The sequence below is a fragment of the Parasteatoda tepidariorum genome, chromosome 7, assembly GCF_982258835.1.
Source record: "Parasteatoda tepidariorum strain Cologne lab strain chromosome 7, Ptep-v5.0, whole genome shotgun sequence".
Classification (NCBI taxonomy): domain Eukaryota; kingdom Metazoa; phylum Arthropoda; class Arachnida; order Araneae; family Theridiidae; genus Parasteatoda; species Parasteatoda tepidariorum.
In genome coordinates this window covers 26,942,070-27,063,965 of record NC_141761.1, presented here as the reverse complement: position 1 = coordinate 27,063,965, position 121,896 = coordinate 26,942,070, and the positions used below count along the sequence as shown (strand labels likewise).

Here is a 121,896-nt window from a genome sequence, read left to right as displayed (position 1 = left end):
TCGCTTTTCATTTTGTAATTTAAACACCAAATTCTGGCTAAATAAAATGATTAAAAATGTAAATGCGTTCCAGCTTAAAATTATTTTTACTAAAAAATAACCAAAACACCTTTTGACAGGTCAAGGTTTTCTTCTGTCCCATAAATTCCCAAACTGATTGATTGTTTAATACAAAAACATGTTCTCCAACAAGGAAAGCCAAATTAGCAGAATTTATGGTAAGTCAAAGTTTCCCATAATTTAAATTATCGGAAAGCCCATAGTTTTGAATTATCGTAAATCAACTATTTTTTAATACAAAAACATGTTTTCCATATATTGGACTGACAGAATGAACATTTGGCGAATGGAACGGATTCCTTAAAGGGAAATTCATATATTTATTTGTTTTAGTACATTTTATTTGAAGAATAAATGCACTTCTCTTTCACTTTTTATTCAAAGGGCTCATTCATGAAAACATTAGCCAATTTATAAAACACTACAGAGTTGAAAAAATTTATACTTGATTATTACATCACAATCAGAAATGATTAACAGTCGGTAAAAGCAATTCATAATAGATTTAAATGAATTTTAAAATGCATTAAATAATCTGACAAAAAATTTTTAGTTTTACCCAATGCTTAAAAACTCATGCAAAATTTTTACTCACTCTTTTAATAAGTTATATTTACAAAACAATTTTATAACTAGGATAAATTATGTGCTATGTACAAGCTAATTTTAATTCATTTTGCTTCAAGACTTTAAATAATGTAAATGCAACAACAAGTGATTTAAATGCAAGGTTCTTAGAGCTTTTTCATTTGATGAAATGATTAACATGTGGGAATATTTTGTCATAATCTACAGAAACATGCACACACACAAAAAAAGTAAGTATAAAATGATAAAAACAGATTTTAATGAAAATGATTATTTACATATGAAATATGTGATAAAATATGCTTACAAAAAAAAAAAAAAACTCTTGTTATGGATTTACCACAAAAGAACCTCAAACTTCTATATATAAGTTTGATCATTTTGTCGATAAATTTGTGTAGGTTATTTACCTCAGAAGTATAACAGCAAAAAGAACACATAATAAAACTTATAAAAAATGAGGTGTACTTGTGTTGAGGTCTAAACAAGGCAGTAAAAAATTGATTTAAAGTTTAGCTTACGAGAAAGAAAAACTATAATTTTTTACACTATACAAAATAAGATAAGGTGGGGGAACTGACTACAGAATACACAAAACTTGAGGGAGCTTATTAGATTACAAAAATATATTTTTTATCTCGAACATTTTTTAGTATCATAAACATTAAATTAAAAAAAACAAAACAGTCTACATTTATTTAAAAAATATGCGATGCTTAAAATAAAGAGTAATAATTAACCATATTTTAGTCACTAATCAGCATTTTTACATTGTCTAAAACTATATTTAGTAGTAACACAAATATTTTCGTTCAGAAATTTTAGTTTAAAGCTAAACTTAATCCTCAAATTTGTTTGTAAGCCAATTATTTATTATTTGCGTGTTGCAATAACATGCATGTAACACTTTTCCCTGATTAAAAATTGGATCATCAGCAGAGTACTGAATTTCCAACTAATCAAAAGTAAGTTATATCTAACACACCCCGATTCAATTCTAAATGTATATTCAATAAGTTACTAAGACTTTAAAACACATGTACAAAAATTTAAGACCTAAAAACAAAAATGTATGAACTATTTGAAATAAGTATGATTAAACAATTTCAAAAACACTGAAAACTAATATTTTGACAAATACACACTTAGCAATTGCGCCTAGTTTTGTTTTTATAAAGAAGATTTGATTTATGTCATGTTTAAAAAAAAAAAAAAAAAAGCAAGTCACTATTCTAAGAGAAAATCTAAATATTTGATTTAATACATTACGCTGGGATAAAAGTCAGAAATTCTCGGAATTACATCAATTTTAATTACAAAAAAAAAAAAATTTTATATTTCATTATTTTTATTTAATGAAAATTTTTAAAAATACACAAACATTTTGGTGTCTTGCTACCGTTAATTCACAAATTTAAAAAAAATCTTGAATACCAAATTACTAATAGATAAAAAAAAAAAATTAAGGAGATAATTATTCAATATTAATTCAGATAATTGTCTCACGATGGAAAAATTGTATTAAAAAAAATAATATTGGATAAAAATGAAGTTGGTAGAACTGCATTCTCCTAAGGAAGAATGAGGTTAAGCAGACCATCACAAGTATACATTTTTACAGTAGCAGACCATAATAAAAAGGCACAAGGAGCTAATTCAAAAGAATTTTTAATCCACTTTGCTAAGCGGAAGACAACAGATTTCATCCTAAAACAGATTCTACAATTATATATATATATAAATAACAGCATAATGTATAGCTACGGCTTAAAAAATTAAACGAAAAAACTTCTAGTTTCAAGTCAAAGCAATAAGTTTTGCATAGTAGAATGTCAAGAAAATAAATAAGAATAAAGAGTGAATTAAAAGCTTTACAAATGTATTAATACTTTACTTATATAATAATTTAAGTTTTAAGATTGGACTTGATATATAAACATAATTTATAAAAATAAAGGGGAGTCATTCATATTAAAATCTTTTTAATAAAATTTGAACTTCATGTCAATCTAGCTAAAAGTATATATAGTTGCCACATCATAAACATCTACAGGATTTTTGTTTTTGGAATAACAAGGTAATTAACATTAAAAACAAAAGAGTTGAAACATTTTTAAAACATATTCTTATGCATAATTCATGCGTGTCATATTTTTATTATCTTGTACCTCTTGGACAGACCAGTACTAATGCCTAGTGATTTGACAAATAAATATTAATACTGGACAAATATATACCTGCCAACCATTACAGATTCTCCAGGCTATTTCATATTTATATCTATAGATGTAACATAATTTATAAATTTATTTTTAATTAAAGGATGTTTAAATCCCATTTAAAATAATTTTGACCACTACTATATATGTAAATAAATGAATCATATATATAAAAATGCAAATTAATGTTAAGTCGGGTAAATGAAATTTTTTATTTATTTATTTACAATTGTATTTCAGTTATTTTTTCAAGTACCACTTGAGAATTCCTGTGTGGAATAAGCAAAGTCTGGGACATGTGTCAATACCAAATTTGAACACTTTAATCATTTTCAACATAGCTCAATTTCAAAAGATGTTAGTTACCTCGTTTTCCTTAAATACCACAGATATATAATAACAAAACGATAACAACTCTAAATTTCTCACAACAAGAAAAAACTGCACAATCTATAAGCAGGTAACATAACCAGCATGTTACACTTAATGAACTTATTATTTACACTTATAAATACATAATGCACAACTGAACACACATTTTCAACTCACATTCTCATTATGCACTTGAACATGAGCAAGCATAAATGCACCTTTACCTTTCACCACCATGTCTTTCTTGTGCACCTTGGAGGGAGGGAGTTCTATTTTGGTGACCGATGGTGACATGGAACAAGCGGTGGATGGTACATAAGAGAGTGGGGAAGAGGTGCAGCTGTCGCTGCTGAGAGAGTTCTGAGAGGCTAGGGTGTCAGGTCTCTCAAGGAGAAGAGGCTCAAAGTAAGGAGCTAGTTCATTATCCTCGTGAGGTGTCATGGTGCTGTAACCATGATCACTGTCACCACCTGCTGGTCTTCTGTAATTTGTAGGCACCCGATACGGAAAGGCAACATGTTCTATAGCAGGTATCAGCTGACGACACATAGGAACAACTGAAGAAAAAAAAGTCAACATTAAGCATAATTGTAACTTCGAGAGGGATTTTCATTTTCTTATTAATTAATGATTATTACAAACATTTTTATGAAATATAAAAAAAAAAGAAAATGATGCAAAATATATTGTAATTAAGACTTATAATAATAAAAAGTTAAGGTGAACAGAATCATAGATGGCTGCTTTAAAAAAATTAATGGATTCAGAAACGAAATACATTATAAAAAACATTTTCTAAAATTCTATTTTAACAAACCTCAATATAGAAACATAAATTAATAACAAACATAAGACAGCATTTAATTTTATTAATTTATTATTTTTTAGGGAAATTACACAAAATTCCTTCTCCCTTACATTTCACAAATAAGTTTCCTTTGCCAATTAATTCAGCTTGTCCATTATAACAGAAACACTTTTATGACAAGACAGAGTAGAAATTCTTGAATTAAATTAAAGGAATAAATACAATGAGCACATTTTTTAGAGAAAAAACTATGTCATAATTAAAATCAAGAGGCTTTATAGAAAATGAACAAAAGGGGAATGAAAACATTACTCGAATGATCACTAGTAAAAGGATAAAAATATATTAGACAAGTTTGCTTAGAGCGAAAAAAAAAATAACTTAAAAAAAAAAATAAATAAATAAAATAAATAGGTAAGAAAAATAAACAAGAAAACTTCTTCACACTTAGGTGTTACTTCTTTTGTTTAAGGTTATTTGTAAGGTCCCATTTTCATGAATTTGTACACTTTTATTCTAAATTTTTTATAAAACATGCAATATCAAAATAATTTTTTTTTTCTTGCATATAAATATTAGTGATATTTTCACAACACTTTTTCATTAAACTTTAACTGCCTGATAATTTAAATAATATTTTAACAAAGATCCAGCTCTAACCTAAAAATGTAATTAAGGAACATCAAAAGTGTAAATAGTAGGTAGAGAGAAAAAAAAAAAAGAAGTTCAAAGTCAGAATAAAACATATTAGAAATGAGAAAGGGACAACTTGTAAAAAATTAACACATTATTATTTAATGTTAAACCGTTTTCCCTTTCTACTTAAAAAAAATAATTCAGGGGCTATTATAAATATTTTGAAACTGCTTAACCAAAATTTCTAACTAAGGATAAATAAATTTGATAGATCGTTAAAATTAGAAAAATAAAAAACGTTTTAAAACAGATCCTTCAAAATTTTTATTTCATTCAACTACCTCTTTTCTTTGATATGCTAATTAATTTGAAAAGAGTTTTAAAATAATTGGAACATATAAATTTTTATCTGTTAAGATAGGTAAAAAATTATAAATATATATATTAACAAGTAAATATGTTTAATTCAGGCTTACTTTTTTTTCAGATTTTTTTTTTCTACATTTCAAATTTTAATTTTTAGATACTCATTATTTTATATTTTTATTAATTTCAAATTCCTAACCTTGATTTACAAAATATATATATATATATATATATATATATATATATATATATATATATTAATAAGCAATAAAAAGCAGTATTCCTCACAATTTAAAAACTTTATGACAATATTTTAGTTCTAATTCAAAATTCTCTTTTTTTCAAGGACTTTAGCAAATGATTTTCATGACCTTTTAGGAGCCCTTGAAAGCCAGGGGAAATTTGTCGTAAAAAGTACTTTACTGAGAAAACAATATTGAAATAAGAAATTACCAGGATTAATGTGCTCGTGGTAAGATTCCACTTCATCTGCTTCATTTTTAAGGTGAGCCATTGTAAAATTGTCAGGAGAAGACATCCCATAGTGTGGAGCTCCAGAATTTCTCCTTTTCCGGAAGAAATACATCATACCAATAACAATGACAAGGCACACGATGCAAAAGGCAGTTATGGGTCCAACATTAGAATCTGCAAGCATTAGGAGTTCACCCTCAGGCAACTCTTCTGTAAAAACAAAATTTGCAAATGGATTTTAAAAATAACAAATTATTTTTTTATGAAACAATTTCTTATTGTGTATAAAGTAAGGAAACACATTATATATATTAAAGTGCAGTGAAGTTACCAATGATTAATTTTGCCCCTAAGCAATTTCATTTATATACTTTAATCATGACATTTAGCTTTACAGTCTGGAAACAAGGAGGTTGAGGAAGTAGACTGATTTCAAATCGATAGAAGCTTGTTTAATAACATAGATTAATACACTTAATAATTTTACATAACTTGCACCAAAACAGTAATTAAAAAACCAATTTCACAAGAAAGTTGTTTGCTAAAAAATTAATAAAATGTTAAAAATTACATATACAGTAAAGGTTTGATGTAAAAAGTATAGCTTTTAATGAGAACCTTGATATTCAAACTATTTGAGGCATCAAATGTACCCTACCTAATACTTAAAATTCATATGTTGTAAGATAAAAATGTTCACTATAATATAATCAAATTAGAGTGGAAAAGTATGTCATTATTATTCAGGTTGCATAGACAAATTTTTCAACAAAAAACAAGCACCTTTTAAGCACTCAAAAAATATTTTTAAGCGCTTCCAAAAAAAATATCATAATTAGGCAGGGTTGGTAAGTTTTTGACAATTGACAGTTTTATCCAGTTTCAACCATGGTTTTAAGTGTCATGTTAAAAACAAAACCTTTTGACATAGTTTTTGTTACAATTCTCAAAACAAAACTGACAAAATTTCGGCGTAAGGATAATTATTAGCTATTATAAATATGAAGTATTTTTAGAATGACATGTAAAATTACAAGAGTTCCATCAATTATATTCTTGAATTACTTTAACATAAAATTCTTTTTATTTTGAAAATTACTATCAAAAACCCAAATTTTGGTTCATAAAATATTAAATATATTATAAATAAAAAGATGTCAAATTGTGATTTATCCAAACCTTTATTTTGTTCAATTATTGAAAATAAAAATACAAAAACAATTATTTTATAAGAAACACTTAACAATCATCCTATTATCAACTCATTCGAACAAACATTTATATTTTTTGTAAATTATAATTAGTTAACTTATGAGGAAATATATTATACTCCTGATTTATTGGAAATACTCATGTATATATAAGCAGGAGTACAAAAAATTCTTAGTCCTTAATATTTCCTAGGAACAAAAATTTTTTTTCTTCTGAAAATTTAATTTTTTTTCTTTCAGTATAACTTTATTAATATATTTTAGGAAAGTAGTATTTATATAAGAAAAGAAATTTGGTTGATTTTACTCAATTCTTAAATAAACATGCATATGTTAAAAAATTATTAGAAATCAAAATGTATTGAAAGAATAATAATCTATTACATTAAAAGTTCCACTCATAAACTGAAGGAATTCAAAATTAATAAATAAGCAAATTGGCATTTAATGTTTATTAACAAGGAAAAATTTGCAAAGTGACATATTTTTTAACAATAAAAAATTTTGTAGGAATTTTTTTTAGACCTAAAATAACCTTTGGTTGCCTGAATTTCCCCTCAAAACATTGTTAGCAGGATTTGATATATATTGCTAACCCACATATAAGCAATAAATAACACACATACAGAATCAAATTGTTTTTTATTTTTTATAAGTTGAGATCAGATAATTATTGGCGACCACTTTAGTTTTACTTAATCTAAAAAATCTGCCTTAATTGCAGAATAAAATAATTAAAATCAATATTAAGATTGATAATAATTAACAAATCACAGTTATCACTTACAATATATTAACCATGTTTTTAGAAAAACCAATTAATAATTTAATGTTTTTGACTATATTTTTCATAAATGATATATATTATAAATTATAATAGTATATAATGCAAGCATTGTTCATGATTTAATGTCTAATAAAATGTTCCCAATGTTAATAAAGAAACTTGTCTTAGGTGTTAGATAGTTTTTGTCAGATTTCGACAAGTTCTTGAGAGGTTTTTGAAGTGTCAAGTCAAAAACTAGTTTTTCTAATTAGGATATGCGCTCTTATAAAAGATTTTTGTTTTTTACTATTGTTCAAAGTTCTTCCCAAGTACAATAACAAAAGAAAGTAATTTCCAAAGACTTTAAATAATCATAATAAAATAATTAGTTTCTGACAAAGAACTCTTTTTCTTGATTATATAGCCACCATAAAAAAAATTTATACACAATTTTAAAGATATTGAATATTAAATAGCTCCTTCTATTTTTAAATTAATTATTACTTAATTATGTGAAAAAAATTTAATTCAAAATTATAATTAATTCAAATATTATTTAAAAAGTTTATCGAGTGCATGTTTCAGACTTAAATAAAAGTTACTTATAAAAGCACATTCAACGAAACATTAACAAGATTAATATTATTGATCATACCGAATTTATAAAGATATGTAAAGAACTAAACAAACTAAGAAAACTCTAATAAATTTATATTAAAAATGTAAATTAGTGAATGGCCCATAAAATGTTTATTATTATTTGTTTCTTGGTCCAGTATTTCTTTAACAAAATGATTAAAAAAAATTTAAATAATTTTGAAATGCAAATAAAATGAGTATTGAAGCTAAACATGTTGTCAGGATCATGTAAGTAAATTATTACATGATCCTTACATTCTTAATATTTAACTAATCTGAGATAATTGAATTTTGATTTCAATTGTTTGTAAATAAAATCGTTAAGAGATGAATTAAAGTTTTTTGGGATGACAAATCTGAATTTTTTTTTACTTAAATTAACATAAGATTCTTTGCTGCATTTAAAATATTATTAAAGCCCCACACTTCATACTTTTTTAAAATCCTGCCTCAAAATATTGTTTATTCATTGCTTAAAACAATTTAAGAGTACTGAAAATTTTAAAAGTAATAATACAATAATTATTAAAGTAATAAGCAAAAAAAAAGTATTAAAGTACAATAAAAGTTTATAAAAATTTCATGCAATTGGTTGACAGCCTTTCAGGTAAAAATATCACTCTTAAAATTCTTAAATTTTATGAAAAAAGGGAGATGGAAAATTTGAGGTGATGTAGCTTTGGGATTCTTGATTGCTCTGAGGACCCACGTAAAAATACATGATTAGTGAATGATCCCTATGTCAAGTTCAAAGATTATGGTACTGATATATAAATAGAATATCGTGAAAAGGCCATTAGCCTGCCAGTGATGAAGACGATGGCGCATCACAAACGATAAAATTAACAAGAGCAATAAAATCTAACGCTGTTGAAAAAATGTGATAATGTTTAGTTGGTCCCCGTAATCAGCTAAAATTCGAGGGATTTTTCGGTTCGATTTCAAAGGGCGAAAAATGAAGCCTGAAATTGAGAATCTCTTGCAAAATACAGCAGAGTTCCACATGAGAGAATAAAAATCCTTCCCACTGAATCAAGGTGTATACGCACATGCAGACCCACAACTATTATTATCATCAAACATGTAAATTGAATAGCTTTTTCATATGCGAAGGCTAATTGTACGGTAAAATAGATTAGCGTTGAATTAATTGTGAAAACTTTGAATGGAACAATGTGAAAAATAAATTTTTTTGCATAATTTGTAGTCAAAATCAATACAGCAAAAAAAAATAAAAAAATATCCCATTTTGGAAAGGGAAAAATTAAACACTTTTTAAAAACACCCAAGAACAAAAGCACATTTAAGGGCTTTTAAAAAATGAAAATCAAAAATAAGCCCCTTTAAGCACTTTTTAAAAAAGCTATGCACTCTGTTATTAAAATAAATTATTACCTAATGACAAGTAAAATACAAGTTTTAATTTTTTGTGGGTTTTGTAGATCTGGTATTGCTAGCTAGAAAAAACTTTTAACCGAAGTGTTTGATTTTTAAAAAAATTGCATAGTAGAACAGAATTTCGGTATCATTGAAAAAAAAATTTTTTTTTTCTTTCTGTTTAGTGTCATCTCATAAGGTAAATAGAAGACCGCATTATTGTTATATACTGTTTAAAAATAATCAAAGAAAGATCGATCAAAAGAATAGGTATTATTGAGAAGAAAAAAATGAAGTGAGGGTTTTTGAAAAAAGTCTAAGTACACTTAGTTTTGAGATAAACCTTCTAATTAGTGAACTAATTAGTAAAATTTTTTAGATTTGTAATACGTAATCTTAATACCAATAAGTTTAATATAAATATTAAAGTCTATCAAGTAATTGCTTTTGTTTTAGACTCTTACTATCGATATTAAAAAATTTATTTCATTTAAAATTTATTACATTTCAATATTTATTGCATCAATTCTATGAACTGCAAAATTTTACGGTGTACACAATACTTATTTAAAAAATCATTCTAACAGTTTTTTTCCTTCTAGTTAAGTTCTGGTATAAGGAAGTAATATTGCGGTTACATTATAATGTGTGTGATATTTTAATGAAAATCTGCAATTCCTTTATATAAGTATAATAAAGTATATGTGAAAATACAAATCTAATTTCTTACCAACAATTTCATCTGAATAAGGTGTTCGTGATCCAAAAACTCCGCCAAAACACCTTCTCTGCTCTGTGCAAAACTTTTCTGCTAGGGGTGTTACACCATCAGATTCTAATTGGCACCACTCACAGCCCAGAATACCTAAACACTCACTGCAATAGAATTTATTCGATGAAATAACAAACATTTAAACCAAATCCTTTTAAAAAATTTTAAAAAGATAATTTCATCCATTTATAATACATAAATTAATAAAAATATTTTTCTTAGAACTTTCAATACTTTGGAAAAGATCTTACATAATATGTTATTCGAATACATACAGTCAACATTATGTCCCCTTTTGACCGAATGAAAATTAATAATATGACTTCAATACCACATAGAGAAAATAAATTATTTTCAATGTACATAAAAAAATTTTAATGAGAAAAAAAATATTATTTCTGAGAACGTGGTGTGGGAGGGGTTGAAATTAAAAGATTTGAATTGAATATCCAAAATTTGTCACCTTAATTCAGTTCTCGATTCACAATGATGATCATAACAAGGCTTTAGGCTTTCCAGTAGTTTTTTGTTCACAATTGGTAAATTTGGCATTTCCGGAAAGTGAGGACACGTTTCAAACCTGATTCAAATATAACAATTTAATATTTCACTAAATGAATAATACAAATACTTAAGAAAACATATAAAATGAAAAATACCGATTATTATCCGTATCTAAATCTCCACTACACACATCTAGTTTCAAAGGACATTCACAGGGACACTCACATTCTGTGGGTTCCATTCTATGGCAATTCAGGCACAGTCTATCAGTCTAAAAGGATAAAATTAATAATTATTAGGATTTTATCATAATAATTAATCAATATACAATTATATATGAGAAAATTAATGCCATATGTTAAGTGCCATGCCACTTATAAGGTGATATTGGTCTAAACTCAAAGTCCTGCTTAATGGTTTTTAGTGTCCTAAAAAATGGCTGTGAAGAGGCGGTCACTAAAATTGCTAAGTATTTTTAGGGGTCGAAAGATGTTTGTCAAAAACCCTTAACTCTGAGGAGAGACATGAAATTTAGTGTGGTAAGGAAGAGGACTAATAGTTTCAAAAGAAACCTTTTTTTTACATCTGGTCAAACAATCCAACCCTGTTTATTTTCTTAGTATGATTGTACAAAAAAGTTTTTAAACTAAATTTTAATTAATTTTGAAATAATTATCTAAGAATAATAAACTACATCAAATGCGACCTAAGCAGCTTGAATCAAATGAGTCTTTAAACTCATACAAATGTTACAGTGCTTTTATGAAATTTTTTTCGTGGGGCATTTTCCCCGATCTCAAATAAACGGCACCTATTAAATTATGACGTCGTGCCATAAAAGTTATGCCTGTCCTTATAGATAGGTTAACAATGCACGCATAAACCAGTTTTCTTTTTACAAAAATATTATATAAATATATATATATATAAATATATATTTACAAAAATATTTTTACCTTATTGATGTATTAAAAAACAATTGAGGGTTTTCATGTCAACCCAGTTGCACAATTCTTTTCTAGAAAATTGACTGCCGTGGAATTGTATTTTAAAATGATTAATATATTTCTAAAGACTAAGATTGAATTTTTAAAAGTTCACAACCACCATGTTAACAGATGTAGTATGTAATAATTTCCTAATTAATAAATTTCTTTAAGTATGTAATTGGATTATATTCTATTGAACCTAGAAAACCTAGGTTAAAATGATAAAGCAGCAGGTATGTTTAAAATTTTTTCAAAATTCAAGTTTTTAAAATACTTATTAAATGAAAAGAATTTCCTTATTTGGGGAATTATTTACTGCGTCGGCAGCCAATATAATGTCGGAATTTTCTTAATTATTCTGACAATTAAAGAGTGTATAGCTTATAAGAGAACGATTAAAATTTCCATTTGTAGCAAAGATGAAGATACATGAATTCTCAAATACTTGTGTATTTTTCATAGATAAAACTTGCATGATTTTTAAATTGACTATATTTGAATAATTAAAGAGATCAAACCTAAATATTTAAGCTTGAATTATATTTTTGGTTTGCGACTCTTCAGATTAATATCATTAACTTAAAAGACTTTACATCATTATAAATTCACAAAGGTATGAATTATTTTGTTGTACATTATTTTAATACATATTGTATGCAAATGCATGTGGATCAAATAGTTTCAATAAAATAACAATGCTTTTTAATGCACACATAAAAACTTACCATACTACAAGGACAAAATGCAGTGATTCCATCGCAAGTTTGATTGACAATTCCAAGAAAGATATTTGTGCTATGAATGTGCATAACCTGTATAGAAAAGAATAAATAAGTCACAGAGAATGAGTTAACTCATTTCATGATTGTAAAAAGATTTATAAAATTTTAATAGCAGTTTTATGAAATAAATAAACACATATATTTGATTTTGAACTCATTTTTGAAACAATATTGCAAAGATTTACAGGTTTCTTTGCTAGGAAACAAAAAATTTATTAACTATCAGGGATGTGATTGACAAAAACACAAAAAAGAGGAAGTTTATAACTGTAGCATTAAACGTGCAAAAGAAAAAATGATATGAATTCAATAGCCAATCTGATAATGATTACATTATTATCTATTCAAATAAATATAAATATATGGTAATTATGTTCTTAAATAAAATCTTGATTAAAATAACTTTTTTTTAATAATTTAGATAACTTTGAGTATTTATGCATAAGCATGATTTTATGTATCACATTTTAAAAAACATTTCTTTAATGGTCAAAGGACCTTTATGGACTTTCTCATCAGTTCTTTGTTTTTTCGATGGTCTTTTATTAACATGACTGATCTGTAGACTGCGTTTTGCAGACTTTTGATCATCAGTGTTGATAGGACAAGAAAGTTCATTTCTCACACAATTTTTAGAGGCCTTAGATTAAGAATCGCGATGTTGGATTTCAAAATCGCGTGAATAAGAATCGCGACGCTTGATTTTAAAATCGCGTGAAAAAGAATCGCAATGCCTGATTTTAAAATCGAGTGAATAAGGCGATATCGGATTTTAAGATTGCGTGAATAAGAATCGCGATGTTGGATTTCAAAATAGGGTGAATAAGAATCGCGATGTTGGATTTTAAAATCGCTTGAATAAGAATCGCGATGTTGGATTTTAAAATCGCGTGAATAAGAATCACGATATTGGATTTTAAAAGCACGAAAATAAAAATCGCGGTATTGAATTTTTGAATCGCGTAAATAAGAATCACGATGCATAATTTTTAGAGTCCGTGAATACTTATCGCAACGAGAAAAGTTTAAACCGAGTTTAATCGATGTTTGATATTACAACCGCGTGATAACGAATCGCAATATTGAAATTTTAAAATATATATGAATACGAATCGCGACATTGGATTTTAAGCTAGCGGGAATATGAATCGCGATATTGGGTTTTAAAAACGTTAAAATATAAATCGCGATATTGGGTTCTAAAAACGCTTAAATACAAATCGCGATATTGAATTTTTAAATTGCGTGAATGGGAATTGCGAGTAATGATTTTTAAATCGTGTAAAAACGAATCTCAACAAGTAACTTTGAAATCAGTTAAATACGAAAATCGATGATTTACATAAAAATCATCTAAATAAGAATCACAATTTTAGCAGATTCTGGCCCAGTTCCTAATATTTAAAATTCTGTAAATCAGTCAATCAAAAGAAATCAAATATCAGCGGCCGTAACGAAACTGCTTAGGACTTTTTTTCTTTTTTCCAATCTATAGAGGAAGTCGCGGTTGTCAAGGCAACAAGTCGCAAGTCCGACTATATCGTTCGTTCGACTCCCCAAAACTTTTTGGAACATGGTCGGAAATTTTAAAAAGTCTTTCATCCCTGAAAAGATAAGAAAGTAGTCGAGTAGGAGACGGCATTGTTTTACCAAGGTTAACCACTTTTACCCCAGCCAGCAGATTGACATCTGAAGAAAGGTTTATTGGGGGCTTCAATACTTTCGCTCCGCGGAAGAAAAAAATTTTCAACAGAATATAATTTACTGCATAAAAAATTTTTCCACGCGGAAATTTATGAAAAAAGAGCGGAAGATATGGAAAAATCTGAAAAAAGCGGATACGCGGAAGAATCACATCCCTGAACTATGCAAGGTTAATGAAATGCATCAATTTAACATTTATGTAGTGTGATTTTGAATTGACATACACCAATGTTAAAATTAACTGAATGTTTTTCTCAAAACCTACATCCAGCCATAGAATTTAAATTTCTTTTCATCTTGAAATTTTCTTTTAATTTTCATTTAATTTTCTTTTCTTTGGATCTAAGTTTTTATAATGGTATATAGTTTAAATAGAATTATGTAAGAAAAACAAAAAAAAATTATTTTGCATACAACTACAAATTATTGACTTACAAATATTGAAATGTTTTTTTTTTTAAAAAAAGATTTATGAAAAAAGTAACAATTATTAATTATAAGTTTTTCTGTCTTAACTGAAGTAATATCTGATATTTATAGAAAAAATCTGTAATACATAAAATAAAATGATAATAAAAACTGCATTAGCTTTATAGTCGGATGAAATTTGCAAGCACAGATTCTGGTAAGAGTACCTCATAGTTGCCCCCTCCACAAAAAAAAAAAAAAAAAAACATTTTTTGGAACTGTATACATATGCATAAGAAAGGCAAAAAACTAATTTAAAAAAAAGTATAATTTGCTTGACTAAGTAAAGAAGAATTTCATTGCAAAAGAATAATAAAATATACTACACTTAATTTCAGAATTACTTTGTTCAGAGCAGAAAGTTTAAACAATACAAATGCATAATAGTTCAAAATCATTTTTATAGCATTAAAAATATCAATATCTAATTTTTGTTCAAGATCAATTAATTTTCCTTAATCAAATAATTTTAAGATAAGGTTTAAATGATCTCAAAATGAAAATAATAACTAGGCTATCTATCAAAAGTATTTTAGTGGACATTTCATAATTTAAAAATTTTATGACAAGATTACTGCATTGTTAATGATCATTTTTAAAATCAAGAACATGAGATGATGAACGGATAGCCGTGAAACTATACAAAACTCCATGCTTTGAGATTTCTTACTGCATTCCTGAAAATAATTTCAATCCATAAGCATAAAAATTTTTTAATGCAAAATTGTTATTTGAGGTTTTTTTTCTTCTATAAAATGACTGAATTCTCGAGAAGTACAAAATAATAAACCCTGAGAGTAAAGTTACATGCCTGAAATTTTATATATTGATAGACAGTCTCTAACAGCAGATGTTTGTTATTTTTATTAGCATTATTAAATCAAAATTATAAGCAAAACTAAAAAATTTTAAATTGATTATTTTAAAATTCAGAATTGCATTCTTAGAAAATGGGATGTTTTAAACCACAAAAACAGAATACCAGAACAGAAACAGAACAAAAAGAAAATTGAGGAATACCAGATCAAAAAGTTAAATATCAATATACAAAATATTTCGTTTGATCGGGAAAATCAGGACCCTGCAAAGCCGATTCTCATGAAAGTATGCAACTTAAAATTCAACACTTAACACCATTTTTACCTGCCATGAAAATAAAAGTTTTTTGTGAATGGCACTTTATATTTTATAAAGAAAATTTTTAATGTGTATTCATGGGTTATTTTCATGTTCTCACATGAAAAGAGAAACCACATTGCTTGAACTCAGCATTATAGTTCAAAAATACTGAATATTGTATAAGACAAACCTGATATTTAGTGCATTGTTCACCAGGTACAAAGTTGGAAAGAATTGTGTCCAAGCTGGTGTTCAGCTATGTTTGGAAGGGGAAGAAAAAAAAATCAGTTAGGCCAATGATCATACCATAATAATTAATAGCAATAAGAAATAAGAGAATGCACAAACCTGATAAAATCTTTGAATAGTTCTATCACTGTAGCTAGCGCATATTTTCTTTGTCACCAAATTTCTGTGATTCAGCATGTCATTTGCCACCAATGGTTCCTAGAATTGAAGTTTTACAATATATGTTTATCATACTGAAACAAAGTTCATATTAACTCCAAGTTCTAGTAAACTCTAAGTTCTCAATAATAAATATTAACAAATTTTAAAAAATGCAAAGTATGACATAAGTAAAAAAAAGTTATTTAACTTCTTTTTCAACTTTCTCTCGATTGATTACTCCCCCTACCTCAATGCTAAAATTGGAGAGATTTATTTTATGTTACATCATTAAAGTCGTTACCACTTAATTGCATATTGGATAAATAAATAATCCACTAACATGAATAAAATGTTATGGAACCAAATATGAAGCCAATGTTAAATTTCCTCATTTAAATGATGATTTATGGATGCGATTCCTCAATTAACTGCATGCACCAATAAAGTTACTTCTAACGAAATGTAATCAATGATCACTAAAATCAGTTTATTTCTTCAAAACTATATATTATTTACTAGTGCACACCCTTTTGTCATCGAATAACACAGTTACTGAGAGGGATGTAATGAATAGTGATTTGGCCGAACAGCCTAATACCGAATATTTGGCCATGAAAGCAGTCGAATATCAAATATTCAGAGGCTATTATTGAAAAATAATCAAAATTTAGCTACATTATTGGTATGGGGTAAACGGGGGAAAAAGCTTTAATAGTTATCCATTAGTAATATTTAGAATATATAAAAAAATGTCTGAATTATTAAAAAAAATTAAAGTTGTTAAGTTGAAAAAAACTGAAATAGAAAAGAAAATCCTTTTAACTCTTACAACAAAACTTTAATGTTAAAAATATTTTTTGGAAAAAAAGTATCTATAAAACATCAAATGAGAAATAGTTTATCAGAAACACTTAAAAATGCCGCACTATTATAAAACGCCAATAAAAAAAGATTACATACAAAAGCAAAACAAAAAAAAATAAATCTAAATTTTTGCACGAAAAGTTTAAAACTGAACTCCTCAGTTTTCCAATTACTGTATTTTCAAGAAAAAAGATTTAAGTCTAATAAAATCCTCTTAATTGCAGTGTCATAACAAAAACACTCTCAAACAAAAGATTTTCGAAAACAAAAAAACTAAAAGAAACCAAAAAAAAAAAGTAATTTTTTAACGAAAAATTTTACACTAAAAATCGCAATTTTATTGCTGAATTTTTAGAAAAAGAGGTGAAAGAAAAAATAATGTTCATAAGAAATAATTTTCAGAATATGCTGTGAAATAATAAAAACGCTGATAAAAAGAAAAGTTAACAAAAAAGAAGTAGAAAAAAAAATTGTTCTAAGTTCTTAAAATATTACTTTAATGCTGAAAAATTACAGTTTTCTATGTAATGTTTATTCAACTGTAAAGGAAAAAAGGGACAGTATAAGAATTCAGTTTATTAGAAAACGTTTCTTTAAAATGCAGGGCTATAATAACAGAAAACAGCAAAAACAAAATACACACAAAAAAAGTAAATGAAAGCAAAACCAAAATATTCTCAATTCTTAAAAGAAAAAAGGTTTAAAAAAATGACAAAATTGACATGCCTGAATATAATTTTTAAAAAAAATCATCAGTACACCCAGCTCAGCTCAGTATAAAATCATCTAATTTCAATTCTTCAAATTCTGCTCTCTCATTAGTTCTTTAGAGCATCAAGTTGCAAATTTTAGAACTTAATAAAGATGTGTAAAAACTATTTCTAATAATGTATGGTAAAAATTATGATTTTAGATTATTCTTTAATAAATCAATTAAAATTCAAAAAAAAAAAAAAAAAAAAAAAAAAAAAAAAAAAAAAAAAAAGGAATTTTGAAGAAAAATACTTTGACAAATATTTGGCCAACCGAATATTAATTACTGACTGGTACCCATGGTAGTTACAAGCATTATTACAAATATAATCCTGTAATAATAATACTTGTCCATAGCTGTATGTTACTCACTGCTGGGACAAGAAATGATCTTATCCTTCAGCATAAAGTTTGATCCAGGGGTCTGTCTAGACATTTTGTGAAAGGTCCGTTTTTCGTGAAATTGTGAAAAAATTACTCACATTCTTTCAACCAGGGTCCGCTTTTATGAATTTGTGCAAATAGGGTCCGTTATTGCAAAAAAAAACTTTTTCAAGGAGTTTTTAAATTGTAAAGACATACAAGATTATGCTCATCACTGTAAAATTATAATTAAAAAAATTAAATTTTAAAAAATAAACAACAATTGCTGCCTCTAAATTAGAGATGCAACATACAAATATTTGGTATTTAGCCTATACTGCTGAACGCAGAATATTCATTTCGAATGAATAATGGAAGAATCGTCTGCCGAAGACAAAACTAAATTCGTTTACGTCCATCTTTCTTGTTTTCTGCCCTGGAAAGGATTTATTCGATTAATAAAATAATAATGAAGATAAAAAAATTTGTGAAGGGTCCGATTAAAAGAAAAATCATTTTGTGAAGGGTCCGTTTTTAAGTTAAAATATTTTGTGAAGGGTCCGTTTTTATGAAAAAATGTTTTGTGAAGGGTCTGTTAACGGACCCAAATTTCTTCTAAAAAGACCCCTGGTTTGATCTCAGACAGTTATTAATACCAGCATATTCCTGACATAATCCAAATAATTGGTATAATAATACTCTAAAAACAGCTTTTGTTGAGTAATAATGTTATATTTGAGAAAATGGAAACACGTAAATCGATTTTAGATTATGATACATATAAATTTAGGCAAACATCTTAGTTAGATTACACGTAAAAAAAAAAGGAAAATAATTAATACTTATCTTTACTTTAAAAATTCATAATTCCTGATGCACATTATTATACTTAAATCATAGACATACGGTTAATATTGTTTAAAAGAAAGACAAAATTTACTTTGTGAGTAATATGTTGCTGTTCAACTGGGCCACGCCCACTTGGATCTATCAAATCAGGATGAGCCACAAGGTATCCTTTGTCATCCAACAAAAAGCAACTAAAATATACACAAGTAAAATTAAAAAAAAGGAAAAATGATTTTAAAATACTAACATAGTTATGATTTTACAGGATAAATTTCAAACATATGGGAAAACAAATTAAATATGCAAATAAATAAAAATTAAGAAAAATTACATTAATTATTGTAAATTCACTAAGTTTATGATTTTGTGAAATTTTAAATGTGGAGCTATTCTTTAGGAATATCTATCACTTTAAGGTCATATCACCAACTGGTGATGAGTGGAAAGCTTACAGGTATGCGCCAGAAGAAGATTTTTGTATGTTTTTAAAATAAAGTAGAACTGACCATTTAAATAGTTACCAAAAATTTAAAATAAATAAATAAATTTTTTTTTTAAAAAAAACCTGATTATTTATTAAGTGGTGAAAGCAATTCCTGCATCAAGCAAGTTTTTTTTATACACTAAATAAATATATTTAAAAAAAACATGAATATGGTAACTTTTTACCTTGTCTGTACAATTACTGATGCATCAACTTCCATTCATTTAAACTATATTATATTAAAAAATTATATTTTTATATTGTATATCAGAAATAACTTAAAAGTGTGCCATTGTACAATACCAGGGGTGATTGTGAGCCCAAGTCAAAATTCCGGAAAATTTCTTGAGTTAAAAAAAAAAGAAGTTTAAATTGAAAAATTAAAAAAAAAATTTAAGCAAGGTTATTTCCTTTTTCTCAATATTTCTTAGTTTACTTAAAATATTTTTGAAATTTTACACATACCTATACCATTTACACATACCTATGATGACCTGGAAATTAATAAAATTTACAAATATGTCTTTCTTTCTTGAGTTTATGATTATAACAACTATTTACTGATAAAAAATGAATATTGATCATGAATATAAGCTTATAAAGTGTATCTCTGGCTCTCCCTTACAAACAAATAAAATAAACTGTGTTTTTAAGTTCCACCTTTGAAAATTTGATTTCCAGAAACTTCTGTGATCAATGATTTTTTGAAACGTCTGGGCCTTTGATCTCCGGAAACTTCTGGATCACTGTAAGCGAAAAGTCCGGAAATCCGGATTTTTTCCGGAGCACAATCAGCCCTGCAATACTAACGCTGTTTCAAGAGATAATTTAGATTGATGTTTCTTTCTTTGCACTGATAGTTTATTATTATTTCTTCACTTAACTTTTAATTTCATTATTTAGCTTTATAACAATTTACACAACAATAAATATTTATATGCATTAGGTTTCTGATGTATATAGATAAAATCAAGTGATTACCAAGTTTTAGAATTACTATAACTAAAAAAGCTATTGAACGATTTTCAGGGCTTGTATTGAAACAGTATATTACTTTCAAAATATTGCACATAAAAATAAATGCAAGGAAGTCTAAACTATTTAATAAAATGGATCTTACATCATATGGTCCTGCTGGCAAACTGGCAGTTTTTCAACAAGGAACTTATAAAAGTAACCAAAAGAGAAATCCAATCCCATCACAGCAACAACATTATCAGATGAAGTATGCAGAGCAGTAGGCCTATCAAAAGAATTGTTACTACAACAATAATAAAAAAAGGAATAAAAAAGAAAGGAAAAATAATATTTTTTAAATAAAAATTATCCATACAACCTGGAAAAAGAAAAAAAAAAATTTTTTTTTCTTCTTATTTTAAAATAAATTAATAGTTTAATAAAATTCTCTCAGAACTTTTATTCCATATTCAATAAAAATTTATTACAGAGAAAATATAATTACAGCTCTTTATTTAATAGTGTCTAATTAAAGTACAATACGATTTAATTAAAGTAATAACCAAATAAGTACAAAAATTACTTTGTAATACTTATCCCCTAAAGTTATTATACTATTTTCAAACCTTAAAATTATGACTTTTTTTGTTCTGTTTTTAGGACTAAATTATTTTAATTACCACAATAGTTAAAGAGAAAATTTTTGTAAGTTATAATAATTTGGGTTGGCTGGTTTAAACCAATGTAGCTTTCTATAATTTTTTTACAGTTTCGTGTTTAACAGCTTTAAATAAATATAAATCTGCAATTTTTAAATGGATACATAGAATTAGGTTTCTACCACGTGAAATATATCAATGTAAGCAAATTTAAGATTAAATCATTATGTTTCTTTAAAATGTTTGAAATAAAATAGAGCATCACTAGTTTCATGTTGTGGAATTAAAATGAATTAAATCACAATCTTTTAAAAGAGTTTCTCAAACTTTACTTTTACCTACTTGTGGAGTAATCAACATACTAGATTCAAGTACCAAAGTTATTGACCTGGCGAACTTGTAAACTTCTAAGTATATTCAATGTATTCTCTGTAATCGTTTTCCTGAAGTATAACGAACTGAACTGAATTTCAATTAAATGAAATGTATATATACCAAAGTAAGATTTTTGTTCTTTCTCTCTTTTGCGCTTTGCTTTACGTCGATTCTTTTGTTCTACAGGTTTGATTAAAATCCTGGATGTTTTTAATTTAGTTGTTATAACGTTATGAAAAATATGTTTACATTTCGCATTTCACCTTCTTTATCTTTGACGATTGACCTATCTGAAATGTAGAATTTAATACATGCAATTTATCTCCCCACATCGGTGACCTTCAGGAGTGATGTGAACACGCCTACCTTGACAGAAACTCCCACTTCGATATAAGCATGCCTGTATTGATAGTAACACCCACTTCGATCAGAACATGCCTATTTCGATGGATGGTTCACATTCAACAGTTGGCTTGCTACCTGTGACTGCAGCATTATCCACCTTTTGCTGTTGCTATTCAGTCTCGATCACACATAACGTACAACGTGTACGCACGACTGCTTAAGGCAGTGTTTCCCCATTGTGTACCCTTTCTAAATTTTTCGTAATGCTGCGTACCCCAATAAAAAAATTTATGTATTTTTTACTATAAAAAAAATTTGCACAAAAGTTAAATATTACAACTGGCTTTTGACAATACTAATTATTAACTGTTAACTCAGCAAAAAATAGCCAATAGAAAAATACTTAATTATAAATTTTCATGGAGAGCTTTGTTAGCTTTGTTTTTAAATGAAATTTTTTTGAAATGTTCTTTTGTAGTAGGATATTTGCATAAGAACGCATACCCCCGCTAAACTGTTCCCGTACCTCTGGGGGTACGCGTACCACACTTTGGGAAACACTGGCTTAAGGCATCGCAGGAGCAACAACAACCGTGAAGTTAATATAGCTCTCATGATCAGCACTCAAAAAGTATGGTGATCTTAATACAACTATCCCGGATTTTCACAAAACAGCAATGAATCAACTAGTGGTATCCATTTACCGATTTCTATCACAGCTATGATTCTTGTGGAGGAGTACTGTAGTGGGTCTACCACTATAAAAATACAATACCAATTCACTAGTATATGACACGTTAACTCGATTCTATGTTAGGGCACCTTTTCATAGATGAAGGTTGACATTGTCAATATCTACTCTCCCTACATACTTTTTTAATATTTAATGTTTGCTATAGTCGAAAGTATAAATTAGAAGGAAGTGCAATTTCAAGTTCTATTTTATTAGTTCAAGCAAAGAATTATTTTCTGTTACTCATGTAAACAAATTTGACTTGTATACATGCAGCATATTTATATTTTTATTGTAAAATTTTCAAATTACATTTTTTTATAATATCTTTAAGGTTCACACCAGCATGGTGACATGGCTATAATTGTCACTAAGTGTTCTAAAAATGTTGCTAAAATCATATGCATGAACAACAAATTTTTTATCTTGAAATATGTAACAAAATAGTAAGAAAAAAAATGTTTTTTTTTTTTGCATCGAATTCTATGCATTAAAAAAATAATAAATTTGGTACTAAATTTAATTGTTCTACTATTAATATTTTTATTTATAATATTATTAAAGTCCCTGATATCAATTCAAATTAAATAACTGAGAGTGTCTGGTGCAAAAATTTTACATTGAAATTTCAAATTCGAAACTCGTGCATCGTAATATTGTATTAAAAATATTGGATTTATTAAAGCCATACGGAATTTCATAACAATAACTGTTGAAAGAGAGGTCTGTGCAAATTGAGCACATCAAAAAGTCATAACTCAAACTTTTGATTCAAATTTTTTTTAAAAAAAAGGAAAATATAGTGTGTTTAAAAGCTCTTGCAGACCACACATCAACAGATGGCGGGCTGCAGGTTGTGCACCCCTACACTAAATGAATACCTAGGGGGTCTTATTGGACCACTAAATTTTCATTGTTGGTGTGAAACATAATTATATTAAAGAAAGAGGCTTAAGGAAAAATATTCAAAATTCATTTAAAATATTTAAGTATTTTTTTTTCTTCTCATTTCTTTAATGCTGCAGTAACAATATTATTAAATTTAAAGCTCCCTTATGTTAGATATAATTATTAAGAAAAATGTAATTTGCTCCTTATTTTTTAAACCATTAGTACAGAAACATCTTTACTATTTTATATTTATTCAGCCTAGTAGTCATTTTCCCCCATCATTCTATTAATTAGAAATATTTTTTAATTAAAAGAAATATATTGTCTTGATTATCTCAGGTTTCTTTAAATTAAATTTGAATTGATTCAATAAATAGAAAAAACTGGAAAAGTTTAACTTATTACAGATAATTAATATTAATGCCCACAAATTGTATACTGTTAAATAATGTAATGATGCTGAAGTATGACATTTTTATACACATTGACAATCAAAGAAGGAAAACTAACTATTGTTGTTGTTGCTAATACCCATCTGGTCTGACGGGGTCAGACCAGATCAATGAATCCGTTGAGATTAAGAAAATCCGAAACCAGAATGGGAGAGGAATGAATGTCGTTCCAGCCAGCCCTAAACAGTTCAAGATGTGCTCAGGTGATGCCGGGTTTTGTTGGCATTTAGGGCAAAGAGGAAAGATCTTTTGATTTGCAGAAAATGTGAGACTTTTCAGGTGTCCACTGGCCAGTCGGGATAAGCAGGTGTTGGTTTGCCTGTCACCAGGAAGAGATAGAGAGAGTCCTGGTCTTTTTGCTTTATACCAGTAGTGAATAGGTGGAAGCAGCCACTTTTGTTTGTTCTGGGCCTTTTGTCTTGCAAAAAGTTCAAGGTATGTAAGCTCTGAGGTGGAAGGGACTGGATGGTCTAGTCCCTTCTTTGCAAGAGTGTCAGCCAACTCGTTGCCGTGGATATCGACGTGGGACGGGATCCATTGATTGTAAACTAACTTTTACATACTATAATAACATTTAGATATTGAATACTTATAATCCGATTAGAATAAGTTATCGTATTATTAGTAAACCTATTCAACAAATCGCTAAGCTTTGAACCACAATTTAATATTAATGCTTAAGAAAAGAGTGTCACTTACTTTCCTTCGAAAATTGTGAGACTCAGAGTTATGATGTACCCGGCTCCACCAACATCCAAATATGGAGAAGTGAGAATAATTTTACCAGGGTGCTCTAAAGCCCTAATGTACCAGTCACGCCTTGTTGGATCAAAGGACTTATCTATTAAAGTTGCAGGATAAACCAGGAACACTCCTGAGGATGTTGCGATAAATCTAAGATGGAAAAGAAAATAACTTGAAGACACACTTCACTGACTACAATAGCTTTTTTTTTTTAACATAACTTCATTAAAATAAAAAATGCTTAAGATAATTTATATTTTTTAAAAATATTTTGCATAATGAAAGCAAAAATGGCATATTATTAAAATGGTAGAATAATTTGAAATTTTTAATACAAGCTTAAAGAAACATCTTTAAACAGACATTATCCATTAAAGCTAGAAAAAAAGATAAATGTTTTGGACAATAAATACCCTATATCCTATACAAAACCAGCTTAGGACAACCAAAACAGAGAATCAATTTTGTCCTTATTTTTAAAAATGTGTCAATTATTAATTACAAAACTATATAAATTAAATTTAAACTTAGATTGCGTTTTATAAAATGTAATTTAATAAAGATTTGGAAACTTAATACATTTAATATTTAATCTCCATATCAAATTTAATTTTTTTAAATCATTATTTTTTACTTTGATATTATTACAGAATTCCTGATATTTTTTTTTAATTGAAATAGTCTGAAATTAAGTTTTACATTACCTGTTTTAAAAACCAATGCACATTTTGTTGCTATATGATGAATATTATTGAATACAATTACTTATTATTTGAACAGCAAGAGTACCATTATGGAGAAGAAAAAATGTATTTTGAAGCAAGTAAATTTGGTTTTCAAAATTTGGTCTATTTGATTGGCGCAAATAGTTTTCACATTAAGAGCAGCAATATGGTTAAAAATTTAATTTTTGAACAAATTTGGATTTTTATATTTACATTTTATACCACATTCAACTGTGTTTAAAAAAAAGGTATTTACAAAAAAGAATAATAAATAATGTATTAGAAACGTAAAAAAGAATTACCGAAGTAAAAGAGTAACTGAGAATATTTTATGGGTTTCCTGCAGAGTAAAAAACCAAAAAACCGGCTTAAACCATATTTAGGTAAAAATGCATTAATAATTAGATGCCCATATGTGTATATAAATATTATATATATATATATATATATATATATATATATATATATATATATATATATATATATATATGTGTGTGTGTGTGTGTGTATATATATAAATAATAATATGTATTTAGATAGATAAATATTACATACATACACAAATTGTAGTACACAGGTTTTATGAAATCTATTTCGTATGTTTCCCGTTTCTTATGTAACTTTCTGCTGGTCACGTAATAAAATAAATGTAAACCATAAAACAAATTTGCAAACAATAATAAGTATTGAGAGGGATATTGTGGAAGTAGTATCAAAAAACAGGAAACGTGTAAAGATTAAAAAATTTTTTTAGTAGTCCATCTTTTGAGTGTCAATTTTTAAAAAATATGTTAATATTTTTTTACCCTGATTTTACATTATCCTGCTTTGTGCGTTTTCGTAAACGTAAAATCGGAGTTTCACTGTATGTATATATATACATATATAGTGCAATTTTTGATGATCTTTCAATTTTACAATAAAAAAAAGTAAATCTTAAACAAGAAAAGTGACACTTCATATATACATTTAAAAAAAAAAGATTTTTTGTTAAAATTTAACTATTATTTATTCTTTGATTTGGAAAAACAATTTTTTTTTTTTTGTAACAATAAATAGATTGATGATAACTTATAAGTGAGATTTTGAAACCAAATTACTAGCTCCAGAAAAATGTTCTTTGAAATTTAATTCCACAAACTTGTATCAATTGCTAATCTGTAACCAAAATTAATGAATATTTTTCAAATTTCTGAAAAATGCATCAAGTACTTTGAGCATTTTATTAAATACTAAATGGCTGGACATAAAATTGCTTTGAATCTCAACTCTTTTCATTTACATAAAAGTATTTCCCAAGATTTTTTAAACTCAGAGCCCTCTTTCTAGGGTGGAATGCTGTCCACCTATTCCTATTTGTCTACATATTAAGCTGAAAAATACAATACAAACAAAACAAACAATCATAATTTTTAGAAGACTTAAATACAAATAAAATAAAATAAATATTAAAAACATAAATGCTGTAAACACTAGCCTTCCTTTTTTTAAATTTTATTTAAAGCATAATTCTCAAATTATTCAGATGCTATTATTTTTTTCATGTATTATGCATTAGAATATAAAAAAAAGAACTTTCTATATATTTTGTGCTTTTAAATCAATCAATGCACAGTGTGCAGAAAATAAATAAAATATCCTGAATAACTTTTGATTTAATCATCGGATTCTCAAGTGCAAGGATTCAATTTTATTTGCTTGAGGATATAATTATTAGTGCGGACAATATTATAATTTACGGAAACAGACACAAATAGATATTCTCTTTCAATAAACATGCCTCTTTATATTTGACAAATTTGGATTGTCAGTCTGAAAATCCTAATTGGAAATTGAATCCAGATTGACTATCCATTTAGGCTATCCGCAATCTGGCACATATGGTTCAAATAGTTTGTTCCGGAGAGCGGTGAGAAGTTTGGACCACTTAATGTAAATTTTACTTTTTGTGTATTTATGTTTTGTTTTAGTTCAAAAGAAAAATTAGGGCATTTTTTGCACAACCCATACATGCTAGATCATTTTTAAGGCATGATGAAAGGCAAAAAAATTTGGTAATCCACTGATTTAAAAATTTCGTTTCGTAGGCATATTTCTTTAACTTTCCATAACAGGAAAGAAAGTAAATCATGGGCAACAAACAACATTTTCAAATAAAAAATTAAGATAAGAACAAGTTGTTCAGAAATGATTTTTAAAAAAGGTGTGATTTCGGCTTACATACGTGAAAAATCCTGGAACCTGAAACTTACTGATTTCAGAAATAAATTTCTCAATATAAAGATAGATTGAAATAAGTTAAAAAGAAAACTGATAAGCATAGTTATTTTCATGCAACAATAAATTACGCCAAAATTAAACTGTATATAATTTACATAGTAAAGCATAAATGTACACAAAAATAAAAAAATCATGAGAAAATTGTTCTATACACTGTAACCTGCATGCAAAGATCATCAAAATAAAAAACTAAGAAATTAAACAATCACATTAATAATTTCAATAATAAATTAATATAATTAAGTAATTTTAATTTTGCAAGAAATGAAATGAAATATATAATAAATGTAAAACAATGGTATTCACTGCAATTTGATCGACAAGAGAAAAAAATTGTCAGGAAAACTGCTGAGTTACTTTTTCATAAGATGACTAAAAGACTGAAACAAGATTATATGTATGAATTAGTGAACGGTCTTTAAATTCGAACTATCCTAGGCAGGGGATTTATTAGAAGTATTAAGTTATCATTATTAAATAAAATAAAAAGATGATACAAGCATTCCAAAATTTTGAAGTGTATATCCAAAACAATACAAGCCTTTTAATGACTAAGTTCAAAACTTATTAAAATAAAACAATAATCATTAAAAAGAGTGCCTGCAATCTGAAAATAAAGTGCTACACTTAATTTAATATTTTTAGATAATGAAAGCTTGGAAATTTTATTTTATACAATAATTATGCAAAATTGAAGACATTGATGAAAAAAAAAAATTGACACTCAGCTTTTAAAAAATAAAAAAATTGTATATGTAGGATTATCTCGATTACAATAAAAGAAAATGCCTGTAAAAAAACCAAAATGACATACAATGTTGAGTTCCTTTAACAATCATTCTAAGTACAAAATAATAGTTAAACTTACAATATTTTATAGAACAAGAGCTGCAATAGAATACTCACAGCAGTATTTAACTTTTCCATTAAGCGTATTTAAGATTTCATTAAGTGCAAGGTTAGATTCCTCTGTAGAGAGAGAGGAAAAAAAATTGTAATGTAGGAGAAAGGTTTTATTTGTTTAAAAAATTTGCTCCTTTTCAGTAGTGAAACACTTGCTGTATGTGAACTTGGACATATTGTAGGGTCTCGTACTGACTTACGACGTTAAAAGGTGCATAACAAAAATAAAAAAACAATACTGAAAAAAGGATGGCATTAAGAAATTTTTTGTTCCTATACTGATTAAGAATAATCAGTTAAAACAGCCTTTAAAATTCGATTTCTTCGGAACTCTTCGACCTATTTTGTTCGAAATTTGCATTTTGTGATAAAAAATTACTTTCTTTAAAATAATGTAAGAATTTTTATACCTTACAATAAAATTTTTTTCAACTAATATTAAATAAAATAATAAAAAATTATAATTATTAAAAATAATATTTTTCAAGGAATTATCTTTGGACAAACCAATTTCAAAATTTAATTTTGAACAGAAATTTTTCAATTCACTTAAAAAGTTCTTGATATATTAGTGAAATAAGCAAAGAGTAAAATTAACATTAAGGGGTCTCAACTTTCGACCACATTCCTGACAAAACTGTTGGGACTATATTTCTCAGATAGCAGCTATTCCCTAAATTTTCGAGGTCAGGAATCATAATTGGTCGAAGGGAAGATATGCTTATTCAGAGAAAGTAGAAGTGCGATTTTGTATCCAATTACGTAACTTAAAATATCGCCTGAACTAATTAGTTATTTAGTTGTCTGAACTAATTAGCATATTTAGGGCCAATTCCTTAAATCATTTAGATTGAGATCAAGTATGTAAAAATCCATTCTTTTGATCACAAGTCATTTAGCATGTTTTCTTTATATTTTTTGCGAACTGCTCATACGGGCCTTCTGAAAAATTTTACAGTTCATTTTTTTAAAGCTGTATACATTTAGTAGTCACAGAATTACTAATAACTAAGGCCCGGATTTTGATGACATTTGCATTTTTTTGCATTTTTGGACATTTTTTGTCTTTTAGAGCATTTTTTTTAGATTTATAAGGCATTTTTCTTTACATTTTTGGGCGTATTTTGCATTTTAATGCATTTTTTAAAGTTTTTTGTTAATTTTTCCAATTTTTATTATTTTTTATCAATTTTCATTATTACACTGGCTTCCAAACAATGAAGAAAATCTATAGGATATTAACAAGTGAAGCAAAATCTTTTCAAATTGAAGAAGAATTGTCAGTAAGAGAGACCGTCTTCTTCAAGTACATGCCTATAACATCAGTAGACATTGAAAGAAGCTTCTGCAGGAATGAAAATTTACTTTCAGACAAGAGACGCTCGTTTACATTTCAAATTATCGAAAAACATTTAATAATCCAATGTAATTCTGATATTTAGAAATATTATGAGATGGAAGTTGTTATATCCATTAAAGTTTCTATACAAAATAAAAATATTTTGATGTCAATATATTTTCCTTTTTTTGTTATTTAAGGATATAAAACATATTTTTCAAACTTTAATGAGTGTAGAACAAGTATTGCATTGTTTTATATTTTTTAAATGACTCATAATAATTTTAAAGAGCAAAACATTTTTTTAATTCAATATTTTTACTTTATTTAAGGCATTTTTTGCGCAATTTTTGCATTTTTAAGGGCATTTTTTGCCCTTTTTAAGGGCATTAGTTGAGATTTTTTAGGTCATCAAAATCCGGGCTCTACTAATAACACTTGAGTTGATTTTGCAGTAGATGAAACTAAGAGCTTTGAACCTGCTACATGAGCTACCATGCAGAACCATGACAGTTTTTTTTAAAAAAATTTTCGTCAAATATTTAAATTTCAAATATTATTATAATTATTTTTTTTTATATTTAATAACTGCTTTAGCAACATTAACATTATTTAAAAAGCTATAAATAGTACAATTAGATTATAGATTGAACCATGCAAAACAAAACAAAATTACCTTCGCACAATATAATCTGAAAACTCATCATGATGTAAAGCATCTTGCCAGGCTGGTGTAATCTGAGTTAAAGCAAGAATTTCACTTCTTACACCAGGCTGAAAAAAAAAAGAAAAACAGTTTAAATACATTCAGCGCATTGATTCAAATTACTTGATTACATTTCAAAAAAGCTTTTAAATAAATAACTTAATTAACAGCTGGGCTTAATTAAAGCCTGATTTCTGTTTAATGCTATTGAAAAGAAAGTGGAAATAAAAAGAGTAATTCCATTCCGAAAATAATTTTTAAGGAAATAAATTTAAAAAAAGCGAAGTGAATTTCAAAACAGGAATTATGTTTACAAATTATCCCTATTTTATAAATAACATACCGATTATGCAAAATAATCATCATAGATACAAAATTTAACCAAAAAAATTATTCCACGTTTTGCTAATTTACAGCCCAAAGAACCTAAGTTTGTGACATGCAACTTAGAACAATTTAAACGTTCCAGCAGTACAATTAGGTCCAAGGCGCAATGAAAATTTTGTATGTAGATTATAACGTTTATTTCCCTATGTAGGCATTTATACAAAATTTGATAATTATTTAATAAATGCTTGTTTTTCCTTTCCTTTTTCTCTTTGCAATTTCAAGGGTTAAATTATTTATCATTTTATAGATATGATATCAATTTCATAAGTGAGTAGGGTTGTCTAACCAACAAAATATATTTCAGATTATCTATATAACAGAGTTTAAATAAAATCGAATTAATTTACTAAAGTCAGAATATTTCTCAGCTAGTTCTTATTTAATAAAAATTATAAGACGCTGTATATTGATTTTATTTATTGGTTAGCTTTTGAAAATAAATTTAAAGTTACTCTGTTACAAATTTAGTAACAAAATTATTTCATGATCTTCAAGTCTTTAAGACGTGTTTGCGCCTTCTCTCCCTCAAAAAATAACATCCAATTTAGCCCAAAAAACACTTTTTAAAATTGATATCCTCAGTTCAGGATACATGAAAAGATATTTACGAGAGTCTACCATTTTCATGTATTTATGATGAGTCATTGAGTCTATCAATCTGCAAGCAAAGTAATTATCTTCCTTTTAAATGTATGAAATAATAGATCTTACAAACAATTCCTTTCTAAAAGTTTTCAGATAAACTCAAATCTGATATGGAAGGTCTATATGCATGCTGATGGACTTCACATACCTACATTTATATTTTTCTATTATATATAAACCCATAGAGTTTTTCTGAAGAAGTGTGCTGGAACATCTACAAATGTAAGTTTTAGATAGAATCGTTCAAAAATATAACTTTGAAAATTCTATTTAAAACTAAACATGTAAGAAACCCTAAGCATTTTTTAACTTCATAAAATAAACAATTTCGTTAATTAAAATACTAACATCTATTAACATAAGAAAAACTATTTTTTATTAGCAGGACTGTTTAGCATGTAATAGTTCTTTATAAAACTATAACTATGCATATGAAATCATTGCATGCTTAGACCAAACAAGTGAAGTCCGACTTTGAAAATTAAATTTATATGAAACACTACAGGTAATAGATTTCAAAAGAGCTTTTCATATTTAAAAATCAAAAACATAAAATATTACCTTAAATCCAGGATTTGGAAGGTTACGATCAGGATCTTTGAAATATGCCATGTAGCTAAATATTTTTAGCAAGCTTTCATCTTCAGTCAAATAGTTATAGGGTGAGATGAAGCATGATGCAGATAAGAAAGCTCCCATAGTACCTAAATTTAATACAATGAATGGTCAGATTGGCAAATGAAAAACATCGGTTAACCTAATGAAAAGAAGTTTCTTTTCATTCCTAGTGAATCTCCTTTAGAAAAACAATTATGTGCCACTCCTATAACATGCCCTCAAACATTACTTTCAAACTCTTTAAACTGGACACCACTTTAAAAAAAAAAAAATTATTACTTTCAATTCCAAAAAAAAAAAAAAAAAAAAAAATATTCAGAACTAAACAACTAATTATTCCCCTGTCACCTTTATCAAGAAAGAAAAAAATGGTGCTGTGCATGTGAAATATTTTGAACAGTAGTATCTTTTGGACTTTTCATTGGGATGATAGTTAGACCCCATAGTTGAATTATGAGACCCCGCGAGTTGAAATGACACATTAAATTATCTCGATACCCCACTGAAATTTCCTTTTAATGATTCAATTTAATTAGTTTGATCAATGGAACTGGATTAAAAAAAGAATGGAAATCCACTAAAACAAGATATTCATATAACATTTAGACTGAGTTTAATTGTGAATGCAACAACTCAATAAGCGTCTTACAGGTAGGTAATGTCTATGTATCAAGGAGGCATTGCCAGGTTTATTATTAAGCAATGAGGAGATGTTAAGGGGGAGTAAAACTATTGAATGGAACTGACTGGGATGTAGGAATACAAGTGTCTATTCAGTATCATATGGCTAACTTCAATATCTGTTTAATTAGGAAAAACATTTTCATTTCGTTGCATCTTCATCTGAAATTATTTGAGACAGAAAAAGCAAAAGATCCTTATTCTTGAGAAAATCTCTTTTCATTCAACAATGTCTCTCAATGCTTTAACTCAGAAAGAAAAAAATTGAAGTTTTAGAGTATTACAAACATCAAACATTGGTCGAACACTTTACAGAAAAACTAATGAAAGTGAGATGCAAAAATGGAAACAAATTAGAACTTATTCTGAAAATCTGGATTTACCAATTTGTTTTTAAAAAGGGTTTCCTCAAGTTAGAAGAACAAACATTCAGTATCAGATCCTATGTTACAAGAAAAGGCTACAGAGGTCGTTGAGAAATTAGGAATAAACTACTTAAAGTAAGATTCCGAATTCTAGTGAAGTCCTGAAAGAGGCACAGGATTTAATGCTGCTAACTAGTGAGAAATGGAAGTCAATAAATTCAAAGTCTGCTTCTGCGGATGCTGGCACGGTTGAAGAAGAGTTGGAGAAACTACCTTCTTTATTTGAGGCACCTGAAGACATATTAATGCTGATGTCTTTTTTTTTATTGACCATTTTTGGAGAAAACTACATGCTTAGAAGAAGAAAAATGTAAAGTAAGGTAAATGACTTTACTTTATAGAAAAAGGTGTTTTGAAGGAATAAATTTATTGAGGCTGGGAATAAAAAGGAAAGCAAATAGATCAGCATGGGTGACTCCAGATTTAATAACTGAATGGTTGCTTGAACTTGATCGAAAAATGGGTCACAAAGTTTCATTCGCAAGAAACATTCTAATTGAAGCTAAAAATTTTATAGGTAGTAACTTGGAATATTTAGTTTTTAAAAATTTTTTTTGCCCCAATGCCTCTTCATTTTAAAAATCTCCAATACATATTAAATTGACTAAAGCTTACTGAAGAAGAATGTAGTGTAATTTTTCTAACATCCAATAGACTAATGAGTTAGTTTTAATCTTTCAGTATTTAAATGTTCAAATAGCCTTACAAAAAAATCTTAACCTTTTTGTTTATTTTCCTTTGTTTTGATATTTTTAGTGCATTATTACAATAATTTGCTTACTTTTTCTTTAAAAACACAATAGCATGCTTTATATTCAAGTGAAATTTGCACAGATTTTTTAGATTACCTATTATTTACTTGGATTCACTTGTTTTTTAATATAAAAAAAAAAAACAGTATTTGATTTTTTTTGGGGGGGGGGGGCAATATAAAACATTAAATGTGCATTCAAACATTAAAAAGATTAATTGCTCACCTAGAGAAGATAATTGTTTCATATGTCTACATGTGTTGGAGGTGGGAAGAATATCGATACGGTGATATGAAAAGTTGACAGAGTCTGAAATGATGTTATTTTTTAAAGTCTTCTGAGGAGGAGTTGGTTCAAAGGATACCACAACCACAATATAAGGTGATCTTTCAATCTAAAGAAAAAGAACACATTAACTAAATTTTAAAAAAAAAGTAAACAAATTAACAGCTGGGGTAGTAGCTTTGTTCTGATAAACAAAGATAGTGCTTTTAAAGTAAGAACTGGTAATTAGTATTTGAAGAAATTATTCTGATTTTTATATTTTATCAACTATTTTCCTCTTAAATAGGCATATCAGACAATTTTTTACACATGTTTTTAAACGTATTATTAGTTGAAGTAGCAGATAATTACTTACAGAAGTAGACGACAAATCACTAAACACTTTTCTAACCACTCTGAAATTTAAAACCTTTACTATATATGAGTTAAGAAAAATTTTAACTAGTAGATATGAATAAAAACGAACATTTATAAGCAATGAATTTCTGTAAATAAATACACACAAGATAATTAGTTACGAAACTGAGCTTCCGAGAGTCTTTAGGCAGCTGCCAGAGCTTTTCAGGGATTCATCAGCCATTTTGGAAAAACCAAATAGTTTAAAATTCTTAAACATTTTGAAATATAAAATTGTTATTGTCTCATTAGTTAAACAGTATTAACTTTAAGATGTTAACACAAACTTCAAGTGCATGTAGACAAAAATCTGCTTTATTGTTTGAAATATTTAGTGCCTGACTCTTAGATCAGATATAATAGAATAACATGGTTTTATGAAATGATTTTTAGCAATTTTAGTTAGTGATAAAAATAAGTTTTGAATAATGTTAATGAGCACCTTTAATATTAACAACTATAATTATTTTACCAAATCTTAGTTTAGAGATAATTTTATTAAAATATAATATATAGGGGATTTTATTAAAATTTATTAATGAAACACTCTTACCTTTTTCCAGCTAAATATTGCAACTTTCTCAACCAAAGAACCATCTTTTATCATAACCTTTTTAGGTGGATTGAAGGACACAACTTGTTTCCCACTAGGTTCTCTGAATAGAAGAAATAAGCGATTAATATAATGCTTCCTAAAAACTTCTTGCTTTTACTTGCACAAATACAAGAATTATTACTGCAAATAATACAACTTAATTAATTGTTTTTCAGCGTAGAGAGATAATTTCCAAAAAATGACTGTGACTTCTACTTTTGAATGTGACAGAACCGTGGTACCCAAAGGATGCTCCGTAGTCCATTGAAGAGTCACAGGGTCCAAAAATTGGTATTTTTTTTAAACCAGTAATGATTTTGGAATCCTGTAATTGTATTTATACCTAACTGTTGATATATTTATTTTTTATTTTAGTAAATTTTTATTTTTTATTTTAGAACATTTTAGTAACTTTTATGAAATTATTTAACAAAAACAACTGTGAAACAATAAATATTTATCCAATTACAATATATTGAATAAATTATGAAAAAGATGCAGGGATGTCAATGTTCAGGTAAGCTGAAGAAGACCACTTTATCATAGTCAATGATCAACCATTTTGCAGCATTAAATACTCTTTATAATATACATTACATAACAAGGAACAATAAAGCATTGGTGGATATATGAAATATTTATTAATACAATATTTCATAAATATTGTATTAAAGTGCAATTAAAATATGAATTTTAAAGATGTGCTCTTATAAATAAAAATTAAAAGAGCATCACACATTATCTGTATTTATAATGCCACGACTTTGGCCCAGAATTCAAGTTAATTCTACTGCAAAAGACTAAATAGCTTTTCACTAGAAACATTGCTGTGTGGGATCAGAAATATCTTCATTAGAACAATTTTCAGAGTGTTGTACTTAAAACAAACTTTCTGATCTTTGACTTTCCCTATCTATGGGGAAAGTAATTTTTAAGGTATAAAAAACTTATGATAAAAATTTGATGATTGAAGTAGTATGATGTAGTTGAAGGAAAGCAATATTAGTAGAATACTGAAGATGATAATTATTACTAGTTTAAAAAGAATTGGTGAGTGTTTGAATCATTTTAGGAATTTATTATTATCGATTTGTCCGATTATTAACTTGTCCAAAGTGATGAGCAATTATTTATCAAAATTTCATTAATTGCTTTTAAGAAGATGAGATAAATAATAAAAATGGCCAGGAAGAATCTCAGGGTGCGTAGCCAAATCTTTCAACAAAAAATAAGCACCTTTTAAGTACTTTTTAAGCACTCAAAAAATATTTTTAAGCACTATATACATTAATAAAATGCAAAATAATTTTTAAAAGACTTTACCCGATCATAATAAAATAACCAGTGTCTGACTAAGAACTGTTTTCTTGTTTATATTAGCCATTATAAAAAGATGAAAAGGTTTTCCGGTTCGACATCAGACGGTGGAAAATGAAGCCTGAAATTGTGAATATCTCGCAAAATGCAACAGAGTTTACATGAGGGTGCAAGAATCTCGCCAAACCTCCCTGCTTAGTAGATGCACATAAGGACTTTCAAGGATTTCATCAAACATGTAAAATGATTGACGCTTTCATGTGCTATGGACCAATGGGACACCCAAATATATTGAAATTGAATGAATTGTGAAAACTTTGAATTGAACAATGTGAAAAGCATGTCTTTGCTTAATATGTGGAGAAAATCGACATGGTAAAGAAAAAAAATATCATTTTCGAAAAGGAAAAATTAAGCACTTTTTAAAAACACTCAATGAAAAAAGCACCTTAAAGGGCTTTTAAAAAACGAAAGTCAAAAGTAAGCACTTTTTAAAAGCGCTACGCACCATGCTTCAGTATTAAACCCCACGTCCATCAAGCAATTAAAAATATGAATGTCAGGTATACATTAGTATAGTTTGCCAAGGAAAGTTAATGAATCCATGTATCAGCTATTAATTGATAAAATTTATCGCTCTTTTTCTTAGGCAATCAAATGTGTTGGTGGAGAAAGTGTGAGAAATAATAACGAATTTTAATGAATTCAAAACATAAGCAACCATATAACGGTTTTCGAAGCAGGCAGATGTAAAGGGAATCTCTAAAAATAGATTTAATTCTACACTCAATTGTGGTATTAAAAAGATTTAAATAAGTTAATCATTTAGTTTTTAATGTTAGGAAATATGTTACACATATATTAGCATGACACTATCATAGTTTAAACTTCAGTAGGTTTATTACATTTTACAATATCCACACTGAAGTTATTGACTTGATAGAGTGCAATTCTTTGTTCACTTTTTTGTAAGTCAGTAAAATCTTCATAAAAGAGATCAACAAAATAACCTTCAAGCATCATATTGATATCAGCAACTTCAGTATACAATAATCTTCAAGTGGAAATTTTTCTGTGATGTATTTGAATGATTGAGAATAAAATGTCTGAAACTTTGATAAAATGCAAACACAGCATCTTCAGTTAAAGAAATTTCCTTGTCTTGCTTCATTCAACTTTTTTGTTTGTTTTTTTTCCTCTCCATTGCAAAATTCCAAATTGAGAATACTTTTTGCTCCATCAACCGAAAGTGGTAATATATAGCGTGCAATTAACTTAGTTAAAAGCATTTCCAAATCTCTCCGAAGACAATGGTTCTTCAGTTTGCAGAAAAATGTTCACAGAAAAGCAATAAAACAGCTTGCAAGAACAAAAGATAAAGTTTTGTTCTCAGATCCTTTCACATTTATCAGATTTGAACCATTTTCCCTTAAAAAAAAACAGAAAGACAGTCCTAGTGTTCTAGAAATCTTTCAATAACATTGAGCAAACACAGATATTTTGTGGTCACATATTTTAGTATCACATGCTCACAAAAGCTCTGGCAGGCTTTCTTTTTTTAAATAATAAAATACAACAATAAAAAAATATTCAACATTCATTTGTAGCTCCCTTCTTTTTGCAGTTAAATGTAACAAATAACAAAAGCATTGACATGCAATCATTTTTGAATTCTTTTCAATAAAAACATTGTGCTTCTAATAAAAAGTCCTTTATACTTTCCAACCATAGATTAAGCATTACATATGAAAATGCTCAAGGAATATATCATTTTGCAAGTTCCTCATTAAGCAGGTGAAACATATTTTGTCTCGTACCATCACTATCACACTTTGACAAACTTCACAGTCATGGAGTTATTCTATCATCATCGATAATGCTTACAATTAGAGGAATATCTTAACTCGAGAATGAGAATCACTGGCATCAGAAACAAGCGGAAAAAAATTTAAAAATAGCCATTAGCTCATTGTTAATATTTATTGTTGAACAATAAATAACAGCAGTCGTTCTTGCTCAGCTATATTTAGCAACTATACCCAAATCCTCATAAAAAAATAATTTTCCTAGATAAAGGTCGCACATGATCAGAGACAGCATTATGTTCCAAAACGAAATTAGCAAATCGGGCCATGTCTTAGCCCGAATAACTCAAAAATCATCTGATGAAGAAGAAAATAATGCAGTAGTTTTCTGGCTTAAAGCCCATTTCTCAGTATTTTTATTTTTTTATGCTCTTCACAATCCACACAACATCTACAATCACACGGTTCACCCTTTGCAAAAGTAGAATAAGCATAACACAATATCCATAATTCTCAGACGTTTTTGAGCATTTTAGAACAGGAAATTCTTTTATATAATCATCTTTGAAAATAGATTCTTTTAAATGGCATTAAGTAGTTTTTTAAACTTCAAAATACGCTTTACAGTTAACCAGCCAGCGATGAGAACAATGTTTGATAGAAATAAACTTTGCAAGTGCTACATTTTTTCAGCCTCAGTTGCTCTGATCACAATGCCCAAATTACATTCTGACTACAGAGTTCCCACTCAATTTCAGAAAAAAAAAAAAAAAAAACTCTTGACTTTTCCAGGTATAAACTTCAAGGAAAATTGAGACCATATTTTCAACAGAAAACTTTAATTCTTTTATTTGTAATGTGAAATATTAGATTTTTTATGTAAAAAGATATCATTTAATGAGGAAGGGAACATTTCAGTTTGACTAAAAATGTGAAATTTTTACAACAAATAATTGTAATGGATGTTAGAACTATTTAACTCGAATCTCAATAATTGATTACAGTTACTGACAATTTTAAGACTAGTTATTTTCCAGGTATGGTATAGGATTATTCCAGGTTTTTGTAAAAAAATTGCAACTTTCCCGGATTTTTGGAGTAAAAATGAAATTCCCTGACCAGTGGGGGAACCCCTGACTAGTGTGTTGAGAATTAAGGCATCTACTCCAAAGACATGACGCATTGCATTCCTACTGTTACCCAAGCAAATGCAGTAACTTCACAAAACGGAAGAATGAGATCTTGATTTTTGCATGGATTTGCATGTGAAAAAGCAGAGTATTATGAAAGCTGTGCAGTGTTCAAATGTTAAAAATGGGGAAACTCTGCTGAAAGCGAAGCAATTGGCATGCCTGAAGATGTGCAGTTATAAAAAATTGCAGTGGTATTTTCCATCCAACTTTTAGATTAAAAACAGTTTCAATAATAAAGAAATGTGCTTTTCTGATAACTATTTTCAACCTTTATAAAAGCTCTTTTTTGTCTTTATTTTTATGAAAACCATAAATTAGCTCATTTAATTCCTTTTGAGATTATGCATGCACCAAAAACTAATTCAGAATAAGATTTAATGCTGCTCAAAAGCTATGCATGCAACTGTCTAACATAAAGTCTAATTTTAATGCTATTATTGATAAAACAATGAAAATCAATTTCATGGTTCAAATTAAAATTTTTTAAAATAATTTAAGACTTTTTTTGCTTATTTTTTAATAAACTTTATACAGTTGGGGTTTTGTCTAACCAATAATAGTTTGATAGATGGAGCTCTGTAACTAGATTCAAATTGTAATCCATTGTGATAGAAAAAATCAACACAAAGATCTTGTTTCTGGTCACAATGACTATTAAAAACAAATTAACAGTCTCTGCAAGTAATTTGTAAAGAATGAAATAAAGGTAACTTTAATGACTTTTAAAATATTTTCAAAATTCAGTAATTTACCTTAAAATAGCATTATAGTTTATTTCGAATCCATTCTTGTCTTCCAGGTGCCAAATATAAGTGTGAATATGATGCCAACTTGCATAGGTTGGGTGGCTAAATGATGGATGTGCAATTGCAACACCTGAGGGTATTGAGAAAAAGCATTAAATCAAATATTTCACTGACACATTTTAAATCAATTAGAGAATTTAACTTAAAGATTTAAAACAATACTGTTTCACCATGCAAAGAAATAATTCAATGGAGAACTTCAATATTTTATAAAAAGGTTTATAGCACAAAAAACATTTTTGCATTATTTAAAAACTCATTATGTAGAGAATTTAATTTTTTTACATTATATTACATGCATTTTTACTCGGCTTGGCTGAGTTGAACCCAACTGTATTTCTCTTATAGAGAAAAAAAAATACAGGATCAGGATTCCCAGATTTTTCCAGGTTTACCAGGTCAATTTACATAAACTTTTTAGTTAAGGCAGCAAAATTTTAACAAAATTCATACTGAATAAAAAGATAAATTATATTTAATGCAAAAAAAAAAAAACCCTATCATATTCATATAATAAAAAAATAAATTCAATGCGTATTACTATGGCAAGAACTTAAATTAATTAAAACTAGCAATTTAAATAATTTGTTTTTCAATAACTGTCAAATTGAAAAAGCAATGTAAAAATTAATTACGATAATTTGCTATGCTCCAGATTTCAAGTTGTGAGAACAAGAAATGTATTCTTTCTGAAGTAATAAAAAAATCTTGAGCTTTTAAAGAAACTAAAAAACTTCAAATAAATACTAATTATCATCAAGATTATTGAGAATGCAAAAATTCCAGGTACTTGAATTAAAAAACTCAGGTTAATTAGTTATGTTGCCTAATTTTCTGTAAAAAGTACCATGCTTTAATAAATAAAGGAGGGGGAAACCTATAATAGTTCATACTTAAATATTTTAAAGATAAATAGATAATAATAAACTGAAATAATAATGAGAGAAATAATGCAGAAAAGAAACTGGATTTTTTTTTTAATGGTTAACACTTCTTTAATGTCAAAAATTTCTGTTTTCATTATTACTTTAAATCTTATTTTTGATAAAGACATGAGTGAAATAGGAAGAAAAGAAACATAAAATCATATTATATACATAAATTAGTGAATGGCCCTCAGCGAAAAAAAGAATTTGAGTTCTAATTTAAAAAATAACAAAGACTTCATTAATAAAACACAAAAAATAGTATTTTTAAGGTGAAATTATTTTTACATTTTGCAGCACTTGCAGCAAATAAAATATTATTGCTCACTCAATATTTTGATTTAAAAAATAAAAAGCCTTATAAATGAAATTGTATTTTCACTAATTGATCCAAATTATATAATTTCAAAATTATATAAAAAATATTTTTATTTTATTGCAGAAAAAAAAGCTAACATAATGGTTCAAATCAGGAAGTGATTAAACAGAACAAAATATTTGATCAATATAAAGTTATGTATTTATATAATACAAGATAGACAGGTTTTTAGTTAAATATTTTTGTTTGCCACAAATATTTTATACTAGGGACATAATTAAACTATAAGATATTCTATGTTCAATAAAGGCTACAAAGTTCTCAATACAGCTTTTTTCCAACATAACATCTAAAAATTGATGCCTTTTTTTATTCAGAAGCTGAAAATTTTTTTAAAATTAATAAAATGAAATATTTAACTTGAAGAAATGAAAAGTTCAATGAATTAATTTAAAAATAGCTATATAGACATAGTCAAATAAAAAAAAAAATCGAGCTAGCCTATCTAATATATACATAGAAAATAAAAAATAGAGTTAGCTAAAGCCAAGCGTGAAAAATAGGGAAAATAGGAAAGATCTTTTATTTATTTTTTAGGTATAATCTTCAGAAAATTTAAGAACAGATAACACAATTTGAAGAGTAAAACACACAACACACAATTACGTAGAAACAGATTTATTAGGTGAAACTACCTTGGCCACTTGACCCACTATGACCAAGTGGTTAAGGCTAAACTGTCATTGTGAAGAGCTGGGGTTTAATCCCCACTGACAGCTTGAAGCCCAACCTGCATCAGACCAGCTTGTTTTGGAATGGCATGTGCAATGCTGACCATATTGCCATAATCATGCTGTTGGCCACAGAATTGTGGAGCCTTAACCTCCAAGAACTTGTTGGCCCACAAGGGGCTGTTGCAGGAATGCTTTACTTTACCATATATAGCCCATTAGAGACCCAATATTTTTTAAAAGGAAAAATGCTAAAAAATGCATCAATAAACAGATGGATTATTTTTTATATAAACAGAAAAATGTTTTCCTTCTTTCTTTTTTTTTTTAATGTTAAAAAATTGTTCCAATGGCAACACGTACTAAATATTAAATTTAAATATTTTCTAGAAACATTTTGCATTGCATTTCAAGTTTTTATGAACTTTTACAAATAAAAAGTTAACACTAAAAAGCATGCTATTCAGGGTTTAGTGCATTATATTGAGACTGTTGAAACCATTTTGAATATAGATTCAAAATTTGCTACAATTAGCAGTAACTACCTTAGCCTATTAACATTAAAATGAAATTTCTAACCACATTTTCCTTCACAGTTCCTTTCATTAATTGATCCCAATAAGCTTGGAAATACAATATTAAAACATCTTAAAATTTACAACTTTTGTAACTAAAAGAGAAAAAAAAAACTTGAAAAAATGATGAAAATTAAAAAATAAACCCAACTGATTGATGTACTGAAAAATAATTTATTTAGCAATTATCAATTGATAGCTAAAAGTTAATCTCACCAGATTCATCCAGAAGAAACACATAAAATGTGTCTGAATTTTGGAAATAAGAGATTTCTTCAGCAATATCACTTAAAGAAATGTCAACACCAGTTAATCCTCTCATAATTCCATTAGGAAGTATCTGTTGTGATAAACTAATCACCATACCTAAAAGTAAATTGATATATAATGTTAAAGTAAATGTATATGTAATATATAATGTAATATAATGAAAAAGTAATTTGATATATAATGTTATTGCCTCAATGATTATTTTGCATAATTACTCAATTAATTCTGGGAAAAAACAACAAATTAATAAATAAAAGAAAGGATAACTTAGAAAGTTGATTAGGAAAATCCCCCCCCCTTCTGTTCTTGTAATTTCTATCCTATTTTAAACATAATTGTAAAAATGTTCAAAAGTTCATAATCATTTTTGTTGATGAAAATTCTATGTATAATATTAACAGAATCAAGTAACCAAACATGTAAATTGAACATCAAAGGGCTTTTGTTTCAGCGAATTTGGCTTTGCTGCTTTAATTGATCTGGACAACATATACAAAAAAGTAGAATTACCTTTTGATAAGGAGTTTTACTTTTTTGGGACATTTTTACCACACTTTTTAAGATTGATAGAATGCAATTCCAGTGTTCATCCTAAATATCAGAGCCATCAATACACTAACTAATTTATTGCATTCTCTGACAATTTTTAATTCTTCAACAAACAACTTCTTTTTATGGTTATGGTTTCTTATTCTTCAAATGCATTAGAGATTTACACAAGTTTTAAAAGGGAGGTGTGGGGTAGTTTTTTATTTTATTTTTATAGCGCAATTTTAGTAAGAAATAATTATAAACCAAATATTTTTTGATAAAGCAATTACTCATTCAAATTTTAAATATATAAGCAGTAAGAAAAAAATTAGCTCAACTAAAAATTTTAAAATATAGCCTTTGAAAACTGATTTTCAAGAAGGGTAAAGAAAAAGTATGCTCATATTTCTCAAAAACTAGAGCACCTATCTTAAAATTTGAAAAATATTTCCCGATTAAATTGGATGTTAATGAAGGAGTTTTTTTTTTTTCAAATCCTTTTTTTTCAAGATTAAAAATAGTAAAAGATTTGTATAAAAAAAAGATTTTTTGAAAAAAAGTTAGACAATATTTAGATTGCAAAATTAGTAGCACTGTAATGCTCAAAAGGGAGAAAATCTTACATTCAGTATTTAGTCAAGTCTATCTAGAAAAGTGTATAAAATTAAATTCTGATATTTTTATTTATTTATCATGCAAGAGATTAGCTACACCACATTTTCCTTTTAGAAATGAAATTTTTTATCTTAAACACGTGCGCATTTAGACTAATATCAGTGTTTTCACTACAGCGCGAGAATGCGAGAATCTCGCATGTTTTTGTCTTTTCTCGCATTAAAAGATTATTACCGCGAGAAATTCGCGCATTCTATAAGCCAATTTCAAAATTTGCGAATTTCTTGCATTTTGAAAAAAATTTCTCTTTGCGCCATTTAGAATGAAATCCGTTTCACTTTTCTTCCTGGATCTTTCATTATTTTCAACATCTGCCCCATTATCTAGCTTCCCTATTTACCAGTATTGTTCAGAACCTTTAAGAACACCATCCCTCGGAACCACGGAACCTCTTTCAGAACGCATTTCTCTGCAACCACGTGTTTACCGTAGATAATGTTTCTCCATGTAAGAAGTTCAAATTTTTTGCGCATTAATGTAAGATGGACAAATACCTTGTTAAGGCAATATCTTCTACTTCGAAACTGACAAATGAAAATGAAACAAATGTGGGTAGAAACGATCATGGGTGAAAGCCCTTATATAGCAGGACGGAAAAGAGAAAAACCTGGTACGTAAAACATTTCATTCCAGCATTTTTTTCGGAAAAAATGAAATATCTGTAACTATCAAGATTTCTTTTATAATTCTGGCATATATATAAAACTACTTATTTTCCAAGATAAAGTAGATATTGTTGAAAAATTTAAAAAAAGAATAAGTAAACTCCTCCCCAAAACTAGCTATAACTGAAATGGTTTTACTACCAGCCTTTCCTCTTTTCCGTCTCGCTTTCACCCCTGGAAACGATCAAAACGAAACAAACACGCATTTGAGCAACCTAATGAGAATAGCTGATGAAGAAGCAGATGTAGAACATTTTCCATACGATGATGCAAAAAAAAATATTCAATACTTTAAAAATTAGAAGATGTTAACAGTTTATTATAATTAAAGAAATGATTTTTTTTCAAGTCTCAGTGTTTTTTTGTTTTTTTTTTAATTTTTAGATATCTCACCCTGTTTTTGAGAAAGGGTGAGAAATTCTCACCCATTTTTTTTTCTGTGATGAAAACACTGAATATTGTATACACACAAAATCCTCTGTTTTGAAGGGAGGCGAGAAAAAAGAAAATAAAAACATAAAAAGAAATACTGGGGTAATCTCCTTTCTTACTTTGTAAATTCCTTAAAAAAGATGGATTAATAGTAAATTTAAAATTTTTTTAACAATTTCAAAAGGAAGATTTCACCTATGGCTTATGCAATCTGTAATTCAAGAGGCAAGCTTCATTTTTAACACAGTAAAATAAGCAAATATTTATGACAATTGATGAGATTTTAAAAAATAATTTATATGCTTTCTTACCTTTACTGATAGGGTCATAATATGGGAGAGAGAAAAGGATACGAGGAGACATATGCCTGGGAAAATCTTTGAAAATATCTCCGATAGTTAAACTTATATCTTTTGTGGTATTGACTGGTACCATTACTCCTCTCTAAAATTATGGAGAAAATAAATTTAATTATTTATTGACACATATAGAAGTAAGTTCACATAATTTAACTAGCATTTGAAAACATGCAGGGCAATATATTGACACTGAAAAAATATTTGCTTTATATATTCATAGAGAACTGTCTTTCATTTAAACCAATTTTTGAAATAATAACCATTTTCTTTTTCTACTAAAAATTCTTCTAAAAGTTGATTTTATAGATTGCACTATATCAAATATTCTGCAACACTTTCTGTTCTAACATATTTTTAATTTTCTTAATAAGTTGCATCTTATTTAATTTCGTTTCATAATGCTTTTATTAAAAAAAGAATTTTAATAAGCTATCTATTTATTTAAATAAACTCTTTTGTAATTCATTTATATTCTAATTAATCACTCCAATGAAAAGTCGAAATCAAAGTGCCTTTCAATTGAGAAAAAGATATAGGTATAATTTAAAAAAAAAAATTGAAATAATTTAAAAATCTTAAAAACAAAAAAAATTATTTAAATAATTTTTGAAGAAAATTTAAAAAAAAAGTTGCTTTTGAAGAATATTTTTAGGATTCTCAGCAAGAAATTTATTCAATATGTAACACTGCATGTCCCATGAAAGTTTCAAAAACAGTAATGCAATTGAAATTTTATTATTTAACTCGGAGATTATCTCGTTTAGAGCAGCAAGTAAACATTTGTAAAACAGTGTGAGATGATAATGCAAGCACAATTATCGATAGCTATAAGGCTATAAATAATGCCAAGAAATATTCAGTTTTATTTTAAATGTTAAAGCACTGAATTAAAAAAACAACAACTTTAAACACATTATATATATATATATATATATATATGTAACATAAAAAGCTTCAATTAATCTTTTTATGTTAGTTTCTTTGTTATAAAACTTCATCCTAATTACTATTCTAATCGAAATACTTTCCCACACTTTTAAAAGCCACATCCTGTTCTTAATTCTATTTTTGGCCCAACTATGCATAAATTTAAATAAAGATCTTTTTTCCCTTTTAAGCCGTGGGAATCACTCCAGCAAGCTCATTAGCCAATAGTAATTTCTAAGATTTCCCTCTATTCCCTAAATAGAGACATTTTCGGATTTTTGCAAGATTTTCCCTACTAGAAAGACTGATCCTGAATGGAGTTAACATCACTTTACGCTGGTCTTCCATAAGAAAATGATCTAAATAAAATACATCTGATTTCATTAAAATCCTGTGTCTGTTTCCCTGCTCGGTCCGACTGCATCATTTTACACACACACACATATATATATATATATGCATTGATTTGTTAGTTACCAAGGATGGGCCTGAAATGGATGTGCGCAAGGAAATATTATACTGGATAATTTTAAAAATTGACCATAAATAGTTTTAGAAGATAGATGTCTATTTAAGAAAAAATATAAAATAGAAAAAAGAAACATAAATTGCCTGTTTCGCAAATAATTTTAGCCACGGATTTGCATGAAATGGATTAGCGCATGGAAAAATTATATAAATTATCAAAGAAAAAAATTTTTTTTTTAATAGATAATTTAAACACGGATTTGCACATGGAAAAATTGTATAAATTAATAAAGAAATTTTTAGCAAACAATTTTACCTACAGATTTGCCCGAAATGGATTTGCACATGGAAAAATTGTATAGATTAACAAAGGAAATTATTTAGTAAAGGAATTTTTGGTAAATAATTTTAACCACGGATTTGCACATGGAAAAATTATACAAATTAACAAAGAAATTATTTAGAAAATAATTTTGGCAATGGATTTACCCAAAATGGATTTGCATATGGGAAAATTATAAAAATGTTTATAATTTTTTTCGGGCAAATCCGTGGCTAAAATTATCTACTAAAATTTTTTTCTTTGTTAATTTTTCCATGTGCAAATCCATTTCGGGCAAATCCGTGTTAAAATTATCTATGAAAAAAAATTTTTTTTCTTTGATAATTTATATAATTTTAGCATGCACTAATCCATTTCGTGCAAATCCGTGGCTAAAATTATTTGCGAAACAGGCAATTTATGTTTCTCTTTTCTATTTTATATTTTTTCTTAAATAAACATCTATTTTCTAAAACTAATTATGGTCAATTTTTAAAATTATCCAGCATAATATTACCTTGCGCACATCCATTTCGGGCCCATCCTTGGTAACTAACAAATCAATGCACAGAATAACAAATCACTTCAGCAGTGCAGTAAGAACTACACTTTAAAACCCTCTTGTTACACTCAATTTCGCTTTTGTTTTCATATTTTGCAACCTGGCAATCTTTCTGCGAAAACATTTTTAAATCATTCTTGAAAAATTTCCGTCCATGTAAGTTGATCTGATTTCGCCACTCGCTTTATAGTACATTTTTATTGTTTTTTCTTTTTATTTAATTTAATTTTCTGTTTTTACACGTTATTTTTACTTTTTGTGTTCTATTTTATTTGTTGTAATTTTTATAAAAATTTTTTTTGAGTGCTCCTCACATTATTGTATTAATATATTTAGCTTTGGCTTTATTGATACAATATCAGAAAGCACTCTGTTTTACGGATATAATATATATATATATATATTAAGAGGCTTATACTAGCCATTTAAATGTTGAATTAAGAAAGGGTAAAACAAATAACTTGAAATTTGATTAATGTACTACTAGGCAGCATCTTAAGACAATAAAAAAATTGAGTGAAAAAATCTTTTAAGTGCATTTTTATTAACAATGTTTTATTTCTGGAACATTGGCATTTAGAAGGGGAATTTATAATTGAAAGTGGTCAATTTAACTGCATTCCCGTAATGCTGCATTCTTTGGTCGGAACAAAATAGTATCCACTTAAAAGTGCATGAAAATGTAAAATATCATTTTTGGAAATACAATAATAGTTTAAATGTTTTTAAAGCATAAGATAATTAAATATTGGCGAGATATCCAAAAAATTGTCAAGGAAATTTTTTAAAATATATATATGGGAGCACAATTAATGAGTTTATGACATTTTTACAGAATTGCTTTCCATTTTATCAATTCTGTAGGCAACTTAAATTTCACATTCTTAATCAATGTTATAATTGGGCTTTCATTTTTTTGCTTTTTATTTGCACTTGATTCCAGGATTTAATATTTCAGTTCATCTTCTCCAATATTATTTTAAAAACAATATTCAACAAAAACAGAATGGAATAACAGGTTCTAGGTTTTTTATTTGCTTCTTTCCTGTATCAATTAAAGCTTCTGGTTCATCAGTTTTTAGCTGACAAATATCTAGATCATTCAAATTGTTGCTTACTTCTCAGACATAAACAAAAAAAAAACAAAAAAAACATTTTTAACTCAGTAATAATAAATCCATCTCAAAAGTAAAATAATCCACACAAAAAGAAAGAACTATCACCAGCAAGAATTTCTCCAATATCATTGTTGGGAACATTTTGAAGAACTTCTTTGATGTTAAATTTTAACATTATTGTTAGATAATGCAAAGAAGTATTAACAGCCTCCTGAAAGCAATCACCTTATCAGAAATAATTGCTTTTCAATAGTTAGAATTTCAACAAAAGTGAAAATGAGAAAGTGCATACCTTGCATTACTCTCTAAGTATGTTATCGGTATCACTCGGTAAACAGCCACCTACAAACTCATTTCAAACTAAGTTCAACCTAAACACATTTGATCCCCCTTTTTTTTCCATTCAAACATCATAATTTCTCTTGAATAAGCATTGTAATACCATTTGAAATCTAAAAACATTTTTAAAATAATGTTGAAACCCTTTAAAAGCCCATGTTCCCCAAAAGTGGAACATTTGATATACAGTCAATTCGCTATAACTCGAATATTACTATAACTCGATTTTTTAATGAGGTCCCGAGCCATTTATCTTCAATTTCATGTTAATTATTCTCGATCACTCGAATTTTACTCCCTTTAACTCGATTTGTTTTGGATCTTTTAAAGCAAGAAAAAAAACCTCGGAGCTGATATCTTGCCCCTTCCTTTGCAACACACACACAATGTCTTTCGCACTCTTCATGGAGAAGCTAAAGCTGTCCCTCTTGAAGTATGTGAACAGTGGTTAAATGAAATGTTACCAAATTTACTTCAAGGATACAGTGAAAATGATGTTTTCAATATTAATGAAATGGGTTTATTTTTTAAATATCTTCCAAATAAGACAATGATGTTTAAGGATGAAAACTGCTCGGGGGGAAAAATGAGCAAGGAACGTTTGACTGTCCCAGTTGAAAGAAATGCGCCTGGGACGGAGAAATTGCCCTTACTTGTTATCGGAAAATATCGAAATCCCCGATGTTTCAAGAATGTAAAAACGTATCCTTTGGATTACAAGTCTAACAAAAAGTTTTGGATGACATCAGTTTTATTTGAAGACTATGTAAGAAAATTGGATCTGAAATTCTTTGCTAAAAAAAGAAAAGTGATACTTTTTATGGATAAATGCACAGCGCATAGTGATCTACCTAATTTGAAAGCAGTGAACTTGCAGTTTCTCCCGCCAAACACAACAGCAAAGTTGCAGCCGATGGACCGGGGTATCACAGTGCTTCAAACAGTCTTATTGTAAATGGCTTGTCAGAAAAATGATCCTAAATATTGTAAGCATTTAGAGGATTTGTAATTAATAAGCATTAATTAAATAATCCGACAATATTTTGAAAGTCCAAACCCGAAACTAACGGTAAGTTGAACTTCCGATATGTCGAAGTTTTTCGTCAGTCCTATCAGATTCGAGTTATCGCGAATTCACTGTAGTAAACTAATATCTTGCCTTCAAAATTAAAGAAGAAAAAAAAAGCTTTAAAAGAAAGGTTATAGCATTGAAAATCTCTTTAAATGTCATCCAACATTAAAATAAAGCTACGATAACTGACTGGTTTTAAAACATTTACCTAAAAGATCAAAATTATCACAAAAATCTGGCCCCCCTCTCTCTTTTTTTAAGGAGGGGGAGGCCATATTTCAGTTTGAAGGCTTTCAAGTACAATAAATGTTTAATGGAATTTTACAAAACCTGAATTTTCTGCAAGGCTTTATGTCTTATGTTGTATTTTCTGTAATTTTGCTCAGCAACATCTTCAAGAAAATCCTTTTCGTACATCACGGGTCTATTATCTAAAAATATATAGAATGCATTTAGTATAAAATTATTGTACCACAGAAACTTATTAACAATCAGGTTAGATTTATTCTAGCAAAATGAAAAGACAAAAACAACATAAAAATGGATTGTTTTAATTTTATCGCCTACTCTTTACCCAGAGGTGATACATGAAACAATGTCAAATCTCATTCCTATTATCTTGAAGCTTAGAAAAATTAACTGTGTCAATCGATACATACATGAAGTAGTAAAACACCTTTGAGTGTGACATCGTAATGATAAAAAATATTGTTCTTGATACTTTTACCTAATTTACAAAACTAATGTTAGAAAACATTCAAGATTGTAAAATGTCATCCCTAAAATTTCTATAAAATAATGCATAAGACATACTATGCCCATATATGAGATATTTGAGAAAAACAATAGATATCACTTAAACTTTGAAGACCTGAGATCTACTTTGATGAACATGCAAGGTGATTTATTCTTAAGTTAAAATGGAAAAGGCGACTAAAAAAAAATCACCTTACAAAGAAAATATGACTGATGCTATATGACAGTTAATTGTAATACCTAACATTGCTTAGGTAACATTTTTCTACTAAATCAAAGTCGAATTCTATTTATTGACATCTGAAAGTCTTAATGAACTCAATTTCTTATATTTAGAACTAAAAGGAAAATTAATTACTACAATTAAAAATAATGGAAGGTATATTGAGAAAATAACAAAAAAAGTATTGTTCACCCAAGAAGCAAAGTAAAAATTAAATAAAGAAACTTATGAGTTACTTACCATCAATGAGGGCGTAAGTGTTGATAACAATGTGACTCTTTGATATTTGGTTTCCATTCGAAATAATTTCAAGAACTTTCCTGGCATCAGTGAGTGAAGATAGTAAACCTCTGCTTATATAAGATACCAATATTTCATCTGAAAATGCAAAATTTTATTATGCGATGGTTTATCACCAAAAGAAAATAAAATTGAAAATGTATAAACAAATTTTATTCTAATGTGTTGTTTATAATGTATCATTTCAACTTTAAATAGGTAACATAATCAAGAAATGTTATATAGTAACATGCATATTCATTGTAATGCTTTAAGATTATTAAGTCTCTAAATAAAATCACTGAATAAAATCACTAAATAGAACTTTAATAACTAATTAATATTTAATTTTATAATTAATTAATAAAAACTAAATTATCAATTGATAGCAGCTTAATTATTTTTAGTGTAATTAGAACAATTTTTCATAAAAATTAAAAGATAAAAGATGCACAAATAAAATATTTTTAAATTAAAAAACATCTGAAGTTTTGCACACTTTCCTTGTTTAATTATATTAGGTTTTTCACCCACCTCTGACAAAAAAAAAATTATTTATTACTCTAATGAAAAAACTAAATTTATTATAATTCATTTTATTTTATATAATATTGCTTACATCTTAATTTTTAAATAAATCTAACTACATTTGATCTAAACATGTTTTGGTTAAAAAAAAAAATTTACAAAAAAATAAATGAATAAAAAACTGAAATGATCAAAAACTATAATATTTTGACACTTTAAATTAGTATTCTTATATTTTGGAATATTCATGTTATAATTTCAGAGTTTTATCAAAATTTATTGACAAAAGTTTGAAAAAAAATTTTAAAATTTATTATGGAATTCTTTCCAAATAATCTTTAGTTGGAAGACAGGCCTAAGATTATTTTTTTACACATCAATTATCAAAAAAAACAGAACATGGACTTTAAGTATGAATTTAATAAGCAATCAAAGTCAGAATAATATTTTTCATTTATTTAAAATTTACATTCTGAAGCATTTTTTGCATTCTGCTTCCATAATTATTATTATTTTTTTTTTATAAATTTTAGAAATTGGATATAATTATTTTTTTCTAGCTTGTAATATAAGTTACCAACAATCCAATTTTTATAATACGACTACAATACTTACTAATTCTAGAGGCATACAATTCAAAGTTTTTAAAGTCAAAATGTAATGTTAAAACCAAATGTTCTATTTTTAGAACATTGGCATTTCAAAAGTTCTAAGAATTCAAGTGATACCTTGAGTTATGCTGTTATTGGTATTATGAAACTTATTTAAGATAAGTAATGAGGTGTGAATGAAAAAACATGCATGTACAAGTTTATGTTCAACTTCTTTAGAAATGAATTTGCAGGAGGGTGATAATAGAATAATAGTGATAGAATACTGTAAAAAGTAATGCAAGATATGCACTTTTTCATATTTAGAGGTAGATTTAGATGGATGGAGTTAGAGGAAGCTGACTACCTTGATACCTAGGAAATAAGCTGGTGCACAAGTATCAAAACTAAAATGCAATGGAGCAGGATTCCGAAGGCACTGGCTTATTTTGGACTGTCAAGTCAAATATGATGATGGTGGCTTTCAGGTGACTATCACACTTTTTTGTGTGCATTATTTGACAATGATACAGTTAAAAATTAACATCTTAGGTTTTTTTAAAATATATTCACAACAATGGTATTAAATAGATTCTTGCTACTAATAAGTCCGTCTTTTCTGATTCTTGAGATCAATTTTCCTTCCTTGATAAATTTTTTGCTACTGAGTAAGTTAAAAAAAGTGTCCTTTTTTATTTTATTTGCCTCATGTCTTAGCAATATTGCTTATGAGAGGAATAAAGCTTTAACAAACGATGGCCGTATTTAAAACATTTTCTGAACTGATCTACAGCTTTATCAGTTACAGCCTGGTGAAGCAGAAATTTTAATTGATCCAGAAAACATAGATGAAAATAACCTTGAGTCTGTTATTCCAATTTATGTCTGTAGAATAATGTATTCAAAATTAATATTGGAGAAAATCAAATCTTAAAAGTCAAATGAAAATAAAAAACGAAAAAGTGAAAGCCCGATAATAAAATCAAATAAGAAAGTGAAATTTGACAAGCCAACAGAATTGAAAAAGACGTAAGTAAAATTGACATGAATACACAAATTGTACTACTCTTGATGCATTTTAAAAACTGTTCCTTGAAAGTATCCCATCACTATATAATCGTTTTATGCTTTAAAAATAGTTTAAACTATTAATATATTTTTCAAAATGATACATGGATACAATTTTGTTCTGACCAAGGATATGCATTGAAATGCAGCTAAAGCTATTGTAAAATGACCCTGCTAAATGCAAATGTTTCAAAAATGGAATAGCATTCAAAAGAAAAAAAAAACATTAAAAAATTTTTTTGTTTTAAATTTTTTTTAATATTTTCTTTAGATGATGGTTAGTAGAGATTTATAAAATTTGAAGTCAGTTTTTCTTTTCTCATTTCAGTATTTAAACGGTTATGGGCTGTAGGTTGTACCCCCCTAATTCCAAAAAAAAAAATGTAACTTAATACATACTGTTAATAGAAGTGTTGTCTGCATCAATTGCACGAATAACATCATATATCCTTTGAAATGCCAGCACATGATCTGTAATATCTATAAAACCATAATATCGTTAGGAATCTTCAGTATTTATATCTAAACTCAAATAATGCATAACAGAAAGTTATTATTAAAAAAAATGCTGAAAAAAGGAGAGAAAATTAATTAAAAACTATTATAAAATATTTTTTAAATAATATATATAAAACAATAATTTTAAATAAAATTTCATTTTTAAAACGTTTCAAGGACTTAATCCTATGATTAATTTTAACAAAAATATAATTCTCAAGGGAAGAAATCAAGAAAATTTAGTCCCTGGTTAACTTTACCAGTAACTAAAGGGTATAATTAGTCCATAGACATTTTCACTGATCCATTTACTTATATCTATTTGACTTTTCTTTTTCTTAAAAAAGTTAAAGTGAATTTAAATAAAATATCACAATACAAAGAATGTGGAATGTAAACAATTATGATTAAAAACATGCTAGCTTTTTCTGATGATGATGTTTTAAATAATAATAAAAAATATCAAAACATACTATTCCTTTACATTGATTGTTGGTCAGAGAGCATTTTTTATGGCAGCTAAATTTTAGTATTCAAGGATCAATGAACCTCTGCTATTTTTGAACCCTTATATTAATACATCAAAAGAAAATGCTTTGTAAACAAAAGGTATTTCACCAATGGAATTTTAATCAAATTTGATGTTTATTATATTTATAGGACTTTATTTCAATTCAAAAACAAATAAAACATACTGAAAAAGTCAGAAATTCATTAAAATTAAAAAACAGCACAAAATATAATTCACTAAAAATAAGCAGCAACTTTTTGCAAAAAATGACCTTATTTTAAATAAAAGTAATTAAAATAGTTTACTTATTTATAATTTATTTAACCCAATGCTAACACATGAAGATGGTTTGCAATTCAAAAGTAAAAAGAGAGAAAAACTAATATTATCTTTTTAGCAAATATATTAATATTATGAATAATTTGAAATGAAACTCAAATTTTGTTTTTATATAAATAATAACCATGAAAATGTAACCTAACTACTACCAAAAGAGAATATTATAAATGGATAACATAAACATAAAATAAACCTTTTAACTTAAAAATCTCTCTCTCACACACACACAATTACTAAAAAAAAAAAAAACTAAAATTCTAATAACTACAAAAATAGATATTGAGAAGTTGAAGTGCTAAAGTTGCCTTGAAATAGAAAAAATAATAGTTATGTTTGCAGTACATAAATTTACAACTGCTTCTTATTTTTAACTTACTAGGTTTTCTTGATAAACTATCAAAGAATCTCATCAACACTAATTTAGTTTCAAAAGTAGCCAATAATGGAGTTGTTCCTGAACAGCTGTTTCCTTGAGCATACTGAATATCTGAGGCTAAACCCATAATTATAACCTAGAGAAAAAAAGAATACGAGTTTTTAGAATCTACAAAGTCTTAATAATAATAGGAAAAAGAACTAATGTGCCCACATTCTTTCTACACAGTTCATACTAAAATAAGCTTATCTGTAAAAAAGTTGGGTTGGAAAAACTCATGAAGTGCTGATTTATGAACTACATTACTTCAAATAATTCATGCTTAATACAGACAAATTCTAAGCAAACAGTACAAATCAGAGAAATTATAAGTAAAGAAAAAACTTTTAAACAATTGTTTCGAAAAGATGGGTTTGCTGAACAAAACGTTAAGAGTTCAATTATTAAATTTTCCCTCCTTTTTTTTTACAGAATAAGCTTATACATTTTATTTAATATAGTTTCCATAACATTTTAGTTAACTATTTGTTTCTATATTTTTTAATTAATAGAAAATGGCTTTTATCAACTGTGCAGTACAGTTGCACATTAAATTTAATATTTAAATCTTAACATTACACAACAATTTACTGTATGAAAAAAAATTATACAAGCAAAATATGCTTAAATTGAGTAACACATTTCCTTAAAATAAAATACATGAAACATATTAATCCGCTTCCCCCAGTCCTTACTCATGCAGCTAGCTTTAATTGCTTTCTAACACTTAATCAACAGAAATTTTTTCATTGGCTTACTTAATATTTTTAAAACTAAAAAATTTATAAAAAAAAATGTAAATGTTCTATATAGACAATTGTTTTTATTTTATTTATTATTTTAATACAATGAATTGGTAAGTGTTTAATTTGATATAATAAAAAATTTAGATTTGAATTGAGTTCCTTGTTTCTGTAGTCATGAGAAAAATAAAAAAAGTCAATAGAGTACAAAAAGAAAAAGTTTTTTTTTTTTTTCCGTAGGTGATCAAAACATGTCAAGAGTCTCAATAAATATGTAAGATAGGGGTGCACAACCTTTTTGAGTGAAGGGCCACTTGCACGGCAGGTTGGCTAACGAAGTGCCGCACATGTATTTAGACATGTTAATGACAAATATAGTAATGTTTATTTAAACATTCGCGTCCTATTTTTTTTTATCAATAAACTTAGTGATATATTTGTAAAAAATTAAAGGTGTTCCATTATTATAAAATTACTTTAAAAAAAAATTGCTATTTTTATCATATGAACCGTAGATTTATCAAAATAAATAAACATTGAAAAAAAGAAATGTTTTTTTTTTTTAATCATATCATGCAATGCGAAAATTCCTTTTAGAATTAAATTCTAATAAATAAATAAAAAATACAATGCCCACAGAATGAAAGTAGGAAAAAATTTAGTCATAATTAAGTAATATAAACTCAAATTAAATATTTTAATTGAAGAAAATTTATACGTTTTAAGCAAAAGCCTAAGCTAAAAACAAAACTGTGATAGTGCAAAATAAACTTCAATGCTTATTTTGTTATGTACTTTATTATTTCATTTTATTAATTATTAGATTTTTTTATCGTAAACATTTTCCTTTTTTTTAATAGAAAAAGATCACTAAAGAAACAAAAAATTGAAATCTTAACTACAAACAGTGAGCAGTTTAAAAATTCACGTTTTCTTCCATTTTATGAATTTCTCAAGTTGCAATAACATTACATTTAAATTAGGGATGTAACGAGTATTTGGCCCTTCTGTGAAAAATTCAGTTGGTTGAATGATCTGTCAAATATTCGGCAGAATATTTTTTAGAAATGTATTTTTCTAAGTTTTTTTTATTTTTGAATTTTTATAGATATTACTTTTTTTTTAAAAAAAAAAAAAAGAAAAATTATAATCAGAGAAGTCAATTTTGTTATTTTTTCGATACTTTGAGAACTGAGCAGGATTTTTTTCCATTTTCTGCTGTTTTTATTATAATCAAGTATTTTACAGAACGTCTCATACTATTAATTTATTATCACTCTTTCCCTGTATTGTAATATAAATAACCAGTAACATAGAAAAGTGTGATTTTCAGTATTAAAGTTTTATTTCAGGAACTAAGAAAAATTTGTTTTTTCTGTTTTTATTTTTTTAGACATTTTTATTATGCCAGCATTTTTTTTAAAAAATAAAGTCTCTAATAAAATTTATTTTATAGCAATTTTTTTCTTCTAAAATTATGGCAATGAGAAAAATTTAAATTGAGATTTTCAGCATAAGATTTTCAGTTAAAAAATTAAGAACGTTTTTGTTTTTTCTAAATTTTTATTTTCTTTAAATAAAAAAAACTTTTTTTAGACGTTTGTATTATAACGCATGACGTTTTTATTATAACTTTTTAATAGCAGTTCTGTTGACTTAATTCTTTTTTCTTGGCTTTTTCTGGTAATTGGAAAACTGAGATGTTAAGCTTTAAGATATTCTTCCAAAAATTAAGATTGATTTTTATGCTCTCTTGTTTCGCTTTGCGACATTTTAAAAAACTTTCTTGATTGGCCTTATTTTTTAGAGTTAATTTAAGAATACGTTTTTCCAGGAAATATTATTCTGAGCATTGAAAAGTTAGTTTCAGTGTTGCTATGCTGCTAAAAGATTTTGCTATTTGGCCCCAAGTGTACGGCGTTCAGTCGATTTTCCCCCCTTTTTTTTGCCGAATATTTGGTTTTTGACCAAATCACAATTCATTACCACATTTGACCAAATCATATTCGTTGCGGAAAAATAACTAGGATTTACGATAAAACTGTACTGAAATACCGTATCAAAAAGTGATTATTTAATTGTGCGAATAACAATCAAGTGTCTTAGTAACATCATAGTTAAATAATGGGATCATCAAAATCATGTGGAAAAGTATAGAAATAATTGGGGGGGGGGGGAATTACTTATATTTATGCTGAACTCAGCACGAATAAAGCTTATCAAATGAACAATTTAAAATTTGCATGTCGTAATAGAATAATTTAAATTTTTTATAATACGTGGGAACGCATAGCAATAACTGCCGAATAAAATTGCTGAAAAAAACAAAAGAATTGCAAAAAATCACTTAGATTTAAGATGAAATCGTCACAAATAAAGTGTACCAAGAAGTGATTATTTAAATGGGCGATCAGAAACTCGCGTCGTAATAAAAATTTCGGGATTTTCGAAATCACGTAGAAAAGCAGAAATAACTGTTTAAAAAAAATCATTTATATTTTCCATAAAATCGACTTAAAGAAAGCGTGTTAAATGTACATTTACTAAAGAATCTGTTAAAACTGATTGTGTCAAAACGTGATGACTTAAAAGTGCGATTAAAAATTGCAATTTAAAATTTTTTTTTTTGTGTTTAGAAGCTCTCGCGGGCCGCACTTCAGTAGCCGAAGGACCGCATTTGGCCCGCGGGCCGCAGGTTGTGCACCCCTAATGTAAGAAGTATGCATTTCTATTGGCCAAGTTCTATTTCAAATCTACTTACTTTATCGTGTGAAGACAAAAGTCCCAATATATGCTTTCCAATAATTTTGGCACTCACAAACTGCGAAAAACTCAATGAATTGCCCTGATCAATAACGATGATAGCATATTTTGTTTGTACTTTCAAGGTGTCTTGAAACACTTGCCTATAAATAAACAAGCATTATTATTTAAATCAAACAAGAAAATTTTACATTAAAATAATAATATAGATAGTAAAACCTTGGTTATACAGACACTCTTGGGACAGAAAAAACTGTCTGATTACGCATGTTGTTCATTTACGGGAAAAGCACACTAATAACCGAATTGAACGCCGTAAATAGTTTTAGAATAATTGCAATGATATAGAAAAAATTAAATAACCTACATTAATTATATTCTTGAATAACGATACTTAAGCTTCAAAAAAATACTTTTTCCAATACAAAAAGAATATATGAAAAAGTTTGAACATCATCATCAGCACTGGCACGACAACCCTTTGTGAGCCTGGGCCTTCCTGAGAAGCTTTTCCCATTCTGCAATTCTCCCAGCAATTGATTTCCAGTTCTTTACTTTTACGATGGCAAAATTCTCATCCACACAGTCTTTCTATCTCTTTTGGGGCCTTCCTCTTGGCCTTTAATTGGAGTTTGATATATATACATAATTATAGATGTAGCTACAGAGAAATGGGTATGTTTTCCATATTTACACATACATTCAAATTAGTCATATGATTAAAAAAAAAAACACTTTTACCCCTACGACACTTCCTCCGACACTTTTAATAATTGACATCCTCCATCAGTTCCCCAATAGAATCGGGGCAATAACACCTTGAAGGTAAACCTCCAGGATGCGCAGAAAAAAAAGCAGCAATGCGTACGGGTAAGGCATGTGACACTGAGGAGATGTTACATTCCAGGGATGAGATTAGCCAAAAGGCAAAAAAGCTGAATTTCCACGATTGTAAATTTTACGCAAGCGCAGCCCTTTAATAATAAATTCCAGACAGTTTAAGGTAATAAATAATGTGTTGACATACAATTGCGTACTAATCTATTATTATAAAAACGACAACATTGATACCTAATATTTAGTGAAAATAAAAATTACCAATTGAAAAAATAAAGCTGGAAATTATATTTTTCCTCAGTTCACATAAGAGACAATTATTACTTGAAAAACTACTTGGTTTAGCAAATTAAAACTACTGAGAATATACATTAATATTTCATTTCTTTTAATAAATACTGTTATGTGATTTATAGCAAATATATCAATAATTTCACTTTTTAAATTATATTGGGGAAAAAAAACTTTAACAATGGACCAAATCATTATGTTCATGTTATAGTCTAACCTAACTACAGCTTGAAACATATCAATAACAGTGAAGTAGAAATATATAGTAACTCCCTAACATAAAAAAATTGGTATTTTAGTTTGAAAAATTACATGACAATCAGCAGCTGTTTAGATAATTGTTTTTTATTTGATAAGAATTTTGCATTTTATAGCATAAATAACAGCAATTATAAATAAAATTTTGATGATGAGTTAATTAACTCTTTTTCCAATAAAAAAAATTAAATTGAATCCCTTTTTAAGTTATTGCTTTTGTTTCCTATATCTTTAATGTTTGCTATATTTAGTCGTTAGTCCATTTTCAAACATCTTGTGACAAATCCTATTTTTTCTTCTTTGCAAGCACAGAATGTAAGTTTTGAATATATTCCCTTCCAGTTCCTTTGATGTTGTAACACTTACATATACATACTAATAATCGTCGTTAGAAAAACAGTCACCTTTATAGTAACTAATTTTTTAAAAAAATTTACTTCTTACAAGAATCGCGAGAGTTGATCTTAAAATTGCGTGAATATGAATAACAATTATGGATTTTGAAATCACATGAATATGAAACTAAATATACGATTTTGAAAATGAGAAAATACAAACTGGGATATAGAATTTTTAAAACGCGTAAATACAAATCCCGATTCATAATTTTTAGATCGCGTAAATACGAATCATGATGCGTAATTTTTAGATCGCATAAATAAGAATTATGATGCATAATTTTTAGAATGCGTGATTGCGAATCCCAATGCCTTATTTTAAAATCACGTATAAATGAAAATCAATGTTTGATATTATAAACAGCATGAGCAAATCAAGACATTGAATTTTAAACTTGCGTGAATACGAATCGCTTCATAGGTTTTTAAAAAGGCGTAAATACGAATCACAACGTACAATATTCAAATCGCGTGAATAAGAATCTCAGCACGCAAATATGAAAAGCTATGTTTGATATTAAAATCGTGTGAATAAGAATCGAGATATTGGCAGATTCCAGGCTTGGGACCTCTAAAAGGCTTGTCAGAAACAGCGTCGTTTGAACTACAAAAATCGGATCTATCTGGAGGGTGGGTAAAAAATTCGGAAAATCTTATCTGCTGCGAGTAAAAGGGGAGAAAATAGCTAAAATAAGTAAAAATGAGAAAAGATTGGTAGCTATGTAGTTTGAATTTTCTGTTTCTCTTTGAAAATGGGTGAATTTTCTGAAAAAGCGGAATACTTATTAAAAAAAAAAGTGAAATTTTTAGAAAAATCTGAATTTTTGATAAAAAAGCTGAAATTCAAGAGATAAAAGTGAAAAAAGCGGAAATCAGCTAAAAAGCGGAAAAATCTCATCCCTGACATTCACAATTGATCATCTATCAAATGTCTGAATAAATGTTTCATTTATATAAAGGCCTCAAATGACTACATTTCTGTTGTCTTTTTTTTTTTTTAAACCTAGCTGTGTTATACAGTCTCCAAATTGATTAGAAGTAGAAAGAAATTTTCAGTGGGGAAGAGAAAAAGGTGCCATATCAGCTTGTGGGGTATTATAACCAGTTTCTTCCAGATGAAAAGGTCAAATGATGCTGCTGTCCGAAATATTTCACAAGAGCAGTATCTTTTTCTTTCTTTTCTTTGTAAAGATAAAGGTGGGTTATGGAAGAATGACTCATAGTAAAGTAATAAATAACTTAACAATATTTTTGGTTGTAGATAGGGCAAAACATTTGCTTGTTTTAAAAATGGTAGAAAGTTGAATATTTTTTTCTTAGAACTTAAAGCAGAATTTTTTTTTTTTCAAATTCAGAAAAATTAGTGTCTCTTTAGAAGAGATAGAAAATAACGTTCCAGGACATAAATGACTCTCTGCGTCCGATTACAGGAGTGTCCGCTTTGCAGAGAAGGTACATAATGGTTTATTCATAGAAGATTCAGGAGGAATTAAAAATATGTCCGTAAGTTGAGGGTTCAGTCTATATATACATGTATATATATATTTATAAAGAAAATAAAAAAAAAGAGAAAAAATTTTCAAAAAAGAAAAGAATTAATTTTAAAAAAAATCTACTTTAATGAATAATAACAAAAATAAAACATTATTAATCAAAAATCACAAAATTCAAAATAAAACACAAATAGAAACAAATAAAGCAAGAAGTGAGAATGGACGTTAAGTACTAATGAACATCTTACAAGTGATTAAAAAAATATTTTCTTAATCAAGTTGCCAGATTACAAAATATGAATTTAAAAGGAAAACGGAGGCGACATATTTTTAAAGCACGTTCTAAGAGAAGTACAGAGCCACATTTGATTTGCCTGTTACCTTGAGTTGGTCCGAAAACTGGTACTGGCTATAATACTGTATAATTCAAAATTTTATAATTAATAAAAGGTTGAAATTTAAATACAACATTTTAATTCAATGATTTTTTAGAGAAATAATTACCATTTATTGAAAAATACTAGTTGACTATTCCATGAGGTTGTTGGTTAATTATAAATTCTTTAGTTATGGATTAACCAGAATTGAATTTGAACACGGTAAAATATTAAAAACGAAACAGACTTAAAAAGATTTTTATTTATGTAAATTTATTCATTTATTAATTTTAACACACGTTTAACTAAATGATTTTGTAAAGAATTTAATAACATGGTTATTAACTTGTTGGATATCTATTGTTTTTAAGATAAATAACACTACAAATTCTTTAAATTCTATTTCTTTGACTAAAAATAGTATTTAAATAAATGTTTTCAGAAACATTAAAAAAAAAGGAACATGCTTAATTATAGGAACAGGAATTAAGAAACAAATGCAAAGAAGACAAAACAGGGGAAAAATTTCTTCTATTTGGTACTCCTAACACTACTGTGTTGAAATATATTGCTTCAGCTATATTGATACATTATTAGAACGCACTATTTTTGAGGATATAATTGTGCGAGCTGATTAGATCTTTTCATTATTATTTTTTTCTTATTTTGGTTGATTTTCAAATTTTTTTATTTTATTTTTCTCTTTAAATTTGTTTTCCTTTTATTTCTTTCCTAATTACATACAGGGGTTAATCTAGGTTTTATTTTTTGGGGAAATGGAAATTATTTTTGTGAAAATTTTTTAATGAAAAACATTTAGTTTAAGCAACCACTATGATTTATTCAGATTTTTTTGTAAATGTTCAAGTGTTTTCAGATTGTTTTTTGGGCGCTTCCTTATGATTCTTCAAATTAAATCCGAACCTCTACAACAGCCTCTACAGTTACGACACGGGACTTTGAGTTATTCACTTTTTAACATGTTCGATTTGTGACAATTAACGATAAATTCACGTTGTTTGATGATATTTTGTGGAGAGTTATCATTTTTCGGCCCTTTTCCAATGTTTTTTTTTTAAATTCTAATGCTTCATACGATGTTATTATAACCTGCAAATTTTGACTTTGAGTTATCACTTTCCAATGCATTCAACTCATGATTCAATCATATAATGAATCATTGTTTGGTGATAATTTTTTTTGGAAATTACCCCTTTTCACATGATTTTTCTAACACTCATATTTTTAATAAGATGGTATCACAGCGTGCAAATTTGAGTTATCCCTTCGATGCGATCGATTTATGGTAAATTCATTTTGACTACATGCCGTTGCATGATAATTTTTCAGCTTTTTTTTCATAATTTTTTTTTTTTTTGTTGGCCTTTTACACAAGATTATTCAAACTCTGATATTTTTAATACAGGAAATCACGGCATAAGTTTTGAAGGGTTTGATTCACAATGATGCCATTGTACAATCATGTCATTTTCCAAGAATCCGACAAGGAGCAATTTTGTGTGACTATCTTTCGAAAGTTGGTAAATTCATTTTGACTACATGCCGTTGCATGATAATTTTTTAGCTTTTTTTTCATAATTTATTTTTTTTTTGTTGGCCTTTTACACAAGATTATTCAAACTCTGATATTTTTAATACAGGAAATCACGGCATAAGTTTTGAAGGGTTTGATTCACAATGATGCCATTGTACAATCATGTCATTTTCCAAGAATCCGACAAGGAGCAATTTTGTGTGACTATCTTTCGAAAGTTGGTAAATTCATTTTGACTACATGCCGTTGCATGATAATTTTTCAGCTTTTTTTTCATAATTTTTTTTTGTTGTTGACCTTTTACACAAGATTATTCAAACTCTGATATTTTTAATACAGGAAATCACGGCATAAGTTTTGAAGGGTTTGATTCACAATGATGCCATTGTACAATCATGTCATTTTCCAAGAATCAGACAAGGAACAATTTTGTGTGACTATCTTTCGAAAGTTAAAACTTTGTGAATTGGCAGTTTTTAAAAATTAAAAATTTTTTAAGGGACCCCTTTTTTGAATTTAAATTGAAAGTTTTTACGAATGGGGAGAAAATATTATTAATGATATTAAAATTGATATGGAAAGGAATAGATCAATTTTTCATAAAGATATAAGTTTTAACTTTAAAACAAAAAGTTAAACAAATCAAAACAATTGCTGTATAACTGGTAATAATTTTGCTATTTGATTTTTTTTTTTTTTTACAACTAACTTATTTTGATGAATTAAACAGCAGTAATAACTTAAAAATACTCAACACCAGTACTGATATTATTGTTATTAATAAAACTAAAGCTATTTATAAAAGACTTAAAATTAAATCAAATAGTATTAAACATTTTTTTCCTTCTTTTTTCTAATCCACAATGTTATTAAATTCTAACTAAGTTCAAGTGTATTGCTGGTGGTGTCAATAGTAAAAAAAAAATATTATTTTGAAAATATTTTTGAATGAGTATGAAATAAAATTAACAAACATGCTAAAAATAATATTCATCTCACTTGGAATATCAAAAAAAGGCTCAGAAGTTTTAAAAACACTAAAAATTTTAAATGAAATTTATTTTCTAAGTTGATTTATCGTCGAAGCCAACATATCTCCCTTCCAAGTAATAAAATCCTTGATGACCTACTAAAACTTTATGGTCAATTCAATTTTAATTACAGTATTGATGAAGAAAGTTGAAAATTCTTTGTTCATATTAACCTAAACTACAATTATATTCGATTTAATGGCTGCTTTTTTTTAAAAACAAATTAATGTTATTCCTATGGGCAATAATTTTAGTACTAATGTTTGCAATATTTTTTACCCTCCAAGAATATAGATTTGTTAAATCATTTGATAATTTTAATCTTCTTACAAATTCCTCTTTTTTCAGACTTATTGATCTTTTGGTTTTTAATTTTGATGATCCTGAATTTTTAGAGAAGCAAATTCATTTAAGTAAATTAATTCTTAACAGAAATAATTTTTAAAATCCTTCAGCTAACTCTCCAAATTTAACTCTTAAAACTAATTGAAAGTAGAGAAATTTCTTTTAAACTTTTTGACAAAATTAATTTTAATTTCCCATTCAAAAAGAGTATTGATTAATCAGTAATCATTCAAATCAAAGACAGTAAAATAAAAATATGTTTATTTTTAGGTTGCCTTTATTTATATCAAGCAAATTAAAGTAATAAGGAAAATACTTTTAAATTTATTAAAATGCAACAAAATGATAAAATGTATCATTTGCCCTTATTGAAGATGTTGCAGTGTTAAGGTACTACTGGGGCTTCATAGAAATGATAGAAGTCTATTATAGTAAAATTCATTAGAACTACTTTTTTTTATAACAACAATATTATACTTTGTTGCTTATTGCGTGAACTCTTTATTTATTTTCTTGCTCATTTAAAAGTAAAAAAAAAAAAAAAAAATTTAGCGTTAAGCCTGGTAGCATAATCTGCAGCGTTATCTTCATAAATCCAAATTTGTATGCACCCTCAACACAGCCAGACAGATTAAGTTGAATATTGCAAAAATTTTAGATTAAGTTGAATATTGTAAAAACTCAACTTATACAAAAGCAAAAAAGGTCCTTCAAAATTTTCATTTATGCTTAAATTTAAGTTGAATTTTATAAAATTATACTAAAAAATAAAATAAATCCCTATACAGTTGAGTCTGGAGTCAAGTAACAGGAAAAACAATTCTTTATTTATACGTTCTCAATTCAGCATTATAATTTTAATCTTAAATAAGTTTAGAAATGTTTTAAAAAGGAATCTCAGTGATTTCCCCATTTGTTAGTTTGTTTTTAAAATTAAAAAGAAAACTTAGTTAAACAAGATGGCATAAGAGAAATCAATTATTATTAATTTAAAGGCTTAAAAAAATTGGAGAATGAATTAAAATGTTATTTTAGATAGAAAAAAAATTCAACAAACTTAGGGGCATGAAAAAATATAAGACTTAACATGCTAAAAAATTAACAACACTTAACCCATTTACTAAATACTGTTATAATTTGCACATTAAATAGAAAGATTGTTAATAGCTTACCTATGCCTATCTGATTTCTGCTCATTTCCATTGCAACTTTGATGGAAGGAAGGGTATTCAAAATGGGAACCATCATTAAAAATTAAATACTGCCAAAGTACAGATGGAACTTTTTTGAAATTCATTTTGAAAGCTGCAATAAATAAATAAAAATATCCTATAATATTTTGACAGAGATAATTAAAACAAGATAAAAAATGAGGCTACCAATTTTTTTAACAGTGAGTTAAAAAAATTTACAGAATTTTAAAATAATTTCTTAACTTATCAGTTCGGCAACATTTATAATACTTTTTTTCTCCTGCCTAAAAACCCAGATAATGGAGAAAAGTGTTAACGAATTTTTTTAGTAAATTTCTTTTCATAAAATTTTTTACTAATTAATATCAAAAATGTCCATTGCAGGATATAAAATTAGCTTCAGGAGAAATTTATATTATAAAAAAAAAAAATATGCATTGTCATAGTAGGAAAAGATTTTATTTCCTTTTCCATTCAAAGAAAAATCAATGCCCTGCAACTTGTAAGCTAAACAAAACAAAAAGTAGCTTAACAGTAAAAAATAGAATTTAATTTATTTTGAATTTCATTATCCTATAAAAATAAATGATAATATTAAGCATCAAACTCAATTTAGTTCATTTTTATATTTAGTTTTATAAAGTTTTATTTAGTTTTATAAAGTTTATTAGAGGGATATGAAAAACATCTCCCATTTCAAAATAAGCACTTACTTTAATTTTAATCTTCAACGAAAAACATTAAATATAGGAATAGGTTAAAAACAACAACAAAAAATGTTTTAAAAAACAAGAGTAGATTGGTAGATAACTAAACAACTTGATATTTGTTCCAAACACAGGTAGCTGACAGAAATAGCCAAATACAATCGAATCTAATTTGAATATTTAGATCACAGATTCCCAATATGGTCACTATAGCCCTCTTGTGGGTGGGATTCGGACCTTCTATATTCTTAATATCGGGACTTCCTATAGTATGTAAAAACTTACAAAAGAATTTTTTTTAAATATGGAGTATACTTTGAAAGGTAATAAATTTATTCTGTATTGAAAAACCAATACACATTTATGTATGCATAAATTACATGTAATTAAAAGCAGTTATTAATTCAGAAATTTATTGAAATGAAGGTTACTAACCAATTTTATAATGAAAGTAAAATTTTGCTTGCCGTTCTACAAAAATATGTTTTTGTACTAGTAAGTTAGGGGTGACATTTTTTCACTTTTGAAAATTCACATTCTTCTCAAAACACAGAAATGAAATTGATCAGTAAAAATTTGCCACAAATGAATGTCAGGTTAAAAATGTATTATAACAAAAATAAAGTAGAAGATTTTTTAATAATTTGATAAATACTAATTTAAAATTTTTTTACAGGGACGTTGGAATATACAGTGGAATGCTGATTTTACGTTTTCTGTCAGACAAGCGTTAAAAAAAAAATACACTAAGCAAGATAACATAGAACCAGGGTAAAAAAAAAAATTAAGTATGCTTTTCAAAATTTTCACTTACTAGGTGAACTACTAGGAAAAATATGTAATCTTTACAAGTTTTTTGTTTTTAAATATAATTTCAACAATATCACTTTCAAATCCAAGAGGTTGTGGGTTCAATCCCCTCCGGCCGAAGACTTCCCATGTAGTAAATGATGACCAATGCACATTAAATCTGTCAAGTCACAAAATCCTCCATGTTCCCATAACAAATAATTTCTCTGCGGGTACTGATCCAGAAGTTTCCTTGTTTTCTGGATTGGTTCAAAATTACAAGGCTACGAAGTTGAACATTAGTAGTTGTAAACCCAAAATTGGGTCGGCTCAGTTTTCGGTTTTAAAATAAAATAAAATATCACTTTCAATACTTAAGGTGACCTGGGGTAATTCCTGATCAAAAAATGCAAACATCTATTTTGTGAAAAAACTATTCAAGATAGAATTTTAATATTTTCTGGAAGTTTGAGGATATATGAGATGAGTCCCATGCTACCTTCTTTTGTTTAAAAATCTAATTAGAATTTAAAAGATTTTAAATTTTTAGTGATCAGGAATTACCCCGTCTCTTGATCAATTCTGGGGTAAATTCTGATCATTTCTGGGGTAATTACTGACCACCAGTTCTTACAGTAAATGGGCTGTTTAAAAATAACTATACAATGGTAATTAACAAATAAGACATTAAGATCAAACAAATAAACCAAAAAGTTATGTTTAAGCAGCTAATAAAACTGTTTATTTAAAATCAGGAATAAAGATTAACACTTTAGCTCTGGCAGCAGCTCTCACACTGAAATTTTCATTTTCAATCATTAAAAGAAATTCACTATTTTTGCTTTCTAGAAGCTTAGCATCCTTTTTAAGCTTATAATTTCTCACCATATTTATATTAGGTTAATTTATCAACTTAAAAATTATTCTAACAATGTACACACATAAATTTAAGACAGAAGCAAGGTAAGACAAGCTAGAAATGGTGCATATCAGAACACATTTTTCTTGTATACAGTTAAAAACAAATTTTGTGATTATAGTTAAAATATATTTTATAGTTGTTTCACTTAATAAATATGAACTGTTATTTAAGAAAAGACAATTGACTATTTATTAGCTATTTTTTAAACTATTTATAAGAAGAAATGAAAATGATCAGGAATTACCCCAGTGATCAATAACTACCCCATCTGTAGGGGGCAACATTTGATATAGTTTCCTACAATCAATTATAATGTTTACAGTAGATGTGAAATAATTAAGCAAAAGCCTACACTATTTTTTTATAAAGAAAAAGAAAGTAACTCAAAATATTTATTATTAAGAGAAGGAGGGGGATCTTTGCAGAAATGTGCACATTTTGAAACCCATCTTTGAAATGGAAAATACAGAAAGCATTTTAAAAGATACTTATTTTGTTAGATTAAACAAAAAACTGTTATTAAGTAAATGTAGTTATACATTAGTAAAGTGTACAAGCATTCTTGTTCATGTCTCAAATTTAAAAAAAATATTATTTTTTTAAATAAAACTTAGGTGATCATTATTTACCTCAGAAACAGAGTGATCGTGAATTACCCCGGGTCACCCTACAACAGTTAGCAAATTTGCTCTATAGTTCACATTCCCAAACATTTCATAGTTTTGGAGCTTTCAAATTCTAGATCCACTGTGGAGATATCCTTTTATATTTTTTACTCATCTTCAATATCATCTGGAGCAGGCATTAAATCAGATATATCTATTGAAGGAATTGAAAAGCGTCTTGCAGTTGCTATACGCGTCATCGACTTCAGACATGCAATTTTATTCTGAAGAGTCAATGTTCCCGTTGGATACAGAGAAGCAATTAACCCACAGAGACTCTATTCGTAATGCATTTGAGTTGACACTGTCCAATGCTGTGAAAATCAAATTTTCCAGAACATTTATTTTTGCTTTACAAGCAGGTCATTGGAATCAAGAAAAAGAAATGATTACTTAACCAATTTTGTTCATTAAATGATTAAATAATTACAAGACTGTTGGAAAAATTCCACTTGCAAATTTAACAATTTAAGCTCAATACTTTCTTTCCCCTCTTAGAGACAAAAGGACAATAAGATAGAACAGAAAGAATGTCAAAAAAATGATGAAAAACTAATAAACAAATAATTTTTTTAGAAAAACTCAGAAAAAGCTTGTGTGAGCTTTGTAAAGAAAAAATTATTTTGATTTGTTTGAAAAACTTATTTTTAAAATTGGAATTTTCCTGAAAAAGGTAATGCAAAATCAGGGATAATTTAACACTATGGGTATATAGGCAATTTTCACAGACCAGCAGAATATGACATAGGAAGGGGGTTACCACACAAAACAGACAACGTATTTCCACTGTATTTTATTTGCAAAGTCGGCAATGAATCAAAAAAGATTGAGAACCAATGATTTAGATCAAACCTACAATTTACATCAATTACTGTTTATATTACAATCAAATTAAACATTTACCTGCAGAATAATTTCTAGTAATGTATGAACCAGCAGCTAAATTAGAATAAGGATAAGATAGACAGCCTGAATCCAAATTTACCCTGGAACCGAAGTGTTCAAAATACCTAAGTAATGAAGGGAAGAAAAAAAACAATAAGTACATTAAAGTAAAAAATTTTTTAACTTCTAGAGCACATTTTGTTAAATGATTACAAATTTGGATAGACTAGAAAAGACTTTAATTACATTCCAACATTCACAAAAAAAAAAAAAAAAATGCTAACAATAAAAGTGACATAGAATTCTGTACTAAAAAATTAAGAAAAGAGATCTGATATAAATTTTCTAGCAATCAAAACTTTCATTTTATGTGAGCATTACTTTTAAATTTTTTTTTCTTAAAATGCACAAGTGTTTATAAAAATACAAGAAATATTTGCTCAATATTAAGCATTTGTGCTTTGTGATTAAATCAATAAATAGTTCACAGTACAGTGATAACAATGATTGTTATCTATTATTTTAGTTTATTATCTATAATTTTTATTTATATAGTTAAATAAGAAAACAAGAAGTAAAATTATAATTTTTCAACAGAAGTAGGAAAATTGTAAATATTTAAAAAAATTCTAATGTAAATGCATAAGTAAAAAGAATTGTTTTTTTTCTTTTCTTCAAAAATATAATCTTATTTAAAACAATTTTTCTATTGTGACAGTAAAACATATATATATATATATATATATGTATATACTTGTATATACATATATATTATACATATATATATTTATATATACATATACATATATACATAAATAATGGATTTAAATAATGATACACTATAACCAAATTTTTTATTACATGAGATTGTCAAATAGATGTGTCATTGCATATAGATGTGTCAAATATTAGTTTTCAAAAAATACTTATAATTTAATAATGCTTCATACATTATATTATTTGTTTTAAAATAATAGTTTGTTGATCTAGGCTATTTTAAATTCTTGACAATTATTTCAACTTAATTTATAAGATCATTGTAAAGTATTCTTATAAATACATAATTATAGAAAAGTAAGCTATGATTTTCCACAAAAAAAAAAAAAAAAAATACTTGAATCTAGAATAATGGCTAAAAAATGCTGCATAGGGTAAAATATTAAGAATTAGAAAAAAACTTAAACAGTTTGCAGCAGTACAATTTCAGGTATCATCCCTGTTTCAAAAACGCATAAAAAAAATAAAAATAAAAACTTGCCAAAAAATTATTTATGTGATTTGCATTTGCGTAAGTTAGTATGATGATCAAATACATAAAATATTTTAAAAAATTTCTTCAGCATTAGAAAAATTGAACATTTTATGCCTCCTCCTCCTCAAAAAAAAAAAAAAAAATCCAAGCTAGACCTAGTTGTCACCTACTTTTACGATCCTCTCAATCAGAATTACCCAATTTTTATAAAATGGTCAGAAATATGTCATTAACTTTGTCATATCAAACAGTGAAGAAAAATAATCATGTCATAATAATCCTTATTTTACTCAACAATACTAAAAAGTAATTTTAATCAAAGTTCGCAAATTTAAATCCGCTTGATTTATCTCAAAACAGGGACTTAAGTAATCCTCTCGTGAAGAGTCCGTTTTGCACGATTTTGTCGTGATCTATGTGATCCTTTTTCTCAGCTATTACTGCTACAGATATGATTTTTAAACTTTTTTAATGAGATGATGATTTGCAAAATGCAAAAAAGGTAATAATTAGTGTTTACTACCTTCTTCAAAATGCGAGAATAGTGCCCATAACATTAAAATATATATTCTTTTGTATGTTGATGAAAAAAAATTAAATATATATATATAGTTTTATTACATTTGTGGAGGATTTTTTTATTTAACACAATGCATGTCTAATAATATAAATTAGTAACCTACATATTACTATTAAAAATGTCTTGCAGAAAGGTATGAGTGCTATGAATGTTTGTTGCAGAAAGCCAGAAAAAATTCTGTCATAGAGGATTATACATTTTAGGGGAAGAGTTTCCAATTTTTATGAAACAAAAGCTTTTTTATTTTTCTTTTTTTGGAAGGTTTTTTGTGCATGGTCAAATCAGGTTTTCTATGCAAATCAAAGAGCAAAAATATAATACATTAAGTCCAAGTTTAAATTTATTTTTTTAAAAGGTATTCAGATAATCCTAAATATAATTTAGGATTATCTGCTTTTCCTGTGAAGTTTTCACTACTTTTAACTAATATTACAAAAGCATACATAAAGGTCTTTCATACTGTTTTCTTAAGAAATATTTTTGTGGAGAAAAATATCCTTTCTGGTTATTTAATTTGATTAATTTTTTTTCTGATTATATGAGTCTTAAATTTGACATAAATAATAAACCAATAATGCATAACATGTTTTCTATTAAATAAAAAAATAACTTGATTACCACATACTCAATTTTATATCAAAATAACTTATTATAATTTGGAAGAAATATTAGTATTTCTAACATTAATTTACATTTCAAAAGATTTTAAATATATTTAAAATTGCACTTAAATATTTCAATTACATTTAGCATTTTTTAAGCACATTTTAATGATTTTAAAATTTATTCTTTTACATTACTTTATATTTAAATTGCATGCTTTAGGACTGTAGAAAGTAAAATATTCTTAAAAAAGTTACTATTCTATTAAAAAAAAGTTTTTAAACGCTGATTTTAATAATAAAAATCAAACTTAATATACTGTCCTATCACAAGATGACCACCTAATTTGAACTAAACTCATTGATTGCATGGTTATTCTAATTCTATAACTTTGTAGAGTGTAAGAGAAGAGACGAAAGCTGGAATGCTTCACTTAACAGGCAATGAACTCACACTTATTTTAAAGTGGTTGATATTTGGTGACCACCACATATCCACAGATGGACCACCACATTGGTGCCAGACCACCATTGGTGACCACCACAAGTTTCCACAGATGGACTAATAAACAGACAGTAATATAAGCTGTTAAGGAGAAAAAGAACTTACCGCAAAGAGTCTGCTGGAATGTTACAGCAAGAGAAGTTGCCAATTTCAAAATTAAATTTTGGAGTACTGAAGATGCTCTCAATGTATTGTTTGTTTTGATCAATGACTGATAAATATTCCTGCACTTTCTTCGTTAATTTATGGGATATCTATATGAAAAGATGACAGGGAAAAATTAAGTATAAGCTATAAAAGAAAAAAATACATATGTTAAAAAAGCTAAATTTTTTAGTGCATCCCATTCAAAATAGATTTACAAACACATTATTGAAGTGGCTGATTCATTATGAGCCTTGATTTAACAAGATGTTGAGGAATTTTTTTTTTTTTTTTAAATGTTGGTTTAACACAAAAGAGGATGAAAATAACTGTTGTATGAAAATTAATTTAATTCCATAAGAAAGGGCTTTAAAATTGACTTGTAGTTGAAATTGTTAAAAAATTATAAATAGATTATCAATGAAGAGCAATAATGTGAATATTTTTCTTTGTTTTGTAGTGGTTATTCTAGCTATATGGGATCTTCTCAAGACTTGTGAAGACTTCTAATAGGAATTCTTCTAGAAATAAATCTATACAATACATATGACAAATTCAGAATGAGTAGATATGATGATAACATTGTTGTTATAAGAGTTCTTGGTTTATAAATGTCTCTTATGCTCTACACTACAATGTCTTTTTTAAAGTGTTATAACTGACTTTTAGTTAAAATCTTAAATGCTTTCAAAACAGCCAGAGTTTCATAGATTTCTAAAAATATCCATATTTATTTTTTTTAAAAAAAAAAACAAACAAAACAAACATAACAGATTAACAGTAATTAAGGAAAAGTTTTATATTTATAAATAAAATTTTATCTTACCTTATCCAAAATATCCTGAGAATTTTCATGTGTTTCCATACTTGGCAAAGAATCATAAATGGCCTGTAATTTTTTTTAAAAAAAAATATTTAGTTCAACTACATTAATATAAAACATATTTTGTGGGTAAAACTATTTCACACAATTTGAAATTTCTTGATTTTAATAATATTGACACAGTGCTACACGCAAAACAAAGTAACATAGAAGTCACGTCAATGTTTAAAATACCGTCAAAAATACAGGTAATTGTTTGAAATTAGAAACACCACAGTTACAACTATTATCATCTATATCGGTGCAAAAAACAAATTTTTTTATTTTATTCTTATTGAATACTATTAAATTAGCTTTCATAATTTTTTTATTACTTGCAAAAAGTAAAAATTTGCACAAAAATAAATATAAAAAAATTTTATTTTTAAATATCACTACTTAAGAATACTTTTAAAGTTCTAAATTTTTTTTTTTTTTTTTTAAATCTTAATTTTTACAGATTTAATTAGATTGATGCTATACTTCTAAACAACCCTGGGCAAGTCACAATATTATCTATGATTATTTTAAACATAAGTGCTAGGTAGTTTAGCATAACTAAATTAGGGATTGCAGTTTGTACCAACAGGGTTCCATATAGAAATATACCTTTGAAGTCTTCATACAACACCAAGATTCGATTCTTGTTGTAAGATACTTATGTAAGATACTTGAATGAAAGAAAAGTGGAAACATGGAAAAAATAGAAGAAAACTTCCTGAATTCTTTTCCCATTAATTTGACTTCTGAGTGAAGGATAGAAATCCTTGCTTGCAATACAAAAGTGCATTTTTTATTAAGAACACGAACTAGAACACAAACTAGAATTTATGACCCAAAAGTCAAAATCTCTCAATTTCAAAAATCATAACATAAAAAATAAAAAAACTAAGAATATTTATTGCTCAAAATATGTATACCTATTTAAGAATATAAAAATTTCCTCATTTAACACAGAGTAAATACAACTGTTTAAAATTAATAATTTTTACATAATGACAATTTAGAAACTATCCTTATTATCTCGCATAAACCAAAATCCTTGAATCCTAAGTAGAGTTGGAAAAGTACCAATTTTTTAAAAAAAAAGTTAGATGGTATTTTTAAAGAAAGTTTAAAATAATTATACTTAAAAAAATATTTCTATAAACAATTAAAATTCATTCACATTCAGGGTTCGCCAAGTGGGCCCACTTTGAAAAAACCCAACCCGCCCGGGTTTTTTCAATAAAACCCGAGCGGGTTGGTTTTTTCCAAACCCTGTCCACAATCATTCCATAACTCATGATAACAAAAAATAACTGAAGAATTTAAATATGCCTTATACATTAATTTACAACAGGTAAATAAAATTGAAATGTTACTTTAATAATGCAGCATGTGAAAGAATGATTTCCTTTAGTTTGTCAGTATCTATGAAATGTCACACTTCACATTTAATGGCATTATTTAAACAATTTATAACAATAGAGAATTAGTTTGTTCAAGTAAATGGAAATTTCTTTTTCTAAAATTGATTATTAAATTAAAACCAATAAAAATGGTGCATGAAAAATTTAAGGTAATATAGTTTTTCAATTGAAGAATTTTTAAAAGGAACAAAATGTCAAGCAGACTGTATGCTTATAAAATGAAGCAAAGGCATGTTTTAGTTTAGGATGTAACGATTATTCGGCCACAATTAGGTATTTGCCCCTTCTGCTGAATATTTGGACAAATATTGGACAAATTTTCAGCAAAGTATTATTGGAAAACTGTTTTTCGACAAAGTTTTTTTGGGTGAAATTTAAATAGATTTAATAAAAAATGATCCAAAACTGTATTTTTTACTATACATTTTTAGAAATAGTTATTTACACACGTTAATTTATGTTCTGAAAGACACATGGAAAAGCGAATCTTAAAGAATTAAAACTAAATTACTTTAAACTGAAACAATCAGTTTCGTCATGCTGATTTTTATTCCTTTTTAATTATATTCAGGCAAGTAAATTTCATCATTTTCCCAACACTTTATATTTTAAAAATTGAGAACTTTTTTTGTTATTTATTTTTGCTTGTTTTTCTGTTAAGACAAAAATGAAGTATGTTTCTAATAAACTTCATTCTTTTATTGTCACTTTCTGCTTGTACAGTAAGACAGATAACCAGAAATATAGAAAACTGTGATTTTAAAGGCTTAAGTTATATTTCAGAACTAAGAACAATTTTTTTATGTTTCTCTTTTGATTTTTTTTTTATTTATGTTTCTTTTGATCAGTGCTATTATTATGACAGAATTTTTTAAAGGGCGTTTCCAATGAACATTATTCCTTTATGGTCACTTTTTTTTTCTAAAAAGAATTCAAGTTAAATTAAGATTTTCAATAGTGTTAAATTTTTTGTTAAAAAATTACTAATAATTTTTGTTTTGGTTTCTATCAAGCTTTTTCTTTATAAAGAATCATATGTTTTTACTGATGCTTTTCCTATGACACAGAAATTAAGACAGTTTTGACTGGATCTTCACTTTTTCATTAAAATTGAAATGTTTAGCTTTAAAATTTGATTAAAAAAAATTAAGATCCATTTTTATTTTTTCTGTTTTTCTTTTGTATATAGTCCTTGATTTTTATAAGCTTTTTATGATAGTGCTGCATTTTTAAAAGCATTTCTAGCAGAAATTATCTTTTTTAATGTTTAATGGTACATTAATAAATTTTTTTTTGATATAAACTATTTTTTAAGCGTAAGTTTTGTTTTAAGAATTAAGAAGACTTTTTTTTTTAAAATAAAAGCTAGTTTTTTTTCCTTACATTTTTCAAATTATTTTAATATCTAATTACATTTAGTTACATCCTAATATCTAGTTATTTTTACCTTTATACCATAGTAATAATACAACTAAGCTTTGACTATTTTTCAATAATGATTAAACTTATTTCAAAATAAAAAGAAAATAATATATTTATAATATCATTTATTTTTTAAAAAAAAATTTAGGGGGCGAATTCCGTATTGTGGTCTGTGGCAAAATAATTGCCAAGTCTTGGATACTTTCGGCAGTGGCCCGCGAGAAACTAAAAAAAAAAATCACAGAATGGGACCAACTCCAAACTCGTAGCCACCCCCGGGGCAAACATCTACATGTTTTTTTTAAAAAAAAAATTGCAAGTTTAAAATCTATTTGGCATCTTGGCAATTGCCCCAAAATTTTATTCAACCTCTGACTATTCTACATCCGTGTGATTTTTTGTCGAATATTCGGTATTAGGCCAAATTATTATTTGTTACATCCCTAGTTTTAGTATCAATAGTTTATTTGTCATTTATTTTAACAAAATGATGTTTTAAGCAAAACAATATGCTTTTAAATAATGCAACGTTAAATAAAATAACATATTGAATACCGACATGTTAATTGATTATGAAAATGTAAAAATACTGCCATTATAAATAATAATAACACACTGCAAGTAATTATTCTTTACACTGATAATAGAAGAAAAAAAATAGATAATGGGGAAAAAGGTTAGAACAGCACCTTATTTCAATTTATGATATTCTTTTGATAATGGTTTTGCTTAAGAGGATAAACTAAAAAGAATTAAAAAAACTTTTGATCTTAATTCTAATAATTACATTAGAACTAATTTTAGAAACTAATCAAAAATGAAGTTAGCGATGGTCTTTTTTTATTTAAATCATTTTTTATAGCAGGGGTAACTGTGAGCCCAACTCAAAAATCCTGAAAATTTCTTGAGTAAAATCATTAATGACCCACCCATTTCAAACAATTTATGTCTATAATTTATTTCATTGATATTTTCAAAACATGAAATTCTAAATAAATTATACGCAGCATATAATTTAAATGAAAAATTATGTATAAGTTTACTTTTATCTCTAATCACGTTTATTTTTCTAGCAAAAAAAATATTTACAAATGAAAGAGATGCCAAGTATAAATTCTACTTCTAATATTTTTAAATGAAATACGCAAAAATTTTTATACATAAATTTGATCGATGATTTCTTCAAACTTCTGGACCTTGGATTTCCGAAAACTTCCGGATCGCGGTTTGCAAAAAGTCGGATTTTTTCCGGAGTACAATCATCTCTGTTATAGCTATTATGACAACCTTCAATTTGTTCATATTAATGTATTATACATAATAACAGAAGCACAATGAAATGTAAATATTTAAAATACATATATTAATGCTTATTTAAATTACCATCTCTCATTAGTAATTAAACTGAAAATTAAAAAATTTTAGGGAAAATTTTCTTTTTTTCATTTAGCAACATTTAAACTTCATATGAATAGATAAAAATAAATACATTAAAAGAAAGTTATCGTTAAAAAAAATAATAACTGTTTGGTTAAAACTATATTGGAGTAAAACAACTAGCTCTAATAACTGCATACATTTGCAATAAATAATATTCATTTTTCATGATAATAAATGTTTGATAAGAAAAATAAAAATATATTAATTTGGCACATCTAAACAAAGATAACTGAGGTTTTTAACATGACAATCTAGGAATTGTTTTATCTATGTCTTAAAAGTCAAAATCTCTAAATTCCTTGAATCCTAACAAATCTGCAGAATAAAATGTAAATAATATTCATTGTTCATGATTATAAAGTAATGTAAGAAGAAATGTAACAAACATGAAAAGCATTAAAATGGACACTCCAAAATTTAAGTTCTATCAACAAAGTAAGAACCTATGTTATAGCGTCAAAACACAAAATGAAGGAAGAAAAAAAAAAAAAAAAAAAGGAGACAAATATACATGTATTAGGAGATTTCTGTAGTGTGATCAGCAGCAGAATAATTGCTAAGTCTTGGCAACAGTCAGTAAGAAACTAAAGAAAACATTACTTAAGGTGACAAACTAGACAGGTACCTATAATTCATAAACCCCCCTCCCTGAGTTGATCCCATCTTGCTTACATGTTTGTTTGTTTTTTTTAATTTGCAAGTTTGAAGACCATTTGCCGTCTTGGCGATTGTAGTTTGCGCGACAGATCACGATAAGAAATAACCAGCATATGTGTGCCTTATTCAAGTTTGTTTACCTTTAACACAAAGAATACCCGATATTCTTGAAATAAAATATGAATAAATCGACACAATTAAAATTTTCTTAACATATAAAAGCAAATGCACTTACTTTTATTGAAATCACCTCACTTGATAATAATAAGAAAATTGAAACACTAAGCTTTTACCTGCATTTTTGTTGAACACAACTCTTCATTAGTAATTCGCCTCAAATGTGTCCCAATGCTTTTACCGGGATTAAAGTAGTTGTCTCTGTTGAAAGATTGTTGAATATCTTGGAGGCTGATAGCATTTTGATCTTTCCTTTTTTCAAATCTTTCACGTTCTTGGGCAAGTAATTTGGCATTTAGTCTCACAACATACTGTTTTTGATTAGACAGTTCACCAGAGTCTTTCTCATATGCAAGGAGCTCAGATTTTGAAGAAATGAAATTATGACTGTCATTTATACATCGACAAGGCAATATAAAGAAACAAATAGATAGATAAATTAATAAAGCAAAGGCACAATTACAAAAATTATTAACTATAGATGATAGCAGCTTACTACTGCTAACGGTATTGAATAAATACATATTTAAGGCTTTTGACTATAGTTTAACAATATTATTATGCAATTTCTCCACAACTATCACTATTAGTAGCTTTTTTAGGATAAAAGCACTCATTTTTTTTCTTCTTTCAGATAAGGCTGAACTTATTATTTATTATGATTAAATAACCACAGCTATTATAGAGCATCCATCTTTTGTTGGCTGACACGGACATTTATTTGCCAGATACCAAAACCAGAATTTCATAATTAAATTAATTTCAGTTGTTAGCCGAGCGTAGGTGATCGAAATGGGATCTGCCAATGGCAACACTTCGCATGCTTTCACTGCTGCGTTATTTAGGAAGCGCGTTAGTTTCTGACTTGATTTTTCATTCATTAGAATTATTTAAGTTAGGAAACTATATGGAACTGAAAACCACATTAAACTTAGTTCCAAAAGAAAGCGCAGTTGAAATTTATAAATCGCCATCTGGGGAGAGACCGGTTTCATGCCTTTAGCCCTTCTCCCTTCCCTCTCCTCTTTTCAGTTGTATAGGAATGTACTACGATATTTTCCCTTTTCTTACTATTTTTCCTTTTTGTTTAACAAAAATATTTTTTAAAATAACCATAATACTTTTCTTTAGAATTATGTTTAATGTAGTTTTCAGTTCCATATAGCTTTTCCAGTTAAAAGATTTTTATCCATATGAAAATCAAGAGAGAAACTAACGTACTTCCTTCCTCTATGACTTTCCACACGCTAATGGGGAAAGCATGAGAAGTGTTGCCATAGGAAAAGAGTTCTGCTCTACGCCACCTGCAGCCCATTTCGATCGCCAATATAAAGTCTGGAGGGCTGGTCATACTTTGAATCGTTTTTTTTTTTATTTAAAAATCGTAATTATGATTTTAAAAAAAAGAAACTTGTTTTAGACTACGATAATGATAAAATTTTTTAGGTTAGTTAAAACTTTTTATCATTATTAATTTTATAAAATTGCTTTTGAAACTTTCTACCTTTAAGTAGATGAGGCATATAGCAACTTGTGACTAACGTCCTCACTATCTAGCGGCAGCTAGACATTATCAATAAGTCCATACACTCTCAAAAAATCCAGGTCAAGTAAAGGGTTCGTCGAGAAAGTCTCCTTAGAAATGCGAAGACAATCCAGAAATGTGCTCCAGGGTCGCACTTTCCACTCTGCACAAAAACCGGGAAAGCCCTGCTGCCATTGCAAAAGAAGCCATTCCTATCAGGTGGCCGCTGGCAAATCTCAACAGCGCCGTCTGATCGACTCTATCGCAGAAAAGGTCAATGGAGCCCCTAGGACATTTCGCCACCAATACCAATCATGGGATGGAGAAACCCTCCAAGACTTTAAGTCATTGTCTTTCCTGATGGAGTCAAAAGTAAATGAGGCCACTGAATACAATGGCTCAACCGAGATAGCAACTTTTTTCCCCACGTTCATCTTTTACTTGGAGGGTCACATAAATAACTGTGACTAATCTATAATTATTTGTCTTTGCTTGGTGGTATTCTAACCTGAAATTCTTGTATCTATGGATGGTGTTTTCAATATAAATGTAAACAATAACTATCTCCAGCTCAATACCAGCTGCTCTAGTTCCGGTTAGAAAGTTTGCAACTGCTTTACTACAGCTTATTCTTCAAGGCGATATTTTCAAACGGATAATTTTGATAATTTTGTTGAGTTTGAAGTGAAAATTTGTATTAGTTATTTATAGATATATTGTTAAGAAAGGTGACATGGTTGCTAGATTTTGAATAACACGCTTTTATGGCAGTCCTGACTTGGCCTCTTTCCATTTGTTTATTACTGTTTGTTCTTGTTGCATGCTGTGCACCATCTTACATTAGTGTTAGCCCCCTCAGCATGGTCAACACAAGTAATAAGTAATCAAATACCAAGTTTGCAAGAATCTCAAAACACAATGATCCCGTTGTGAGCCAAATGGCTTTAAAATACCCTGGAAACCGTAACCCGGAAGTATAGGCGATATGGAGCTTACAGCGTTCCCTAGTGTAGAAAACACTATCTATTTTTACCTTTTTTTAGAAAGTATTTATTTTTCCTACATTGCCTTATGGATGGGTGATCGTGTAAAGCTGAGGGTGGTGGCGCTAGTGGTAAAATTGCTCTTTCAAGACTTCCGGGTTACAGCTTCCGAAATATTTTTACGCCGCAGATTGAAAAAACGCGTAATCATATTAATTGCATCATATCTTTTGCAGTATTTCACATGTACCGAGTTCTTTCTTTCAGCCTTTAAACTTCAGCATTATCATATCAATATTACAATCATTAGAATATTTTCTACTTAAGGTCTGGTTTCTTAGGACAAGCGCCTTATCTGGGCGTCAGCGGGACGTCAACGTCACGCTGACGCCAACAAAATACTGGTTTGTTAGCTCAAGGCCTGGTTTCTTAGAACTAACGCCTTATCTGGGCGTCAGCGGAAAGTTGACGTAGATCTGACGCCAAAAAAATACTTTTTTGTTAGCTCAGCGTGAGCAGTCGGTCCAACGCAGACATTATCTCTCATTGCGCATGCGTTAATAACGTAAACAAATATTTATTTTGAATTTGTATTGATTTTGTTATTGTCGACCAGTGTTTTAAAGAACAAATAATGACTTTGTTCAAGAAAAAACACATTATAGCTGAGCTAAATGAAGAGTGCTATGTTTAATGAAGAAGCTATGTTTAATGTCAAAATCAAAATCTTGGCTGATTTCAATGTGCTGTTGGATGTTGTCCGCCATTGCTTCTGTGGTTAACGTCACGCTGTAATCCAACTGCAGTTGAGTTGGACGGCAATTGAAGTTCAAGATAAGCGTTCGATGACGTATACTATCAAACTCACAAATGGACCAATCAGAGGTTAACGCTGATTTCCAGCTGACGGCGTCCTGTCCTAAGAAACCAAGCCTTTAGGCTAAAAGTAAAAAAGATATTTTTAAAGATATTTTTGGCGACATTTTATTCAAATGTAGCCAAATAAGGGATAAAATACAAAACATGGCAAACATTAAGAATTATTCACAATGAGATATTATCATTCTAAAATTTTTTTTGGCCTTACGACCTCTGAGAATCAATACATTTCTGAAAGCTCTTATAAATGGTACAATTATGTTTAGATTTGAATCCAAATTACAATAACGAAACTGTATAGAATATTAGGCTTGTTCACACATTGCCTCGTAGTCATAACATAAGCGGAGGGATACACCGGAAATTTTCTAAATTTCTTCCGGTTTAAGGACGCTTGTTATTGTTTACATTAGACCGCCCATCCATTGAAGAACTGATGTGGGAAGCGTTTTAATCTGATGTTTATTCTTATTTATAAGTTTTTTTTCTTTGAAAGCTTTTAATTTATTATAAAACATATATTCATTGTTTATTCGTTCCTGTTATGTCAATTTTAGTTTTCAACAGCATTTTCCTCTTGTTTTTTAAAAAATATTTTAGAAATAAAATTTTAGCATCTGAATAGAATGAGTCAAACGTAATGAAAATCGAGATAATGAAGTAATAATATATTAATACTTAAAAACACTATAAAACATCACAAAGCTACCATTTATTTTCATTTTCTAAAGGAAAAAAATCGCCTTGTAATTAAAATAAAATAATTGCTGTTGGGCTGACCGTTTTGAGGTATAGAGTAAAATGCAAATGTTTAAAGGGAGTTAGGCAGTCTTGAAATTTCAAACTTTTTCCCGCCATTTTATTTTATTTAATTTTTTATTTCACGAATTTTTCACGAAGAAAGTCAATTGATTTTATACATAAGACACCTTTGGTATTTTAAACTGTCGTGAAAATATTGTAAAACAATTTTAAAAAAATAAGAAGATATAAATAAATAATAAAGAAAACGAAGGAAATAAAAATATGACCACCGAAGCCAACGTCTTCAGGGGGTACCGACCTCGGAAGCCATAAAAACAAAACCATTTCTAATTGAGGGAGAAGCAAATGCTTAAATTAACTACCTCAGTACCCCGATGGTTTTGTAGAGAAATCCAGGAAAAAAAACATGCAATACAAATAACAAATTAAGAAAAGAAACTCAAACAAAATCATCAGAAAAATTAAAACTCACATTACTCTTCGAACTCTTGCTCCCTCGCTCCAGGCGTAAGTCACTAGCACATGGTCTTAGCCGTTAGACCACGTTTATACGGGGATCGTGCTACTGCATAGCTTTAAGTACCCTCTCCCAGCTAGCTAAGCAAAAGATTTAAGGAGCCATAGCGACCCCCCCAATTGATCTATAAAAATATACTTTGGAGGGGTGTTTTGGCTTATAGAGGCCCACCTTCGGTCCGAGTTTTAAAATTATAACTTAATATTAAAGGGATTGAAGCGGTCTTGAAATTTGAAACTTTCCCCCGCCATTTTATTTTATTTTATTTTATTTTTTATTCCATTATGCCCTCTTTCAGAAAGAAAGTCAAATGATTTTATACATAGGACACCTTTGGTATGCTAAACTATCGTGAAAATATTGTAAAACGAGTTTAAAAAAATTATATAATGTAAATAAACTAATTTTCCGGGATTTTTCAAGTTTTTAAGCATTATTTAAAGATTCCCGAATAAAAAATTTTTTTTTTTTACATAGGATCCTTTAATTTATCGGAAAGCACATTAAATAAACAATATAACGTAAAATAAACAAAAGAGAAAAAAGAGGAAAAATTTTAAAGAACGACCACAGTCGGGGTTCGAACCCTTGCTCCCTCGCTCCAGGCGTAAGTCACTAGCACATGGTCTTAGCCGTTGGACCACGCTTATACGGGGATTGTGCTACTGCATAGCTTCAAGTATGCTCTCCCGAATAGATAAACAAAAGATTTAAGGGGCCACTGTGGAACCCCTAATTTATCTATAAAAAATGTCTTTAGATAGGTTGGTTCAGCTGATAGATACCAACTATCGGCCCGAGTTTGAAAATTATAGCTTAAAATTAAAGGGAGTTAGGCGGTCTTGAAATTTCAAACTTTTTCCCGCCATTTTATTTTATTTTATTTTTTATTCCATTCTACGTTCCTTTCCAAAGAAAGACAATTGATTTTATACGAAAGACACCTTTGGTATGATAAACTATCGTGAAAGTAAATTAAAACAAGTTTAAAAAAATTATAAGCTATAAATAAACTAATTTTCGGGATTTTTCCAGCTTTTGAGCATTATTTGAAAATTTCCGAGCAAAAAAAAATTATTTTTTATATATAGGATCCTTTAATTTATCGAAAAACACATTAAATAAACAATATTATGTGAAATAAACAAAAGAGAAAAAATTTTAAACATCGACCACAGCCGGGGTTCGACCCCTTGCTCCCTCGCTCCAGGCGTATGTCACTAGCTCACGGTCTTAGCCGTTGGACCACGCCTATACAAGAATCGTGCTACTGCATAGCTTCAAGTACGCTCTCCCGAATAGATAAACAAAAGATTTAAGGGGCCACTGTGGAACCCCTAATTTATCTATAAAAAAAGTCTTTAGGTAGGTTGGTTAAGCTGATGGATACCAACTTTCGGCCCGAGTTTGAAAATTGTAGCTTAATATTAAAGGGAGCTAGGCGGTCTTGAAAATTCAAACTTTTTTCCGCCATTTCATTTTATTTTATTTTTTATTCCATTATACGTTCTGTCACAACGAAAGACAATTGATTTTATACAAAAGACACCTTTGGTATGATAAACTATCGTGAAAATATTGTAAAACAAGTTTTAAAAAACTAATAAGATATAAATAAACTAATTTTCCGGGATTTTTCCAGCTTTTAAGCATTATTTGAAAATTCCCGAACAAAAAAAAAGTATTCTTTATACATAGGATCCTTTAATTTATAGAAAAACACATTAAATAAACAATATAATGTAAAATAAACAAAAGAGAAGAAAGAAGAAAAAATTTTTGAAATCGACCACAGCCGGGGTTCGAACCCTTGCTCCCTCGCTCCAGGCGTAAGTCACTAGCACATGGTCTTAGCCGGTGGACCACGCCTACACGGTGATCGTGCTACTGCATTGCTTCAAGTACCCTCTAACGGCTAGATAAACAAAAGATTTAGGGGGCCACTGTGGAACCCCTAATTTATCTATAAAAAATGTCTTTAGGTAGGTTGGTTCAGCTGATGGATACCCACTTTTGGCCCGAGTTTGAAAATTATAGCTTAATATTAAAGGAAGCTCGGCGGTCTTGAAATTTCAAAATTTTTCCCGCCATTTTATTTTATTTTATTTTTTATTCCATTATACGTGCTTTCACAAAGAAAGACAATTGATTTTAAACAAAAGAAACCTTCGATATGATAAACTATTGTGAAAATATTGTAATACAAGTTTAAAAAATAATAAGATATAAATAAACTAATTTTCCGGGATTTTTAAAGCTTTTAAGCATTATTTGAAAATTCCCGAACAAAAAAAAATTATTTTTTATATATAGGATCCTTTAAATTATCGAAAAACACATTAAATAAACAATATTATGTAAAATAAACAAAAGAGAAAAAAGAAGAAAAAAAATTTAAAAATCGACCGCAGCCGGGGTTCGAACCCTTGCTCCCTCGTTCCGCGAGTAAGTGACTAGCACATGGTCTCAGCCGTTGGACCACGTTTATACGGGGATCGTTCTACTACATAGCTTCAAGTACCCTCTCCCAGCTAGATAAACAAAAGATTTAAGGGGCCGTTGTGGAACCCCTAATTTATCTATAAAAAATGTCTTTAGGTTGGTTCAAGGGAGCTAGGCAGTCTTGAAATTTCACATTTTTCCCGCCATTTTATTTTATTTTATTTTTTATTCCATTATACGTTCTTCCCAAAAGAAAGACAATTGATTTCATACAAAAGACACCTTTGGTATGATAAACTATCGTGAAAGTATTGTGAAACAAGTTTAATAAAATAATAAGCTATAAATAAATTAATTTTCCGGGATTTTTCCAGCTTTTAAGCAGTATTTGAAAATACCCGAACAAAAAAAAATTATTTTTTATATATAGGATCCTTTAACTTATCGAAAAACACATTAAATGAACAATATTATGTAAAATAAACAAAGGAGAAAAAAGAAGAAAAAATTTTAAAATACGACCACAGCAGGGGTTCGAACCCTTGCTCCCTCGCTCCAGGCGTAAGTCACTTATACATGATCTTAGCCGTTGGACCACGCCTATACGGGGGTCGCGCTACTGCATAGCTTCAAGTACCCTTTAACGGCTAGATAAGCAAAAGATTTAAGGGGCCACTGTGGAACCCCTAATTTATCTATAAAAAATGTCTTTAGATAGGTTGGTTCAGCTGATAGATACCAACTATCGGCCCGAGTTTGAAAATTATAGCTTAAAATTAAAGGGAGTTAGGCGGTCTTGAAATTTCAAACTTTTTCCCGCCATTTTATTTTATTTTATTTTTTATTCCATTCTACGTTCCTTTCCAAAGAAAGACAATTGATTTTATACGAAAGACACCTTTGGTATGATAAACTATCGTGAAAATATTGTAAAGCAAGTTTTAAAAAACTAATAAGATATAAATAAACTAATTTTCCGGGTTTTTTCAGCTTTTAAGCATTATTTGAAAATTCCCGAACAAAAAAAAATTATTTTTTATATATAGGATCCTTTAATTTATCGAAAAACACATTAAATAAACAATATTATGTAGAATAAACAAAAGAGGAAAAAGAAGAAAAAATTTTAAAAATCGTCTACAGCCGGGGATCGAACCCTTGCTCCCTCGCTTAAGGCGTAAGACACTAGCACATGGTCTTAGCCGTTGGACCACACTTATACGGGGGTCGTGCTACTGCATAGCTTCAAGTACCCTCTAACGGCTAGATAAGCAAAAGATTTAAGGGGCCACTGTGGAACCCCTAATTTATATATAAAAAATGTCTTTAGGTAGGTTGGTTCAGCTGATAGATACCCACTTTCGGCTCGAGTTTGAAAATTATAGCTTAATATTAAAGGGAGCTAGGTGGTTTTGAAATTTCAAACATATTCCCGCCATTTTATTTTATTTTATTTTTTATTCCATTATACATTCTTTCACAAAGAGAGACAATTGATCTTATACAAAAGAAACCTTTGGTATGATAAACTATAGTGAAAGTACTGTTAAACAAGTTTAAAAAAATAATAAGCTATAAATAAACTAATTGTCCAGGATTTTACCAGCTTTCAAGCATTATTTGAAAATTTCTGAGCATAAAAAAATTATTTTTTATATATAGGATCCTTTAATTTTTCGAAAAACTCATTAATAAACAATATTATGTAAAATCAACAAAAGATAAAAAAGAAGGAGAAAATATAAAGATTGACCAACGCCGGGGTTCGAACCCTTGCCCCCTCGCTCCAAGCGTAAGCCACTAGCACATAGTCTCAGCCTTAGGACCACGCTTATACGGGGATAGTGCTACTGCTTAGCTTCAAGTACCCTTTCCCTAACAGATAAACAAAAGATTTGAGGGGCCACTGTGGAACCCCTTATTTATCTATAAAAAATGTCTTTAGGTAGGTTGGTTCAGCTGATGGATACCAAATTTCGGCCCGAGTTTGAAAATTATAGCTTAATATTAAAGGAGGCTAGGCGGTCTTTAATTTTCAAACTTTTTCCCGCCATTTTATTTTATTTTATTTTTTATTCCATTATACGTTCTTTCACAAAGAAAGACACATGATACAAAAGACTCCTTTGGTATGATAAACTATCGTGAAAATATTGTAAAACAAGTTTAAAAAAATAATAAGATATAAATAAACTAATTTTCCGGGATTTTTCCAGCTTTCAAGCATTATTTGAAAATTCCTGAGCATAAAAAAATTATTTTTTATATATAGGATCCTTCAATTTTTCGAAAAACTCATTAATAAACAATATTATGTAAAATCAACAAAAGAGAAAAAAGAAGGAGAAAATATATAGATTGACCATAGCCGGGGTTCGAACCCATGCCCCCTTGCTCCAAGCGTAAGCCACTAGCACACAGTCTTAGCTGTTGGACCACGCTTATACGGGGATAGTGCTACTGCTTAGCTTCAAGTACCCTTTCCCTAACAGATAAACAAAAGATTTGAGGGGCCACTGTGGAACCCCTTATTTATCTATAAAAAATGTCTTTAGGTAGGTTGGTTCAGCTGATGGATACCAAATTTCGGCCCGAGTTTGAAAATTATAGCTTAATATTAAAGGAAGCTAGGCGGTCTTTAATTTTCAAACTTTTTCCCGCCATTTTATTTTATTTTATTTTTTATTCCATTATACGTTCTTTCACAAAGAAAGACACATGATACAAAAGACTCCTTTGGTATGATAAACTATCGTGAAAATATTGTAAAACAAGTTTAAAAAAATAATAAGATATAAATAAACTAATTTTCCGGGATTTTTCCAGCTTTCAAGCATTATTTGAAAATTCCTGAGCATAAAAAAACTATTTTTTATATATAGGATCCTTTAATTTTTCGAAAAACTCATTAATAAACAATATTATGTAAAATCAACAAAAGAGAAAAAAGAAGGAGAAAATATATAGATTGACCATAGCCGGGGTTCGAACCCTTGCCCCCTCGCTCCAAGCGTAAGCCACTAGCACACAGTCTTAGCTGTTGGACCACGCTTATACGGGGATAGTGCTACTGCTTAGCTTCAAGTACCCTTTCCCTAACAGATAAACAAAAGATTTGAGGGGCCACTGTGGAACCCCTAATTTATCTATAAAAAATGTCTTTAGGTAGGTTGGTTCAGCTGATGGATACCAAATTTCGGCCCGAGTTTGAAAATTATAGCTTAATATTAAAGGAAGCTAGGCGGTCTTTAATTTTCAAACTTTTTCCCGCCATTTTATTTTATTTTATTTTTTATTCCATTATACGTTCTTTCACAAAGAAAGACACATGATACAAAAGACTCCTTTGGTATGATAAACTATCGTGAAAATATTGTAAAACAAGTTTAAAAAAATAATAAGATATAAATAAACTAATTTTCCGGGATTTTTCCAGCTTTCAAGCATTATTTGAAAATTCCTGAGCATAAAAAAACTATTTTTTATATATAGGATCCTTTAATTTTTCGAAAAACTCATTAATAAACAATATTATGTAAAATCAACAAAAGAGAAAAAAGAAGGAGAAAATATATAGATTGACCATAGCCGGGGTTCGAACCCTTGCCCCCTCGCTCCAAGCGTAAGCCACTAGCACATAGTCTTAGCCGTTGGACCACGCTTATACGGGGATAGTGCTACTGCTTAGCTTCAAGTACCCTCTAACGGCTAGATAAGCAAAAGATTTAAGGGGCCACTGTGGAACCCCTAATTTATATATAAAAATGTCTTTAGGTAGGTTGGTTCAGCTGATAGATACCCACTTTCGGCTCGAGTTTGAAAATTATAGCTTAATATTAAAGGGAGCTAGGTGGTCTTTAATTTTCAAACTTTTTCCCGCCATTTTATTTTATTTTATTTTTTATTCCATTATACGTTCTTTCACAAAGAAAGACACATGATACAAAAGACTCCTTTGGTATGATAAACTATCGTGAAAATATTGTAAAACAAGTTTAAAAAAATAATAAGATATAAATAAACTAATTTTCCGGGATTTTTCCAGCTTTCAAGCATTATTTGAAAATTCCTGAGCATAAAAAAACTATTTTTTATATATAGGATCCTTTAATTTTTCGAAAAACTCATTAATAAACAATATTATGTAAAATCAACAAAAGAGAAAAAAGAAGGAGAAAATATATAGATTGACCATAGCCGGGGTTCGAACCCTTGCCCCCTCGCTCCAAGCGTAAGCCACTAGCACACAGTCTTAGCTGTTGGACCACGCTTATACGGGGATAGTGCTACTGCTTAGCTTCAAGTACCCTTTCCCTAACAGATAAACAAAAGATTTGAGGGGCCACTGTGGAACCCCTAATTTATCTATAAAAAATGTCTTTAGGTAGGTTGGTTCAGCTGATGGATACCAAATTTCGGCCCGAGTTTGAAAATTATAGCTTAATATTAAAGGAAGCTAGGCGGTCTTTAATTTTCAAACTTTTTCCCGCCATTTTATTTTATTTTATTTTTTATTCCATTATACGTTCTTTCACAAAGAAAGACACATGATACAAAAGACTCCTTTGGTATGATAAACTATCGTGAAAATATTGTAAAACAAGTTTAAAAAAATAATAAGATATAAATAAACTAATTTTCCGGGATTTTTCCAGCTTTCAAGCATTATTTGAAAATTCCTGAGCATAAAAAAACTATTTTTTATATATAGGATCCTTTAATTTTTCGAAAAACTCATTAATAAACAATATTATGTAAAATCAACAAAAGAGAAAAAAGAAGGAGAAAATATATAGATTGACCATAGCCGGGGTTCGAACCCTTGCCCCCTCGCTCCAAGCGTAAGCCACTAGCACATAGTCTTAGCCGTTGGACCACGCTTATACGGGGATAGTGCTACTGCTTAGCTTCAAGTACCCTCTAACGGCTAGATAAGCAAAAGATTTAAGGGGCCACTGTGGAACCCCTAATTTATATATAAAAATGTCTTTAGGTAGGTTGGTTCAGCTGATAGATACCCACTTTCGGCTCGAGTTTGAAAATTATAGCTTAATATTAAAGGGAGCTAGGTGGTCTTTAATTTTCAAACTTTTTCCCGCCATTTTATTTTATTTTATTTTTTATTCCATTATACGTTCTTTCACAAAGAAAGACACATGATACAAAAGACTCCTTTGGTATGATAAACTATCGTGAAAATATTGTAAAACAAGTTTAAAAAAATAATAAGATATAAATAAACTAATTTTCCGGGATTTTTCCAGCTTTCAAGCATTATTTGAAAATTCCTGAGCATAAAAAAACTATTTTTTATATATAGGATCCTTTAATTTTTCGAAAAACTCATTAATAAACAATATTATGTAAAATCAACAAAAGAGAAAAAAGAAGGAGAAAATATATAGATTGACCATAGCCGGGGTTCGAACCCTTGCCCCCTCGCTCCAAGCGTAAGCCACTAGCACACAGTCTTAGCTGTTGGACCACGCTTATACGGGGATAGTGCTACTGCTTAGCTTCAAGTACCCTTTCCCTAACAGATAAACAAAAGATTTGAGGGGCCACTGTGGAACCCCTAATTTATCTATAAAAAATGTCTTTAGGTAGGTTGGTTCAGCTGATGGATACCAAATTTCGGCCCGAGTTTGAAAATTATAGCTTAATATTAAAGGAAGCTAGGCGGTCTTTAATTTTCAAACTTTTTCCCGCCATTTTATTTTATTTTATTTTTTATTCCATTATACGTTCTTTCACAAAGAAAGACACATGATACAAAAGACTCCTTTGGTATGATAAACTATCGTGAAAATATTGTAAAACAAGTTTAAAAAAATAATAAGATATAAATAAACTAATTTTCCGGGATTTTTCCAGCTTTCAAGCATTATTTGAAAATTCCTGAGCATAAAAAAACTATTTTTTATATATAGGATCCTTTAATTTTTCGAAAAACTCATTAATAAACAATATTATGTAAAATCAACAAAAGAGAAAAAAGAAGGAGAAAATATATAGATTGACCATAGCCGGGGTTCGAACCCATGCCCCCTTGCTCCAAGCGTAAGCCACTAGCACACAGTCTTAGCTGTTGGACCACGCTTATACGGGGATAGTGCTACTGCTTAGCTTCAAGTACCCTTTCCCTAACAGATAAACAAAAGATTTGAGGGGCCACTGTGGAACCCCTTATTTATCTATAAAAAATGTCTTTAGGTAGGTTGGTTCAGCTGATGGATACCAAATTTCGGCCCGAGTTTGAAAATTATAGCTTAATATTAAAGGAAGCTAGGCGGTCTTTAATTTTCAAACTTTTTCCCGCCATTTTATTTTATTTTATTTTTTATTCCATTATACGTTCTTTCACAAAGAAAGACACATGATACAAAAGACTCCTTTGGTATGATAAACTATCGTGAAAATATTGTAAAACAAGTTTAAAAAAATAATAAGATATAAATAAACTAATTTTCCGGGATTTTTCCAGCTTTCAAGCATTATTTGAAAATTCCTGAGCATAAAAAAACTATTTTTTATATATAGGATCCTTTAATTTTTCGAAAAACTCATTAATAAACAATATTATGTAAAATCAACAAAAGAGAAAAAAGAAGGAGAAAATATATAGATTGACCATAGCCGGGGTTCGAACCCTTGCCCCCTCGCTCCAAGCGTAAGCTACTAGCACATAGTCTTAGCCGTTGGACCACGCTTATACGGGGATAGTGCTACTGCTTAGCTTCAAGTACCCTTTCCCTAACAGATAAACAAAAGATTTGAGGGGCCACTGTGGAACCCCTTATTTATCTATAAAAAATGTCTTTAGGTAGGTTGGTTCAGCTGATGGATACCAAATTTCGGCCCGAGTTTGAAAATTATAGCTTAATATTAAAGGAAGCTAGGCGGTCTTTAATTTTCAAACTTTTTCCCGCCATTTTATTTTATTTTATTTTTTATTCCATTATACGTTCTTTCACAAAGAAAGACACATGATACAAAAGACTCCTTTGGTATGATAAACTATCGTGAAAATATTGTAAAACAAGTTTAAAAAATAATAAGATATAAATAAACTAATTTTCCGGGATTTTTCCAGCTTTCAAGCATTATTTGAAAATTCCTGAGCATAAAAAAACTATTTTTTATATATAGGATCCTTTAATTTTTCGAAAAACTCATTAATAAACAATATTATGTAAAATCAACAAAAGAGAAAAAAGAAGGAGAAAATATATAGATTGACCATAGCCGGGGTTCGAACCCTTGCCCCCTCGCTCCAAGCGTAAGCCACTAGCACACAGTCTTAGCTGTTGGACCACGCTTATACGGGGATAGTGCTACTGCTTAGCTTCAAGTACCCTTTCCCTAACAGATAAACAAAAGATTTGAGGGGCCACTGTGGAACCCCTTATTTATCTATAAAAAATGTCTTTAGGTAGGTTGGTTCAGCTGATGGATACCAAATTTCGGCCCGAGTTTGAAAATTATAGCTTAATATTAAAGGAAGCTAGGCGGTCTTTAATTTTCAAACTTTTTCCCGCCATTTTATTTTATTTTATTTTTTATTCCATTATACGTTCTTTCACAAAGAAAGACACATGATACAAAAGACTCCTTTGGTATGATAAACTATCGTGAAAATATTGTAAAACAAGTTTAAAAAAATAATAAGATATAAATAAACTAATTTTCCGGGATTTTTCCAGCTTTCAAGCATTATTTGAAAATTCCTGAGCATAAAAAAACTATTTTTTATATATAGGATCCTTTAATTTTTCGAAAAACTCATTAATAAATAATATTATGTAAAATCAACAAAAGAGAAAAAAGAAGGAGAAAATATATAGATTGACCATAGCCGGGGTTCGAACCCATGCCCCCTTGCTCCAAGCGTAAGCCACTAGCACACAGTCTTAGCTGTTGGACCACGCTTATACGGGGATAGTGCTACTGCTTAGCTTCAAGTACCCTTTCCCTAACAGATAAACAAAAGATTTGAGGGGCCACTGTGGAACCCCTTATTTATCTATAAAAAATGTCTTTAGGTAGGTTGGTTCAGCTGATGGATACCAAATTTCGGCCCGAGTTTGAAAATTATAGCTTAATATTAAAGGAAGCTAGGCGGTCTTTAATTTTCAAACTTTTTCCCGCCATTTTATTTTATTTTATTTTTTATTCCATTATACGTTCTTTCACAAAGAAAGACACATGATACAAAAGACTCCTTTGGTATGATAAACTATCGTGAAAATATTGTAAAACAAGTTTAAAAAAATAATAAGATATAAATAAACTAATTTTCCGGGATTTTTCCAGCTTTCAAGCATTATTTGAAAATTCCTGAGCATAAAAAAATTATTTTTTATATATAGGATCCTTCAATTTTTCGAAAAACTCATTAATAAACAATATTATGTAAAATCAACAAAAGAGAAAAAAGAAGGAGAAAATATATAGATTGACCATAGCCGGGGTTCGAACCCATGCCCCCTTGCTCCAAGCGTAAGCCACTAGCACACAGTCTTAGCTGTTGGACCACGCTTATACGGGGATAGTGCTACTGCTTAGCTTCAAGTACCCTTTCCCTAACAGATAAACAAAAGATTTGAGGGGCCACTGTGGAACCCCTTATTTATCTATAAAAAATGTCTTTAGGTAGGTTGGTTCAGCTGATGGATACCAAATTTCGGCCCGAGTTTGAAAATTATAGCTTAATATTAAAGGAAGCTAGGCGGTCTTTAATTTTCAAACTTTTTCCCGCCATTTTATTTTATTTTATTTTTTATTCCATTATACGTTCTTTCACAAAGAAAGACACATGATACAAAAGACTCCTTTGGTATGATAAACTATCGTGAAAATATTGTAAAACAAGTTTAAAAAAATAATAAGATATAAATAAACTAATTTTCCGGGATTTTTCCAGCTTTCAAGCATTATTTGAAAATTCCTGAGCATAAAAAAACTATTTTTTATATATAGGATCCTTTAATTTTTCGAAAAACTCATTAATAAACAATATTATGTAAAATCAACAAAAGAGAAAAAAGAAGGAGAAAATATATAGATTGACCATAGCCGGGGTTCGAACCCTTGCCCCCTCGCTCCAAGCGTAAGCCACTAGCACATAGTCTTAGCCGTTGGACCACGCTTATACGGGGATAGTGCTACTGCTTAGCTTCAAGTACCCTCTAACGGCTAGATAAGCAAAAGATTTAAGGGGCCACTGTGGAACCCCTAATTTATATATAAAAATGTCTTTAGGTAGGTTGGTTCAGATGATAGATACCCACTTTCGGCTCGAGTTTGAAAATTATAGCTTAATATTAAAGGAAGCTAGGCGGTCTTGAAATTTCAAACTTTTTCCCGCCATTTTATTTTATTTTATTTTTTATTCCATTATACGTTCTTTCACAAAGAAAGACAATTGATTTTATACAAAAGACACCTTTGGTATGATAAACTATCGTGAAAGTATCGTGAAACCAGTTTAAAAAAATAATAAGCTATAAATATACTAATTTTCCGGGATTTTTCCAGCTTTCAAGCATTATTTGAAAATTTCTGAGCATAAAAAAATTATTTTTTATATATAGGATCCTTTAATTTTTCGAAAAACTCATTAATAAACAATATTATGTAAAATCAACAAAAGATAAGAAAGAAGGAGAAAATATAAAGATTGACCAAAGCCGGGTTTCGAACCCTTGCCCCCTCGCTCCAAGCGTAAGCCACTAGCAAATAGTCTCAGCCTTAGGACCACGCTTATACGGGGATAGTGCTATTGCTTAGCTTCAAGTACCCTTTCCCTAACAGATAAACAAAAGATTTGAGGGGCCACTGTGGAACCCCTTATTTATCTATAAAAAATGTCTTTAGGTAGTTTGGTTCAGCTGATGGATACCAAATTTCGGCCCGAGTTTGAAAATTATAGCTTAATATTAAAGGAAGCTAGGCGGTCTTTAATTTTCAAACTTTTTCCCGCCATTTTATTTTATTTTATTTTTTATTCCATTATACGTTCTTTCACAAAGAAAGACACATGATACAAAAGACTCCTTTGGTATGATAAACTATCGTGAAAATATTGTAAAACAAGTTTAAAAAAATAATAAGATATAAATAAACTAATTTTCCGGGATTTTTCCAGCTTTCAAGCATTATTTGAAAATTCCTGAGCATAAAAAAACTATTTTTTATATATAGGATCCTTTAATTTTTCGAAAAACTCATTAATAAACAATATTATGTAAAATCAACAAAAGAGAAAAAAGAAGGAGAAAATATATAGATTGACCATAGCCGGGGTTCGAACCCTTGCCCCCTCGCTCCAAGCGTAAGCCACTAGCACATAGTCTTAGCCGTTGGACCACGCTTATACGGGGATAGTGCTACTGCTTAGCTTCAAGTACCCTCTAACGGCTAGATAAGCAAAAGATTTAAGGGGCCACTGTGGAACCCCTAATTTATATATAAAAATGTCTTTAGGTAGGTTGGTTCAGCTGATAGATACCCACTTTCGGCTCGAGTTTGAAAATTATAGCTTAATATTAAAGGGAGCTAGGTGGTTTTGAAATTTCAAACATATTCCCGCCATTTTATTTTATTTTATTTTTTATTCCATTATACGTTCTTTTACAAAGAAAGATAATTGATTTTAAACAAAATACACCTTTGGTATGATAAACTATCGCGAAAATATTGCAAAACAAGTTTAAAAAAATAATAAGCTATAAATAAACTAATTTTCCGGGATTTTTCCAGCTTTTAAGCATTATTTGAAAATTCCCGAACAAAAAAGAATTATTATTTATATATAGGATCCTTTAATTTATCGAAAAACACATTAAATAAACAATATTATGTAGAATAAACAAAAGAGGAAAAAGAAGAAAAAATTTTAAAAATCGTCAACAGCCGGGGATCGAACCCTTGCTCCCTCGCTCCAGGCGTAAGTCAATAGCACATGGTCTTAGCCGTTGGACCACGCTTATACGGGGATCATGCTACTGCATAGCTTCAAGTACCCTCTCCCAGCTAGATAAACAAAAGATTTAAGGGGCCGCTGTGGAACCCCTAATTTATCTATAAAAAATGTCTTTAGGTTGGTTCAAGGGAGCTAGGCAGTCTTGAAATTTCCCATTTTCCCCGCCATTTTATTTTATTTTATTTTTTATTCCATTATACGTTCTTTCCAAAAGAAAGACAATTGATTTCATACAAAAGACATCTTTGGTATGATAAACTATCGTGAAAGTATTGTGAAACAAGTTTAATAAAATAATAAGCTATAAATAAATTAATTTTCCGGGATTTTTCCAGCTTTTAAGCATTATTTGAAAATACCCGAACGAAAAAAAATTATTATTTATATATAGGATCCTTTAACTTATCGAAAAACACATTAAATGAACAATATTATGTAAAATAAACAAAGGAGAAAAAAGAAGAAAATTTTTAAAATACCATCACAGCTGGGGTTCGAACCCTTGCTCCCTCGCTCCAGGCGTAAGTCACTAATACATGATCTTAGCCGTTGGTACATGCCTATACGGGGATCGTGCTACTGCATAGCTTCAAGTACCCTCTCCCAGCTAGATAAACAAAAGATTTAAGGGGCCGCTGTGGAACCCCTAATTTATCTATAAAAAATGTCTTTATGTAGGTTGGTTCCTCTGATGGATACCGACTTTTGGCCCGAGTTTGAAAATTATAGCTTAATATTAAAGGGAGCTAGGCGGTCTTGAAATTTCAAACTTTTTCCGCCATTTTATTTTATTTTATTTTTTATTCCATTATACGTTCTTTCACAAAGAAAGACAATTGATTTTATACAAAAGACATCTTTGGTGTGATAAACTATCGTGAAAGTATCGTGAAACAAGTTTAAAAAAATAAAAAGCTATAAATAAACTATTTTTCCGGGATTTTTCCTGCTTTTAAGCATTATTTGAAAATTCCCGAACAAAAAAAAATTATTTTTTATATGTAGGATCCTTTAATTTATCGAAAATCACAATAAATAAACAATAATATGTAAAATAAAAAAAGGAGAAAAAAAAAGAAAAAATTTTAAAAATCGACCACAGCTGGGGTTCGAACCCTTGCTCCCTCGCTCCAGGCGTAAGTCACTATCACATGGTCTTAGCCGCTGGACCACGCTTTTACGGGGATAGTGCTACTGCATAGCTTCAAGTACCCTCTCCCGGCTACATAAACAAAAGATTTAGGGGCCACTGTGGAGCCCCTAATTTATCTATAAAAAATATCTTTAGGTAGGTTGGTTCAGCTGACGGATACCAACTTTCGGCCCGAGTTTGAAAATTATACCTTAATATTAAAGGAAGCTAGGCGGTCTTGAATTTTCAAACTTTTTTCCGCCTTTTTATTTTATTTTATTTTTTATTCCATTATACGTTCTTTCACAAAGAAAGACAATTGATTTTATACAAAAGACACCTTTGGTATGATAAACTATCGTGAAAGTATCGTGAAACAAGTTTAAAAAAATAATAAGCTATAAATATACTAATTTTCCGGGATTTTTCCAGCTTTTAAGCATTATTTGAAAATTCCCGAACAAAAAAAATTATTTTTTATATATAGGATCCCTTAATTTATCGAAAAACACATTAAATAAACAATACAATGTAAAATAAACAAAAGAGAAAAAAGAAGAAAAAATTTTAAAAATCGACCACAGCCGGTGTTCGAACCCTTGCTCCCTCGCTTTAGGCGTAAGACACTAGCACATGGTCTTAGCCGTTGGACCACACTTATACGGGGGTCGTGCTACTGCATAGCTTCAAGTACCCTCTAACGGCTAGATAAGCAAAAGATTTAAGGGGCCACTGTGGAACCCCTAATTTATATATAAAAATGTCTTTAGGTAGGTTGGTTCAGCTGATAGATACCCACTTTCGGCTCGAGTTTGAAAATTATAGCTTAATATTAAAGGGAGCTAGGTGGTTTTGAAATTTCAAACATATTCCCGCCATTTTATTTTATTTTATTTTTTATTCCATTATACGTTCTTTCACAAAGAGAGACAATTGATTTTATACAAAAGAAACCTTTGGTATGATAAACTATAGTGAAAGTACTGTGAAACAAGTTTAAAAAAATAATAAGCTATAAATAAACTAATTGTCCAGGATTTTACCAGCTTTGAAGCATTATTTGAAAATTCCCGTGCAAAAAAAAAAATTATTTTTTATATATAGGATCCTTTAATTTATCGAAAAACACATTAAATAAACAATATAACGTAAAATAAACAAAGGAGAAAAAAGAAGAAAAAATTTTAAAAATCGCCCCAGCCGGGGTTCGATCCCTTGCTCCCTCGCTCCATGCGTAAGTCACTAGCACATGGTCTTAGCCGTTGGACCACGCTTATACGGTGATCTTGCTACTGCGTAGCTTACCCTCTCCCGGCTAGATAAACAAAAGATTTAAGGGGCCAGTGTGGAACCCGTAATTTATCTATAAAAAATGTCTGCAGGTAAGTTGGTTCAGCTGATGGATACCAACTTTCGGTCCGAGTTTGAAAATTATAGCTTAATATTAAAGGAAGCTAGGCGGTCTTGAAATTTCAAACTTTTTCCCGCCATTTTACTTTATTTTATTTTTTATTCCATTATACGTTCTTTCACAAAGAAAGATAATTGATTTTAAACAAAATACACCTTTGGTAAGATAAACTATCGCGAAAATATTGCAAAACAAGTTCAAAAAAATAATAAGCTATAAATAAACTAATTTTCCGGGATTTTTCCAGCTTTTAAGCATTATTTGAAAATTCCCGAACAAAAAAGAATTATTATTTATATATAGGATCCTTTAATTTATCGAAAAACACATTAAATAAACAATATTATGTAGAATAAACAAAAGAGGAAAAAGAAGAAAAAATTTTAAAAATCGTCAACAGCCGTGGATCGAACCCTTGCTCTCTCGCTCCATGCGTAAGTCACTAGCTCAGGGTCTTAGCCGTTGGACCACGCTTACACGGGGATCGTGCTACTGCATAGATTCAAGTACCCTCTCCCCGCTAGATAAACAAAAGATTTAAGGGGCCGCTGTGGAACCCCTAATTTATCTATAAAAAATGTCTTTAGGTTGGTTTAAGGGAGCTAGGCAGTCTTGAAATTTCCCATTTTCCCCGCCATTTTATTTTATTTTATTTTTTATTCCATTATACGTTCTTTCACAAAGAAAGACAATTGATTTTACGCAAAAGAGACCTTTGGTATGATAAACTATCGTGAAAGTATCGTGAAACAAGTTTAAAAAAATAATAAGCTATAAATATACTAATTTTCCGGGATTTTTCCAGCTTTTAAGCATTATTTGAAAATTCCCGAACAAAAAAAATTATTTTTTATATATAGGATCCCTTAATTTATCGAAAAACACATTAAATAAACAATATAATGTAAAATAAACAAAAGAGAAAAAAGAAGCAGAAATTCTAAAGATCGACCACAGCCGGTGTTCGATCCCTTGCTCCCTCGCTCCAGGCGTAAGTCACTATCACATGGTCTTAGCCGCTGGACCACGCTTTTACGGGGATCGTGCTACCGCATAGCTTCAAGTACCCTCTCCCGGCTACATAAACAAAAGATTTAGGGGCCACTGTGGAGCCCCTTATTTATCTATAAAAAATATCTTTAGGTAGGTTGGTTCAGCTGACGGATACCAACTTTCGGCCCGAGTTTGAAAATTATAGCTTAATATTAAAGGAAGCTAGGCGGTCTTGAATTTTCAAACTTTTTCCCGCCTTTTTATTTTATTTTATTTTTTATTCCATTATACGTTCTTTCACAAAGAAAGACAATTGATTTTACGCAAAAGAGACCTTTGGTATGATCAACTACCGTGAAAATATTGCAAAACAAGTTAAAAAAATAATAAGATATAAATAAACTAATTATCCGGGATTTTTCCAGCTTTAAAGCATTATTTGAAAATTCCCGAACAAAAAAAAAAAATAATTTTTTATATATAGGATCCTTTAATTTATCGAAAAACACATTAAATAAACAATATTATGTAAAATAAACAAAAGAGAAAAAAGAAGAAAAAATTTTAAAAATCGACCACAGCCGGGGTTCGAACCCTTGCTCTCTCGCTCCATGCGTAAGTCACTAGCTCAGGGTCTTAGCCGTTGGACCACGCTTACACGGGGATCGTGCTACTGCATAGATTCAAGTACCCTCTCCCCGCTAGATAAACAAAAGATTTAGGGGCCTCTGTGGAACCCCTAATTTATCTATAAAAAATATCTTTAGGTAGGTTGGTTCAGCTGACGGATACCAACTTTCGGCCCGAGTTTGAAAATTATAGCTTAATATTAAAGGAAGCTAGGCGGTCTTGAATTTTCAAACTTTTTCCCGCCTTTTTATTTTATTTTATTTTTTATTCCATTATACGTTCTTTCACAAAGAAAGACAATTGATTTTACGCAAAAGAGACCTTTGGTATGATCAACTACCGTGAAAATATTGCAAAACAAGTTAAAAAAATAATAAGATATAAATAAACTAATTATCCGGGATTTTTCCAGCTTTAAAGCATTATTTGAAAATTCCCGAACAAAAAAAAAAAATAATTTTTTATATATAGGATCCTTTAATTTATCGAAAAACACATTAAATAAACAATATTATGTAAAATAAACAAAAGAGAAAAAAGAAGAAAAAATTTTAAAAATCGACCACAGCCGGGGTTCGAACCCTTGCTCTCTCGCTCCATGCGTAAGTCACTAGCTCAGGGTCTTAGCCGTTGGACCACGCTTACACGGGGATCGTGCTACTGCATAGATTCAAGTACCCTCTCCCCGCTAGATAAACAAAAGATTTAGGGGCCTCTGTGGAACCCCTAATTTATCTATAAAAAATATCTTTAGGTAGGTTGGTTCAGCTGACGGATACCAACTTTCGGCCCGAGTTTGAAAATTATAGCTTAATGTTAAAGGACGCTAAGCGGTCTTGTAATTTCAAACTTTTCCCCGCCATTTCATTTTATTTCATTTTTTATTCCATTTTACGTTCTTTCACAAAGAAAGACAATTGATTTTATAAAGAAGACACCTTTGGTATGATAAACTATCGTGAAAGTATTGTGAAACCAGTTTAAAAAAATAATAAGCTATAAATAAACTAATTTTCCGGGATTTTTCTAACTCTTAAGCATTATTTGAAAATTCCCGAACAAAAAAAAATTATTTTTTATATATAGGATCCTTTAATTTATCGAAAAACACATTAAATAAACAATATAATGTAAAATAAACAAAAGAGAAAAAAGAAGGAGAAAATATAAAGATTGACCAATGCCGGGGTTCGAACCCTTGTCCCCTCGCTCCAAGCGTAAGTCACTAGCACATAGAGTTAGCCGTTGGACCACGCTTATACGGGGATAGTGCTAGTGCTTAGCTTCAAGTACCCTTTCCCTAACAGATAAACAAAAGATTTGAGGGGCCACTGTGGAACCCCTAATTTATCTATAAAAAATGTCTTTAGGTAGGTTGGTTCAGCTGATGGATACCAACTTTCGGCCCGAGTTTGAAAATTATAGCTTAATATTAAAGGGAGCTAGGCGGTCTTGAATTTTCAAACATTTTTCCGCCATTTTATTTTATTTTATTTTTTATTCCATTATAAGTTCTTTCACAAAGAAACACAATTGATTTTACACAAGAAACACCTTTGGTATGATAAACTATCGTGAAAATATTGTAAAACAAGTTTAAAAATATAATAAGATATAAATAAGCTAATTTTCCGGGATTTTTCCAGCTTTTAAGCATTATTTGAAAATTCCTGAGCATAAAAAAAATTATTTTTTATATATAGGATCCTTTAATTTTTCGAAAAACTCATTAAATAAACAATATTATGTAAAATAAACAAAAGAGAAAAAAGAAGAAAAAATTTTAAAAATCGACCACAGCCGGGGTTCGAACCCTTGCTCCCTCGTTCCAGGCGTAAGTCACTAGCACATGGTCTTAGCCGTTGGACCACGCTTGTACGGGGATCGTGCTACTGCATAGCTTCAAGTACCCTCTCCCGGCCTAATAAACAAAATATTTAAGTTGCAACTGTGGAACCCCTAATTTATCTTTAAAAAATGTCTTTTGGTAGGTTGGTTCAGCTGATGGATGCCAACTTTCGGCCCGAGTTTGAAAATTATAGCCTAATATTAAAGGGAGCTAGGCGGTCTTGAAATTTCAAACTTTTCCCTGCCATTTTATGTTATTTTATTTTTTATTCCATTATATGTTCTTTCACAAAGAAAGACAATTGATTTTATACTAAAGTCACATTTGGTATGATAAACTATCGTGAAAATATTGTAAAACAAGTTTAAAAAAATAATAAGATATAAATAATCTAATTTTCCAGGATTTTTCCAGCTTTTAAGCATTATTTGAAAATTCCCGAACAGAAAAAAATTATTATCTATATATAGGATCCTTTAATTTATCGAAAAACACATTAAATAAATAATATAATGTAAAATAAACAAAAGAGATGAAAAGAGAAAAAAATTTAAAAATCGACCACAGACGGGGTTCGAACCCTTCCCCTCTCTCTCCAGGCGTAATTAACAAGGACATAGTCTTAGCTGTTGGACCACGCTTTTACGGCGATTGTGCTAGTTAAGAATATACGTATCCAGAAGCGCTCCAGCAGCGCCCCCTATGTAATTGAGTGTCTGTTGTTTGTATTTATATGTTTGTGTTACGTCCCAATAAATGTTTTTAAAAGTAATAATTCGTTTGTCAATTCGAAAGTAATTAGTTTCGTAACAGAAAATTGATGCATCGTCCGTGGAATAGAAGCCCATGGTTTGTTCGAATAAAAAATTCGTTTGCAAGTAATAAAGAAAGACGGCATGTGGGGTATGTTGTTTTGATTTGATACTTATCCATTTCGTATTGTGTTGAAAGTAGTTAAAAGTCATTGCATTGAAATAGTTTCGATTTGGACATTTAATTGTTTCATATTGTGTCGAATTGGGGTTTATGAGTAGGAAATTGTTGAAATGGTAAAATTGTGTTGTTTATGTTTGGTATATATACTTTCGTTTTGAATAAGTACTAGTTTGAATTTGTAGTGTTTGTATTTACTGAACCACATATGCTTCAAAAATTGTTTGATTTGTTAGTGCTTATTAATATCTGAATAGGAATATAACTTTAGTAATGGCTGAAAAGAAAGAGTTAGATAAGTTAAAAAAGCAACGCACTTCTCATAGAGGGCAAGTTACTAAACTAATTACAAAAATTAAAACTTGTTTAGATGAGCAGGGAATTGAAATCGAAGAATTCGAAAATCTGTTGATCCAATTGCAAACCAAAGACGATCAAATCAAGTCATATTTGATATTAAAATCAAAAATCTTTTAGATATCGATGATATTGAATCAGAAATAGAAAAAATTGAGGAATATAACGAAGAAATAGTTTTTACTACTGTTAAATTAAAAAACAAAATAAAATCGTTGCAATCGGATAGCGTAATTGAAAATAAATATAATTATGTGCAAGAAAACCCAGTGAATCGTAGCGGAAATATAAGTGCAAAATTGCCTAAATTATAAATTCAAACTTATTATGGCGATCCATCAGAGTATTTGAATTTCTGGAATCAATATGAAAATTCAATTGACAAAAATCATTTTCTCTCAAATTTGAAAAATTTTCTTATCTGTTTAGTTGTCTTGGCGGTGAGGCACTTTCTTGCATTAAAGGTTTTGCGATAACAGAAAACAACTATAAACCAGCTCTTAAATTAATTCAAGATACATTTGGTCAAAAAGATGTGTTAATTAACGCCCATATGTCTAAACTGTTAAATATGACCCCTTTAAAAATTTCTTCCAGTTTACAGGAATTAAAGAATCTTTATTTTAAATGTCAAACTCAAATTCGTTCTCTTGAAAGTTTAGGTGTAAAATCGGAAACTTATAGTGTAATGCTTAGTGCAATTATTTTGAAACTATTTCCCAGTGATCTTATTTTAGAATTTAGTAAAGAGCAAATTTCAAGTACTTATCATGATCTAAATCATTGGTTCTCAACGGGGGCGATACCGCCCCCCTGGGGGCGTTGGGAATATGCCGAGGGGCGGTGAACTTGTTTTGGGCCGTAGGGGGGCGATGAGCATGTTTTGTCATTTAAATTCAATTTTAAAACAAAAAAAGTTATTAAATTAAGATTTATTTGATAAATAAAATTAATCTAAAATTAATATTAAAGAAAAAAGATTAAATTAATATAATAAATAAAGATTATCCGATACACCATCTGTACCAGCAATAAAACGAACTTATACAACTCCTATTCTCCGATCCGAGCCAACACAGTTAACCTCATGAGTCTGTAGTTTTTGCCTCTGACTCATTCAAGTCATTTGGTGGAAATTGAAGTGCATGCGCTTTCAGTATGAATTTTTGATTTGAGCCGTGTTTTTTATGATGGTTTTCGTTAGCTTCCTTACGGCTTTCTCTCTAGTTTCGATTAGATCTCATAGTTTACTTGGCCAGGTACGTGCGCGAATTAGTTTTTATTATAAATTATTTATTAATTTTGAGAAATAGTTGATTTTCTTTTATGCTTTGTATTTTGCTGCCACCAACAATATCGGTTAACAAAAGGAAGCGTCATCAATACAGTGCCACGTTCTTGAAGTTGGGATTTGTTCAATCATTGATGAACTCTCAAATACCCATGTGTTTACTTTGTAATAAAGGTTTATCTAATGAGGTAATGAAATCTTACCATTAGCAGGAGCATTAGAAAAAAAACTCATCCTGACAAACAAAATAAAGATTTGTCATTTTTCACGAACATCTTTTTTCATGTTTCTGAAGGCATCTGCAGTCTCAGGGTTACTAGCAACCTCATCACAAAAATGCGACTATGGTTTGATATCTTCTTATAATATATCAAAATTTATTGCTAAATCTGGGAAAGGTCATACCATCGGAGCAGAGTTGATACTGTCGGTTGTCAAGGAAGTTTTAGAAATAGTTTTACACCATCCAGCTGCATCCACTGTGATAAAAACATATCCCATAAGCAACGATATCAACGATACAGTGCAGCGACGAAATGTTGAGATGGCTGAAAACGTTGAAATTTCTTTATGCAAACTTTTGATATCCAACGTATTTTCCCTTCAAGTTCATGAATCAACCTTGCCAGGTAATGTAGGCTCTACTGTAGGCATAGGTCCGGTTTGTAAAGGTAGGAAATATAATTCAAGATATGCTTTTTGCAAGAAGCTTGATTGTAGATATCAAAGGTAAATCTATTTTTAATACTGGCATAGACCATTTTAAAGCGAAAAATATTCCTCTTGCGAATATTATGTCTATTGCCACTGATAGGCTCCTGCAATGAGGGCCGACATCGCCCTTTTGGAAAGAGAGGTACCAGATATTTTTAGCTGTTCACTGCGTGATTCACAGATAGCATTTAGTAGGAAAAAATCTCAGCGACCGTTCGCATAAATCATTGCAATATGCCATGTCTGTTGTGAACAAAATTCACAATAATGCTCTTTACGATTGATTATTCAGACAGCTGTGTAAAAAGCGCAATGAAGAATTCAATCGCTTGCTACTATACACCGAGATTCGCTGGTTTTCCAAAAGCTTCTGTCTCAATAGGCATTGGAATCTTTTCGACTCTATGCTTGAGTTCTTCGGAAACAGAGATGTATCTCTGAGAGACAGATTGCTGGAATTTAAGAAAGACTTTGGCAGATTTATCTGTAAAATGTAAGGGTAATAATTTACATCTTCAAGACAACGAGCTCAATTTGATCCCTACAAAATCAGTTATTTCTGCCTTCTTAAGAAAGCTCATTTTGTGGTTGGAATGAGTTCAGCCAAGCAGGAGAAATTCGCTCTGATGAGGCACAAGAATATTGTCAACACCTTGACTCTTTGCACATGGACTTTTCTGACCGTTTTAAAGATGTTTTGTTCCCTAGAAGTGCCTCAATGGGTTTATGGGTTCTGAACACTTTTGTGAATATTGAAACAGCAGAGGTTCAGATTTGGTCGAACTTTTAACTAATGAAACTTTGAAATGGTGATCGTCTCACAAAATTTTTGCTTAAAGGTAACGTCAGTCGTCTCTATCCTGGACTGTAGACTACCATTAAAAATTTTTTTAATTGCCATTCCTTCCTCCTAACTTGTTGAACGTGGATTCAGTGCAGTTACAGATCTTGTCACAAAAAGGAGAAATCAACTCGAAATTGTGCAGCGAGTGTATTTGCGTCTTCATCTAAAAGTATTAAACCGACTGTAAAGAAATTGGTTCTGAACCATTAAGTACAATCAACCCCCCCCCCAACATAGTTACTTGAATGTCTCGTTGATACTTCTTTTTACTGTTAAAAATCTTTTTGGGTGTTTTTTCATTTATCTAATTAAGAATAAATCATTTTTTAAGCATAGGTCTCTTTGTTGTATTTTTTTTCCTTAAACGTATTTGTTTTGATCATAACAAATAGACTGCGTTTACCTGTCATGAGAAAATTATCGAGTTAATGTACACATTATTTAAAAAAAATAATAAATAAATAAAAAAAAAAAAAAAAAAAATTTAAAGCACAAAAAAATTGCTTAAAGATGTTGCTTCTTATAATTCAGCACACCTCCCTCCGTCCCCATGCTCTAAATAACGAGATTTTCACGAAGGGGGGCGTTGAAATGCTTTTTGCTCCTTAAGGGGGCAGCAACGTTAAAAAGGTTGAGAATCTATGATCTAAATGAATTAATGAGTTTTTTACATAACGCTATCATCGCCAGAGAGAGAGCCTTTCACTTGCAACAGTCTGCGATTCCCCCCCCCCTCCGCCTCGCCTGGCGTCAAATTTCCAATCAAAACAATTTTCTCGTAAATATAACGGAGGCTCTTGGAATCGGAATAAATTTATATCCTCTGCGAATAAATTGCTGACTAATGCAGCTTCAAATGGTTGTATATTTTGTAATCAAAATCATTTGAGTTCTTTATGTGAGAATTTGAAAGCTCAAAATAAAAGAGAGAAATTATTACGCGAAAGAAGATGCTTATTATGTTGTAATGTTAATTGTTTTGTTAAAAATTGTAAAGGCCCCGCTTGTTCTTTTTGTAATGGTAGACACGCGCGTGCTATATGTTTTAAACTAGAAAACTCTAAAAGGGATAAGGATGAGGGCGAGTCGAAGAAAAAACAAAATGAAGAGAAAAAATTAAATGAAATTGTATCCACTTCTTCAAATCATATAGGGAATAAAAATGGTGGGATTTTGTTGCAATGTGTTAAGGTAGAAATTGTTGGCACTAATTCTTCGGATTTTCTCTAGTAGAAATAATCCCGCACACTTGTCCCACATTCCGCATACTAAATTCTTTTTAAGTTTATAAGGTCACTGGCCGATATACGCAATTTTATTTCATGAATTTATTGCAAATCTTAATGGGAATTACGATTTCTTCAAGCAAGGTTTATTCCGCCCAATTTTAGTTTACTATTTTGTCTGTCAGTCGTGGGTATGTTTGTAAAATCTAGTTTTTAAAAAATGTGATATTAATTCAAAATTAATTTCAGTCGCAACTAATTATATTTATATTATAAATGTTAAGTAAGCCGGGATAGTCTGGTTGTTGGACACATTCGTGAGAACAAGATTTCGAATCCAGCCGGCCGAAGACTCCCCCATGTAGTAAATGGTGACTGATGTACGTTAAATCTAACGGGTCACAAAGTCTTCCATGTTCCCTTAGCAAATTATGTTTCTGGATGTGTGCTGAATTAGAAATTGATCGTCCTCTGGTTCATATCAAAATTACGAACTGTGGATGAATGAATGTTTTCACCCTATGAACGGGTGTGACGTATGAGTGTAGAAGAAGTCGAACTCTTGGCCATAGATGGCTCCACTGGAAAACAAGAACAATCTTACCTCCAGTGCTTTAATAGCCTAAAACAACAATCAATGTTAAGTAAACTTTTTGTGGGTCATGATTGTCTAAGAGGGAATCTAAAAAAACAATCTAAAATTGCGAACTCAATTCCTATCTGCAGTTATTTTTACACACAGACAGCCTTTGAAATAACGGAACTCTTGGCATCTCTTTTTGAATTGATGGTTTTCTTCAAGCGAAAATTACTAGTGCAATAGTACTTAGACTAGGTCCTGCTAATCAGAAAATGAATCTTATTTTGATAAATTATTACATTGATTCTCCCACTTGTCAAAAATCACAAAATGAGTTATTTATTACGACTGATTTCAATTCGGTACTTCTAGTTGGTATAGAATTTTTTTTTATTTAGAAATTATTTTTATTATTACGTTGATATTCATGAATTAACAAAAGATAATAATTTTTAGAACTTATTCTTTTTATTTTCCCGAATGTTAATTTTTTTTTAGAATGGTTATTTTCACATGTCTTTTAATTGTTGTTTAATTTTTTAACTTAAAGTATAGCTATGTTTTTAGCAAAAATTATATCTTGATTGAAAAATTATCATTTTTAGAAAAATTACATTCACATTAAAAAAAAAACTTAATTTCTTCTCTGAAAGATTACATTCTTTAACTGATCAAAAATAACTCAAAAATAACACTTTATTTTAGAGCTGTTGCCAAAAAGTCATTAAAAATATAATATAAATAATTGAGTACAGCAGTTTTGATTTTTGCGTTTATTATTAAAATAAAAACAATCATATGTTTAAATCGTCTAATGGTGTCTTATCTATGTTTCTGAAGTAGATATTTTACAAGTGAAAATAATTTCAGAATCGAAGCAAATTATCCTTTAAAACTGGTGCTAAAATATATTTTCAAAAAAATTATTTTAATCAAATAAAGACAAACTCAGGGTTATATTTTATTGAAAACACGTATAGTTCCTACTATAAAGTAAAATATTGTTTTAATTGTTAAACTTTTTCTTTAAAGTCGCTTTCAACAAATATAATTTAAATGTCAAGGATCCAAAAAGTTTCAATTGATTAAGTCAGAAAAAAATGGGGATCAAAATTACATCATGTAAAAAAAAATAAAGACTGGAGTTGTTTGAAGATACCTAATTTAGTCTTTCAATAATAATTGATCATTAGTTACAAATCTATTATTGGCGTCGTCTCCATAAACATTTCTATTAATTTGAATTCCAAGTTTAATCCCCTTAAATAGCAAATATTTAAAATGTCGGGTAGGAGTAAAATTAATTTTGATTTGATGTTTGCTTGCTGAAGTATTTATACTTGTTTTGAGCTTTTAAATTATCTAAATATATAGCTTAAATATTGAAAATTTTGGTCACCAAAAATTTAGCTATTAATTAAATCAATCTATCTTTATCATATCAATCCTAATATATAACAATACTATTATAGAAAGTCTTTGCAAAATAAAATTCAAAAGCTTGTTTGTTTTTTATCTTAATCTTAGTTACATTTCTTTTTTAAAACATTGCTTCATGTAATATCACTAGGTATGCAACTATATATATTTCTGAAGATGTTTTAGGTAAATGTTTGCATTCAATCGTATCTTGACGCATTCAAAATTCAAAATCTAAATTATTTCTTTATTTTTATATAAACAAGATTTAATGCATTTTTAACCAATTAGTACTTCCATGTCTTTATAGAGACCGTTCTAAAAATGAATTAAGAGCAATCATAAATTATTTATTTTAATGCAGAAATTTGGATTAAATTATTTGTAAGCCTTCCATAAATAGCTGTATATTCCGTATACTTAATGTAGTCATTTTATTTTCGAAGGACTACGTTATCAACTGAAAGTATAAATGTTTTATCTGACTCGATAGTAGTTTTTTACTTTGGCGTGTTTTAAATTTTATTTCACAAGGGACCTATAAAGTCATCCATAAAATAGGCAAATAAAAAAAGCTTTGTAGTTAAGTAAAAATATGAAAACTCATCATCATCATCGAGGCATAGTGGACTGGATAAATATCTGTTCATTGTGGATATAGTGAAAATAACCTTACATTTAAGTTAATTAATATCTAAAATTTTTAAATAATAAAAAAATTACACTGCTTAGATGGAAATGATCCCCACTTTTTCAAAAATGTTAATTTTGTATCGGAATTTTTGACTCTTATAAACAAAAATACGAAATGTAATTTGTTTACAATCTTTTTTTTTTTTCAAATGCTTTATATATTATTATTTAAATAACTTAATTCAAAATTTAGTTTGGAAACATATTACTCTTCTTTAACTAAATATTTAAGCAAGTACATTTTTGAAAAGTTACGTATAATGTTCCCCAAAATTGAACGCCATATTATTCTGAATCTAAATGCAATTTTTTTTGTTTTGTTATTTCAATATTTTCGTTTTGGGAAGACCCCATGGATTCCCCACTCTCTTAACTACACCTCCAACCTGTTAAGACAATGTACAGTAAAAAAATAATTCTAAATACATTGTATCTATAAACAACTACCACTATAAATATTGAATACCAAATCACTAGTATATAAGACATGTTAACTTGATTATATCTCGAGGTACCGTTTGGTAGATGATAGTTGACATAGTCGATAAATTAAATCCCCACTATATCTATACGAGCGTGAGTGTATAAAATAAGAATTTAAAATGGCGTAAAGAAGAAATAAAACATTTTCTACTACAATGGATATATAGTCAATATTTATAACGAAAAAAAAGAGCAGTAAGAAATTACTGAAACTGAAATTTGCAATTACTTTTGAACAATTTAGAATTTCAAAACAAAATTTGCGTTGAATTTCCGAACAAAAATGACTCCGCAATTGCATTTCAGCCGGCTACAAATTGACCAAACATAATATTTTTTCACTACAATTTTCGCAAGTAATAATTCTTAAACTAATTATCGAATGCTAAATTATTTTACCTGGGTGATTTATGAATTTGGTTTACATACCTTCATAATTTCAAGATATTTTCTTATAGATTTACATTTTTGCATTTATATTTATATATATATATAGATTTTCATCTTTGCATTTTCCTTCAGCGAAGAAAAATGCAACATGAAACAATAAAAAAATTTTTTTAATGAAAAATCCGTAGAAAAAAGCATTTAAAATTCCAGTAACTTTCGAACAAATTGAAATTTCGAAAAAAAAAAACTCTGCGTTATGTTCATAAATATATGTGGCCCTTTAAAACTTTCAACATATCACATTTCAATTTAGATGTTGGATTCCTGTGACTTGAAGAGCTGCCCATGTGAAGTGTTTCCCAACAATTTTAGCAGTTAACAATTCACGAACTAATTGTTGAACGTTAAATTCTTTTATTCTATTGCACTCCCTGTACATTTTTCTACACTTCTTTGTAGTTTCAAGTTTCTTAGTCTTCTAGGTTTTGCGCAGCAAAACAAAATGTAATATTAAGTTGAATGCCCAAAATAATGACGGCGTCGGTGGCCCATACAATTTTTGAATATATAGAGAGAAATATATAATCTAAATCTACAATCTATATTAATAAACTCTTTATATAACATACTAAATCTGTATGCGTTATGGCAAATATTTTTTTTAAGTAAAGAATCTCTAATAAAAAAGAAATTTCAGATTATTATGTAATTCCATTATAGTATGGCATAATAAAGTGCTCTGGAAGTTATGGACCAGCAGATGAGGAATAATATTACTCAAGTAACAGAAGTACTGCTACGAATTTTATTGCTTTAGAAATTAACTTAGAGAAAAACAATGAAAACACTCATCTTGCCTAAACAACAGAAGTTACAAACTAGATATCCTAAAAGCTTTTTTATAATATTACACTAACTGCTAGAAACCTCAAGAACGAAATAGTAAATGAAGAACCCACGGGACAACTAACTGTAGGGAAATTGTGGGACTCTTTCATTTTCATGACTCACTTAATGTAGCCTCAGAAAATATTCTTTTACAGAAAATGTTTTTTGAATGTAATGCAAGAAGTTGCTTTTATATTATTTTATGCTTTGGTTAGAGAATGTTTCAAGGCTTTCAAAATATTGCATTTTCTTTATTTAATAATATTTATTTATATCGTTAATTTTTAAATATTTCGTCTGATCGTTTATTTTAGACTCAATGCTTTAAAGACATTATTTGCAAATTTTACAGTCACTTTTATACAATTTTAAAGTAGTATAAGCAATTCAATATCTGAAACAAAATGATAAAAAATTGATGTTTCACCTTATGAATCTTGCAGGATATAGTAAAAATGATGGTAAAATGTAGTACAATATAGTGAGTTATTAAGTAACAAAAGTATAAAAGTTTATGTTACAATACTTCTAAGGACGCAATCAACAACAATGTATCGATCAATTTGGATGAATGATTCGAATCAAGTGATTCAGACCACTGAAGGGAAGCAAGTCATTCAAATCACTATTCAAATCAGTGATTCGAATCAAATGATTCAGACCACTGAATGGAAGCAAGGCATTCAAATCACTATTCAAATCAGTGATTTGAATCAAGTGATTCAGACCACTGAATGGAAGCAAGTAATTCAAATCAGTGATTCGAATCAAATGATTCAGACCACTGAATGGAAGCAAGGCATTCAAATCACTATTCAAATCAGTGATTCGAATCAAGTGATTCAGACCACTGAATGGAAGCAAGTCATTCAAATCGCTATTCAAATCAGTGATTTGAATCAAGTGATTTGGATAAGTGATTCGAAATAAGTGATTCGAATCAGTGATTCTCATCAAGTGTTTCAGATTTCAATTCGATTCGAGTAATTCAGATCAATAATTTGAATAACATGACTTAACGAATCAATTTCGAATCACGTGATTCGAATCAAACAATTCAAAACACTATTCATCTTAGATTCTAATTACAGTTCACTTACCATTACTCTTTTTCCATTAACCAAATTCTGATAGAAATGAAAAAGTATTAAAGGGCTCGAATTCTTTTGAGTAAATAAATATACATATCATATCTTTCGTATAATATTGTATTTATTATATTATATATGCATGTTATATATGTTGCTAAATTCTATACAAACTTATTAAAATTTTATTTGAAATATTTTTTAAAATATTATATTTGTAATAATTTTTAAGAAACTACAGAGGAAATGCTTTACTATTTTTTTATTGGTGATTTTTTTCGAATTCATTGAATGGAAAATCTTTCCTTCTTTCATAATGAATGCGTAAGTATCTCTAAGGTTTTACAAGAAATAGTTTAATTCTATAATGGCATCGCTGTGAAACAAAAGTAACTGAAATTTAAGGAGCATTTCATCTTAAATTTTATCATTCATTATTAATTAAGTCTATTCCGATAAAGTCAACAGGTTAGAATCACTGATTTGAACCAGTTGAAAATTGGAGATTCGAATCACAGAATCAATTCAGTGATTATAAGCTGTATCGAACTCTAGTTACCAGTAGTAGTATTTCTAATAGAGACCACTTTTGAAACATTTGTAAAATTAGAGTACATTGCATAAAACTTTTCAACTTATAAAGTGTAGGGTTAACTTTTCTGAACCAATGGCGCAACATAAAATTTTAGTTTACTAGCAAACATTACATAACGTAACATAACTTATTAGCATTCGTTACAAAATAAATCAGAAATAATTATAATCATAATAATGAATTACTTTTAATTATTATCAGCCATAATTTAAAATTAGTAATATGGAATTAGCCTATATTTGAATGAAACCTTTTTATTACCAAATTCAGTTAGTTTTGAAGCTGTGAACCTGTGTAAAATAACTTGAACGTTCCAGGGGTGATTACAGCTTTCCCGTATAATAAATAATGCGATAAGTTGCAAACACATATTTTGAAGCAAAAAGTGGCGATTGGTTGGTGATTAACAAACAACTTTTTAATCGACATTTTTATATTTAGTTCTGTGGCCAGTGGTGACCGTTAATTTTGCCCTGTGATGGCCGCTGTTCACCTCCCAATGAGGTGAACCGGGTTCGAATCCCAGTGATGGCTGGCTGATACGAATTTTCGCACAAAGCTCGCACCGACCCCTGTACTAACGTAAAATATCCTTAAGTGGTAGACGGATCGTGGGTTAAAGTTCCCTTACTGTCAGGCTAACCGTGGGAGGTTTTCGTAATTTTCCTCTCCATTTAACCCAAATGCGGGCTAGTTCCATCCAAAAGTTCTCCACGAAGGCAAAATTCTCCCAATAGTTTCTTAGTCTTCTGAATTGGGCTCAAAATTACAAGGCTTTGGAGTTAGACATGGGTAGTCATAAACCCGAAATTGGGTCGGCTGTTCAACGACGGATATAAAATAAAATATAACTGATTTCGACTTAAAAATGATTCTCATGTGGTTTTTTGGTGTCTGCTGAAATGACGCAGTAAGGCTCTCCGTAGTTCCCACAGTCTGCATGCGATTTTCATCCTCTGAACGATCGCGTGTTCTATGGTAAGTTTTCAACCCTCTGAATTTGTTGGTCGAGTTTTGTATATGTTTCCATATTTTTGAAACACTTATTGTTACTTAATAAATGGAACTGAGGTTTCGTTACTTTTCAAAAACACTTTACAAATATATTACACATTAGAAATATTAAGAGGAAGATCATTTTAATCAGTCGAGAATGACCTTATTGTGATCATTTCTGCTATTGCATTATTCATTTTGTTATTACAATCGTTTTAAATAGTTTAAGTTAATAAGTTTTTCATTCAGAAGGAAACTTATACCCGGGAGAAATTTATCACTGCAAATTCTGTTTCACCACCATAGCTAATTTAAATTTTAAGTTCAGAGAAAATTGAGTTCAGTTAAACCTAAAGTAAACCATGACGTTTGCAATGTTGAATTGAAACTTTAACACTTCAAAATGCAAAAAAAAAAAAAAAAAAAAAAAAAAATTTATTGCGAGGTAATAAACTTTCTCACTGCATAATTGTAATTAATCTTGCCAAAATTGTTTTGTATATTGATAATTTCACATTTGTTTTAGCATACTATAAACTTCATCGTTCTTTTCCAGGTTTATTTAAACTTAATTTTCTCTATACTTTAAACTTTAAAATAACAAAAAGGAGATTACACAAAATTAGGCATGAAAAGTGACTTCTATAGAATCTAGCGTCCTATGCTATTCTGTATTGTTTATTCTTTCACTGTTTTACTCTTCGTATTTTTTTTTATATCTCAGTTTTGTCTGTTGGTTTCAAATACTTTCACTAATCCCATGGAAGCAGTCAAGAACATTCTTTCATTTTTGTTTTTTTTCTTCTTCTTTTTTTATAATTCTTTCTTTTCAGGAAAGAAATCAAAATATTGTAAATATTGTATCAATATTGCCTTCCTTACAATTACAAACATATGTAAAGAAGGTAATACTAATTCTTAAATAAAGTTTTGAATGAAAATGTATTTTATTTTTATGAACTTAAGCCCATTTATGCAGTTATAAAATGATTCAGAGTAGTATCTTGATTCTATTTTGTTTAAAAACGTGCTGTATTTGATAAAATGATTCGTCATTACTCACTAAATCCTAATATTCAGAGCAATTTATTGTCGTGAAACTGGTGATATATATTTATGCTGAATATAGGATAAGTTGATTACGATACTGTTTCTCTCTTGTACCTTCAAGAAATGCAAAGGTTTCTTCCTGAGGAACACTTTGTGCCTCTTTTGGCCAACCCTTTTCACAATAATCATAAACAAATTTTAACACTGGATCAGACTTTATACCATTTACAAATTGTTCAACTCTTCTCTTACTTATTGGAAGTTGTTTGACAGTATGTACAACATTAAGCATATCAGGGTCATCATTTACCTTATCTTTTATATAGGCTCGAGAGAGAGTGTCAGCTAAAAACATCTCACTCCCTTTTACATACACAATTTCAAATTGATATTTTATCAACTTCAGAAGCATCCTTTGTAGCCTTGAAGATATAGCATACATTGGTTTTTTAACAATACTTGTTAAAGGTTTATGATCACTTTGAACTACAAACTTTTTACCATACACAAAATTATGATACTTTTGTACAGCAAAAACAATCGCCAACATCTCCTTCTCTATCTGAGCATAATTCTGCTCTGTCTCAGTGAGACTTCTAGAAGCATAAGACACTGGGTGACCCTCTTGAATAAGACATGCCCCAATCCCATCTTTAGAACTATCACATTGTATTACACTAGGTTTAGAACTATTATACACTTTCAACACCAAGGAAGAGCTTAACAAATCCTTAATTTTACCAAATGCAATATTGTGTTCAGGTTGCCAATTAAATTCAATTTTATCCCTTAAAAGAGTTCTAAGAGGAGAAGTAATTGTTGATACATTAGGAATAAATTTTGAGAGGTAGCTTACCATACCCAAAAATCGCCTCACACCATCTTTATCAGTTGGAATTTCCATTTCAGTTATCGCTCTTATATGCTGTGGATCAGCTTTTATTCCTTCTTTAGACACTATTTGTCCCACATATTTAACCTCACTCACTCTATACTGAAATTTCTCAGGGTTAAATTTTATATTACATTGCTTTGCCCGTTCAAAAACTTTGTTAAGTGTTACATCATGTTCAATATTATTTTTACCAGTCACTATGATATCATCAAAATAGATTTCTACTCCCTCAATATCATCAAACAATTGAACATTACGTTTCTGGAAAACTTCAGGTGCCGATATAATACCAAACGGCAATCTTAAAAACTGATAACGGCCAAATGGGGAATTAAATGTACACAAATCTGCACTCTCGTCGTCTAAAGGCACTTGCCAGAAACCATCTTTAAGATCCAAGACAGAAAATACAGTTTTACCCTCTAGCCTACTAATTAGCTCTTCAGCCGTAGGAATGATATGATGCTCCCTTTTTATACTTTTATTTAAATTCCTCGGGTCAAGACAAATTCGAAGATTCCCATTAGGTTTCTCCACAACCACAAGACTATTAACCCAATCAGTAGGTTTATTTACTTTTCTAATTATGTCCTTAGCTTCTAAGTTATCTAAAGTACTTTTTAATTTATCAAGAATGGCTAATGGTACCCTTCTAGGTGCATCAATTATTGGTTTTACATCAGGCTTTAATTCAATATGATATGGATCCCCTGGGAATCTACCTAAGTTACTAAAGATATCAATATTCCCATTTATTACACTTTCCTTATCAAAAGAATTTATCACATGCACCTTCTTAATTAAATTCAACATCTGACAAGCTTTCAGACCCAAAATAGGTTTTGATGTTACATCGATAACAATAAATTTCAAAAACACTTCATCTCTACCATGTACACATTTCAAATCAATTTCACCTTTTGGTGTTAACTCAAAATTACCATATGACAACAATGTTACTTTCGTATCAATCAATTTTTTATCAACAGATAATGTCATGCTATTAAATACAGTAAGTGGCAATATATTTGCTTCTGCACCAGAATCAAGTTTAAATTCAATGTCATTACCCTCTACTTCAATTTTTGTTAACCAGACATTTTCTAAACTATGTACACTAAAATTTTTATCTTCTATAACAGAATCATTGACATGACACTTTCCGTATGTTACACTATCTATAAACAGAGAAGTATTATCAGAGGTGTTTTCAATTTGGTTAACACTTTTTTGTGTAGGTTTAGCTGTTTTACACACTGCTGCAAAGTGGTTTTTTTGTTTACACTTCGCACATGTTCTGCCAAATGCAGGGCAACTCTTTTTTGCATGGTGTTTCCCACATCGATAGCACTTAAACGTATCACTTTTCTGGCTTTTTTGCACAACTGCTATTTTAGGGTGATTTCGTTTAATTTCATGCACTTGAGATGCTGCAGTGACAGTTTCCAGTTGAACTTTACTTGTCTCCGCCGCTCTAAGAAAATCAGCTGCCTTCTGCAATGTTAAATCAGTCTCTCGGAGTAGTCTTTCTAGGAGGGCTTTTTCTCTAATTCCCAGCACCAACCTGTCACGGATTAAGTCGTTTTCTTGGCTGCCGAAACCACATGTGGAAGCTAACGTTTTCAGTTCAGTAAGATAGCTGTCTACCTGCTGCCCTTCTTGTTGAATGCAAGAGAAAAATTTGAATCTCTCAAACACAACATTCTTTTTTGGCATGCAGTATTCTTCAAATAACTCAACAACGTCGTCAAACTTCTTTAAATCTTTATCTGGACCGGGCTTGAACGTATTAAATATACTCACTGCTTCATCCCCAAGTACGTTGAGAAGTATTGCTATTTTTATCTGGTCTGACTTTTTGTCCTTTTCTGACGCTATTAGATAGTTAAAAAACTTCTGTTTCCATTTCGTCCATATTTCTGAAAGGTTACCTGAAGTAAACTTTATTTCGCATGGAGGCCTAAACGTCTCCATACTTTTATTATGAACACTAAGTCCTGAACGAAACTAGAACGAAAAACGAACACTAAGTTCCTCTAAAATACATTTAGGCAAGCATACACGCTGACACCATGTTTCTCTCTTGTACCTTCAAGAAATGCAAAGGTTTCAAGTTTCATTAAAAGTATTTATTAAACATAAACATTATCAAAATAAGACAGCAACATCTCAGGCCAGAACAGAGCAAGTACTGAGACTGAACCTAAACAACATCAATGCATCAATAACGTCACAGTTAAAACACATATGTGACAGATACCAATTAACGTTTTATTATTCTTCGTCATTCAACTAGACTGGTTCAACTTGTAAAGCAGTGTGTTCCAAACTGTGGGGCGCGACCCCTAGGGGGGCGCGAGACTGTTGCAGGGGGGGCACGCAGCTGATTCCAAAATATCATTTTCGAATACAAACCAAAAAAGTCGAATAGGTGTCAAAAAAATTAATCAGAAAAACGGTTATACGTAATCCACAATCCTCGCCGCGAATTTCTCGGGTATAAATGCTAAAAAATCCATCCATACTCTTGCTGGAACGAAAACATTTTGCTTTCCCGTTTGGAGCCGAGCGCGAGGAAACACTAGACAAGCACTCGGATCATCCCGGGTATTCTCGGGGTTACTCCCGCCAAACTTCAGTAAACAGAAGCAGGCAGCAGGCCCCGACAAGGCTTATGAGTAGGACTGGGCGATATTAGAAATTATATATCGTGATATATCGTCAGTTTTGCATCGCGATATAGCGATGTATCGCGATATAGTATTTTTGAATTTCATTTACTTTAAGGCACAGAAAGTCAGATTTCTATCAAGACTTCATACGCATATTGATTTAAATCAATTTATAAATTTGAAAATATATATGCTTTGCTAAAGAAAGATATTAAATAAATTGACTAAGATGTACAAATCTTACTTAAAATATTTATTGAAAAAATGTGTGTAGATACAGAATGAAATATTTGCA

At 28.9% G+C, this 121,896-nt stretch overlaps 1 protein-coding gene across 1 annotated transcript; it reads right to left on the bottom strand.

The window, feature by feature from the left end:
- Positions 1–2,300: 2,300 nt before the first annotated feature.
- Positions 2,301–81,135, bottom strand: LOC107451859 (VWFA and cache domain-containing protein 1). Its single transcript, XM_087167553.1, has 28 exons — positions 80,494–81,135; positions 75,234–75,296; positions 74,369–74,517; positions 71,343–71,449; positions 67,336–67,468; positions 59,577–59,721; positions 56,034–56,169; positions 54,709–54,789; positions 52,085–52,222; positions 51,196–51,296; positions 46,010–46,142; positions 43,342–43,491; positions 40,521–40,644; positions 35,412–35,514; positions 34,403–34,571; positions 32,263–32,405; positions 30,637–30,734; positions 24,669–24,863; positions 20,678–20,800; positions 19,165–19,264; positions 16,203–16,301; positions 16,045–16,110; positions 12,507–12,593; positions 10,948–11,063; positions 10,752–10,868; positions 10,247–10,392; positions 5,503–5,733; positions 2,301–3,796 (listed from the first exon to the last, which is right to left on the bottom strand). Exons 1-28 carry the CDS (start codon positions 80,899–80,901, stop codon positions 3,408–3,410), a joined length of 4,050 nt encoding a protein of 1,349 aa, XP_087023679.1. The 5' UTR covers positions 80,902–81,135; the 3' UTR covers positions 2,301–3,407.
- Between the last annotated feature and the right edge of the window lie 40,761 nt (positions 81,136–121,896).

Excerpts from the sequence above, each read along its gene's own strand:
- LOC107451859 (XM_087167553.1), bottom strand. The coding sequence starts at position 80,901 with ATGTATTTATTCAATACCGTTAGCAGTAGTAAGCTGCTATCATCTATA. Across the intron at positions 54,790-56,033 it reads TAGTTTATCAAGAAAACCTA|ATATTACAGATCATGTGCTG; the intron begins GTAAGTTAAAAA and ends ATGGTTTTATAG. Across the intron at positions 34,572-35,411 it reads CAATATTTAGCTGGAAAAAG|ATTGAAAGATCACCTTATAT; the intron begins GTAAGAGTGTTT and ends CTTTTTCTTTAG.